Here is a 144,179-nt window from a genome sequence, read left to right as displayed (position 1 = left end):
GCACTAAAAAATTGCAATTCATGATCACTCATGCATTAAATTTCAATTTAATAACTCGTGAAATGTTCTCAAACAACAAATTGATCACAATCGTTCATTAATTCATCACAAAACCCTCCACTTTGCAAGTTCCAAACAAAAAAACCTGAAACAAATTGAAAGGCTAATTCCGGCCCACCCTAATTTTCATACCCTTTGTTTCAATGGGCAGTGCTCGCTCAAGCATGAATAGTTTTCCAATTTTTGGTGTCATTTAAAAGTTGATTTTATTGGTTTTCCATATATATAAGTCTTTTCCCCCAAAGTGATATATTTTTTATTTGGCAGCCATTTCAAAAGTGTATAGTTTTTTTTTGGGACGCACTGTATATTTAGTTCTGTTTACCGCCCTCAGCATGCTCAGTAAAGTAGTTTACTAGTTGCTCTGAGAGTCATAATTCATCCGCACGCAATGCACTTCAAACAGGCGTTATTATAAGTAAAGAATAGATCACTTGACTCTATTGATTAAAAAAACTCGACAAACTTAATGTATATGATCAAATTGTTAATAAGAATTATGTTCACATTCTTTCGCAGTTAGGTTTTTGGAGATACAAGAGCACATTTTTGTATATTACATGTATTTGAATTATTGTTGTCGGCCAAGTATTTTTTTGCTGTGAACTGACCGAAATTATGGTTAGTCTTGTTTCAGGGCATATAAGTTTTGTTTGAGCTGAACGATTACCCGATTGACCTTCCTAATTTTGCTGTAATATGCATTGTGCTTAATGTCAGTGAATTAAAACAAAATCTATATTGGGATTGATTTTTGATGATTTTTTGATGAGCTGTGATTTAACACGTGAGTAATGGGAGTGTGGAATACTCATGTGGGTGCCTATAACTGATAATTCTAAGGATTGTTCAAAATAACCAATCACAAATCCACTTTGTGGTATCACAAATTGAATTCTTCATATCTCCAATTCAATATCACGAATAGAATTTTTGTGATATCAATAAACATCAATAAATCATTTGGTGTTGTCAACCAATGGCAATCCGCGATATCAAGACTTGAATTCAAAGATGGTAAAATGACTTAAATCCTCGAAGTATGATTGCCCCCTCAACGTTACTTTATCGCAAAAGAAAATGACATTATAGGACATTAATTTTGTGTGTTTATACAAATTTAAAAAAAATGTTACTTATCATAACTCGATATGATCTTCGTTTAGGCAGTAGTTATAAACACTTTAAAGGTAAAACAAAATATTTACATAATTGCGGAATATGAACTCATACCAAATAATATAAAGACAGCCCTTTCATCATGATCATCATGATCATAAAAGTTATTGATGAAAAGTTATCCATTGACAATAATTTCCCACAGTGAAAAGAGCTGTTCAGTCAATCAAACAGAAAAGAAATAAGAAAAGAAATGAAGAAAGGAAGGAAGGAAGGAAGGAATGAAGAAAGAAAGAAAGAAAGAAAGAAAGAAGAAAGAAAGAAAGAAGAAAGAAAGAAAGAAGAAAGAAAGAAAGAAAGAAAGAAAGAAAGAAAGAAAAAAAAGAAAAAAAGAAATATTAAAAGAAAGAAAAAAGAAAGAAAGAAAATGATGCAAGAATACTATTGGAACGCCTAGTGAGTTGAAACTTATCGGCGCCCATACGTTGTCTGAGCATTCTCCCCAAGATTGCAAACAGTTAGTATTCATGATGCTCTTATCCCCTGGAAATGTTAGGGAGTTTTTGCACTATGATGCAGAACGCTTCCAAGAACATAGCAAATCTATTGTCAAATGCCCCTCATGACAATGATCAACCAAAAAGGCTTTGTCGAAAATTGGTGAATCAAAACAGCAGTTTCGCCCTGGACAAACGAAATATCAGCAATTTTACGTCGGCTCCGAAACTTAGGGCGAACGCTGTTCCGGTTCACAAAGTTTCGACAAAGACCTCCCAGGTGTTTATTGTCATTTGACGAGCAATTTCCATACATTCACCGTGTTTTAGAAGTCTTTCTGTGTGGCGGTGCAAAACTAGCTATTCCTTTGACAAAGAGGGTAGCTTCAATCCGTTCACAAAATCAATATTTCAATGTCATGGAAATCGGGAAAGCGGGATGTAGTTAGTTTAACTTTCCGGCATGCACAGATCCAGTATTCGAATTATTGTTCTCCGATTTACCTTCTAAAAAGGTATGAAATGTGTCGTCATAAAGCGAAATTAATATATGACGGAAAGAATGTCTCACAGTTATGATCATTTAGAGTAAGCGACCTACAAAATTAGTATGTATTCCGAACATTCCGAATGAGAGCTGACAGTATGCCTTCCAAATTGAATAGGGAAGAGAATAGGAGCATTATCTTTTTGGTTATGCATGGCGTTGGAAGTTATCTGTAAGCCTACCAGGGGCCCGTTGGCCAATCAACACACACGCGCACACCCACACTCAGTGCATGTGTGGGTCCGTGTATATTGTGTGTTAATACATTGTCATACATGCATGTATCCATTGTATAAGTTTGTACACACTATGTGGACAATAATTATAAGAGATTTCATTCCTTCTCGTTTTATTTTTATTATATGGATCTATGGTTACTTTGAACATGGAGGTATACTCCTAAGACTAATACAAATACAAGGGGGAGCTAGCACCGGGAGCTGAAGATATTTGATATACTGACCTAAAACGGGATTTTCCAAGAACGGTTTGATGGAATTCATTAAAGGGGAATCCAACCCAAATAAAAACTTAGTTTTAGAGGAAAAAGACAAATTAGATAGGGGAAAGTTTGAACAATATCAGACAAATAAGAAAGATATTAATATTTAAAAGTTGAAAATATAGCTAATCACTATTACCACGGAGACTTCATTGGCCGCATGTGTGATGTTACAGTGATGTAAAGCAAGGATTTCTTTTTCATGTACTCCAATACATGAAATGGCTAAAATGTCTTTTTTTTTAGTTTTGCTGCATGAGGACATAAAACGATATACTACCTGGGTTAATATCAAGATTACTGCCTCAGGGGAATGGGTACTCCATGGAAAACCACAAATCCCTGATAATAAAGTACATGGCCTATGGGAAAGTTGTCCTTGCCCCTTGTCATAATTTACTTACCCAGTTGCCAATTTTAAATCTATAAAGGGATCTCAATTTTAAAGCAGCCATAACTTTCTTATTGCTTGTCCTTTTTTTTTCAAACTTCCACCATTCTGTTTTATTTATTTTACACAACATGTTATGACCAAGGCTGGATTCCCCTTTAAGAGGATAGGCCTATACCTGTCCCACTATTCAAATAATGCGAGCGCGTAGCGCGAGCTGAACAGTTTTTACATACAGCACTCTTCTTTGTAACCATGAACAGGATGTATCCCTCGCCAAAAACACATTATAATGTAAACCCGAATTCTGAGCAGCAGAATTTGAGCATATTGACTTCAAAACGGGATATTTTAAGCCTCATGTTCTTGAGAAGATTATTATCTTCCTCAACCGGCGATGCTCGCGCGAAGCGCAAGCAATCATTACATAATGATTTTATTTCATTCACTTTTATCGATATCCCTTCTCTTTTTTCTCTCTCTCTCTCGCTCTGCTCTCCTATTTCATCCTTTTTTCTTCTTCAGTTTTTTTTTTTTTTTTTTTTTTTCGCGACCAATAGGGGGGTGGCCCCTTTGGCGCCAACCTGGATCCGCCATGTAGATGACAAAGCTGATAGCGGATCCATAATGTGTTTCAAAACTCTCAATCACCTTTACCCCAGATATGATTGGTCCAGACATTTTGAGTATATCCACGGTCCAGAGCCGGGTCCAGAGCACGGACGTGACCTCTATGGGTCACAAGTGTGTATGCGATATGCATATGCCCAGACGTTTGACGTCGAAAGCAGGGCACGTTGGGGGTTAACAACCCCCTCGCAAAAAGTTTGTGGGGGGGGGGGGAGGAAAAACCGTACTTTTGCTCACAACTAAGTAGAAGATGGGGATGAGTCGAGGTATGACCACAATCATCTTACTGAGCAAAACCGACCTAGCCGAAAACATCTCGATCAAGTTGATTGAGCTTTATCGTTCTCGGTAGATTAATAAATGGGTGAATAATTTCACTTAAAATACCGAGCAACGAGCTTGAAAATACAGACTAGGCAGTCTGCATGGAACCATGTGATTTTGGCATTGACAGTGCATTCAGTTTTCCGTATCAGGGCCGAGGGCAGGAGGGTTCACGATTGAGCCTAAATATTTGCCATAAACATCTGCCGGCGTTGACCAATCGGGGTTTCCGACTTAACCGCTTGCCGTGGAGCCATGCATCGCCGCCACCGATTGGTCAATAGCTTTCCGTCAGGTGGAAAGAAGGGGAAATCCCGTTCGATTGCTTTCTTTGTATCCAGCTAGAGATCAATGGTCGCTGATGAATTCGAGTAAACAATCTAATCAGCCCGAAGCAGACGCCTTTATCAAAGTACAAGCGAATTTCATTGCTTTGCATCAATGGTATACACTTGTTACTACACGCAATAGAGAGATAAAAAATTGTGAAAATGTAATATTCATGGGGGTCAATTTCGCTAAAAACGAAATAAACGTGTTCCTGAAGATAACGTCCAGGAAACATCCGAAACCATGGAGACAAGGGCAGGGATCCAAACTGACGCAATCTTGTTCTCATAAAGAAAGTGTCCAATAGCTGATTTGATGCATGATACACAGCTATACAGACTATAGCAAATGCATCAACCATAATATGATAATAATATATCATGTTCTTTTTAATAGCAAGACGGCGGTGATGATTGTGATAGAAGTATTGGTACTTCTTAGTTTAACCATGGAGCTATAATATGCGTTTCTTTCTCTAACTCGGAAAAGCATGAAGGAATGTTAACAGTCGTCCTGATCGTCATATCACACTGGCTGTCTTTGTCCAGATACAATGAAAAATAGATTTCCTTATTTTCGACAGTTACGATAACCATTGGTTTTCGTCATCATAGCCCGGCATCACAGACTTGCAATTAATGATTACATTGAAGGATTGACAGGGACAGGGGTTTTAGTTGAACAATAACTGTATCTAAGCATTCATATGATGTTCGTGTAACCTCCAAAGCCCATGAAAGTCAATATCTGACCTTTCTTTCTAAAACGGGCTCTTCCAAGGACTATTATTTTTACTCGGGCTTGCATGATTCGTTCACACAGCGAGTTTTAAAGTTTTAGGAAACGCTCAATATATAGAAGCAATGATATGGCAGCAGCATCGATATACTAGTAGTCAAAACCTAAGGTTAATAGACCGATCATGAGCTTATAGCCCTGCTAGAATGCAAATCAAAAATAAGATAATAATCAATATTAAGGAGAAGTAGAGTAATGAGGAAAAGAAAGAAATCAAGACTTGTTCAATATTCCTCAATAAAATTATTCAGGTAAGGCATTTGCTTTATGTCTCAGTGACACCAAAATTATGAGGTTATGGTGTAGAGAACGAGATTGCGTTGCAAGTATTTTTCTAGTTGTGATGGTATTTTCCTTTTTTTCAATCGCAATTTTACAATAGATAGACCATGATTAATTAGTGCAAATCTGATTTATATTTTCTTTGCTAGAATAAAAACACTGATCAATCAAAGCTTGAAAATAATCTGGAGTTTAAAATATACTTCGGATCTATTGTTGGCAAAATGTAGGCGTATGATATAACGATTAATGTATTGTAAATCAAATTTACAATCAAAATCGATTGCCCTTTTTTTAATATCTATGTTTATTGCAACCTCCCCTATTACTGAATCAAATATTCTCAAGAAGAAAATACACCGAGGTCCAAAGATCCAAACATTATCCCTGATCAATCGAAATTGAATGACGTCCACATCCAAGAACGTAAAAATACTTTTCTCCATTATGAGAAGAAAAAAAGATCTTCATTGAGTAACATCATTGTCATCACACAATAATTCGATTGATAATGGTGACAATGAAATGAAATATAGTAGCAACGATGAGCACGAAGGTAATGTGAAGATGATAGCATGACAAACAATACGCATAATGACAAGAAGTTCATGGGACTTTTCGCTCATTCGCAGACGGTCACCATTCTTCACTGTAAGTGAATTACTGATGAAAACCCGGGCCAGCTGGATGAAACTTTCTCATTTCGAGGAAACAAGCGGTGGCTTCGATTTGACTCGATCCTTAAAGTCTGTTTCAATCACAACCTGATCACCCCTAAGCATATCCAAATGCGAATTGTAAACCGAATCGAACTCCATAACTAGTCCCTGTTCTTCCTATAGCTCTACATATGTTTTCCTAGGAATTTCCAGGTTTCTCTTTCCTTTTTGTCCGATCTCCAGTGAAATATTCTTAGGCTCCATGTAACAGCACGGGTCGACTATATACCCACTTGGAGTTTCGTGAGGCAAATGCTTCTCTTCGTCAAATAGGGGAGATGCATCTGACTGCATTCATTTTTTAATCAAAACTTCCTCCTTGTGTAGATATATTATCTTGGTGGTTTCCCTTATTGATTCGTATTCCAAACTCCCCAGTATATTTTGAGATGCCTCTGATAGAATGAATCTCGTGAACGCGAAAAAAATAATAATTGTGTGAAATTCACGTAGCGCTTACGTCATTATGTTAATTAATGTGAAAATCTACAAAGTTGTGTGGACCCTCTACGGCTAAAGGCAACTTTAATGACGTCGCTTCAGGGGAGACTAATGAAACATTCGCAAACGGAAATACAAATCTATCAACTCACTTAAGATTTAAGGAAAATATTGGCCAAAATTTCCCCCTGGACGCCACTCGAGAAGGCTATATAACTGTAGTCATGTAGTATTCACATGACCACAAGATGTCGAAATCACCTTCATATTGTTCCCATGTATTTCCATATTTCTGTGACACCCACCCCCCCCCCCATAGAAGTGGAACCATGCAAATCATGATTTAAATCAAGGAATTTTAAATCGCATACAGACCACTGTGAAAAGGATACCTAAACGCGAATGGCTAATCTCGAGAAACATACGTCCCTTCCCTTGCTTTCTGCCTCTTTTCTTCGAAACTTGCTTTCAAAATCAATTAATGGTATGTATGTGCATAACGCATATTTGATTTCATATGGCATTTGTAAACTGTGGCATTCTGACCAGGTTTTGTACACCACAAAATCAGGTTGTTCATAGAAATTTTAAATTATTTGAATGCAAGATTTTTTTTATATAGGTGATAGAACTTCGTGCCCTGCCCCATTCCCGTGCAGGTATTCTGAAAGATGTGTAAAAATTGAAAAAAGTAGCCCAAATCAAATGACCTTCAATTTGTAGTGAAAACCTTTTTTTCTTGGGGGGGGGGGGCTTTTTTTTTGCTTTTCAAATTTACATCAGCACCCCCACTAAAAAATCGTTCACAGGGTCCTGTTGCCGATTGTAGGGCTTTACCATTTTCACGCTGAGTGGTATTTTTCTGGGGAGCGGTATAAGTACCAGTCAAAAATGTTCACGCCACGACACTCTGTTATTACTAAATACAACACCGCGTTCAATTATCACATAATAATTTCCCTATATTAAAGCCTGAAAAAAAGTTACAACAGCTCCTTACCATTACCATTACCATTACCATTGACCATAGATTAGCCAGAAAGCTCGGGGGTTTGGCTTATAATATTATGTGATTGAGTATGAACTGAATAACCTCTCAATGAATTGTATTTACCAGCGAGTTTATCGGCTTACTTTAAAACAGTTTGATTTAACTGATTGTTCGAATAACACCTTTCTTCACTTGTTATCCTTTTCCAAAACAAATAGAATCATTGTTGGAAAGGTAGATTATATTTTCTGACACAATACCTTATACAAAATATTGTATAAGCAGAAATTTACCTATAATTGGGTTAAAGGGGAACATGTGTGTTGTTTTGCAAAATATCAGGTGAACAACATGGTTCACGGCTACTTTTTTTTCAACAATATTGTGTAAAATTTACGCAACGATGAGCGTTATTTTACTCAACAAAGTATTATGTTCCCCTTGGACCCTTATTGTGAAAACTTTGTTCAGAATATAAGGATTGACCCTACCTAACCAAGTGACGGACTGTTCTATACTGTACACTGTTTTATATCAATACAAAATAAATCACTCGACGAATCAAAAATTTTAAAAGAAATGTATAAAAAAAAAAGAGCGATTTTTAAATGCCTTCCTCAAGTGCATTAGTGTCGTGCCAGTGATCGAACCTTGAACTTTCATAAGTGTAGTCAGATGCATTCAACCACTCGACCACCGCACCACGAAAGGTAAATAACCGATTGGTGTCAACATCCTCTTCATTTACTCTTTGCTTTGTCTCACTCTGACATGGCCTACTCGTACTTCGTCTACGACCATTTCGTCTACTAATCAGTTGGTCTAATTGCCATTTAGCCTATTCACTATTTTCTCTAGTTTCCAGTAATTCTATACAATTTCGGCTAATTTCACTTGCTCTAACATATATAACTTTTTAACTTTTTTTAAACCAAATTGTGATTTGTCAAAGTAAGGAGCGATCAGTCTACAAGACGAAAATTGGACCAACTGGGCATTAGACTTAATGGCAATTAGACCAACTGGGCATTAGACTTAATGGCAATTAGACCAACTGGGCATTAGACTTAATGGCAATAAGACCAACTGGGCATTAGACTTAATGGCAATTAGACCAAATGGGCATTAGACTTAATGGCAATTAGACCAAATGGGCATTAGACTTAATGGCAATTAGACCAACTGGGCATTAGACTTAATGGCAATTAGACCAACTGGGCATTAGACTTAATGGCAATTAGACCAACTGGGCATTAGACTTAATGGCAATTAGACCAAATGGGTATAAGACTAATTGTTATGTAGGTCAAATGGCAATAAGATCAAATATTGATGGTAGACCAAACGGGTTAACCCATTTGATATTACACTCCGTGAGGAGTAAATCAACTGATTGTACACCAATTGAAAATAAACCTTAGACATGTTAGAGGTGGATAAAATAGGCTTATTTTATTTACTTCTATGATATAAAAACGCCATCAAGCAACTTCGAAATAAAACGCACACGCGCACATCGTCACCGCACCCATACACACCCACACACAATAATATTGATGCAAAGTTACACCTTGCGAAAAGTAATATACCCTTGACAAGAAGTAGGCCGACAGAAACACCAATTATTCATGACGTAAAGAGTATGCTATAAAGGTATATAATGATATTTTCGTATGAATTGTCAATCTTATAGACCCACTCATCATACCTCCAGCACACGCGCACACGATCACCACATCCATTACACACCCACACAAAATTAATATCCATAGCTTTTTTAATAATGCAAAATTACATATTGTACTAAATAAATAAGCTTATCAAAAAGTACGGATATTACCCATCATTTACCATGTTTTATGATTTAAAGTGTATCTTAAGGTGTATTTAAGGTTTATTTTCGTATGAATTATCAGTCTTATAGACCCTCTTCTCATACCATAGTCATACCCTTAAGCATGCTGAGTAGTGCAGTGGTGACAAGATTTCAAGTTAACATCACTCGCAAGTATTTTTAAAGAGACAGTCCAAAGGCAATGGCATATAGTTAAATAATTATCAAGATGATTTTTCTGCAAATCTATATCTCGTCAACGTTCACGTGGCTTGCTTGTTGACCCCGTTTTCTGGGCTGTGTTTATTCAATATTGACATTCCAGGTCTGTTTATTCCGATGAGATATGTAATAAGCGCCGGTTAAAAGCACACTTCGAACGGGCTCTCTCACCCAGCATACCTGAAACCGTCTCATTATAGCATCGGACTTGTCTGATGAACTTACTGATGGCCGGCAGATGAGCAATGGTGAACATTTTCTTAATTATCTGTCAAGTTTTCGAAGTAGCAAAGTTTGGTTGTTCTTAATCCGAATTAATTTTTGTTTTGTAATGAATATTATCAATGACTTGTTTCGGTTCTTTAAAAATAAATCTCCCGGGGCAAGGTAAGAAGATTTCCCTAGCCAATGCCAAGTTCATCATTCTCCGGTTATACGCGTGGTGAGAGCAAGAGGTCCAAGCAGTCATCGAGGATGCACTTCCGGCTAAGAAAACGTTTAGGTGTTCGTCTGCTTATTTATGCTTGACCTAGGTGATAATGAAACAGAATTGGAGAGGAATCACTCTTTTCAGGAGGGGTTTAAACTCTTCTTTAAAAAAACCCCGATGGATACAAGCTTGGACCAGTGCCATTACTGCTTTGATAACGAAATCACTCTCAGCCAATTCCCATTGATGTTTTACGAGGTACGCGTTTCATTCAGTGATAGAGAGTGCATTTGTTGTCACGTCGAATACCGAATGTGCGTCTTCATTGAGTTTTGATAATTGTGATCGTTCAGACATTACTCTTCATTAAATCCCCCTCAAATCGTACGACATACAGAGGAAAACAGGCAACGCCCTTCTTCATCCGAAGGTACTGATGTTCCGTGTAAATCTTCAATTAAAAGTTGTGGAAAACAATAAAGTGAAAGCTATATTAACACCTTGTTCGTTGCCTTTGCTGGATGAAAAAAAAAATAATACAGTTCAAACTGAAAAAAAAAATGAGATGAAAATGTGACAACCTTTGCGTCTTTTTGTGCCGAATTTCAGGTGGAAAATAAAAACTTTGTCATTTCAGAAGACCACGATAATTGTACCAGTGGAAAAGCGAATATCAAGGTAAGTTCATAAATAAAGGAATGGGATTATTTGGGGTAATTTAAATGCTTACAATTTCTGCTATTCGCAGTACGTGTTCGATGACAATGCACTAAACAGCAGGCCTACAGGTTCGGCTGAAATCTTGACGAACGAACCGCTCAACGGCAATCTCCACACATGTATCAATTTTAAAACGTGTGCGCCATTGTAGAATAAATCCATATAGTACTGTGATAAATTTATGGGCTCATATATCTATTTATTCCATTCATCGTATCTATTTGTAGTTTGTAAAATTATCAATAGGAAATTATTTCGTCTGTCCATTTTCAAATTAAAAAAAATAGGATCATTTTGTTGCATGCCTTAAAATGCACTTGAAATATTTTAGTCATACAGCAAGATATTCATGATTAGGAAAAAACGTAGATTTTTGTAAAGAGATAGAAAATAATGATAATATACATTAGCCCTGGTTTATAATCTTACCGCACCATACCAGGTAATCGTTAGTGTAAATCCATTCTCAAACGATGTATCCTTTGTCATGGATGTACGACTAGAATTTCCCTACTTTTAAGTCCGAGTGCTGCCGTGTCGTCGGTGTCCATTACGCAAGCTCTGCTCTCCCTGTCTTCGTCACTTTCTTTGTATGATATGAATTATGCACATAATCCGATTGAAGGAACATTTTAGCCTGTCTCGTGGATTAAAGCTGCGAAATACACTAACTATATTTATATTTTTATCGATGACACATTCATTGTACCTGCAGAAATTATAAATGAAAGGAGCAAAATTCAGTTATCTGGTTAATGTATCGGATTTCAAAAACTGCAAGTCTGATATGGATAGAAAGTTAGACAGTAAAACAGTCAGGTATATTTTAAGTAAATCCAATTTATATAGATTGAAGTTGATTTTGTCTTTTGATTTGTAAAAAAAAACACCCTCAAATGTGATGCAAGTAAATTAAGTGCAAAGCTCATATCATCATTTATTATTTGGATATCAACAGAATATTGTCGGAGGGCTATATATTGCCAAAACATGAACATAATTTTTTGAAAAAAAAACCCGTTGAAATAATCTTGCGAAATCGGTCAAACTAAGATTGAATGTATACTGTAGAAAGAATCTATATGCCGTAGTTTTGAATATTATAAAAGCCTGCAATTATCATAATTAAATTGTATGAAAATGTGAATGAAAGAAGTGAGTTCAACGTGAGTTCAAAGGACTTTCGTAAATATCTCTTTATCCAATCAATCATTTAACCAATCAGATAGAAATATATACTTGTAAGACAACCATTTTACAAAAATAATTAATGTGACAAGTTTGAGTTCCTGAAGAAGAAGAAATAACTGGTTCAACAAGCAGTTGTAATAATCAGTTTTCTCATGATTTGTTTAATATAAGCACTAAAATAGCTTCTCATTATCTTTTGAATCAATAAACGTATCAAAGTTGCAATAGACTTATCACAACTTGAAGCAAATTTCGAAAGAACAATTGTCATTATTATCACCACTGAATATAGAAATCTGAAGACGGAATTAAATACAATCGGACAGAATTGAATACTTGCATCCGTGATTTCTTAAAATCTTTGCTCTGTTTCAAACATCAAACTATCCTAGAAAATATTTATATAAAAAATAAATTGGCAAAATGTTTTTAAGTTGAAATTGAGGTATTCGAAAGCATATAATTTAACCGAAAAATGTTTCACAATTTGTTGCCTTTCAGACTTAATTCACGTTGTTCGAATTCAGCTAATGACACATCTTGTGTGTAAATGAAGCAGAAGAAACTTTAGATATCATTATGTTAGGAAGTACTTATGTGGCCGATTTGCTCATAAAGATTTAAAAAAAATCATAATTCTTTTTCACGAATGGACGTTGTCCACTGGATACGATATTCAAGATCGAAAGATTACGCTGGTCAATTTGTTTATAATATTTACAAAGTATGAGAAAAGGGAATTTGATATAAATAAAGCATAATGTCTCAATTCGTTTTAAATGGTTTTGAATGGTTTATTCGTCCTTATAGCAGTACAACGATTAATTACTGTACCTTGAAATCAGCATAATGTTATTTTCTAATCCAATTAATATAATCAATTTTTTCCGAATGAATACATAAATTTTGCTCAGAAGTTATATATAGTAAAACAGGGAAATTTGTAATATGGAAATTAGATTATGGCATAGAATGGCACCACCAGTATTGTGGGAATAATTCCTTATCACTTCGACTGGAATCGCATTAACAATGCTACGATTTTTTATCTTATGGTTGAGAAAAAATAATTATGATTAACTTTAGCTTTAGGTCTCGAATTATGTGAAATAATGAGGTTTTTGACGCCTATCAGCGAAACACTTATAAATCTATAATTGTAAAAACAAGTAAATTTGTCAGATTTTTGTTCTAACTTGTTGAGGTGTAGAAATTCATGTTATTGTCATGATTGTAAAGATTATGACAAGGGAAATAAGAGCAGTTTCGCTTATTTCTTATAAAAAAAAACATGTCAAAAGTTATGCAAATGAGTTATGCCTATCCATGTTTATAAAAAAATGTGAACTACATACATGATAGTTGGTTAGACAATTCAAGCAGAGGAATAAAATGAATTTTATGGAAAGGATAACTAGCTATAAATGACGTTTACAGCAAGTTACTATCGTATCTTATCACAAATATGACTAATTCAATACTAACAACCATTATGACTGTGAATTATTGATTGCAACGTCTGATAATTACGAAAAATAATAAACTATTTAAGTACAATGATGAGACCTATATTCATAATACATCAATCAATAAACAATATTTTTTATGTTGCAAAACCTGACACATTTGTATATTTCAAAGTGTATACTACAAACGAATGCAACAACTATTCAGGTGAATATTGATGGTAATTGGATAATCGGGGCAAGTGCAGTAATCACTATAGGCCTATACATCATAATGATCATATGGAACATCTGGTGTGTATTTTCTTTGTATTCGAAAATGTAATTCTTGTCATATTGAATGCGTTGAAGTAGACGGAAACTATAATAATGTCTATAGTGTGGACTCATGCAGAGAGTATATTCCACGAAAACCTACCCTGGACGGTAACAGTATTGATTGGCCGGGGTTCAAAAGAATGATTTTCTGCTATTTCAGACTAGATCATATGGTACTAAAGTCTTCATTACAATATTGCAGTTGGATGAAGTACTGTAAACATTGTTAGACATAAATTATATATGAACCCACAGTAGGTTTATGCTTATATAAGCATACCTTATGCGTAAAGTTTCTTGTTTTTCGTTCGAAATTATTGGAACGGCCTATGTTTCAGGTAATATTTCTGTTGATGGGGCAAGAAATCCTTTAAATCAATTGACTTATTAACTTCGTATTCCATGAATATCAAATATCTGACTTTAATTTGAGTCTTTTTTCCTATTTGAATAATTTCAACTGACTTATAAAATGTATTGATTCTTGCTATGTATTTTTTCTAGCAAAATTAAGCAAGTCATAGACATGATAGACTCGATATTATCCTTATAGTATGCAAGATGTGTTTAAATATAGCCTGCAAAATTTAATATTATTTCTATCAATAATTATTGTGGCTATTTATTTAAGTAGGTATTCTGCATGCTTAATAAGCCCATTGACATTATTTACATATATATATATAGTAAACTTGGTATAGAAAGTGACGGACTTATCCTGAGTTATGGTGTTTATGTTTATTGCTTCTTCTTAAAAAGGAATCACTAAAGAAAATCCGTTATAGCTGATAGCTTAAGCTTAAACAACGCAGAATGCAAGCTAGATAGATTATGTGGACAAAGAATATTCAAATTTTGGGATAATGCAAAATTTTGCGAGTTTTTTTTAAATTTTGTATGTTGATCCAGACTTGATGAAAATAAGGTTACTGAAATTTGACCATTGGGCTAACCATTGACCCAACATAAGCCCAACTTTTTTTCAGTGTTTCGACGTGTTTAGGGGTTACATCGGGTCAATAATCATTCTTATTATTAGGTTCATTATTCCATTGACCCACGGTGAATAAAAGTGTCCTACAAAAGTGAAGGCTATTTCAACAAGAGAACAATGGGCTTATATGAATGTAGAACCGGGTACTAATGCGAAATAAAATTGTGCCCTTTCCTTACACAACCCATACTGGATTTCATTCGAATTACTTCCTATCTATATATTTTTCATATATCTTTTGTTCATGTCAACTAAATTCACTTAAGCAAATTCTACTTCACTACCTACGTGTATTTAACGATAATCGGTGAGAAAAACGAATTAAAATTATATCAATTTGGGTAAATATTGGTAAATATATGAAATCTTATTAAGTATCTAAGAAAACTAGATTCCATGGTGAGTTTCAATTTGGTAATTCTCTTTCAAAATACTTTTTTTGCGAAAAAAATCTCTTAAAAGTGTTTGCAGTTTTCCGTTTTTTCTCACTCAATTTTTTTTCTTGTTTCTTATTGGACTATCAACAAATGATGTATCAAATAATTTATATCATGCCTCAAACAGCAAGATTTAATCGGATAGAAGTGGAAATTAGTGTGAAAAACATGCCTGAAAGCATTCCGTCATTATTTCAATCATCTATATTCAAAATTTTAAACCAAAAGCAGTTGTTTGGTGTCTGGCAAACCTTCATATTGGGAGTTGAATGTGACGTCCATAATAAACCGTGGTTGGTTTAAATTACCTGTTTTTTCTTCTCCCTATATCTATAATTTCCTCTAAACTACTCTGTGATCTCTTATACAGAGATATTTCCTTGCCGAAACCTGAAAATTATACCAAATTGCCAATTTGTGGATCGTCGTAGAAAGTATATGTGTATATTTTTTAACTTTCATAACTATTTAATTTCAATAAATCAATTTCAGGGGGGGGGGCGGTCCACTCTCTTTGAAGATTTTCCCTAAGGATTGTTATCATTATTTTATTTGGTAAAATAAAGATGATACAAACTGTACATAACAATTCAGAGAACGAAAACCTGACATTACACAGTAGAATCTCTTGTTATATATATTGGTTCTGAACTTTTATTCTTAGCATTTCCCTATAAACCTAAAAAAATTGGATTACTTATCACATGTTTATCCCTCCAAAGTACTTTTCGTACATAATTACAAACCATTCCACTGGAACGCAAATTGCCTAAACAGGTATTTACCTGACACAATTTGAGAGAAATTCGTCAATAAAACAATTGCAAAATCAAATAAGCATATTTTACAGGTGTATGAATTTACTTTCCGACTCAAAACCTGAATTCAAGGGAATGCCTTGGTGTATTACAAGGCACAAGTAATTTTTTTTTAATACTATATTTGATTAAATATATCCCCCCTTATAAGAATTTGTCCAACCTTAATTGTCCAATTTTTTTTTTTTAATACCTGCCATTCGTGAATATTGTGTCAATTATGAACTATATCAGGAATAAACAGAGAAACAACATGTAGATAGAGAAAAAAAAACATGTTCAAATATTATTAGAATAAATTGAGAATGATGACTTTAAAAAATGCCTATGGTTATAAAAAAAATATCGGCATTACAGCAGCATTCTCTTATTTCGTATCACACTGTATTTATCGTTTGAAATTTGCAACATTTTTTTTTTCTTTACACTATGTTGGTACAATCAGTGAAAAGCGGATGAGGTGCATATATTCCACTACTAATAGAGTAAGATCATATTTTTTTCACGATAATTGTACATAAATCCCACCCAAACATACAATTTTAAAAGGTACAACTTTTTTTTCTTTCGCCGAGAAAAGGGCATTATTCTTTAATTAAAAAAATCGTGTCACACACATTGTTTTAATATGTTGTAAATATTCCAGCGTGCAATAATAATGTCTTGTTTGAGAGGGGGGGGGGAGTAATTTGTCAATACAATGCCAATATTATATGTGGTAATAATGATTGGATAATGGAATATATATTTTTTTTATTTTTTTATATATCGGATTATATAATAGAAAATGAATAAATGTACATTCACATTTTCCTTCTATACATCTCGTAAAACTACTAGTCTAAACATTTAGTTTCAATTTTTTTTTCATTACGTCAGAGTGAAAAACAGCTTACTCAAAATTATTACATTTTTTTCTTAACAATAATAAATCATATCTTCATTTGTAAGCTACTATATAAAGGAAATATTGTTAATACATGTTAAAGATTATACTCTCGATCGAAAAAAGTAAAAACAAACAAGATAATGTATTCATTGCACTCATGGTTGTAATATTGCAAAAGGGATTATAGCACCATGCCTGTAATTATTCTGGAATCCTGATATATATATATATATATATATATATATATATACATATATCAATGAATAACAAGTCATTCGTATGATTTTTTTAACTTGCAGCCATGGTGAATCGACAATAAAATTGTTTGAAGTTATACACAAATTCGATAATTAAACGATATTCAAAACATAATTGCAGATTAAAAAAACTCACTTTGATAATGTGAAAATGGTGAATTACTTTTTATCATTTTATATAGTGAAATTCCCTATCACGTCTATTTAGATATGATGCAAGTTGTAATTATGCTTACATATTTTCTTACTGTCACCCTATTTTTCTTTGACATGTGACATCTCTTCGTACCATCTGCTGGTGTCATGCAGGCAGCTGGGTGATATGTCTGTCACAATTTAAAATATCACACTGACTCATGACATTTAAAGACGATTGTATTACACCATTCTTTGTAATTATAGACTTTAATATTTAAGGTTTACTTCAAAAGTCGTCACCCGTTACTAGAACGATGTGAGTGGCATCCCAACGGAGAAAAGCATGCTATTTGTTACACAAACATTGCTGAACTGTGTTTCCTTCGAGTGTCGCTTATACGTCTTTTTAATAGTGTTTTTATTTTCGATGGTACAGCATTTGATCTAATTTTGAAAATAACTATATGTATATAAACATATAAGCGGAATGTATTGTTTTAAAATTTATTACTTTGACTGGACCTCTAAGAAGAACAGAGCCATTATATCAATGGCTCTGAATAGAGTGATCCATCCGTATCTTTTTAAGTGTTTATATATTTATATTTAATCTTATATCTTGTGCAATGTATTTTGTTGTGATTTTTATACGGTAAATAAAACCAAATCAAACCAAATGGCGTGAACGATGTAGGTTTTTATACTCAGGTTATATTCCTTTTTTTTTACGTGAGAGCAGGCATAGGTGAATGCATTATTTTGATAGTAACTTATTAGAACGTAAACATAATAATGATCATCAAATTTTTACAAAATCTAATCTGGACCGTTCTACATTATAGTGTCACATTTGCCGAGTTGTAAGGATTTATTTCAATAGGAGACCGTCTATAACCAAGCGTGAAGATACAAATATTATTTTGAAGAGCGGAGTTGCGAGTTTAGCTCCATTGCCGAACATCTTAATCGCGGGATTACAACTGCGCTGGTCCTGGCCGCCCGTGAACCTCATGGGCAGGCTCCCAGGGACAAGTTGGTTAAAGACCAATTGCAAATAAAACATACCATCAATTGCAGCTTCCACGGCAACGCAGGTACATCCTTTATATGCAAGAAACTACAAACAAAAATATATCCCACATTCTAGTCTAAAATTGTATATACCCTAACAAAGGCACAATCCGTGGCATAAACAAATGTTAAAGTTTCCATATGAAGTTGTTCTAGAGTGAGGTGCTATATAGCGCGCATATATTTCTTTTTTTAAGAAAGCGCCGTAAAATCTAAATAAGAATATTTAAACAAAATTAAACCAAACAAACCTGCATAATTCATTTGCACGTGTCTACCCACACCCGTGTCCCTTGAGTTTGACTGACCTCAGCACCAGTTAAACTACACCAACCATAATTATGCAATATAAAATTAAATCTAATCACGTTTAAATAACTAGTACTGTTGATGCAGTTTCATCTAATTTACCATACTAGTCCAATTTTAAGACTTCCATCACCTCCAAGCTTTCAATCTCAAAGATGACTCTTGTATGTCTATTCTAGATCACTTAAGAAGACAAAAATGAAATTAAAATAATAAACAAGTGATCTGTAAACCATGTACAGAATACAAATTTAATAATTAGGTATTTGTTTTCCCCCTAATAGTTTGTGCTATATTTAAGTTTTTCTTCTTTTATTTTTTTTCCAGAAATTGTATGTTGTAAATATAATTTGTATTATGCTTATTTTTCTTCTTAATGTGATTTTATTACATTAAGGTTAAATTAAGAAATGTATGAATTAAATAAAAGCACATCAAGATAAACCAAATTGACTATACAGTAAAAACGCAGTTTAACGCTATTTACTATATGAAACTTACTTTAGTTATTAAACAGTTTAAACAATTATTGTTAAAATCGTAACCCACTAAATTCAATTTCTATACATGATTTCAATAAAGACAGCATGGCTGGTTAAACTGTTAAACAACTACCGTAAGGTTCATATAGTAAAGAGCGTTGCATAAAAATTTAAACAACGTTTTTACCATGTAGCTCTATGAAAAATAGGTACTGATATTATTATCACTTTCATGATAGTTATCATAAATATTATCATTATTATTAGTAGTAGTAGTAGTAGTTGTAGTATCATATTGTTATCAATATTATTATTATCAACTTATTATTATCACTATAGTATTGCTTTTGTTTTTATCATTATCATCAAGATCTTCATCATCATCGCATTTATACTTAATAAATGACTAAGATTACATCCTGAAATATCTTTGAGAATTGACTTTATTTACTTATTAACATCTTTAACAAGGGATGAATAGACTATTCATCTGCTTCTTTTTCTTTTATTACCATGACAAGTTTGATGGTAAACATTTCGTTTTCAATGTACACCAGCGATAGTTGTATTCCAAATGACTGAAAAAATCAGATTCATTCATGAATCGAATGTTTTTATTAAATTTAATTCATTAAAGTATTCACTTCCTTAGACATCTCGTAATTGCCTTAATTTTGATAAACACAAGACAAATGTAATTTACTTTACCTATATTCATTGCCAGATTTCTTTGGGCTTTCCAAATAGAAAAGTGCAGAAAATATTTATTGTCCAAGATGTGGAAGCACAATAGAAACCCGTATGTATCAAGTGGCCTCAATGAGTCTCGGCACCGTTCCAAAGTCTGGAGAGGCATGAGAGTGGTGAACAAGTCTCCGGGTGTATAGGGGGTCCTCTATAACAGGTAAAAGACTCCAGAGCTGAGATGCTCATTAGGATGAGAATTGGTAGCAATCCGTCTGGATGAATCTAGGTCGGGTGCATGCGACTGCGCTGCGAACCCCGTCGATACATTTCTTGTCAAATTGAGTGGAGCTGAACCTGTCAAGTATGAATGTTTGAATGTTTAACCTCGATGTCAACGTGCCAAGTGATTTTGCAAGTCCACCATCCATCCCTCCCACCACCAGCTCTACCACTACCAGTCACCCTCTTTGCGCCCACCGTCTAGGCCAGTCCCCACCCCAATGCGTTGACGCTTTCTAAGCCTGTTTTAAAGGAACCATTGAGAGACCCATGGTCCTAATAAAGTTTTGATAGCATCTCAACAAGACTTCTAGATAGTTTTTAGATTGGTAGTACCGAGAATAAGGTATAATAAGATTGTTTGAAAGCGGGATTTCGTCTATCATTTCAAACGAATTGATGAGAAGGGAAATATACCAAGAGCTCAGATTGTTGTACACTCTAAAAAAATATTGGGTAAAAGTGCTCCATGGGGGTAATTGTCCAACCACCATTGTGCATTTCTTTTCGGCATTTTTATTTATCCAGTGCGATGAAAATTTTGCACATTCTAAAGTAATTGCTGCTTTTTTTAAACCTTACTGGACAATATGCTTCCCGCATTGGGTAAAATACTGCCCCAAATTGGTTGGACACATAATTACCCTCGTTGTAAAAGTTTTACCCAATTTTTTTTACAGTGTACCTTTCTCACAGACATGGCTAAATGTGTAAATCTGTATGTGCTTACGCGTGAAAATCGCTGCTAGAGGTCTGCAAGAATCGCTTATGGGATGGAGAGGGCGACACCCATTGGTCTGATTGCCCTAATAATTAGGCCAAAGAGACCACATTCCATTTTGAAAGACAAAAACAATATCCAGAATAAGGGTCTAGAAAGAGCCCGATCTGCATGACCTGTAAATTATCACATCGGACCTTTAATTCCGGGTCATTTTAATCCACAAGAGTTCGCGACCCCTACGGATCGATTTTCGGGCAAAATTCACTGACCCGCGTTTTTTTTAGTGAGTAGCGTGGGTCAAAAGTGTCCGTTATCGCATTGCTAATTTCAAAAGTACATCGAAATACCCATAAATCATAAGTTGAATGTCAAATGATCTCGCCTCCATAAAGATTCAGGTTATAGCCCATACTAATATACGAAAGTCAATTCAGATAATTTCAGACACAAAATTTAAGTGGATCGATATGCCGTCAAATTTGCCCTTATGAAGGGTCATCTCATGCACTTTTGGAAAGTCTATACTTAAACTTAAGCATAGTTAACCTTCCTTCCAAAAGATGAATCATTCTTCTGTAGGTTATGGGCACCCGCTCCCCCCCCCCCCCCCCCCCGGCTCCCCCCCTCTCTCTCTCTCTCTCACGCACACACGCACACATACCCTCTCTCTCCCACTCATTCACTTTAAAGATCCACGCCATGGAGCTGGTGAATATACCTGCAACCTTACCTCCTCAAGTACTAGGTCGGGTGAATGCTGACCATGAACCCCATTGATACAATTATTGTTAAAAGCGCCATGAGGTGAGCCGACGTACGGGTGTTTTGATAACCTATCAGGATTGAGTTTCACCAAACGATTCGCAATGTTAGGTACGAATTTACGAAAGTGTTGAGTACGAAGTGCTAAATGATATTACCACATTAAAAAATATATATATTTTCCTTTAGGAAGTCAAATCTCTAAAACTCTCATTCATATTTTAAACATTTATAGACTTGCCGCGCACGAGTTTTATGATAATGGAATATGACTATACACTACAGTAAGTACTTTAGCTACGTTCGGTTTAAAATTATTTAGAAATTTACTGGGTTTCACATGTGACTTTCTACTAAGTCATGCGTATATTTACGAACATTTTTGTGAAACAGCCATGTACTTATATCATGTAGAAGTAATGCATCCTGCAGCTGTCCAATCTCTACCATCCATCACCCAAGATCATTTCTTGCACCTTGTTATTTTTTTTTAAGTATATCTCTTTTAATATAGGCATACATTGTTATCAATCGGAAACCATATAGAATATTTTTACAATAGATTCTGTGTTAGTCCATTTTTTAAAATTTATTACACATTCATATTTTATGCATTATTTATCAATTTATTTGCCTATTTATAGAGAGTTGGACAGTCATTTAATGTTACAAGTATTCTTTCTTGGACAATTAACTTCGTTTGCCATAGTTTTTAACTTGTCGATGGTAATTTAGTAAATACACGAAAGTTATTTATACTTTACACTCTAAAAAAGGTTTACCGAATATTGGGTAAAATGAGAACATGCATGTTGGTTGGGTAAACGAGATACCAAATATTTTGTAAATTTTACGCAATGTTGCATTAAAATTAACCCTTTAAACATGCATTTTGCCCAATATGGGGTAAAAGAAAATACCCAGCAAACATGCATGTTGCCTTTCTACCCAAATACCCAATATTGGGTAAAATTTTACCCAGTGTTTTAAAAAGTGTATGTACCCTTTATTTGCGCTAAAGAAACCCAAATTAACCGTACCTTTTGTGGTTAAACAAGTTTTTTTTAATGGTTGCTAAGTACAGCAAAGGCAAAACACAGGGTTTAGCACGGTTAGCATGTTAGCTACTCTCTATCATTATTCATACGCTGATTGAAGGTAATTTGGACTGCGATTTTGCCACCCGTTAGTAATACCGAAGTTCTTAATCACTTTTAACATGTTTGATGTAACTTAGACTACATACTATGCCCTTCAGATGGTGTTCATGTTTCACCGCCATTTTATCATCCTGGCCAATTGTAACTTGAACTTAGAACCATTGTTTTACCATGATACATGTGACTTTGTTCTCGTTTCCGTGATATCCTGGTTGCTACCTGGGATAATGGTCACTTGGACAAAATCCCATGTTACCATGTTTGCTTGGATTTTACTATACTCTACGATCGTTCCTGTTCCTTTTGTTGTTTACCATGTTTTTACCATGACGCGTGTGCTTTATACACTATTGTCATGGTTTCAATCGTTCTACTTGGTAATTTGAACAGCATCCTTTGACTTGTTTTTATGATAGGTTTTAACAAGCAAAGAAGTATCGTCTGTATACCATCTCACTGTTTTTAAAGATGATTTTTTTTTTTTTGATGAAAAAAAAAAAATATCAATCTATGTATGGGCCTCACTGAGTAGGCAAGTTGGGTAGCGCAAAGAGCCGTTCTATCACAGAATCTTTCCATATCGGGAATAATAATTATTGTTTCCATTCTCTTTTCAAGCCAAAACGGCCCTCTGTCCTTTATTATTTTCTTCTCTAATTTTAATGCTTCATAACCCCTGATCATTAACAAAATTGATATTGCGTGCCATCTAAAGACATTAGATATTATTGAGGTACATAGTAAAGATTACTTTATTTTTCCATATAAAACGTAAGGCAGCCAAGCGTATAGATGAAAAAAAAATCGATATTCGACTTTATAAAATAAGTTACCGAACCATTCATATCTCAACAAAAATTTTGCTCAACAATTTCTAGTTATTTCAGTGGCAAAGAAGGAATCAATTTACATATCGAATGGAACTATAGCAAACATTTAAAATCACAAATTTGTTGTAATGTCCCCATGTGATAATTAGTGTCTTGTATATAGTTATCTAGTTTTGTCAAACAGAAATTGCTGACATTTGTCATGTTTGTGGCGCTCTTTATAATTTGATTACCAGCCTTATAGCATGCATGCAATGATTACACAAATTAAGAGGGGAAACTATGAAAGTAAGTATAAGTATAGTTTTCATTGTAATTTCACTTTTTGGTATGATCCCGTTTTGTTTGTTTGGCCTACTCTATTCCATCCCATATTTCTATTCTAGTAAAAAAATAAATCATTGTAATTCTTGTGAATTACCACAAAAATATAATGATGTGTGATGAATAAAACAATAAAACCTCTAACCGCATTTATTGATGATTGATTTTAATGTAAATTGACTGAATTCTCGCAAAGATTGTGGGATACCTCTTTTAAGTTACTGGTAAATTAACTGAAATCGAGTAACTTAAAAAGTGCTTGCATCCAAAGCATTCGATGATCTTTTCGAAGTATGTAAGTATAATAATATTGTTCAATTCAAATATGTCACTTTCATTTTGGTACTTCGAACATTGAATGAAAGATAGCATTTGTGGATACAAGAATGCCAAGGGAAAGAAGGGATACATGGTCGTAGCTCTGTTTCCCCTCTCCTTTCTTTGAAGTATAGTGAATAATATGTGATTAACTTAACTCAGTTTATAAGTTAAGTTGACTTTCAGTTCAAGAATCAATCCTCTTTTAAGACGGTAAGAGCATGACGTTTTTTCGATTTTCTGCATGTAAATCAGTTCCGGTGTAACAGGCAGTTTTTGAAAAACTATTTGTCGCTTTGGCCGACAACCAAATACACAAGGACATAAATAGGAAGACCAAGGCGGGCCCGATTATTTTGAAACGTGCTTAATGTTGCTTGTAGAGTTTAGTATAATTTGGGTATAGTACATTAAACTCAGGTGATTGTTTTCTTGGATTAGTTGATCTACAACACAACTGTGTTATTGATGATGTTAGAAAATTTAGAAAAGGGGTTCTACATTAACAATAATATGATACGATTACTGTTTAATCTTAATCGAAATAAATGAGTCCATCTCTCATTAGCATGATTCACAGAAATTGTTTAATTTCATTTCATTTTTTATTTCGTTTATTTCCATATCCATCACTTACTATGTTTTGTTCCATACATATTGATATAATTAGCAATAAAACAAAGACAATGCAATAGACCTTGTGGTGTGTATATTGTCCATTGCATATTTTATTAAAACGTGTTTGAAGAAAACAATACTCTGCTAATACAAATACCTTGTAATATAGAAATATATTTTATAAGTTCACAAAATATAATTTGTAAGAGGGAATGCATAACAAATTCAGCATTTTCTATGATTCATATTTTAATTGACTGATTTTATTTGTGTGTATTTATGTACGCATATCGTAATGAATAAATCACCAGAGGAAGATATCATACATCTACCTTTTTATGGATAAAAGGGTACAAAAACCTTAAATTGGTAAACAATTTCCAAATTATGATTTGATAAAATGCAAAATGTATACGTACATGGATGAAAGCTGCCATTGGCATGAAGTCTTTTATCAAGTGTGGATGATTTTAACTGAGTATTTAAATCTGGTATAATGTTGGATATGTTTCAATGTAATTGTTGCGTGATAATTCCTTAAACAAAGGTATTGTATCATCACTATCTCGGTTATACTGCATATTATTTATTTTCAGCCTTTACGCAATTTCAAATTATTTGCAATTTATGTTACTGCTACCGCTACCATCAATATTCATATATTATTAATTTCAAATCATAGAGGAAAACTTCCAGTAAAATGTTGTAAATGAAAATTACCAAATTGTTTTTTTTTTTCAGGTGTATCATATGTATAAAAAATACATAGCTGTGCCCGCACCATACATAGTATTTATTTTCAGTATAATAATACAACTTTATTTTTTTATAGTATGATTATTTATATATAATCACGATTCAAGGTTTTTACTTGTTTATTAAAAATTATGTCAGCATCACATTTAACATTTATAGACTCCTTCGACATGTTCAAGAGAATAGAAAATATTTTTTGAAAATGCGCTTTAGTTATTTGGGGAGTTTATTTTTCTGGCAAATGTGTAAATGTAACTATAATTTTTTTAATGCTATGATCTCACAGAAAACAACACTTCAGAGAAATAGAAAGGAGTCTGCTTAAAATCTTATTAAACTTATCTGCAGGTCAAGGGTATAGCTAAAGTCATCAGGTGTCAATAATTTCCGTGAACTTATTCTCGTCAAAACGTTGATGGATGTAAATGGAATTATGAAATGACTTCTATTAATATTTCAAGATGTTTACTGTAAGCTGTAAGCCATATCATCAAATAGCAAGTTTTTTTCTTATACATTATAGAGGTTTGAATGTGAGTTCATGTGCGTATTTGGCTTATGTGCAACTAGGCTGTAATGACCATGACGACCATATTTCAAAAACATTACTTAAATTTCACTAAAACCATTTTCAAGGGCTGCAGGGTTAAAATAATTGGGGAAATAGTTCATGCAGTTACGCAGTTTTTATCCATTGAATATTATTATAAGAATATATATTCTTTAAATTCAAATCCACAACACTTTTCACCTTTCTGATAATAGATCAAACATATTGAAAGTGTTAAACCACCATATAGTCATTCCCGAGTTAAATTTTAATACTCTGGTTTTAGAACATGTAGAATGGCCTTCCCAAGCAAGAAGGGCATTGTTTATGTTTGAAAAGGCTAGTAGGAAGCAGTATTAATTACCATCATGTTCGTTTTGTCACTTCAATACAAGGTACGATCGCTTTGCAAATCAAGATGGCGGGCTCTCAAGTAGAGATATATAATTCCTTATCAGGTACGCTGTTTGTTAGATGGCTATTCTTCCGCGTGTAGATATATATTTCTCTGATCTATACATCTTGTTAGCATTCTTTCAGCGATAAGAAGATTGCTTATATCCTACATTTGATTAATCTTTTCCACCAGTCCAACAACATGAACAAGTACGCAGTGATTTATTACAATATTCTTACATTTAAGACCGACTTTCGTTATACCAGCATGTTTTATTGATCCAATCAATAGATTAAATGCTTACAATTATTGAACAACGAGGGTAATAACATGTTTAGAATACACCGCGAGCTGATTACATCGCTTGATTTCGATCAATTGTATGTAGTGGTATTGATTTTTAGAATGATTTAATTTATTTTATTTCTAATTGTAGTTACCGTTATTATTGTTACTATTCAATTTATATATATTCTGAATTCAAACAGCATGAATTAGAGTTTATTTAAAACAAAACCCAAGTGATATGTCGACTGGATCCATTGTTTTTTTTTCCTTCTTCATCTTGAATGAGTATTCATAACACTTGAATTATTTTGTCAGTGAACGCAGTGTCCAAAATTTAATTGTGTGTACATGTACCTCCTTGTTTCCTATCTTTCTTTTTTTTTCTTTTTTTTTATACTTTATACGGACATGCAATCTGCTTAGTGTGATGAGTTATAACAGAACCATTAGTATTATTAATATTATCATCATTATTATCATTAAATTAATAATCATTACATTAGGATCAAACAAATATAATCAGAGTAAAATTATATATATAAATTATATACACTGTATATAAAGTATGTCTAGACTACAATTGCCGATACTGCTCAACTATATATGAGTCTATATGAGTTACTGATGAGACATTTTGCAAAACAGTCTAAAAAACTCATTATTCAAGTCATGTATATTTACATATACATGTATATGTATGATTCTATTTTTCGTTTTATAAATTCCAATCTTTCTTCTAAGTAACATCTTTCATGATTATCTAATTATCATCTCCATGACTGTTTTTTAATGGTATTCACTCCTTTTATTAAGACTGCTGGCCCACTTCAGAAGATTTTATGGTTTTATATGCATTTTTCTCGGTGTTGAAGTGTGTTATGTTATGATATGCATATTGTGTGTGGGTGTGTGAGAAGGTGTGTGTGTGCGAGGGTGTGCGTGTGTATGTGTTTTGAAAGGATATAAGGGCAGTGTATGTCATGTATAGTTAGGCAATAAGACGCCAAATTGTAAATAGCATGATTTCGTCCACCGGACTTGCCGGAAGCGTCCAACGTTTAAACGGTGCACGGCCCCATTGAGGTAACGGAAGCTGCCTGGTTAGAGCAGGGAGTTGGAAGTCCCATATTTGAACCCACGAACAAGCTCAAGTTTCCCGAGATATTTGTAATGTGCTTTATCTTTTATTATGTTTAGAATAAATGTACTTTTATTGTAAAGCAAATCCATCCCTATTTTCCAGATGGCAAATCTAAACATAGTACGCTAAAGGCCAAGTATTTTGCGACAAAGTACATTTTTACCGGAATGACAGCCTAACTCCCTATAGCTTTAAACTCCCATAAAAGTGCTGTGGTAAAATTTTCAGTGACAGAACTTGATGCACCTAATCAAATATGAATGCATGTGAATACTATCAATTTGAATATTGGATATGTCTTTTAGAGCACGGGATTAGTTTAGTTTAGATTATTTCCGATTATTAAAAAAACACAAATACATAAATATATATAACATAAATAAATAATATAGATGGCATCAATTAAAATAAACAAAATGAATTGCAAATGTGTTGAAAAGATAAAATAATCGAAAGGATTGCACATTTCAGAGTCATTAACATAATTACTCTGTTCTTCCACGGGGTCCATAAAAACATTAAAATAGTTTAATTAGAGTGGTTCTCAAAAAGTTAGTGAACCCCTCAAGTAAGTAAACGTATTTAAAGTGTTCAAGATCTGCCATGTTTTAGATATTAAATTGTGAAGTCATGTGATGATAATATTACATGATGATAATTTTACATTACAATAAAGTTTGTTTCTCTGGAGACGCCAAACGTTGTAGTCAGTAGTGATGTTGTCTACATTCATTTCCAATAATATCAATAATAATAATAAAGGTTCCGCGACCCCTGATGAAGACCTTCGTGACAACAAACTCTCATTACATCGTATACTGGCCTAGAGTTTCAGTATCATGAGAATTCAAATGTCTCTTTTTTCAATGTTATTATCTTCTCTAAGGACTGCCTTTCCGAGAAAGGAAAGACCCTGGATATCTTTAACAATGAAAATCACAAGTTCAAAACTATCTTGGGAAAGTGAAGTAGGTTAATTGTTTTGTTCCTTGCATTTTATTACGATTCTTGGCTAAAACTATCATTAATTTTACTTATATTTTTATAATTGTGTAGTGAAAAACCCAATACTTATTTTATCAGTGCAATGTGAGAGCTTCATTGCAATGCAGCATAGAACAGTAAGTTTGATTAACTTCTGAAGGTTCCCATGGCGGAGAAGGAATCTTTCGAGGGCGTAATGATATTTGATCTAAAAATAAATGAAGTTACAATGACCTAGTGTAAATTAGATGAATAGAGGGGAAAAAATAAATAGTATACTAGATAGATAGATAGATAGATAGATAGGTAGATAGACAGATAGATAGATAGATAGATAGATAGATAGATAGATAGATAGATAGATAGATAGATAGATAGATAGATAGATAGATAGATAGATAGGTAGATAGAACAATAATTTGAAATACTGTATGAATGTCGATCTTTCTTTCAAACGTTCGGGTTTTTTTTACAGTTAGGCTATATCTAGGCATTTGGAGTAGAATTGAGTACCCGGTGGCCTGGGTAAACGTCCTTGTTTACTCGAGTAGGCCTACATGATCAGGGTAGCCGTGCTAAACATGCCAAAGGTTGGGTAATAGTATGCAGAGATTAGAAATATTGTATCAAGCGATATACAAATTTTGTTTATTAATATTATTAAAATTTATTAGTAAAATGATACTCATTTATTTTATCTTTTTGTTTATTATCTGTGGTTGAGTTTCTTATTATAATTCTCTACGTTGGAAGTGAATAAAAACAATAATCCCCTAATTTTGTTTCAAAGGTTTATCTATTGATTTTAATTATGGAAATAATAGCTTAGATTGCCCATCTTTCAGATATGTCGAAAGTCCAAGGAAATGTTTATCGTATTTTAAAGATATTCCCATGGACAACAGAAATAATATCTTCATGTTTATTTTTAATCATTCCAAGTCGATTTCACCTTTTTTTCATTGTTTATTATTTTATTCTAACTTTAGGTATACTGTAATAAGAATCTTTGTTTCGGTTTCCTGCTATACTGTGTCATCACATCGTCATAGTTTTAACAAAAGTAATTCAATAAAAACAAACATTAGCTTTATTTACAGGACTCGCTCGCTTTAATTTCCATAGAAATCGAAAAACCGAGATATATGACGTACATTTTCCTTTAAAATACCACGCTATATTAAAAAATGGCGCTTCTTAAACAGTACGATGCTTAACGGGATACTCGGGCTGAAAATATTTATATCTAAATAAATGGAGTAAAAAAAAGTCAGACAACAAATATCAAAGTTGTTGAATCTTAAAGTTTAGCAATATTTTGTGAAAACAGTTATATGCAGGTTGTCATGAATATTCATTAGGTGGTCTGATGATTCCACATCCCCACTTTCCTTTTTATAATGTTATTACCGGTACATGAAATCATAATTGTTTCAAGGGGAGCTTAAAAAAAGGCGGTGTGAAGGACGCGATTCATGAAAATAAAGAATGTGTTATGAATAACTGAGGTGGATGGTTGCTGCTATTCCCCCTCCAACTGTTGTTGATATGACATAAAGCAAGAGAAGTCAAATTACATTCGGGGTGGGTGCGTGTGTGGGGACGCGGGAGGGTGTGGGAGTGTGTGCGGGAGGGTGGGGAGGTCTGTGCACCAATCACAGGTTCATTTGGTTAATTGCCTATTGGTCCCACCTGCTTTGTATATACTATCCGTTTAGTCTCACCCCAGAATGGTATAATCCCATAGTTTGTCTACAACCGGTTGGTCTACACTACTAATCATTTGGTCTAATAGCCGTTTAGGCCATCATTAACCACTGTGTCTTATTTCAAGTTTGGCTACACACGTTTCGTCTAATATCCGTTTGGGTTAACATCATTTAGTAAAGAAATGAACTTCTAATGAACGAACATTCATTAAATATGCAAAATAATTAGACTGGGATTTGGGAATTCAATTGACTAAATGAGAATTAGTTTAAGTGGGTATTAGATCAAGTGTACTATAGACCAAACGGCAGGTAGGCCGAATTAATAGCAAACCAAATGGGTTTATGCCAGACTATCTGAGAAAAAGACAACTGCTTGTATACGAAGTGTAGACCCTATATAAACTGGTCAATTGTGCCCGCGCATCAGAGTGGCTAATTCTGGTGCGCTATAAGTGTTTATTCGTCACCATCTGGTTTTGATAGTAAACGAGCCAATAATACAGTCATCATTGTGGCCTACGAAATACTTGACCCTTAATATAAGTGTAAATAGTTTTCATCAGCAAAATAAATACGATAAAGAACCGTTTTTAAAGTATATCTGTTTTACCCTCTCCCCTCCCTCAACAGGGTTACACATAGAAACTGCATGACCATTATCAGATCAGATGAGTAACACAACAGGGCAATTACAAGCAAAAAAGGGAATTTCAATTAATACTTTAAGAAAAAAAAAGGATTTCAACACAGTAAAATATCTGTGGTATTAGTATATGTTTGCTTGAATTTACACGTATTTAAAAAATCAGTAAAAATCTGATCGAGATAGATTTCTCATGTTCATACACAGCAAATTATTTATTAATATTTCGTGTCGGTGCGACTCTCTCTCCCCTCTCTCTTTCTCTTTGTCTTTCTCATAGACTGCTGTATAAATTTCGATATTCGAGGGAGAGAGAGAGAGGAGTTTGTTCCACTGCCACCCCCCCCCCCCCCCCGATCGTCGGCCGTGCTTATGTCAGTGGGTAAAAAAAAAACCGCGGCGGCAATTATTATGAACCAAAACTCATGTTCGTGTTCATAATTTTCTACATCACGAATCATTAATATAAAATCGATCGTTTCTTTAGGTAAAAATATATGCAATCAAACAAAAATATTTTTTAGCCTATAAGGTGACAGATCTCCCCCCCCCCCCCTCTCTCTCTCTCCCTCCCCATGAGCAAACAAGCTTTCAGGTGCGAAACAGCTTTATTCTCAATTTTTCTGAGACACGGTTAATGTTACCGGTTAAATATAGATTTCTGGAGTAAACTCTCTACATCCGCTTCATTTCAAGCTAAGTATCATTGTTTAGTTTTCATATTTAGTCACAAGGTATCTTACAATAATTCGAGGGATTAATGTTAAAAACGGGAAATTGAAAACCCAGACACAAAAAGTAACGCTTGACCTATAAATAACGACATTACATTCAAGAAGAGTATACCGTTTTATAGCATTTTCTCCCGAAAGTGAGAGTAAAAATGGCCTCTTTCAAAGAATTTACCACTGCATGAAATCTAAGTTAATTCCTAATCGATTATAAATTTTGAATTATGCAGGAAACAATGATCTATATCTATAAATCAATGGCATTAATCGGAATCCCTGTCGTCTGCTCTTTCAAATCTTGAATTCTTAACTGATTTTTTTCTGGAGGGTTTTTATAGGGTTTCGGTGTGCAAGTTGTCATTAAAATTGGAAAAATCTTGGTTATTCGTCTACGTATATATAATATAGCATAGAAATATTTGTAGTAGATTTATTGTAGTCAACTGCTTAGAAAGTTTGAACGATTATGAAGAAAGTAACCTCAGGAATAACGAATTTAGGTCTTATCCGAGGGACATCAACAGAGCAGTCGCGCGTCCCGAGAATTATCATCTTCACTCGCAAAAATAAGTTTGTAAGTATACGAAAATATTTGTATATGTACGCCAAATTGTTTTGTTGAACTCATATTGCTGTACTCACACTCTATATTTAAAAAAAAATATGTTACACGAGCGAAATGACGCGGTGGCAATGCCCCAAATCAGAAAAGGGGTTAGCTTTGATGAGTTAATTAGCCTTATCGGTCGAAAATGGTATCTTGTGAGTATATTTGAGGGTCTTGCACTTGATTGTCGGTATAGCGGGGTTTCGTCTTCCGGTGACCCGGGTTCGATTCCTAGTTCGTGTGCTATAGTGCCCTTTGGTATAAGGCATTTAAATCCTCATTACCAGGTCCTTCGGAGCGGCCCTCAAGCCGTCGGTCCTCTGGTTGCTTGCTTACAAGCATGCATGATTTCTTAGCAATCATGTTAAAAAAAACACTACCAAAAATATGTACATAGGTGCTTAGAAAAATCGTTAAAAAGGTTTTGCTCCATCTTAAAAAAAGGAATAGGGGGACTACATAAACACCATTTGATGTCATCGTTGTCACTGAAAAATATCTGAACATTCTGCAACCAATAATTGCGATCTAATTATATTCAACTATATATTCTAAAAGTAACATGAGGCCAAACGATTGGAAATCCCCCCTCCCAGTTACCATCCCTAAATTAATATAGAAGGGAGCTAGATCAACCATAGATATTTCCTGAAAATAATGAAAACTACAATTTTAACATTATCATAAACAGTAAATTCGATTTGGTATCCCTTCCACCATTAAAACTTCGAAAACAGCTGAGCTAAAAAAATGTATCTTCATCATGTTAATCATCTGTTCTTTGATTATTTGCAATTTGTAATATCAAGACATGTATTTATTATGTTCACGTTTTTACTCCTTTTCTCTGTTCACTTAAATGATTCCTGACCTAATTCTGGTGCTTTACAAATCTCATTTATTTTTATTTTTTGCTATCAATATGCTATCTCTTCAAAAGAATTAAGAAGAGCTCTGATCTGTATACTTCTATCGCTTTCAAAAGAATGAAAGAGCAGGCATCCGAAAATTGTTGTAGACTGAACCTTTTTGGTTTTAGCATTCTTGTACTTTGTTTATATCATTCTCTGTCCATGTCTGTATAGTGAAATACTTGTACTATTCGATTAGGGTTTTTAATTGCATGTTCAAATACTTTCAAAATCATTAATAAATGACAATTGAGCCATACATGATGCATGGCATGCACATTAACAATCATTACAGAAAATTGGATAAATAATACACTAAGATTATGGAGCGTTGTGGCCCAGTGGATAAGTCTTCTGACTTTGAAACAGAGGGTCGTGGGTTCGGGTCCCGGCCATGGCGTAATTTCCTTCAGCAAGAAATGTATCCACATTGTGCTGCACTCAACCCAGGTGAGGTAAATGGGTACCCGGCAGGATTAATTCCTTGAATGCATGAGCGCTGAAAGGCAGCTCGAGATAAAGCCGGGGTAATAATAATAATAACAACGCGCCTCGGAATAGAATATTTCTAGATAGATGGCTATCTTAATTATTATTATTATTGATATTAAGATTTTAGGTAAATACTGAATTAAAAGAAAAAAATGCCTATTTGAAAAGTGTGAAATAGTAACGAAAAAGTTAAGAACCTCAGTTTATCATCTTGAATCAGTTCTGTTGTTTAATCACCTATCAATGGACAAGGAAGACATCGATAAAGCCGTCTTTCATACCCTTCTCATCTTCACTTATTCAACCTTTGACCTTTCCATGTCGTCACTCCCATAATGCCTCTCTCACGTGATCTTGCGCACGTTGACATTTTAGGAGGAAATTTGAATCGCTTTCACGTGTTTTCGTTTTTCATCACATATATTTAGCCCAATTCCTTTGCCCTCTCTAGCACATGTTTCGCAGATGTTGGGACTATAAAAAGCTTATCTAAGATCAACTTAAAATATTTTTAGAATATGGCCTGTGGATGAACTCTAATGTGCGAGATATACTTTTAAAGACAATCTTATTTATGGTAAGAATTAAAAAATAAAACAAAATGGATGATGGATGATGGTGTTGAATATCATCATCATCATCATCGTCATCGTCATCGTCACCATCAAAATTGTCAACTTCATCATCATCATGATCATAGTGATTATAAGAGAGTAGTGGTGGTAAAAACAATAGTAGGTAGTAGGTAGACAGTAGTTTATTGGTAGTAGTATAGTAATAGTTGGGCTCCAGGGAACGATTCTCAAAGAGAGGGTGTCGGAGGTTTCTCAAAGGGGTTGTCGTGAGAAAAAAAAACCACGCACAAGCGAAAAAAGGGTTTTCTCCCAAATCTCTTTTTTCTTGTCAACCTGGTTTTTAGGGGGCGCTGCCTATGGTAAATAACATAGTTCACATCTTAGATATTGACTAAATATTTTATGACATGGAAGCACAGTCAAATTCCAACCAATAATACCTTTAATTTAGAAGACCAATGTGAGTTCTGTGTACTTGTCTGACTGTCTGTTCTGTTCTGGCTTTCATCTACCAGGGCTCTTAGATCCACATCACGATTTGAGTTGGCTTTGGCATGCACGAGACACATCTTCATTCATAAAAATGCTTCCCTTGATACATCGCGCATGTGTGACCCTTGACCTCGGTGCTCGCTTTTCCTTGAAATTGCACTTGGCATGTGATACTTGCCTTCTTACTATCCGTTACACGCATGCCACATGCATGTCGCGTTCGAATGAAATCCATCAAAAATGTGGCGATATAATTGCATGGCAGAATACGTGGGATACATTATTGAAAGAAGCTATCAGTGGCTTACAGGTGGGGCTTGGGGGCCTCTCACCCCCCAAAAAAAAATTACAACCAAGAATTGAAAAAAAAAGAGAAAAGGATAGAAAGAAGGGTGAAATATGATATCATTTTCTGAATATTATGTAAAAATTTGTCACATAATTGGATTTTCGTAATAAAAATGTTGAACTTTTTACGCCACTGGAAGCTATTAACATTTTTCAAATGTTTTGTTTGCTTGTCAAATTCCAGTTCTAACGATAACCCAAACCCCCAGCACCCCCGCCTCGCACCCTCTAATCTAAAATCGTTCCCAGTGACATGGAGCCCCTCCAAGTATGATAAAACGAATCAATTTTGCGTATTCAATTATGTTCCTCGATATATACTTTAACTTTGCGGATTTCATTTTCATTGTTTCTGAAATATCTTATTGTCGAGCCTCTCACTTACAGAGGGTTTACAAGCAACCCCAAGAGATCTTCTTGAATTAATTACTTGATATTGCTGTTGATATCGATGATAATTCCCTCATAAAATCGATAGAAATAATAATTATAATAGAAGTAAAAGTAAGCAATAGAATACGATAGATTAAAATGAACTATTAAGAAAACTAGGAATAGGCGAATAAAAAAACGCGGTTACACTTCGTTATTCCGAAGGTTCTTTATTCCGAAGGTTCGTAATTCCGAAACACGTAAATTGCCTATACCTCGATGCTTGTTAATCCGAAAACGAAAAAGGGATCGTTAATCCTAACATTTATGACGTTATTCCGAAGGTTAGTTATTCCGAAGGTTCGATAATCCGAAAACGACATAAGGTTCGTTGTTCCGAAGATTGGTTAATCCGAAAAAGAAATAAGGTTCGTTGTTCCAAAGGTTCGTTAATCCGAAAAAGAAATAAGGTTCGTTGTTCCGAAGGTTCGATAATCCGAAAACGAAATAAGGTTCGTTGTTCCGAAGGTTCTTTAATCCGAAAACGAAATAAGGTTCGTTGTTCCGAAGGTTCGATAATCCGAAAACGAAATAAGGTTTGTTGTTCCGAAGGTTCGTTAATCCGAAAATGAATAAGGTTCGTTGTTTTGAAGGTTCGTTAATCCGAAAAATGCTTTGGCCACAACACGCACATGCATCATAGTTTGTTATTACTATTGTTGCATAATATCATGTTATCTTGTAAGGACAACACCGTTCTTTTAACCAAAATGAATTGATTTCATTTTCGGAAATATGAATCTTATTCAATTTTCGGATTAAAGAACCTTATTTCGTTTTCGGACTAACGAACCTTCGGAATTACGAACCTCATTTCGTTTTCGGACTAACGATCCTTCGGAATTACGAACCTCACTTCGTTTTCGGATTAACGAACCTTCTTTTGTATCATTTGAAAAGTAAAAAATATGAAGTTGGCCTTCCGTTAATCTTTAATTACGTTGACCGTCGCTCCCCCTCATTCTCAGTTACTGAGCTTGCAAAAATAGTTCTTATGACATCATAAAAAAATCAGATAATGAAATCAATAATTCAATTAAAATACAAGATAATTGCAAATAGATTAACCTCACAGGACGATGCTGCATCAGCTCAATATCAATGTGTGCTTTTCTGGTGTTTAAAAGTCACGAAAATGATTACGTCTTGGACCACTCTATCAACCATGACTGAGTTTTAAGTCATTATCCTTAAGACGTGAATATTGTATAATGCCATGGTCGAGTTTTGGAGTCTGGACTTATCATGTAGACACGTCTACTCGGGAGCCAACTCGGCCGAAGCATCTTTACAAAATTATAGCAGCGATACACTGTCAAAAAGATGGCGCTGTTTCATGTTTCATAAACTAATCCATTGTTCAAACCTTTACCCTCAACCTTGCCGAAGTGCAGAGCTTGTTGACTCGTTAGTGTCATGGATTTATTTACAAATCAGAGTGAACGGGTATTCAACAAAAATAAATTGTAATATATTTACAAGTTACTTTAATTTGTATTAGGCAACGGTAAAACATGATTCTTTATAAACTTCGGTTCATATATTTTGTGATTGTGAAAAGGTTTAAACCCTGTGGCAAGATTTGTTAACTATTTTAATACAGAAATTTAATTCCAATTTTACTTTATCTAATTTCAGAAGAATGTTTTAGTGATCCGGATGATAAGTTCATATCCTTCTTATTTTTATTATTGAAGTACTTCATTTTCATTTGTAAATTCAGCAAAGTTGATCCAAACTTTGGAGCATTTAGATCTTTTGTTAAGAAGCAAAAAGAAATTGAATATTGTGTGGCCAAAAAAAGACTCAAACTCGCGGCTCATTTTAAGAAATGGAAGTTTGAATCATAATTTTTGTCATCTGTACATGTATCATTGTATGTATCCTGTTTACTGTGTATGAGCATACGAATCATCAAAGTTGTGTAAAATATCACGCCTGTGCCATTGCATAAAACTTTCCGCTTTTTTAATATAATTATTTATATATATATTTTGTTTCTAATGATGTAATGATTACTTGTAAATAGTTGAATTATGTTTTATTTGTTATTTCTGTTTATACTTGGTCTGTGTTGACCCAATAAAACATATAAATACCAAAAAAAAATTATTCTTTTGTCTTCCAAAATAATTTTATGGCAAAATTTAAAACAGAAGACAACTCGGGAGAACTTTCATAACTGCACTTCCAATAATCTAATAATCACATGAAATACGATTTAAAAAAATGAAATAACGACTCCATTTTGTTTTGAAAAAAAGACATCTTGAATATATCTCAAAATAATTATATTAGTAAGCAATTAATAAAATTCATTTGACAAGATAAAACTAATATCAAATCATTACACTCGCCCCACCCCTACGAATGATCATTGTGATTAGTATGAATTGTTCTTGAATACATTGTTTTATTCAAATTATAATGTAGTTTGATTTATTATTTAAACATGAAGAATTATTCAAATGAAACATATATAATGGTCAATGAAATTATGAATGGCAAAAATTATTCATTCCATTCACATACTCAACACAATTACCAATATGATATAAGCTTACATTACATCAATCACTAAAAAGTCAACTCAAATCTATATGCGTTTATTATTTTTCCATAGAAGACAGCAAATTAAAAGATGAAGAATACATACATGTGTACAGATTGCACTCACACTCACACACACAACACACACTCCCACACACACACACACACACACACACACTCGTACGCGCACCCACAAACATAAAAACCAGACGTTTCCACTCACACTCACTTCGAAACCCACAAACACACACATTCTTACATTAATGTACATTGTATATCACAAGCTTGTACTTTTTTGTTGTTTTTAGGGGGTGTGGGAACGTGATAAAAAAGGGAACAGGTTCATTATTATACGGGGATGAGTTCGCACGAGCCCCTTTCAAACAACCATTTATCATACGAGTATACATGAATCATATTTATGCCGATAGTTTTAGAAAATGAGATACAGTACAGCTGAGCAAAATAAATTAATCGAAAAACGACACAAAGTGAAAGAAAAATTACAAAGACTGATAAATATTGAAACTAGGTATGTAGGAGGACTAAGAAGAAAAATAGATACAGAAAAGTTTATAAAATCGAAGGGAAAGTGAAGCTCCGATGTGATTCGCCTGATAACTTGGTGTTGACGATGAGCCTTGCTGATATTAGTTCCTCGAAACAACTCTGTTTTGAATGACTTTATTATAATTATTCATTATTTATATAGTAAATTGGCAGAGTTATGACGCATATACTTTGATAAATGTTTTGGATAGATCTATCATGATTATCATATTGTCATTTGATTCATAGTAGGATTACTTTTGTATCTATAATTGTATTTCTACAGAAAATTCATTTTTTAAAGATCCACTGGCATGACTTTGAAATAGCCGAAGCTAATGAAGTTACCAAATATTGATCTACACCAAAGTCAAATAATATGTATATAAAGTTATTTTGGGAAGTAGAAATCGCTATTTTTTACCTCCCCAATGTAACAATGAGTCTCCGTAGCAAAAAAATAAAACACACACACCCACATCCTCACACACGCATTGAGCATGCGTAGTATTATGTTCTCAAGTCGGCAACGCTCTGCAGCTAATGAATATGAATATCTAGCATGACTGGTATTCGCAAGAGGGAAAAACATGAAAATGCATCCCTAGTCATGGTCAACATGTATTTTTTTTTCTTTTTAGTTGAAAGGGAATTATTCTCTGTTCACATCTGATCACATCATCTTATTCAATTGAAGTTTTCATGTTTAAAAAATGATAATTTCGAAGTGCTTAAAGTCCACCTCGGTAAATGGGTAGAAAAAAAAATGGAATTTAATCCCCTTTTATAGAGCGTATTATTAAAGTTATTTGGTACATACTATGGTCATTATATGGAAATGTTTCGTTGTAGGCCTATATAAAAGATAACATTGTGCCAATTTATAAGTACTTCCATTGGATTGATTTTGTTTCATATGCCATAAACATTAATTGTTTGTTTAATCGTTCTTCTTACGTGTGAGTGGAATGTACATGTGCTGACAATATTTGTTATCATTAAAATCAAAGGTCAATTTCATGTATTATTTGATCAGAAGTTGCTCAAATCAGTATAAACTATTTGAATCATTTCTAAGGGCATCCTTTACAATCGTTGTAAATGATAAATCACTGGGAAAGTCCACATGCTATTGACGTCACAAATCACGTGACAGAAAACGCGGCAAGTTTATTTTGTAAGAGGGGCCGGGTTTTTTAAGGGTTGATTGGCAGTTTAGAGGGTCGATGACCCTACCAGTGCATAAGGTTGCGGGCTTAGACTTTATAAGTGCCCCGTGATAAAACTTAATTTCATTTTACGGGGTGTGGGTAGAATCATTATAAATACGGAACTTTAAAATTTGTGATTTTTTCAGCAAATTTCCATGAATCATCATAACCATGACTATTACTTTCTACTTTTAACTTACTATTTGCTATCAAAGCCCAGTCCTCTCTGTATTTTTCCAAATTCGTTATTATTATTAATAGCAACGGCTACAGGTAAGCTATGTATGATAGGCTATCTGAATTTCTCAACCTTTCTCGTTATCATGAAGCATATACTGTAGATAATATTATCTTTCTGATAGCAGACGTAATCGTATAACGACTGTGATGATGGTGATAACAACGATAGACATAATATAGGTATATAATAATGAATGATTATAGTGATTAAGACGATCATAATATGATGACAGGTAAGTTGTTTGCAATTTAAACATTCCGAATACTGTGTGGACAAAGTGTTGAAATATCTATCTCCGTGATATCATTACCCACAGCTTCTCCCACCACCTCACTGCCCCCATACCTCTCAAAAAGCACCACATTATTCTGGACTTTCGACTTTTCTTTACCCACCCACCACTCCCTTTGCCCCTTCCATGGTCCAAAGTGCCACGATGTATTCGTGTATTTATAGTCGTCATTATCATGATAAAACTGATATTTTAATTGGGTCGATCATGCTCTTCTAAGAAACATACTCTCAAAGGCGCGCCATTTTGAGGAGGTGCTCTAAAGTTAGACACAAATTCGTTATCTCTCACAATCATTCTCTATGCCTTTCTGTCTGCCTTATACTGCTACAAACGTGTTAGTACCTACAATAGTCATCACCATTGTTTCGTGGATCGTCTATGAACATGATAGAGGACAAATCCTTTTCAAATATCAGATTATTGAATTTTAAGCTGAATCGACCATATTTAAATTGGATTCACAGGTGCATTTCTGGAGAGGAAGTTGTAAGTTGATGTGTGCTAAGTCTGTAAGAATATTACTTTTCTTTTCGTTTTGATTCTCGAACAGAGTAATGAATAGATGCAACGAATGCATCAACTCCATGTGTGTTTCGTTTTGTTATGTTTTTATAGAACAGTTGCCGGTACAGTAGACATTTTATTCGATCCATGTATCTATTAACAAAACTATTAACATTAAAGTTATTTAATGCACCTTTTAATATTATTTTCCATAGAACTTTACTCTAAATCGGGCGGACACTGCGTATTCTATGAATAGATGAACTTATCGCTTTTTGGCAGAAAGAAACTTTTCGATTTTCATTGTTTTTTCCCATATTTGCAAATAGCAATCATTTCAATATCAAAATTATATTTTTATGGTATATTTTATATATAAAAGCAATTTGGCTACCAACAAATCTTTAAACATTATTTTACGTAAATGGGTACCGGTAGGAAGTAATTCCTTAAAAAGCTGTGTGCGCTATGAACGCCTAGCTTAGCCGGGTAATATAGGAGCGCCTTGAGCACCTAACAAGGTGGATATGTGCGCAATATAAGATATTATTATTATTATTATTATTACGTGTGGTATATTGACGCAGATACTTAATGATATAGGAGTGGATGCACTATAAAAAAGGTTTACCCAAAATCGGGTAAAATGGGAACATGCATGTTGGTTGGGCAATATTTTGTAAATTTTACACAATGTTGCGTTGAAATAGCCTAAATATGGGGTTTAAAAAAATACCCAGCAAGCATGCATGTTCCCTTTCTACCCAATATTGGGTGTTGCGGTCTTTGGTTCCCCCGAAAATATATGAAGACTAGTGCGGATCAGAATTTAGGTTCATTTTAACAAGTCAGCAACTGACTTTTTTGACCAATCGTTTTTAAACTGACAATATCATTTCCATTTTTACTGCCATTACCATCATCATAAAATTTATGACATAGAGTTGGTTTATTTGCAACGGAAATCTATGTATTTTTGCCCACTCTGCAAGTGGAACTACAATTTTTTTTTCAAGCAGCCTAGACTGAAGAGTTATAGATTCGTTAATTATTGGTGGCTGCATATCCGGGAAAAGCGCTGGTCAGCATCATAGCCTGTCTTCAGCCGCTTCGCATAGGGTGGGGAGTCAAGACTTATTGACACCGTGACCAGAAAAGCACTGGGATATAAGTTTGGTTTGTAGCTTTCTGATTTTCAAGAATAAAAGCATCACCGAGCGAGGGCGCTACAATTCCCTCAAATTTAAATATTAAATGTTCACACCAAATCAGCAGATGAAAAAAAAAGGTTTTTGTTCAGGTTTATTTCATTTCACTCAGCATCATTAAGAGATATCTTTACACGGCAAAGAGATAACCATACAAATAGATATAATCCAATATATTCGATATAGGCCTACTGATAATTTAAACCATTAAGGCGAGCAGAAAAGATCTATTATTTTTCATCTAGCATTTTGTAGCTGAGGACAGTTGAGGAAAACTTTTGTTGGATTGGACTAGATGATACTCGCATGTTAGTCACGTCATGTTGCTGAACCTTTGTGATTTTTTTTTTTTGGGGGGGCATGCAAGTAGTAAATGCTCATTCAAACATTATGCAAATAAATGTTATAATGCAAAGCAATTCCGAATGTAAAGTGAGAACTCGGGTCCAAAGTTTACCGAGTTTACAATTTACTATGTATGATTTTGGTACATTAATTTTATTAGGCATGCGCATGCAACATGCCCCCACACAATGTGAACTGATTCTTGCATTACTGATAAACAATGCGATTGTGTCTGATCACGTCGCTCAAAATTTACACCATTGTCTAGGATGAAGTTGCTTTAAGATAATAAATTGTTTGCAGATATGAACAACTTTAAAAAGCATGCGAAGTGCAAGTATAGATGACTCGAAATGTTTCTAAAAAATAGATATAAGAGAACTAACAAGAGAAGAAAAAAAATAATGGCGGAATTGTAACTTCGCCTCCTTATATTTCTTATCATTCTGAGTTAATAATTTTAGAAAGTCAAAAAAAAATAATTTTAAACTCTTGTATGGATAATTAATTCGTCATGATTTCATGTTTAAAAAAAGAAAGCAAGTCGGAACTTTACGTCACAAATCCAGTCATTGCATATTCATGAAGACGTGCATCTGTTGCACTGACATACATGCACATCTTATTTTTATCAGATTTTTGTTTGTTCTTCTATTTACATTAGTCTAATTAGATCATATTATTTTCAGCAAGGATTCGTTTCCCAGCGATATGAAGGCTTTTTATCAACAATGCCAGGAATAAGACTAACTATGCAGATTGTCATTAAAGGGCAATCTGGCATTTGCAAATAGAACACATTTGTGATTCATGGTGATTTAGCATTATTTATAGTGTTATAATTATTTTCAAAGCGTAATTATGATTTCCTGCCAATTAGAATGGGGCAAATGGCCAAGAAACCTGAATGAATCGAACCTTGGTAATGAAAAATGATCTTCGTGAAAGGAAAAAAAAATATGATGAAATTTGAAAGAAATCGGACAAGCAATAAGAAAGTTATGGCTGATCGCAAGATGATATCTCTAAGACAAAGTTAACTCAGATTGGATAATACAGGGACCGCGGAATAGGAGGCCCCCCCCCCCCCCCCGTCCTTATACAATAAACGTGTGCAAAACTGTTTCGGACCGCTTTACTTGGTGTGTACATTCTGGTATTTAATTTGTGCGAACGTGTTCGGATATAAATTTAGTATTTTTTATACAAATGTCAAAACAAGTGTAAAATCTAAATGTTTAAAAACGTTTGGATAAGTCACCTTTATTTTATTTCACAAGTGAGATATAAACAAAAACAACATTAATTTCTTAGTAGATAACAGCTAGATTTATTCAATAGAATTGCGATTACTTTCAAATTCATCTTCCACTTTTCAGGATTTTCTTTTTTTAATCTTTAATTTCCAAGGTTCATTAATATTGTTTGGAGTAACTGTCCAAGCCTACCTTTTTAATCTTTAAACATGCAAATCATTGTTTATATAAATAAATTAATTACAATGTCATGGGAGGGGGGGGGGGGTCGTGGTCAAGTGGTTGCGACTATCTCGCCTTTCAATCAGAGGGACGGGGGTTCGAATCGCAGCCATGGAGTGTTTCTCGTCGACATGAATATTACCCACATTGTGCTACACTCAACCCAGGTGAGGTGAATGGCCGGTTACCCAGCAGGATTAATTCCCTGCATGCAATAAGCATCTTTAGCAGCTGGAGCTATAACCGGGATAATGAATAAGCAACTAGATAATTGACGCCTAATAAAATAATGCTATATAATTATGATTATTATTACTGTTTACATATCATTCATTTTTTTATTATTTTTCTTGTATATTTTTTGTTAATTCTCAATTAACTATACTGACGTCATTTTGATATTTTTCATATAGGCCTAAAGCATGTTTAGTATTTATTTATTTTTAGGTGGGTGAATTTCATGTCGACGTTGTTTTGAATATGGGCAAATGTGAATAGATGCTTGCCCCCGGGGCATGCCCCGACACTTGCTGATTCAGAAAATTATTACCCCCTCCCATCCCCTCCGTTGGTTGCGCCCTTGACTTTTATAATTTACTTTTGAAGAGTTTCACATGACAGATATGATCTAATATTGCCAGCTCACCTTAAGCTGATATAAAATAATGTTTGCACGCAACAAGAGTCCAGGGAAGAGAAAATACAGGTCAGTTTACATTTTTCGGCATACTTCGAGCTGATGTTTTTCAGACTTATGATCTTTGCTTCAATGGTGAAGGCATGGGTGTGATTGCGGCGCCCTGTGGCGTTTGCTTTTTTTTTTTGGGGGGGGGGTCACGTCGCAGTTCTAATATCATTTGATAAAATATCGTGATTACATTCGCCATTCTATTTCATTCAGTATTCTCAGGCAAAATAAATGGAGATGAAAATAAATAACAATATAACATCTTTTGAATAATAAGGAGTAGGTAGGCCTATATATTTATGTGGGCAATGACAGGTTTTGCAGCATCCCACTCCTTTATACTCACGGGGGGGGGGGGGTCGTTATTAAGAAAGGTCATTGACATGACTCCGCTCATACGAAACAAAATATTGTTAATAATGATAAGGATAATAATATAACAATGAAGATAATGGTGGTGGTGATGATGATGATGATTATGATGATGATGATATTTATTATTATTATTTGTATTATTATTACTATTATTATTATTATTATTATTATTACACTGGTAATAATATTAGTAATGATATTGATGATAGTTATAATAATTTATCTACATGATCTATGTCTATTTATGATTTATGTTAAGCTGGTCTGGCTTTATATCTTTATAGAGGAAAATTAATTAGTATGATTGGCTAGTCTGCTGACGATTGTTGTTATGAAAGTGCCCTCCAATTACCCCCTTCCCTCCCTCTTCCTGGTCCTGAAGCACCCCCAATAGTTTCATTGGGGTTCTGCGTGTAGGCCTATTTCTATAGAAAGCACCCACTGGAATTCTGGTAGGTGTTAACAAGTGGAGAAATGTGAGCTAACCTTCATTTCGTAGTGAAATCCTTCTTCTTTTATTTTTTGCTTGTCAAATTTACATCAGCATGCCCTGTAAAAAAATCGTTCCCATCAGGGCCCTGCACCCGTATTTTGCAATAAAGTACCAGTTGCCGTCGCCATTCAGACCCATCCGTCATACGACGTAATAACTGGGTTCTGAAAGGGGAATTCCCTTTCTTTATATTACAACCCTCTGTTGTTCGTTCCACCAGTATCACACACGCACGCTAACAATGCAGTTTCTCGCTCTCATTCTTCTCGGTTATCTCTCCACCCATATTTTACTCACATTCCATTTGCTCCGAAATTCATATTCACATGGATTTAAAATCCCATCAAAGAGAGGGTTCAAAAGCTTAGAAAACATCATCGTTATAATAATAGCTTTCATACGTGTCATGTGATCGAGTGAGCTACATGGTATTACATTCAACATTAATCATGTTCATATAACAATACCTGGGTATCATTCGCAATGTTCACCAACTTCATCAACAGGTAGGCTCGTTATATACTGATGCCCAGCCGACCCAGGCCGCTCAGCCATCCTACTATGCCAGCATTGCAAATTCTGCGATTTTAACAAACCTTATAAGAAGAAAGGTAAAAAAACACATAGAAACAGACTCGCTACATCTTTGAGCCGTATTAATCAGTAAATTCCAGCAACCATTTCGTCTGATATAAATGATGTCGTTTTCTTGGTTTGGTGACGTCATAAACATCATCCCACCGTGTAGGCCTACATACCTATGCGAGTAAGGTTAGAAGGCAAGAACTAACCACGTGGTCTGGAGATGTTCAATTTTAGATCATGATTCATGTCTGTACTTTCCAAGTATAGGGCGCCACGCACACCACCCGGGAATACATTACGTTGGCCTATTTGTCCAACTTCTTTTCTTGGAAAGAGGTTAAGAAAAGAAAACTACATCCGTAATAACTTCCGTTTTCTTGGATAAGGACCGTTAAGTGGATGGACAACTTGGTTTGAACAAAGTAGTAGGAAAGGTCTGGAGTAACTATCAGGTTATCAGTTCGACCGCAAAAGTTGGACTTAATGGATGTAATATCAAGGTGGTAAAAGATCGAGATGGAGCAAACTGAAATGAAATTAGGCTGAACGGTAAGCAAGTTATTTCTTTTAATGAATATTGTTTTATTTTCCATAATTAAAAGATGATAATGGACCTTAATAAATAAATATAACGGTCACTTGTCAATTAGTATTTAATGCAGTTCCACTGTATGATCCATCATCAAAATTCATTCAATTTTGTTTCAACTTCTATTTTTAGTGTAATATCAACTGTATTATGTCATGATAAAAGAGCTGTTCAACGAGTTATGTTATATATATATATATATATATATATATATATATATATATATATATATATATATATATATATATATATATTCGGTAGATATTCCACGTGTTGGAGTAATATTAAGAGAAACAAGGTTGAAACTTTCATGCTTTAATCCAACAAAATTTATTGAAGTCCATACTCTGTGAAAATACAATTCATGAATCATTTTACATTCAATGTGTTGAGATACATGTAAGTAATATAACCCTTTTTCTTCTTATCTGCCGTAGATCTAATCATGATGAATCATGTAGGATTGAAGGCATATTAAAAGTATTGATTTTTAAATCTGTTTAATATATAGGCCTATACTTGAGGAGCGTGGCGTTGTTGGGAAAAAAAAACGCTTGTGACGCCGCGGCACGCCGTATATATGGCAGCCGGGCTACTGCTGCAGCAGCCGGGGTAATGATTATGTGGGTTGAGCACTTTGCGGAGTGGATAGCGGACACAGTTGATACAAGCACTTCATCATCAGGCAGTGCCCTGGGAACGATATTTTAAACTGGGGGTGCTGATGTTAATTTGAAAAGCAAAAAAAAAAGTTTTCACAACAAAATGGAGATCAAATTGGTCCAGAGTAAGTTATTAATCTTATGTGTTACAGTAAATCGAATCGCAGAAAAGTTTTGGAACTTTCCACATCTAGGAAAATGATTGTTGCAACGAGTAACATCGAGATCCATGATCACTCCACTGTATCCCGAAAATTTATATCTGATCGTTTTAATACATGTGTTGGAATTGTCAAATACATTGAATTACACTAAAAGTTTGAGTCAATAAGATAATATGGATCGAGTATGTAAGGGGGATGCTCATTTACAAAGTAAAATTTACAAGATGCAGCAAATACATTATTACAAACTAAAATTTGTGCGTTTATATATTGTGTTTGATCATGTTTGTGTATTTTTTACGTTTGTTGGTTTTTACGTTTTTTATTGGTTCTAGAATGAAATAAATGTTAAAATTCGTTTCAACTTGGATTATTAATCTAGTCACTTTTACCACAGAATGTATTCAAAAGAGCCAATGCATTAATGGACAGCGTATTTGCGTTCTTTTTTTAGAAATTAGAAAAACCGGGGGTTATCAATTTTCATGATTTTCATCATTGATCCCTTGACTTGTCCTTGTTTTTCTATATCTTTGAATTTCTCTGTTTAGTTGATTTCAATTACAAATGAATTTAGACTATTAAAACTACTATCATCCCCCGGATTGCTATGAAGTATTCGTAATCATGGTGATGACTGTGTAATATCAAAACGTGAAAAAAATAAAACGGAATCAAATTCATTTGAATATCAATATTTACCTGATTTGAAATTTATTCGACTGTATAATGTGTAGTTCCAAAAATATAGGAAAACTAAGAAGAATATGTGCAATGTTAAGTGATTTTTTTCGTTTGTTTGTTTTTATTAAAAAGGCAAACATCCCGATGAGTATAAGGCATTGGAAACAAGGACAAAAGCTTTGAGGAAAAAGAAAACCATGCCTGGAATGACGTAAAAAAGTTTTTTTTTGTTATTTTTTTCTTAGTTCAAGGAGAAAAGTTTAGGACCCATATGTATATAATTTAGAAGTCAATAAAAATTCATATTCCTTTTTTCAGTAACTTTACTGAATGATTTTGTGCGCACGTCCAAAAGTTGTGCTAAGCATAGGTATATTTTTAAAAACTTTTTTCCCGCATTTTAAGAGACCATATTTTTATGAGGAGTTTTAGGGAAATATTAAAATAACGATTTTCGTTTACAGAAAAATCTCAACTGTATCGATGCAATGTGCTTGCATTTTTTTCGAAGTTGGAAGCCATTTATAGATGGAAATATTGCATGTCATGTTCATTTTCTTCACTCTTTCTAAGAAATCGTTTAGCCCGATCAGTATGCGAATTATAACGTCAGTGATCATGGTGGTTGTAGCCCGGAACCGCCCCGTAACCCAATTCTGGCTTAGGTGGCATTCCTCGCGGGGTAACGCAAGAGGATCGAAATAAGTATTATTGTAATGTTGGTGTTAAGTTGAACATTAAATATCTTGAACGATAGTTATCTTTTTAACGATTAAATACTATCTTTGAAATATGTTTCTTATGTAACATATTTCTCTTAATACAAATCCCTTTAGATTATGTTCTATATTTGATTTTAGAAGCAATGTACATTATGGCCAAATCAAAATATTAAATAAACAGGGCCTATGATAATAGAAGATAAGCTTATTTAAACTTCAATTTTCCATTAGATTGCGAAATATAATTTCTTGCCTGAATCCACTGACTGCAATTTTCAAACTTTAAAGCTAGTTTTCGTTCATATTACATAGCTTTTGGTTGACGATAGCGTGTGAAATTATCATGAGATACCCCTTAAATATTGTTTATACTATGTTAGATCGCACGTCACTACGTTAAATTTAGTATACATGTTGTAGAAAAAGTATTTCATAACAAAACATTTCCGATCAAACCCATTCATGACTTCACTTCAGATCAAGGTTTCATTTTGACAGATGTCTAAGCGTATAATTAATATTTCATGACAACCTCTATAATCGAGAAAAAACATAGAAGTCAAAATAAGTTACTCTCAATTATGCATTTTAAAGCCTTTATAGTTATCAATATTCATTACATGATTTTACAGAGATTATTGTAATTATTATATGGAGAATTTATATATTTACCATAATCTCTTTAAATCATTTAATGAAAATTAACAACGGTAAGTTCTTTTTATTCTATTAAATTATATTTATCTACAGATATAAATATCATATTTGACCTTTAAAAGATACACTGCACGTTAAGAAATTTCTACTTAACAAAAAAGAAGAAGAGTACCTGCACCGGAAATTTGAGAGATATTTTACATAGTTCACAGTTCACCTATAATTGTACAGACAATCTGTAAGTACTTGATTTCTTATAAACAGAAAGAACCTTGTGAATCTTACAAGAAATAAGGCATTCAAGTGGGAAAAATAAGAACAAAAAATGTTAGAAATACTTAGAAAACCTGTTATTTCGTTTATATTATGAACTTATTTTATTTAACAGAGCTATGGCGATGAGATTGGCGAGTAAAAAAAATGAAATTGTGGAAAACTTTAAATTTACGGAGCACTATGAAAGTAAATACATTTTCAGTAAAAATAACCTGAGGCTTATGTTTTGTATATTTTAGAAATATGGTCTGTTAATATACAGAAAATCTTTTGTTACAAAGAAAATAATGATAATGAATGATGCTGTATTTTATTGTGCAAAGCCCGTAGTGTGCAAACTAATGTTCAAAAGATACTTACTAATTTGGAGGCCCTTACTAAAAATGAAAATGAAAGAATTGGGTTCAATCTGGTCACATTTAGGCTACCGATCTTAGACGATAAAATTTATTTCAATTCATGTCTCTAACATCCTTTAAGATATACATATAACTGTTACTTTCTCTACTCATATCAGTGTGTTTCAAGAAAATCGACATTTCTTTAAAAAGAGGCTACGCACACTACTTTTTTTTAATTTCATGGTAAAAGAATTCCAGATACAACGAAATTGGAGGTGACTTTCTTTTAACATTCTACTCTACTGTATATCTCGAATCTGATTCATGTGAACTAATGTGTATTTTAGCGTAGGATGTAAAAGTCACCTTCAGGTCAACGAATACATTTCCAAGTTCCAGAAGTAAAAATAATTCGCAGAAAAGGAGTAACTCTATTCATGTAGCCCTCAATACCACAAATGGTCTATATAAAACAAAATAGAAGAAAAGGTACAATTGTCTTATATGTTGGCATGGTTTTTAAAAAGAACCGACCTGCCAATGGAGTGGGAATATTCCTTCCCGAAAAGCACTGTTTTCCAAATGGGTTTGAATGTTTTCTCCCATATTTGCGATAATTATTGGGGACATTTCAAATAAAAATCGGGGTAAATAGACATGAAAAAATCAATATCATGACGAAAATGACAGTTGACAATCCCGTATTAATGCGTTAATACAGATAATTTCAGAAATTATTCAAAACTTCAAAACGAGATAAAACTAAATGGTACGTTGCTGAAATTAAATGATCACACCCCTATATGATTTCTGATTGTATACAGATTCTTTGAAATTGTTCAATTTTATATTAGGTTATTAATTAATTATTATTGGCTCAAAGCTAGAAAATTTGCACACTATTAGAAATCATCATTCTTGCAAGTTATAAGTGCATGCAAATGTGTTTTAAGCTGTTGATGATTTCATTACCCTTTAAAATCATTCATTCACAAGAAATTGTTTTACTTTGTGTCATTATACATTGATAACTGCATAATAGAAAATATTTATCATGAAAGGAAACCAGATTTAGCTTGCTTCAGTTCGTTTCAGCTAAAATTTTTGTGTTCTTGGAAATTCGGCCAGACCTTTGCGGTCATGTATGATATCCCATATGTCATTCGATATTTTTACCCAGATGTATTATTATAATTATATACCCTTATCAAACCTCGAATAAAAGATTGTTCTCATGAAATAAAATCAGATTCGGAAGGTTTTTTTTTCAGTTACACATCTTACTTATTCCTTTCCTGGTTATCAAATTGGTCACCACGGTTATGTTCTAGGAATAAAATGTAGCATTAAAAGGCCCCCCCCCCCTCCAAAAATAAAAATCGAAACTTGATTGAAGTTTATACCATTTTTTAGATTAAAAATACACGGTTTGTAATAATTATTATTCAGTTTTGTAAAAGTGGGTACTGCTCTAGAAATAATTTTAGTAGGTAATTAATACAAGTTTACTCTTTAGTTCAGAAGAAATGCGTCCGTTCCGAAACATTTGGAATGATAACAGGTGAAGTGGATTTCGTTAATGATGTTGGGCCATTGTTTTCTTGTACTTTTTTATAGTTTTTTTTCGCAATCCGCACCAAAACCTCTCAATTTTGTTTATAAATCTGGTATAACACCATGTACATCGTATAGCTTTTATTACGCAAAACAGTCCAGTATATTTTGTCTCATGGCCCTGGGAAGTGGGGTGCTAGGGGTGCTGAATTTCCTTGGGGGATGCTGCGTGTTTTATTCTCCATAGGCAACAACCCCAGGTATTCTGGAAGATGTGTAAACATGCAACCAAAATGACCTTCGTTTTGTAGTGAAACCCATCTACTTTGAGTTTTGGTGTTGCAAGAAAATTGCAATTGATTGCAAGTCAATTTTAGGTCCCAAAATCAATCATTTATCTTGGAATTAATTGAAAATTTACTAATGATCACTCGTCTGCTTCTTAAATCAGCAATAACCAATTCCTGTTCTTCGCCATCATGATGGAATTCGGTTTTTGTAAATAAAATAAGATATTTAACTAAAGACTGAGACTTGTAATTGATTGCAAATATTTTTTGTAACACTCCCTCTATCATTTAGCTTCTTTGGTAGTCGGTCACTCCAGACTAGAGTCATTATTTACATGGGCCGCGGAACGGCTTTGAAAGGGGAGGGGGCAGCTGACCATGCAAAAAAATCACAACCAGGGCCCCTTTGCATAAAAGTTACCATGATGGTAACTTTCAATGGTAACTTGCATGCAATCCTTGAATTAATTGGCTGTTGGTCATTGTTACCATGGTCATTACCACTGAATGGCAAAGTTACCATAATAGTAAATTTTATGCAACGGGCCCCAGATGGTAATTTTCACGTTCTAGTACAAAGTTTTGGTAAAAAGTGGGGGTTGATTTACTCTGTCTCGATCAGCGAAAACATTCATAACGCGATATATATAACTCTACTCTGCATAATAAGCTTATATGACTGTACACAATGTGCTCATGAACAAACATCTGTGGGTATAAGCCTGTTTCATTCCCTGTTAGTGACCATTGTTAAATGTCTTGTATTGTATAACGAGTTATTTTATTCTTCAGGTTGCCTCTTATTCTCTTTCAAATTTCCACCTCTTGCTTTCCATTATCTTTTGTCTTATCCCTATTTCTTTCCCTTTTCTCATCTTTTTCCTCTCCTCTCTCCTCTTTCTTCCTAATCTTTCATTCCCCCTATTTTTCATTGGTGACACTTTGTAGTAATAATTATGTTATGGTCTTTGGTATTTATTTATGATACATTTCTTTTTCATCTGTATGAATTTGTATTGTATTTAATATTTATTTATAATGTTTACTTTATATTTTGTTATATTTCTATTTGTACATGTAAACTTTCACTCATTTCAGTCTTTGACTGCTTGTGGTTGCATTTTGATAGTTTTATTGCAATAAAATCCAATATACATATAAATGTATTCCAATGTAGTTGAAGACCTGTTTGATATTTTACGGGGCGGGGTTTCAGTATATAGGCCTGATTTAGGTTCAGTTTGCACGTTTTAAGGCACGAAACATCAAAGGTAAGTTATTTTTCCAGTCCACTGTGTAAGATTTTTCAGGTCTCTAATTTTCTGATTTGCCCTTTTTATGTGCAGGATTTATCCATATCCACCTTTACGCGAATAATTGCCTGTCAGCTATTCGTCACAGATGAGAATATACATAGGTATGAAATAAAAAAACACTTGTTTTCCTAGAAAATATATAGAAGCTACATATTTTGTTGGGGGAGGCAGATCTTGTAAGGCTAGATCGACCGAATAAAACGATAGATTATGATTTGTGAAGTTAGCAGTATAGCTACCGAATATACGACCTTTTCCTGTTTAAAAATAAAATGCATGAATTTGAAATAAAAATGTATGTTTTTCAGTAATTGGTAGCCTATGTTTTATTTAAGTATACACAGCAGGTCAACATCAATTTCCATAATATGCCTATTGTAGAATTGACCAGTCTTAAAACAAATAAATGTTCTCTTTTTGGTTGTTCTTGTTGACGATATTTTCTTTCTTATGGCTGAAATACTTTTGATCGCCAGGCATCCTCGCCTCCAAATGTTAAAAATTATCAACATCTCACTGCAAGAATTCAAGATACCGCTGCCTGAAACCATCTTGAACTTATAATTTCCATAGCGGTCGAGAAATTTTGATTGATATATTAAGGTAAGTGATTTTTTTTCTGCATGGGCTTCATTTTTGTAACATATCACAGACACAGGTGACAAGTGGGACCTTGTGGCTCAGATATTGTAAAGCCAAATCAACCAAATCTTTATCAATCTATACCTTTAATATAATGATGATTGTAAACGTAAGTAATTGCTTCATTCACTTGAAGTATTTTGATTTACGACAGTATAAGACTACTCAAGCGAGTACGCTTACAGTTCATTCCGTAGTGGTTTTAAACAGGGCGACACCCGGGGGCGGCACCGGTTGTAGGGTAGTAGCAACTTTAAAGTACATGGAGCAAAATCGATTGACGAGAGCTGTACAGGGGAGGGTGAAATCCCTCTCGCATAACCTGGCATAAATCATCGGAGATATCGATATGATAGCGCCATCATATCTAAAACCAACCAACCAACTATAGGGAAGTTTGATGGAGGGGGGGGGGGCAAATCGACCTAAATGTGACGATATTTTTTCTAACTTCTACAACAGTCGAAATGATAACGGTATCATTTCATTCCATGACGATAGTGGAAAATTCTCAGTCTTAGTTTCTCGATTAATGCCTCCTGCCCCATTGCGTTTATCCGATTATTTCATTTTTTTTTTTTTGGGGGGGGGTCGTCTTTGGTAACGCCTCGAGATCGACGTCGATGTGATTGATCATTCAGGTCTTATGGGGAAATCTGGTTACATCAGGAAATCTTGATTATATTTCTCTGGACTTCCGGGTCAAGTCGTTTGAACTTCCGGGGTTGTATTGGCTAATGTGTGCAACCCTTCTTTCAGCCCCCCTGGGGGTATGACTGATGGGCTGTAACTGTGTTCATACTGGCCAGCACAATCCCAGAAGTAGAACAGACGAAAACAGCACCGTATGGATACAGCATGGAAACCCCTTTCTTCAAACTTCAGATGTCTTAAGTTTGATAGAGCATCTTACAAGGAATTGAAGAGAGAAAATAGGACGGAGGTGTATTTTAAAAATCGGTCATACACTGCCCCTTTTTTTCGGGAAGAGGGGGGGGGGGGTTATCCAGCAATTTCCCCGTGGAGTTTCATTCTTAAAGTCATCATCGGATGAAGATTCTACTAAAACGCGAGTACATGGGGTTTTGAGGGGAATCATTGCGTCAAGAAAAATACGAGATGTCGGACACCGTTTCGACACTCAAATCGTAATGCCCCGCAAAATCCCAAATGCTCGTGAGTTTTGATCACCGCGTTCATCGACGACCGTCGACGATGTTGGATTCTGCATGAAGATGAAGCAGTGACGTAATGAAGCAACATTTTGGCGAGGGCTGGGTTCCGATAAATTTCAAGTTATTTTCGTTCCCTACATGAATCATACATGTATATCTTGCAATTGATTAAAATTTGCGATTGATTGCTAATCTGCTTCTTGAAACAAGGAGTGTAATCTATCTTGCTACAGCTAAAATTGATCAATCAATTGTAAAACTACAACAAAATATTTGCAATTGATTGCGAATATTTTCTTGCAACACGAACCCCCATAGTGTCATGTTCAGGAAAATCTTGTACGCGCACAAAGCAAGAAAAGTCAACAATTTTGAAAGTCATAAATATGGCGTAAAAGGGTTCTTATCGGCTAGATATCAAAGTAATATTAGTGGATGTTTTGATGCTGAAAAGCATACTTGATGACAAAAATTACCGATGTTGTAATGATTTTGGGGGGAGAAGCCTGGCAGCAGCCTCCCACCCCCACATTATTTCAATGCGAGACAGGAATTAAACTCGGAGCAGGGATGACTCCTTTTCAAATGACAAATGCAGACAAATTGGAGCCAAAATTGAACGGAGTGCCCAAGTACTTGTATATAAATGACAGTTCAGATTTTCTCGACGTTTTGCAAATTTAAATTCTCAGTGGGGGTATCATTACTATTCCATTTTACATAATAGCTACAGCTGAAATAGCTGTAACCATATAGTATCATTAATGTCGCAATATGAAGTACTTATTTTGCATTTCTTCATTAATTTCTCATCATTCGTGCTTTTGCACGAAAGGAAAATACTATTCCACCAACGTGACAATAATTAAATGATATATCCAAGCAAATGTGATCGATAGAAATCGACTACTAGGATAAGGGTGGAATAAACAAATTATCAAAATGAATCTAAATTTCCATGGGAACGATGGCGTTGTTTAGTTCATGTGTTAACTTAACCCGGTTCATTGAATGAAAAAAGCTCCCTTGATAATGTGCTAAATATGTGGAATGCAATGGGGTTTTTTGTCTCACCTGCATAGCAGAGTGAGACTATAGGCGCCGCTTTTCCGACGGCGGCGACGGCGGCGGCGGCGGCGTCAACACCAAATCTTAACCTGAGGTTAAGTTTTTGAAATGACAGCATAACTTAATATGTATATGGACCTAGTTCATGAAACTTGACCATAAGGTTAATCAAGTATTACTGAACATCCTGCATGAGTTTCACGTCACATGACCAAGGTCAATGGTCATTTAGGGTCAATGAACTTAGACCATGTTGGGGGAATCAACATCAAAATCTTAACCTAAGGTTAAGTTTTTGAAATGTCATCATAACTTAGAAAATATATGGACCTAGTTCATGAAACTTATACATAAGGTTGTTCAAGTATCACTGAACATCCTGCATGAGTTTCACGTCACATGACCAAGGTCAATGGTCATTTAGGGTCAATGAACTTTGGCCGAATTGGGGGTATCTGTAGATTTACCATCATAACTTTAAAAGTTTATGGATCTGATTCATGAAACTTGGACATAATAGTAATCAAGTATTACTGAACATCCTGTGCAAGTTTCAGGTCACATGATCAAGGTCAAAGGTCATTTAGGGTCAATGAACTTTGGTCAAATTGGGGTATTTGTTGAATTACCGCCATAACTTTGAAAGTGTGTTGGTCTAGTTCATAAAACTTGGACATAAGAGTAATCAAGTATCACTGAACATCCTTTGCGCATTTTAGGTCACATGACCAAGGTCAAAGGTCAATGAACTTTGGCTTAATGGGGGTATCTGTTGAATTACCATCATAACTTGGAAAGTTGATGGATCTTTCTCTTGAAACTTGGACATAAGAGTAATCAAGTATCACTGAACATCCTGTACGAGTTTCAGGTCACATGATCAAGGTCAAAGGTCATGTAAGGTCAATGAACTTTGGCCACGTTGGGGGTATTTGTTGAATTACCATCATATCTCTATAAGTGTATGGGTCTAGTTCATAAAACGTAGAAATAAGAGTAACCAAGTATCACTGAACATCTTGTGCGAGTTATAGTAGTTTTCAAAATCAGCACTGCTGCTATATTGAATCGCGTGATGCAGGTGAGACGGCCAGAGGCATTCATCTTGTTTAAATCAAGAACTCAAGGCAATTTTCGCTTCCTTTTCTAGGTAGTGATTTAACGGGAATAATTTTTCAGTTGAAATTAAGTTGAATAGATCCAAAGTTTATGAATTATATTTTAAAAAGTTATTTGTTATTATAATTCGAATCCCCTACAGGGGTACATATTGGGAGCTTTGGGGCCATGGACCCACCCCAAAAAATTTCACGACTATGAAAAAAAGGAGAAAAGTGATATGACAGGGAGAGTGATGTATGACATTATTTTCTATTACATCCAAATCTATCACATAATTAGATTTCTGTATTCATAAGTCCAAACTTTTTACTCGCACCTTTTAAGAAATTTTGCCCCATATACCAATTCATGTAAAACAAAATATGAATTTAGTGAAATGTACTTATACAACCAAGTAGATTACGTCACTCTCTGCCATCATGCTAATTTTTGGTTGCGATCGATTTTGTGATCCTCGGCCAAGATGTCTTGGGAAAATAGGTTTTTACTGCAGCTACTTGCATTTATGATTAAAAAGCTTCTTTTTTTTATTAATCAAATGAAAATAAGCACAATGGAAGTGATAAAATGCATCTGGTACATACTGTACATGTTAATTTGAAAATGAAAAAAAAAAAAAACTTGGATATATCATTTATGCCCCCCCCCCTGAGTGAAAAGAACAAAAGTACCCCCATGACTAAATAGTGTTAAGACAATTGGAAACTTTTTAGCTCTGTGTCTAACTTGCAGTGACTTAGAATACAGAGTGCTTGGAGGGAGTGACAAGCACACTTACTTTGCTAAAGAAAATAAAATGTGTCAATACTGAAATCATGTGGTTGGCAATAATAATCTTGTTGACAAAGTATAAATTAAAGAAAGAAAATAATGAAGAAAGATATTCATCCATAGAAATTTAATGGGGTACATTCAAATAATATATCTTACGACATACAAAAACCTTTTCACAAAAAATACAAGAAACATACAGGCAAGTAAGAATGCATAGATAACTTCTTTCAATAACTACAGAAATAGTGATGACCCAAAATAACCTGAAAAAATAATTTGTATTTCTATCCATGAAATGACAAATTCTTTGGATAAGCCAAGGTACCTTGTCAAAAGTCTTGTGCCTCACGTTTTAGCAGGATTCCTGCTCCAAAGAAACTATGCGTCTTTTCATTACATTTTTTCTGTATTCCTTTTTTTGTCTTTGAAAAAAATGTGAGAATTGTTATTGAAAGGCCACTTACGGATTCCCATGAGAAATATGTGTCTCTGACTTTTGATAAGGTACCTAAATATGCTTACAGTATTAAAGGAAACCAAAACAGATTTTCCCCTTTATTTTACATATTTCACATTATCTCCTCCTGACCTTGACATCATGCAGTGTGAATTATATTTTATATGTTGTGCTCGGAAGGAGGTGAGATGCAATTTGTAAGATCATAAGTAAAATCTGAAAATTTGTGTACAAAACTAATGGAGAGTTGTCGACAAAATCTATGATTCTGAAGCATGGTGGCCAATTTGAAGATCCCCATAGATATTACAACAAGATTTTTTTAAACCGTCCATAACTTGCTTATTTCACAACCGATTTTGATGAAACTTGTTTTAAAATGTTCCTCTCATTTTATTCTTTCCAATAAGATTCCTTTTTTTTCTTGGGTTTTGGTTTCCTTTCAGTGGGAAAATCACATACAGTGGAGAGAATGAAAATTAAAATAGTTCAAATCCTAAACTACTATCAGCAACAGATATTAGTAAAGGGAACTGGAGTTATTTTTTTCAACCATTAAGCTTCAAACTGTGTGGCAGTGAAATAGTTTAATAAATGGAACATATTTTTTTCAAACCTTTGATAAGAGTATTCAAATCAAATAAGTTAAATTGATATATTGTTTATGAGGATGTGTATAGTTCAAAAGTGGCTAACTTCTACACAAAAGAAAAAATATCAAAAGTTAAATTGCACTTGACTTTTGAACCCCTAGATATCAACCCCATATCAACATGAAAATTAGGAAGTGAAATACTTTTACATTCAAAATTGTTAAAATCTTCAATAGTGTACAAAATCTACATATAACATACATCTCTTACATAACAATATACAGCAGACATTAGAATAACAGTTTTATTGTTGCTTTAAAAAAACACAACCAACTCATGAAGTTTACAAATCTTTGCAACAAGAAAATTGCCCATTCATAGAGCGTTCATTTAGACACCAGCGATGTGCTATAATATATTTTTTTATAAATCATTTACAAACATTTTTTAGTAGCACAAACTGGAATAATTTACAAGCATAATTCAAGACAAAACACTAGCAACAGAAACAAAATTTACAAAAAACAGATACCCCAAAATATCAAACTCAAAAATTTCAACTTCAGTTTAAAAAAAGACAAAAAAATGTCCAAGATGGTCTGGTTTCTACCATTTTTATAAAATTGCATTAATCATCATGGCCCCGTCTTGCAAAGAGTTTTGATTGATCCGATCAATCGCAACTATGGACGGCCAGCAACGTCAACATCTATTATTCATGGTTGTTCAAAATATTTTCCAACTATGATGTATATTCATGTATTCATTGTTTTCTTGAAAACTCACTGTGCTTCTCTTTGTTTACAAAGGACATTGTGCAAATTTCCTATAGAAAAAATTATGACACTGATGGATTTCCATAGAGTTACGATTGATTGGATCGATCGTAACTCTTTGTAAGATGGGGCCTGATCTGTACCCAGTTGACCTATACAACCATCTCCCTCATCCAACCCATGAAAAATGATTATGGATGGAAATATGGAGATGAAGGGGGAGTGGGTGTGGTTCATATCATTCATTCTCCTTGGGTGGAAGAAATAACACAAGGGCCCGTATTCTGAACTCAGGTTTAACTTAGACCACGGTCTATAAACTCTGTGCTAAAATTATGGAAAGTCAAAATTTAAAAAATCATGTTTAATCTCCTATGCTTACTGTTTTGTTTCCTGTTGATTTCATAATGAAGAAAAATACTTCAGAATACTTCAGTTATCATTACCAAACAATTTGAGTGTCAAATGAGTTAATAAATTGGATGTGTTCTGTTAGGGATTTGTGCCCCAATTGGCTCTCCATAGTTAAACCACAACTTTAAATCAGGGTTTAATTTAAACCTGAGTTCAGAGTCCAGGCTAAGGGGTTTTAGAGTACCTATGTGTGGGGTCATAAAAAAAACAAACAGAGTTTTCATTTCATTCTCTTACAATCATACCTTGGAGAACCATGATAAAATTTGGTATGAATCAGTTCAACAGGGCCCGAGAAATGACCACATGAATACCTAATAAGCCCTACTGAAGCCAATGTGTTGCATTACTGGCCCGATTCTGAATGTCGAGAACCAGGTCAATATTACATTGTGCTGTGGGTATTCTTGATCATGCTCCTGCGATATATGAACAATGAAATGCAAAAGAAAGTATATAAATGTGATGTCATCACTTTGGTACTCCATCGCATAAGTGATAACGTTTTCTTAACCTCTCTATTGTACAGGAAAGGGTATTCCCTTTTTGAAACCCCAGACAGACAGCATAGACTTGATATTCAGACTCTGACTTTATGCATTCACCTGAACTTCAGGTCTCTGGTTTTAACGTTGAGAGTCAATGTAATTTTACACAGAACAACCATTTCTTCTCTCCGTTATCATACATATCTTCACCTCCATTGTATACATACATTTCAAATGAGGAGTCCATGAACTGTAAACAGCTTAATAATATCATACTATTTCTGGGCCTGAAAATGCACTTTTGAGGTAGAAAAATAATATGCTATCTTTTCTGCCATGCATGGATGTATAGTAGTTGTTTTAGAAGACTCTTTTCAAGAAAATTGTTCTATTTTTCAGAAAAATTGTAGAATCTGTAACACTTTTGATATTCCCTCACCTGTATAACCCTTGTTAATCACCATTATCACTCTCATTTGATAATAATCCAAACTATAACACAACTATAGGTACATTAGGGTCTGAATGGTAAAGACTATTAAGTAGTTCACTCTGGTGATAATCACTCGCTTCTGAAATGCAAACAAATTTAATAAAGAGCATGATTGTATACCTTGGAGTACTGCCAACGCTTCCCAGTCATGTTCAATAATAACGGTACATTTAGCATGATAATATGCGATACAAGGAATATATGGTAGGCAGGGAGCAGCCTTGCCTCAATGGAGATAGTGTATGTAAATTGGGGTCTAGAAATCAGAAATACGTTTGGGGACTTTAAAAAGAACTTTCACCTCAAATTATGAAATTCTATCTAAATAGCATGCTGGCACAAAGCCTCTCCTGCTAAGGGAACAGACATTTAGAGAAGGCAGGCAACTACTTCCGCCTTTTCGGTTAAACTACGTTTCTTGCTGGTTGGTGTGAATCGAGGTGGGTTCATAGGGGATCTATGTTAAAGAGGGATCAAGGAGTCGGAGAGATCGAGGGTATGTGGTGTTCTTAAGTAAAGCAGAGTATGCGGAAATTCTGAAGAAAAAAGAGGCCCCTGGCAGCAATACTTGACAGTGTGTAAGGGATGGGGGGTGGATAAGTTGGACAACTGATACACCTTCTGGGTTTCATTTCCTTTAAATTTGACTGACGAGGATCAGGTTAGGGTCACAGGCGGTATAAACATATTTATTAAGTGGGCCTGGGAGTCAGTGAGAATATGCAGTGTAGGGAGGTCTAAAAACGATCTCAACATTCATTATTTTTAACTCTATTGTGTGCAGGCATGGGGCGCTGATTTTTAGAGAAGTCGGCAAACCACTTCCGCCTTCTGGGTTTTATTTTATTTTTTTAAGTTGACTGATATGCATCAAGCTGGCGTCACAGGGAACGCACAGAGTGAGGTTAAGGTAGTAATTTGAGACAGTAAATGAGACAAAATGAGGTTCTATTAAAGATTATCAGCTGAAATAAAGTTTGATGATGCACAGGCATAGAGGTTCTATTGCATGGAAATGGTTCCTTGGATGACTAACTTCCACCATTTGGGTTTCCATTTCAAGGTTGAGGGATTGTTAACACAGGGTTTCAGTGCACAACGTACCAAGTGATTTCTCTGTGTACTTGATATTCTCATTAGCAAGAACAATCTGTATTCTTTTGAATTCCATGAGTAAGCTGAAAATTTTAAGAAATAAAAGCAGCAGAAAATTACTTGAGGTTTGATTTTCACCACCTCAGTTCAGAATAGAGGGTAGTTGAGTGCTAAAATGGCACAATACTATAAAATACAGGTAACTTATTTTTTCCTAAAAAGCATAATTTCACTTACATGTACAAGCAGTGACACAGTCCCAAATTATTTACTGACACTGGTCATGATTTTGAGATAAAGTAGACTTATCAAATACCAAGGATCCACATGATAATTTCATGAAATAAGAAATAAACGTAACATGGTTTCAGTAACTAATACAATGTCCCCATACTGAGAAGCCAAAAAAAAAGCTTTTGGCAATGGCCCTAGGCATTAGTCCTGTTATAAACATACCTCGATGTCAGCAGTTCCTAAAAAAAACCTCATTGTGCGTATTATTTGCATAATATGCCAGACAAAATCATTTAAATATTATCAACATTGTAAGAAAAGAACACAATGCTTGAGGCCTACAGAAGGTGAAGTGTGTTGTACCCTCGGTTGTAAATATACGTTGTAAGTCAAATAAATGGAAAATGTGACTGGGAGTAAATTTGTGCCCTTTTTCATCAAAACACCATTTACTTGATTCATAATGTATGGCTGTTGCAAGAAACTTCTCAACAATTGATTGCAGATTTTGCAAGCAAATTTACAATTGATATATTGAGTGCACCCATAGCAAACCAATATGTGCAATCGATTGCAGGATGTATGATTGACTTTGGAATCAAAACTTGACATGCAATTAATCGCAAGTTGCTTACAATGCTGTTGATACGATCAATATCTATAAATCAAGGAATCTTCAACTGACTTTTTACTAAGATTGCATTGCACACAATGATTCTTATCACAAGAACTTGCTACCAGTATTTACTCTTTCCTGTCTTGTGTACACCACTGCATGGATCCTTTCTTTCAGGAATACATGTCTACTCCAAACTCTTGGAGGTATATTACATTACAGGGGCTACTTATGTTTCACTTTGTAATACATACTATCTTTAGAAACACACAATATATGGTCCTTTCACACCTCTGCAGACAGCAATTTTCATTTACTTTACCAATGTGAAAGGATATCAAAGCAGGTTTTAAACCAGGAAAAAAAACAATACCAGGAAGTTAGGAGGTACTTGTCAAATTATGAAAACTTTTGCAGGAATTTATCCAAGATCACAGGGCTGTGTGAAGGTGCTCTACAACAATTCTAATGCAAGGGAAAAATAATGTGCATTCTCGTTACAGGATCATTAATGCGAGAATATCTGGTCAAGCAAAGTAAAGGAAATCAGGATATTTTGAGGCCAAAAATGTTCTTATATTTGACCCGTTATTTTCCAGATAAGGGAGATGTAAATACACCCTATGGTTACCTCTTCCCCTGTATGTATTATCATATCAGCCACTGAAGAAGACTTCTTGACATTGATATGAGAAAGAGAGAAGGAACTTTCCTGTGATATGATACAATCAATTCCCTGGAGTGAAATATCATGTTCAATAGATCAAATTGGTTTCATTGAGCTAGACATTCACCTAGTCTCTATGATAGTCTGGTGCTGATCAGAGTTGCTCAAAAATGTAACAATAAACATAAATGGCAGTAGGCTGAGCACATTTCTCTCTATTCCTCCCTTCTTTTTCAAAGAACAGTCAAATGCCACTTGGAATGTATGAATGTGTTTGGTCAGATTTGCTGGCTGTAGGGAAACACACATTGAAAGCAATAGCTCCTATACAAGCCAAGACAAAAAAGTTCAGTGAAATGTTGATAAATGTGGTGTGAACAGGGGCCCATCTTACAAAGAGTTACGATTGATCCGATCAATTGCAACTATGGAAATCTAGCAACGTCAACATCTAAAATTACTTGTTCTTTCAAAATATTTTCTAGAAATGATGTTAATTCATATATTCACTGTTTTCTTGACAATTCAGTATGCTACTCTTTGATTTCAAAGGAGAATGAGCAAATTTCCTAGAGAAAAAATTATGATTTTGATGGATTTCCATATACTTGAGATTGATCAGATTAATCGTAACTCTTTGTAAGACGGATCCCTGGGCCCCGTCTTACAAAGAGTTGCGATTGATCTGATCAATCGCAACTATGGAAGGCTAGCAACATCAACATCTATTATGCACGTTTGTTCAAAATATTTTCTAATTATGATCCATATTCATGCATTGTTTTCTTGGAAATTCACTGTGCTTCTCTTTGTTTACAAAGGACATTGTGCAAATATCCTGTAAATTATATCCTGAAAAATTATGACACTGATAGATTTCCATAGAGTTACGATTGATTGGATCGATCATAACTCTTTGTAAGACGGGGCACAGGTCTACACTTCACAGTCATCTTCCTATCTATCTGTCTCACACAGATGGGACACTTTGAAAGTATTGATGATTGTTGTGTGAACGTCTCTTAGCTTGATACATATCTTCCCACCATGGACGATTATCGTGTAAACGTCTCTTAGCTTGATACACATTGATTGTTGTGTGAACATCTCTCAGCTTGATAAACATCGTCCCATCAAGGATGACTGTCGTGTGAACATCTCTTAGCTTGATGGACATCTATCCATCAATGACTGTCATGTGAACTTCTTAGCTTCATACATGAAGTCTCAGGCACAATGGGATCAAGTTGTTCAGTGAAATGCATTTTTTTGCAATTCCGTCTCGTGTGAAGGATCTCCTCACCAACTGGCCGATTCTTCAAAGAGCTTGGCTGGTTCCTTAGCTGCAGCTTCTGATATTTAATTCATAGAAATAACTCGAGTTAATTTCATTACAGCATAGGAGAGGGGAAATGTGGCAGAAAAACATGAATGTATACTATCATAAAATCAGTCGTTCATGTTATGATTATACAATGTATTCTGTTTTCTCCATTTTCAAACACATGATGAGAGCAAGGAACAATATTAAAGTGAAATTTCAAGTGATTGCATTTGATAAGTAGCCCACTGAAAGGAATGGTGCAATAATTGATCATGATTTTTCTTACCTCATTGATATTTTCAGATAATTATTTTGTCAGTGTCCATAATATAAGTGGCCTATATAAAATACAGGGGACCTCATCATATTGTACTAGTATCCAATGAAAACTGTTTTGCTTGACTGGCATGCATCGTTACTTAGAAATTGGTAGGTATATTCACAGGCTACATCGGCATTGATATTCATTCTTCATTCTACAGGTACTTAGCAAATGAATGCAAGTGACGTATGAAATCATCGGCTTAGTCCCATGGCAATATTTGCATTGATAATCAATAATGAGCGATGTAAAATAATGGAAATCCAATTAAATCTGTTGGAGACAAGCTGACTCTGCCATAATATATATATATAGACCTACACATTTCCAGACACACCAGTTTGAGCATACACTTGCCATGTGTCCAATGGGTTAGCACATGAAGTAATATGAAGCAGGAATGGGCGTGGTGCAGGTTTTTTTTTTAAGAATTGAGAGGATTTTTAAAAGTGCAAAAAGTTATGATTAACCAAATGATTCCTTGCAAATTCTTCTATCAAGCATCATCAGCCAATATCAGATAAGCATGGCAGTAGACAATGTGGAAAAAAATATATATTTATGTTCTCTTTGAATAGCATGGGGGAAATAAATAATAATAATAGGCATCAATCTAGAAACATCTATTCTGAGGCGCACTGTTATTATTATCAATTGGCATTGTCTTGCTGTTTTTTTTTTTTTTGTGTGTGATTGTTATGTTACTAAGCCTAGTCAATCATCAGCAGAGGTTGTTATTACCATTATCCTCACTGTTGGCTCTGTCTAGCTTTAGGCCTCCTGAAGATGAGGTAGGTGGAGTCACACTCCTCCTTGATACAAAGGGGGCAGCACTAAAAGAACAGAATGAAAATAATCAAATGTTTGACAGAAAAAAAAAAATCATCCATATACTGAAATATTATCAATAGAGGAAAATTAACAACAGATACGATAATCATACAAAATTGTCTGACAGGAAAATATATCAGCCATGTATTGTAATATTTTCAATAGAAGGTAATGTACAACAGATAAAAAAAAAACAATCACACAAAATTGTTTTACAGGATAAATCAACCATATAATGTAATATTCTAAACAGAGAATACTCAATTTCATTAATTTCTCAACAAATCAAACAATAGAACAAGTCGGATCAGCCATATTGGTATTATGATCTGGGAGTCGGATCAGCTGATGTAAGACCATAGGACTGAGTCGGAAAGCAGCTTGTCAACTTTACATGACATTAGGCACGACTGGTGACCTATTCTTGTGCTCCATGATAAATCCCGATATAGAAGAATTACTAGCTTTTGCACCTAAGAACATGTTCTTGTCATGCATAAAGTCATGAGAAAATACAAAAAGCTATATGATACACCTTCCAGGGCATTAAAGGAAATCAAAACCCAAGAAGAGAAGCAATCTTATTGGAAAGAGTAAAACAAGAGGAACAATTTAAAACAAGTTTCATCAAAATCGGTTGTTGAATAAGCAAGTTATGGACGTTTAAAAAGTCTTGTACTTTCTATGGGGATCCTCAAATTGGAAAACATGCTTCAAAATGGCTGATTTTGTGGACAACCCTCAGTTTGTTTTGTACACAAATTTTCAGATTTTCCCCTTTATTTTACATACACCTGTATTTCACATCATCTCCTGACCTTGACATATGTGGTGTGAATCATATTTTCCCATGACATATGTTATGCTCAGAATGAGGTAATATGCAATTTTAAAGATAATGGGGGTAATATGAAAAATTGTGAACAAAACAAATGGAGAGTTGTTCCTCTTATTTTACTCTTTCCAATAAGATTGCTTCTCTTCTTGGGTTTTGGTTTCCTCTAAGTCATGAGGTATTCCTTGCATTGATACCAAATGGGGTATTTTACAATGCTATTTGTGAGGTACACATGACCTGGGGGTGTTTCATAAAGCTGTTCATAAGTTACGAGCGACTTTAAGAACGACTGGTGAACCTTTCCGACGTGCTAAACCATCGCCAATTTTTGGTGTATACCATTTATCACAAGAAAGGATCACCACTCTTAACTTACGAACAGCTTTATGAAACGGCCACCAGGGGTCCGTTGCAGAAAGAGTTGCGATCAAACGCAACTCAAAAAATCTTGCGCAACTTGATTTTCAGCCAATGAGGCACCCGTATTCGGGACTTGCGTTTAAACGCAACTCTTTCTGCAACAGACCCCTGGTGGGTGTTTCATAAAGCTGTCTGTGGGTTACGAGCATCTATACAAGCGACTTAACAAATGACTGGCGATCCTTTCGTGATTAATTATACACACCAGGGCCCGGTCTTACAAAGAGTAACGATTGATGCGATCAATCGCAACTATGGACGGCCAACAACGTCAACATCTAAAATGCATGTTTTATCAAAATATTTTCTAGCTATGATGTATATTCATGCATTCATTGTTTCCTTGAAAATTCCCTGTGTTTCTCTTTGCATAAAAGGACAATGTGCAAATTTTCTGCAGAAAAAATTATGACACTGATGGATTTCCATAGAGTTACGATTGATCAGATCAATCGTAACTCTTTGTAAGACAGGGCCCTGATTTTCATAGGTGTTGCTGTAGTTCGTAAGAAAGGATCATTCAACCAGTCTTTCATAAAGTTGTTTGTAAAGATGCTTGTAACTCACGAACGGCTTTATGAAACAGCAACCTGTTCTAATACCAAAATTTTTCCTTTGCGACAATGTGGAAGTATTTCCTTATAACCCTTTAAGATATTTACACAATAATTTTACATATGAATGCTTGTTAACATGAAGAATCTAAAACTACAAAGATAGAATTTCAACTTTAGCTGACAAGGAATCCAAATGACCAAGAACCTAACTCAGTAACCAAGAACATGTTGCAGTCATTTGTAAAGTTGTGATTAATTTACGTCAAGCTCAACAGTAAACATCACTCAAGTTGGTCACAGAAACCTGGAGGTGTTTCACAAAGATTAAAGTATGACTCAGAGTTATAAAATGCATCACCAATAGGTCAAATCATGGTTAGAGGACGTGCGCTACTGTGTATTTATCAATAGGAATGCATGTTACATTTAATACCCCCTTTACACCAAATGAAGTTCCCGCTACGAAATTCAGAAAGAAACCTAAGACATGGCGCCAACTTCGGTTGATTTTCTTGAATGATGTGAAATTTTCATGTGTCGTACGTCCACGCCACGTCATGGTGAATTTCATGTTGCGTGTGCGGTGTTCCCACTAAGTTTATTCAGCATGCAGAAGCGGTCCATGCTGCGTCAAAACGGTTCCTGCTACGTTCTGACTACATCCAGCAGATTATGCGACTTGTTGTGCCTCGTCTATTTGGACGTAGCGCCAACTGATACCCCCATTACACCAACGCTACGTCCATGCAGTTCTCGCTGTGTCAAAGAAAAATGACCATGATGCAGTGGGAACTGCTACAGCATAATGAGGGCATAGCGAGAACTGTCATAGACATGGCATAGTCTGCATAATCTTCGGAGCCCAATTTCCCGCCACATGGTATTGACAATGTCCAAAGTCCACGTAACGGGAGCGCCGTCTGAATAATGCGTAGTGATGACGCAGAAAGGACCTACTAACAACGCCATCTACGTAGTATAGATTTACCGGGCACAGGGAGAATGTGGCAACAACTCTGTCCATGTCAACTGTACTGCAACTACACGGCCACCACGCACACCCAGTTGGCGCTATGTCCAAATAGATGAAGGTAAAACGAGTCGGGCAACCTGATCGATGTAGTCAGAACGTAGCAGGAACTCTTTTGACGCAGCATGGACTGCTTTTTTGCGCAAGATAAACCTTGTGGGAACTTCACAAGGAAGTGGGTTGGATGTAGCATGCATTTGAGAATTTCAAAAATGTTTTTGAGAAAATAAAAAAAGGTTGACATCACGTCCTAGGTTTTTTTTCTGAATTTCAACAACGTAGCAGGAACTTCTTCTGGTGTATAGGACGTAGCGACAACTAAATGTGCTTGGCAGCCGCGCAGTAGACATGGACAGAGTTGTTGCTCGTTGTTGGACTTTGAACAAGTTTAAAGTCCACATAGAGGAAAATAGGTCTTCAGAGATCATGCAGACTATGCCACGTCAATAACAGTTCTCGGCATGCTCTCAGTACGCAGTAGCAGTTCCCACTGTGTCATGGTCATTTTTCGTTGACGTAGCGAGAACTGCATGACAAAGCGTTGGTGTAAAAGCATGACTTTAAATCACCGACAAGTCTTTGTGAAACACCCCCCCCCCCTGGTCAGTACAAATGATCAAACTGTAATTTCTATTGGTGGGCTAACAAAACAATTTCATAAAAAAAATCCCAATTAACTCACTTTGGATCCATCTGTTTATGCTTCTTGGCTGTGCTTGACATGAAACTGGCAACCTCTGGGTCAAAATCGCACGATTGGTCCGGAGACTCATCTAGAACGCGCTTCTTTCCGCGAGGGCTTTTTGGTGTCTTCGCCTCGGCAGAGGGCGTTTCCTGGAACGCAGGAAATGGAATGAAATCTCCAGCCATATACTGTGATTTCTTGTAGTCTGAATAGGGTGTTACTTGATAGAGGGAGCTCTTTTCGATGGAACTCTTAACTGTCAAGAGAAAATTGTCAGAAGTTATGTGGTGTAATAATAATATGATATAAAATATCATAAACATCATCAAAATTAGATGGAATATTTATCACATTACATTTTATTTTTCATAATGTAATCCTATTTTCACAAAAGATTTAATTTATCAAATAAGTATAAGATAAAAATAAAAACCTAATCAAGCATGATCTTTATCATCATCAGAATCAGCAATATATGGAATAATAATAGGCCGTTCTTGTATAGTGCATATCATACTATGATATAACATCCCTATGCACTTCAAAAGGACTTGGATTTAGAAGGTAGTCCACTTGTCTTCCAGTCGCTTCTCCAAAGACACTTACTACAGACGAGACAACTTTGAGGGCACGCTAGAGATAGAGTTGGATCACAAGCTACGTATTAAAGATTGGACGTATAGTATGAATGTCAAATGATCTTTTAAATATATTCAAACTAGGTGAATTGACCAGATTGTTACAGGCATGATAACTCTGGCTGAAAGAGTGTCCTTTGAAGGACAGCAGAAGAATTAGTAAACCTGAGGGCACACATCAAGATGAGACAGAGCATGGTTTGGGGAAAATAGATATATAGAAAGTTTCAGTCACAGTAATCTTAAAGTTCTTTGAATTAGCTACTGAATAACAATGTCTTCATTCTAAGCAATTTAAAACAAGCCAAAAGCGATTTTGTGTCTCGCCCACTTATGAAATAACCAGAATTATCGTGATTTGCGAGGGCACGCAACAGAATTGTATCGAACCTTTGACCTTACCATGTGACCTCTGACTGCAGCATAACATGTACAACGCCTAAGTACATCTACCATCCAAGTTTGGTTGAAAAGTGACTTACGGTTGCGGAGTTAGGTGTCATAAGAGAGTCTTGCATGTAAACTTTAACATTGACCTGAAAATGACCTTTGACCTTACCATGTGACCCCCGACTGCAGCATAACATGCAGGTCCCCCAAGTCCATCTACCATCCAAGTTTGGTTGAAAAGTGACTTACGGTTGCGGAGTTAGGTGCCATAAGAGAGTCTTGCATGTAAACTTTATCGTTGACCTGAAATTGACCTTTGACCTTACCATGTGACCTCCGACTGCAGCATAACATGCAGGTCCCCTAAGTCCATCTACCATCCAAGTTTTGTTGAAAAGTGACTTACGGTTGTGGAGTTATGTGTCATAAGGTTTGTGACGGACGGACGACAGACGACGTCAACATTTGGATCCCTAAGTCTTGCCTTCACCTCTGGTGGGCGAGACAATAAAAATATATATTGATAAATAGTTTTGGGCTGTCTTTTATCAACAGAGAACTAATCTTTCTATGATTAATTTCAAGTTGTATTGGAAGAATCGAGTTCCCAGGCAACAGACAAATTCATCCTAAACAAGTGAGTTAAATGAGAAACAATATTTTTATTCTAAATTCTGAGATATTTATACCTCAAATAAAATATTTTAGGAACTACTGAAAATTTTTTAATTTCTAGAACCTTAATCAAAACAAATTGTTAAAAAAAATAATAATAATTAATAAATCTATTATACATAACAGCACTAAATTTAAAATAAGCAGAAAAAGGGTAAAAACTATTACCTTGTGATGCTCTGTCTTTCTTCATTAAGCCGACCATAGCTGATGTATCATCAATCCAACTAATCATGATGTTACCAAATGGAGTGAAGAGATCATAGAGGTCAACAGATTTCCATTCCGATGGGAAGCGCACGTGGAAGATGTGATCCCGGGAAGGTTGCACTGAAGGAAATTAATCATGATAATTCATTTATTACTTGGTAGTGAAATTAATAGCATTCTTAGTGGAGTCAAGGGATTAATGTTGTAACATTTAATGTCGTAACATTTAATATTTAAGGGGGGATTGATGTTACTACCTCTAAAAAAAATAATAGAAAAGGGATAGAGGTATTTTTACTTGGATCTTGTAATGAAGTGGGTGGGCATGGAGGCACTACAATATGAGATAATAGAAGAATTTAAAGATAACGGTATTATTTCCAATGCTACATCCAATGTATAACAGAGTATAAACATGACAGTAAAAAAACCCATCAAAATAGTAAATGACATTAGAATAATTTCTCATAAATATACTTTACCCCCCAAAAAAAAAATTAACAAAAAACAGGCCTTAAAGTTGACATGATTTATTCTTCAATTGAATAATGAGTTACATAACTCAGCCACCTTTGGTTATGGTACTCTTCTTTCTCCTTCCTTACTGTTTCTTGTTCCCCCCCCCCCTTCTAAAATCATGGGGCTCAATTGGCCCCTGTAGCCCCCCCCCCCCTCCCCTGATCCATATACAGAACAATAATGGGAGTAACCATCAATGGCCAATTGAAGCACTACAGGTTTTTGAGAATGCACATTATAACATTGGATGAAAGGGATGGTGGTAGGAAGAAGGCATTAATATGGTATGAATAATGCACCAGAGGGGGTCTTTTATACTTTTGTTTCCCCTGCATAATTTCCAAAGAAAAAACGGTATTCATCCTTTGATAAAAGATTTCATTTTAAGAAATGAAGTATGTCATGTAAGTTTTGTTTCTATACAGAGTAAATTCAGTGTAGAATTTACAGTTGTTTATATTGTTCCCATGGGAAGAACGAGTTCAAATAAAATGGTAGCCTTGCAGTGGTCACAAAAAAAGAGTTTAGATCAAGTTAGTTTTGACACACAGACGATATAGCACATAGATTTGCACCTGAGAACTCTTAAAGGATATACGTGTATTTGTAAATCAATTTGATCACTGAACTATTTCTAGAAGATTTTTTTGTCAGCTGTCTATATACACATAAACTTAAGAGAGTGTATAAAATGCCAGCTAAATAATAAGATGGAGACGGGCAGAATAATAAATAAATAGAATGAAAAATACCTAAAACCTGCAAACAACCTTAGAAGTTTTGCGACAAACAGGATCAGAAGAAAATATAATTATATAAACTAGGTGGTGTGTCATGAAGCTATTTGTAAGTAAGGAAAGACTATAGGATCATCTGGTAACCCATTCTTGGATGCAAATCAGATGCCTAACGTTTTTATTCCAATCAGCTGAAGATAAAATCTGGGCCCTGTTTCATAAAAAACTAGTTATGATACCAAATGAATGATATCTATAACACATTTACCATCAGCCAATCAGATTGAAGGATTTCAGTAGCTTTAAACTGTTATTGCTAACTGTTACTTTTTTTTACTATATCGAGCAAAGAATATTTTTCCTGGTATCGCATCGCAATTTGCTCCACATTTTTGAAAGACTGCTATGCATAAAGTCTTTTGTATAGCATATTTTTACATAGGACTGTACATTACCTAGTTGAGAGCTTTTCTCTTATGACCAAAATTGCTATTCAAGTTTGTAAAGCAAAATTATTCCCTGCTGAGTTTTATGAAACAGGCCCCTGATCTCTCAAGATTGAAATTCTTGTTGTCAACAATTACATGGATGCAAAAATCATATTTTGTCAAACTTTGATTAGGCTTAAACGAAATTCACATCCACTGTGTTGCAACATTAGGGCATCTCATTTGGAACAAGAATAGGTTGTCAGTCATACTACATGTAGTACATAAAACCATGCAATACTCATGAACAGCTTTATAAACCACAATCTTGTTACTTCATGAGCTCTATCAAACCAGACTGTAGGATGAATACAAGTGATTAGGTTTAATTGGAGTATGACCACGAACAAATACCAAAAATTATTTCATGCATCCATAGATATATAGAGCAATGTATTCAGTGTATAAAAAATGACAGCAGCCATGATGAATTATGGTAATAAATCTATCCAAATTAGGGCATCGAAAAGGAAAAGGGAATGTATTGTTGAATTAAGATAGACAAAGCTGTTAGAACACATATCAGTATTAAAAACTTCATGAAATAGCAATTGATGAAAGTCTAGGTGTGGATACTTGTAGGTACAGTATTTTTGTATCATTTCATGAGTTAAAATGTGTAAGGAGTCTAAGGACAGGGGTGTGAGTGGTCATTGAAAAAAAGCTAAAGAGTGTTGAATAAGTCAGAAACAGAAAGAGCTCCCATACTTTTTGTACAGATGAAAACCAAAAATAAGCTTAAATTAAGTTGAAAATCAAAACAAAAAATATCTGAAATCAGCTAAAAATCTGAACTCTCACACCCCTGTATAAAAGTAAATTGTTGGGTAAAAACCTAAAAATTGTGAAAATTAATTTTAAAAATATAAAAACTTACAATCAGGTCCATCTAAATTCAAGTATGGCATGTCTGCAATTCTGTGTAGAAATAACCTGTACAAAGATAAAAATAGAGGGAAAACAAACAAAATTAAATGAAGATGATATACAGTGGTGCTCAAAATTGACTGAACCCCACTAGAAGAGAAACATATATTTAAAGTGTTCAAGTTCTGCCATGTTTTATATATATACATGTGATAAAATATTACATTCGATAAAGTTTGTTTCTCTGGGCTGGCAAAGCATTGTAGTGCTGTTGTCTACATTCAACACTCAGCATGAAGGAGTGCATTTTGTAGCAGGGTTTACTATAAACTTTTGAGCACAACTGTAATCTTTGTATGTGTAATTCATACTAAGAAATCATGTACATGTGACAACAAAATGATTAAAAATTAAATATATGGGTCCAATCTTGTATCACATATTTTAGTTTCTTCTTATTTTTATTATCTGCCCCAAAAATATATCAGAACATTAAAAAAAATACTATTGTTTCTGTCACAAAGCCAGAGTAGGTCTACAGTAATTGCTGTCTCAAAAGTAAGTTCCCCAAATTTCTTTGACTGTATATCTTTGTATAGTCAAGTGTGTGATTTTATTGAATTGGAAAAAGATATCTTAAAAAAATATAAAAACAGCTGGAATGATATAGATCTAGAACTTCAGGACTTTGAAACAAATGACTATCAAAGACATAATAAGGAGAAACAGAAATAGAGGGGAAAAGTCCATGAAAATAAATGAATAACAAATCTGGCAAATACTTTTAAAGTGGTGAAAGAAGGACACTTAAACATTTTCTTTTAATTCTTTTTTTTTCTTAGAAATATGAAAATAATGGCAAATGATCACAATGGCAATTTCCATATGTCACATGTAAAACCAAATCCAAACCAAAGAACAATACAATCATACTACGTATACTTTTTTCACTTGTTATAACTCGGGCATACAGAGTTTGTTAAATGCAGTTACATAACTTAATTTATCTATTCTAATCTACCATTTCAATTGAATAAAAATATTCTAATAAAACTTTTTGAAAAATCAACCCACTGTGGTTTTATTATCATGCGAAAAAGTCTTCACAATGGATTTGAATTCTATAATGTAAAATTAATAAAAAAATAAAAATAAAAAAACCCAACCCATAAAAACACTCAGATAATGCTATTCCACATCTTTATACTCATTTTCTCTTCAATGACAAGTGCGAGGCCTCCCATGGATCTCTCTAAAACCAGCTCTAAAAATAACCCAGTGGGAAAACCCAACATACTATATAACATAACATTCTTGATGCAGTAGTGCCTGCATACATGATTCAACATTGACAAAAGCGCTTAACTATCAAAGGGTGTTGCAACAAGTGGGTGGTTGATTTATAGGAACCTGTTCACATGAAATATTTAATAACATGCCACTGGGGTGACACAACATTTGCTCCTGCAACAATTGCTATGGTCTTACTATATCACTGGGTATAGGGTTAGAGTTAGGATTGTAATTGAGTTTTTGGTTCAGAATAATGTAAAGATAAGGATAGGACTTTATTCTAATAGTTTTGGAGGTTAGGCTTTACATTTGGCTAATCGTGCATATTTTCCATCGCAGCGATTGTTGCCAGAGAAAAATGTTGTGGAACCGCCACTGGTTATAATAACAATAATAATGTTTTATTTACCCAGGGTAGCCACATCAATCATAAGACTGCTCTTCTCGCGGGCCCTGCATAACACAATATGTTATTATTACCCTTCTCCAATCTAAATGCTGAGCGCCAAGCAAGAAGGCAGAAGGTCCCATTTTTATAAGTCTTTGGTATGACTCGGCCGGGGATCGAACCCACGACCTCCCGTTCATGAGGCGGACGCTCTACCACTGGGCCACCATGTCCCGGTACTTTTTTTAGTATACAGTTTGGCACACAAGAACCGACATAGCAGCAAGGTTTATGTTGCACAATCAAGGGAGCCATTTGTGAAGAGTTTTCCCCACACTAACAACTGTTAAAAGCTACTGAAATACTAGCATCTGATTGGCTGTGAGGAGATTTGCCAATGAAAATCAGAGACAAGCACTGACAATCCCTACTTCATGACACAAGTATCAAGAACCCATTGCCTGCTGGAACTGGGTAGTCCCTGTATAAAACCGGTATTGCAGAATTCAGTATTTAACGGATATCCTCTGTAAAGGTGCTGCATAAATCAAATCATTCTTTAAATTATAATTTGTAAAATTGTACATTAATAGTTCTTATTATTGATTAGCAGAATGTCAAGGGATGATTAACCCATGACAGTGAACGGTTTGTATTGGCGATAATATGCTGATATTTTCAAAATATATAATACCCCAGTGCACCTCTTTTGAAGCTTTGTATAATTATGTTGATATCTCACCTTGGAAATGTATGTATATATGCAAATGTACTTTGTTTGAGAAGTGAAATAAAAGAATGTCAGAATGAACAGGTAAAATGAAGAAGGAGCAATTTTCAGTATGGTTTGAGAGGCTTTGATGGGAGGAAACTGCCCCGTGTGAACAACCCCAAATCAAGCTTGTGACTCCGGAAGTGGAAAGCTATCACCATCAATAAACCTAGTGCTATGGTAATTAGGAAAACATCATATACAAGACAATGAGACAAATAAAATTTCATTGCATAGTACTCGTGTTTTCACTTTTACCAAGTTAGGTATAAAGAAAATGAGTGCATTCATGTCATGTATTTTCTTTGGGCCTTGATAAGATAGCATTTGTAGAAGTGACCTTCGCTCTATCACAGGTGATAAAGAACAATATCTGTTTGGCCTATGTCCATGCAATCTCTGCTAAAAAAAAAATCTTTGTCCGGAACAAACAACATTTACATACTCTAGTTCCATTCATGGAAAGAGTTGTACAAACACGGGGAATTTCAAGCTCTATCTCTTTTCCCGCCAAGATGGCCTTAGATAGTAGGGGATTCCCACACACGTGCTCTCATGAGCGTACTTGTACATGGATGTTGATATAAATTGGGTGGAACAAGCACAAGCATGGTTCTTTTGTCACTCCTAGAAGACTAAACCTTGAGTAGGTATGAGGATGACGAATCAAACAATGCATGATTTTATTTAGCAAAGGAAACTTTAACACCCCCAGTGTTTGAAGAGAATAAATAAGGATATATTTGGACCATTTTTGCATGTAATATATACTACAATACCAAAGATGAAGTGTCAGATCACTCTGGCGCCATTTCATGTCCACACATATCACCTTACCAATTGAATTAAATTTGGGTCATGGGTCAAGAGGTGATTTTTGCTTTTGTGTCGCCTTTTCAACTTCAAAAGTCTCTTTCTCTCTAACTATACACCCTATGGTAGTAAAAGTATTTTCTGAAAGGAAATTGCTGACCAAATAATCATATTTCTGTCCAGTAAAGAGTCAGACCTTTTTTAACAAGATATAATTTTATTGGGTTTATGGTCAAGAAATTACTTCAAAATCAACCAGAACTTATGCAAAATCTCCCCCCCCCCAAAAAAAGGAGAAATTTATATATGTGTGCTATTATTGTCTGCATTTTCTATTACATTGTGGGTATATCTGCTGTGTTAATCTGATTTAAGGTATAAAACAATTTTAATATTAATTATGAATAAGACTAAGGAATACTTAAAGATTCTACACATACTGTTGGTGTGAATGTCTCTGACCTGGGTCATTTGACCTTTAAGATCTGTAACAATACCAAGTATCGCTTTCATCCTACAACATAGTAGCAATCACATTATCTGTTTTTTCTTTTTACACAAAAGCTACATAGAAATTGAAAATAATTATGACAAAAATATGTGGCAATATGGAAGAATTGTTTGGGAAAGTGAAAATTTCGACAATTTTTCTATTTCTTTTTCAATGTTTTTTACCTTATTTTTTGTTTTTAAATAGGACATTGCCAAACTTATTTTCAATCAATAAACAGTAAAGAAGAATGTTCTACTTTAAATTTGATAACAAATCTGTAGTTGGAAGTCAAGTTTTCACAAAAATATGAACGTTTACCAATTTGGCCATGCATCTTGAACTCGCCCCACAAAAGGGTTTGTGCTGGCGACAATCTGGCACCACCCATGGTGCTCTATCTTTTCAGACGTGTATTAAACTCAAGTTCTATAATACAATAGAGCAATGAATTTTTCTAGATTATTGGCCAATGAGTCCAGCTTTAAGATGATACCAAATTTGTTGGTATAGCTCTTTTGGTTTTAAAAATATTTAGGAATAACTCTACAAATTAACCAAAATATGTAACACCACCCTTTTTGGTGGGCGACCTCATAACACATGCAACAATGTAAAGTCACAAGGTATAGAATAAAATCAATAAAGAACAACTTGACTTAAACAGTTTCACCACATCAAAAATAGACCATGGGCCAAGGCCTGTTTTCTTGCTTAGTTTTTTTTTATTCCCTGGTTCAAAATTATGAAAGAAATCAATATAAATCACAACTTGACTTAAACAGTTATATCACCTCATCAAAAATAGACCATGGGCCAAACCCTGTTTTCTTGCTTACTCTTTTTAATTCCCTGGCCCAAACTTAAAAGAACATAAATATGTGCTAGATAAAAATAGCGAAAAAATGTCAAAGTTGCAACCGCTTATGACAAGGATGTGAGGGAAATTTCTGGCTCTGAGCCAGAATTACCACTTAACGACCAATGAATGCACTTCTACAAGTCATGTCCAGCACACTGTCGCAACGCAACTTACTACGATCCCCATCGTGGAATCATCTGATTGGCCTGTGCCCCCCAAAAGAGGGGCGGAGATTAGGGGTGGGAGTTGACTTTATTTTCGATTGCGAAACTTGCAGATGGACAAAAGGCACGATAGGATAGTATATGATAGAAAATGCAGATGCATGTTCACAGATTACAAAGTTGATAAATTCTGATGAAGCAAACATATATACAGTAAATGAATCAATGATTGCACTATAAAATAATATAACAATAAATGAGCTAATCCACGATGGAAATAAACTGAACCGCAGTTTATAATCTTCTTCATAAACTTCTAATTGTCTTACAGGCCACATAGCAATCATAGTTCATTCATTTTGTACTGCCGTCTACAATCCATTATTTATTATGTGGAGGCGATGTGCATGAGGGCACAAGTTACCCCTCTCCTCTCTTTTCTTTTTCTCAAAAACTAACACAATAATATTATATATTTGATAAATCATTTTCTTTTTTCCAATATTTTCCCTTATCTTCCATTGACTATGTTAAACCAATTTGGTAAGTACAGATCTGTGTATCTAGTAGAACCTTCAGGAGCCCCTCCAGGGTAATTCCATAAAATGATCAACCTTTTTGTACGTTTGACCCCTATTTTTCTCAAGTTTTACTTCACTTCGTAACCTGACCAAGTCATGGTTCTTTGAGAACTTTACAGACTTTCAAAAGAACAAGAAATCAAGAGACAGAAAATTTCATGAAGGTCCAACATATAGGGGGTCGGACGTACATATGTTATGGAATTGCCCTTCATTGAGTCCATTCCCAATTAATTTGGTAGATGTGATTTCTTTTTATTCACTATATATATATTTACATGACAAGTGTACATAACATTTATCACACATTGCCTAATGATGCATATCCATTTACATAAAGTTCCTAATTTTTCACAGCTCGATAATTGATACAAGCTTTGGAAGGGCACAATCACTCAGTTGAAAAAGTCTTATACATTCTTGGCCCATCTTTAAAACTTTTAAAGTGGTTGTTGCAAGAAAATATTTGCAATCAATTGCAAATTCTGATGCAAATTTACAATTGATAGATCAACTGTAACAAGTGGAACGCCTCTGGCAGTCTCGCCTGCATTACGCAATTCGATATAGCAGCAGTGCTGCCTTTGAAAAGCTAATGAATAATGAGGGTATTCAGGGATACATTACTGCTCTTATATCCAAGTTTCATAAACTAGATCCATGAAGACAATTCCTCAAATACCCCCAACATGGCCCAAGTTCGTTGACCCTAAGTGACCTTTTACCTTGTTCATGTGACCTGAAACTCGCACATGATATTCAGGGACACATGTTTGCTCTTATGTCCAAGTTTCATGAACTAGATCCATAAACTTTTAAAGTTATGACAATTCCTCAAATAACCCCAACATGGCCAAAGTTTGTTGACCTTAAGTGACCTTTGACCTTAATCATGTGACCTGAAACTCAGGCAGGATCTTCAGTGATACACTATTACCCTTATGTCTAAGTTTTATGAACTAGGTCCAGAAAATTTCTAAGTTATGATATTTCAAAAACTTAACCTTGGTTAAGATTTCGATATGGAGTCCCCCAACATGGTCTAAGTTCATTGACCCTAAATGACCTTTGAACTTGGTCATGTGACCTGAAACTCAAGCAGGATGTTAGTAATACTTGATTACCCTTATGTCCAAGTTTTATGAACTAGGTCCATATACTTTTTAAGTTATGATGACATTTCAAAAACTTAACCTTGGTTAAGATTTCAATGTTGACGCCGCCGTAGGAAAAGCGGCGCCTATAATCTCGCTCTGCTATGTAGGCGAGACAACTAGAGGAAATATTTCAAGTGCAAATGTGCAATTGATGGTCAGACTTATAATTAATCTTAACCCAAAATTGACTTGCAATTGATTGTAAGTTCCATGTAGTGCCCATAAGTCCATTTACCGATGACTTTTTGTGTGTTTGTCCAAACTTACTGGAAATGGAATATGACTGTAAAAAAAAAATGAAATTGAAAGATTGTATGGAAGAAGAATAGATAAAGAAATTCAAGAGGAACAAAGGGAAAAGTCAAGGTTTTCTTGTTGATACTCTTGCTTTGAAAGGAATAAGCTTTGAGTTAACAGTATTACGCACAAATATTACGCTACTGCTAACTTAAATGGTTTTTAGTTATTTTTAATAATATTACAATGATATCAAGCAAATAAAATTTGTGATAGAAGCAGTTAGCATAGATCCGCTCATGCTTTCTATTCATATGTGGGGAGGGAGGAATGACAGGTGAAAGTGAATGGATAAACTATCACTTTGGAGGTGTCTGGATGCACATGTAATTATCTTTTTGCTCAAGAGAGATATAGCTTCTACATTCATATTGAGGAGGAAATGATAGTTTGATTCATCGGCCAAAACCAAAAGATGAATATTTGCTTTTCATGTCACATCGGAAACGACCCAAGTCGGTGAGCGGAGTAGTAGAGCAGAAGTGGGAGAGAAGTCTTGACGTTTCAGGCAGGTTGACTGTCCATCTCCAAGAGACCGACTCAAGCCAGCCTTCTCTCATCTACTCAAGTCTCTCTCACCTCACCAACTCATCCTACCTACTACTCAAGCTTTCCAATCCTTCTGGTTTACAGTCCTTAAAATACACTCAATTAAAAAAGATGATCTGCTTTCTAGCTTACGCGTTCTTGCATCTCTATTTTACTTCTACCTCTATCAACTTTTATTTCAGATCTTTCTAGCACTGTACACATGATGTATTGTAAACGGTTCCATGACATTCAACCCTGGGTTTAGCACTAGACCCTACCCTAAACCTAATATGAAACCCTATTACAACCCTAACCCTACATTTTAGACGAAATTAAGCCTGGAGCAATTATTGCAGGAGCAAATGTTGGGTCACCGCCGTAAACCACTTTCGCGATTGGTATGCTCAGTTGTTCACAGACAAAGGTGTGTGCTGGTCTATATCACAATACATCCTGCATTTTAAAAGCTGATTAATATTAATGACACAATACAATGAAGAAGCCCCCATTCCCTATGAATTCACATGTTCCAAACAAATAAAGAAATGTACCAGATTTTTCAAACACTTGCTTAGAATTCCTCCAGTAATCTATTTGTGGTTTTGTCATTCCATTTCAGGTTTGATGAATTTTCTCTATTCAATTCTGTGATTAGCGGTTTAAGAATACTATGCAGATATAGATCGCTCACGTACTTGTGGTTTCTGCATTGAACAAACAAGAATGTACTTTGTATGATAAGAGGGCGTATCACAAAATGTAAAGTCTTGACTATAAAAAAACCATGCTATTTATAGATATCACATTCAACACTCATTGATTAACAGTAGAGTGAGTCCAATGAGCATGATCAATACAGCGATACATTTTTAAACACGTATTATGAAAATTTAAGAGTGATCAGGGATGATGTTAGGAAGGATAGGAATGTAGCCGCCTAGTACAAACCTGCCTTGACCCCATGTGATGAGCTGATAACAAGATAATGTGTTCTAAACAGGTGTTTCAACAATACAGACATTTTCATTTGGTGACAGTTTCTCAGAGTAACATGATAAGCTCAGATTCTGACTTGGCTTGTCCAGTTCTTAATGATGCATTCGTACGTTTGTGGGCATAACGGGAATCAGTGAACAGAACCATAATTTGAGTTACATTAAAAGTTTATTATCTCAGACTCACGAAAGAAAACGCACATGTTATATGTTCAAAATTATAAATCTTCCAAAATGAGTAAGCTCTAAAATAGCGCAATTTGTAGGAAAATCATGAAATTTAATCGATTTTGTAATTAATTATAAAATTGTTTGTCTTTTTATCATGATTGTTTTATATTACTTTGGCATGAAAATATCACAAGGGATTCCCTTTTGTTGTCCACAACTTATTTGAAACTTGCTAAAGAAATTGATCCAAAACAAGGCTTCAAGCAGAAAAATAGTAAAGACTGATATTTTGCTTCTGCAGAAGCTAGCCGGCTCCGAAGGGTTAACATCGGCACGCTACATGGAATATCAAACCCTGTGGAATGCTTTGTCAATGATTGGTATGCTTTTGTATTCCTATAGTTGTTTGAATGTATTGTGCTCGAGTTTCCTATCCTTCCTAGCACATCCCTGGTGTGATTTACAGACCATTTGTGAAAACGAACCCCCCCCCCCCAATGTAAAGAACAAAATATATATTGATTTTCCATACCTTTAAAATGGATATGGATTTCAATAGATGCAGGTAAATATTTGTATCAAAGACCCCCCCCCCCCTTGCTCTATGGTTTCTATGCCCCCAACCCCCCCCCCCCCCCAAAAAAAAAAGGAACATGGATGTTCCACATATTCATTGTTCAGGCTATGTTATTTCACCATAAAATTTGCTTGTGGATTTTCCATCCCATTTCAGATATTGAAAAGCCCTTTCTCTATTCAAATGCAAGTTTGGTGGTTTCAAGAATGCCTGCGTTGATCACGCATGTATGATTTTTCTATTTACCTTTGTTCTTTTCCCAATACATTTGCATTATACATACAGAAAAGAGCCTCATAAGAAGGGGAGGGGACCCAATGAACAAACAAGAATGTATTTTGAATGACATTCACATATTTTTTTATCAGAAAAGTTTTCATGAATCCAATACTTTGTAAAGCAAGATATCAAATTCCATAATACTCTTTAAAATTCAGTTCCCACATTTTCATACCCATTTACCTTGTATCTATTCAAAACTTTATAACTCTTTACATAACAAAATATATGCTGATACACATACAATATATACTGAGCACCTAGCTAGAAGGCAGTAGCTTCCCCCTTTTACAGATCTTTGATATGATCAGACTTGAACCCATGACCTTCCAGTACTAAGCGCATCCACTGAGCCAAACCTTGCTGAGTCACATGTCCAGTCACAAGGACCTCAGGTGGACATTCAGACTTGTGCACACATTCGTATTAATTCAGTGATTTTTCAATTTATGCAACTGGTGCTAAGCCTACTGTTCGTTTACAGGATATACCAGCCAATCACGACTCTGATTATTTCGCGCCATTTCTTCATTTAAGATTCCGATTCACTTTGTTTGATTTGCTTTCTGTTTATTTTGCTCTTCATAAGTGCAATACAGATAACTCTGAGCTTGTCTTTATTCAGCGCCATTTTGACAAACATAGAAATGAGGCATGTTATCAAACTACCTCATAACAGTTTATATTAATGTGAAAAACCTTCAATATTTCCTCTTACATAAACAATAAGTTGAAAGAGTTCAATTGGAAACTATTCTTGTACTTTCCATAAATTTGAGGGACAGAGGAACATACAATAGGTATCTAAAATAGTTTCAAGGTTAACATTGTGGGGGTGTTCAGTGAAGTAGGCCAGGTTATGCTTTGGTGTTGTACATGCACTAACCAAGGATGCATGTATGAGGTGATATTTAGTGGTGTGATCAACATGTATGACACTCATTCATTGGCCAATGACTTCAGTTTGATGAGATAATGATTCTCTATCAATTCCATTCTGATCAGTAAGTGCTATGCAGTAGAATACAGGAGGGAATGACTAAAAGCTCACAACAGTGTTTGCCGTTTCTAGGTCACTACTGCTTTATTCAGTATCTACTATTTTGTAAGAGTTCTGCTGAAATCATTTAGAGTTCTGTCAAAATCATTCAGAGTTGTGTTAAAATAATTCAGAGTAAAGTTAAAATCATTCACTACTTCTCTTCTTGCTATTGCATCCACAGGCCATCTGACTGACATGAAAATGGATGACATGATGTGCCGATATGCCGATGTGTTGGAGACTAGAGGGCGCCATTCGTCTAAACTAAGCAGGAGCTAGCATATTATAGGGAAGTTGATCTTTTGTTTAAGATCATCTTACACTATTTAAACCTCCTCTTTAACCATATTATATATTGTTTTCCTTTAAAAAATGTAATGGGTTTAGAAATGCCAAAGCCAAAAATAAGTTTGTCCTCTACTTTAAGCAAATATCTTGCATTAGCATCAGGATCCCATTTTACAAAACCTGTTGGTCCATGTTCTGGACTCTGGTCTAAAGTTGTGGTTTAAAATTATGGGAAGCCAATTGCGTCACAAACTAGGCACACAGCGAGTGAATTTGGGACAATATAACTATTTTAACCATTAAATGTCTATAAACAGTTCAAATTCAATTTATCAGATCATTTGAAGATTGAATCATTCATAGCTGTCTTGGAATAATGAATTAAAATACAGGTGTAGTTGTTCCTGTTATGAAAGCATTTAGCTTCGCATAGCTTTAGCATGGAGTTAGACAAAGGATTAAGTTAAAGGTAATAGACAGTAGTTGCAGCAAACAATCATTTTATGAGAAAGCTTGTGTAAATCAAGGTTAATTGTCAAAATATTATCATACATCTAGATCTGGTACATTAATGTAAACTTATCTTTGTAAAATCATGAAATCTTAGCTCAAAATCGATAATTCTGATGATCGCTAACACAGAAAAGCATATTAATTTGCTTCAAAAAATACCCAACAATTTATGGAATTCTGTGCTTATTTTGCTCATTTCTCAGCAATTACACACTTTCTTCCTGAGCTATTTGGCCTATATATTTTATTCATACATACAAACACTTGGGTGGTAATTTTGTTGGATTCTGTTCAAATTTATTTTAAGATCGTTACCACAACTGGTTTTTATCAGTATTTAGAATACATGTCATAATGCTTACTAACTCTTGAAACCCACAACTGCTTGATTACGTTCAAAGAAAGTGTTGCAAGCCATGATGAATGTGATTTACTTGAAAGACTGAAAGAAAACACTGATTTAATCTGCATGTGATAAAAAGCAGTGTGTAGGATGGGAGCAAGAATGAGAATGAATTCAACTGAATGGACACTATTTGTTTAGTTCATACCGAGTGTTGACCAGAATGGAAAGAAGCGAGGCCAGCATTAGTGATGTGACAGCGGTAGACCGGAGCGCGGAAAAGTTTGAACAGGATTTAATACCTGACAATAGCTCTTGAAATCATCGGCATACAATATACAACTTTTATGATTCAAGATCGGCTGTAAAGGGTGCATATTCTTTTCGTAAATCACATAGATCTGATAGAACTTACTTGTTGAGGAATGGTTCGATGAGGTTTGACGTCGGAGACACTCTTGGCTTGGGTGGGGTCAGGAAGGATCCCAGGTAGTTTGCCATGGTCGCAAAGCACACACCGGTAATATAAGCATCGTACGCAGCCTCGTGGAACTTCTGATTCACCGTGTAGTCAGTGAAATTTGTGGGTGGTATCACTGTGAATCAAATTGCAAAAGGAAATGGCGACTGATAATGTGGTACCTTTATATCAGGAACTAATCAGGGAAAAGTTAACCCGGGGATCGGGCAATTTTTACCCTAAAATGCTCAAATGAGCCCTAAAAATAAAAGAGCTCCAGAAAATCCCCATTTACTGCAATGTTAAAATTTATACAACATTGAAGATTTAGGTAGTAGTTGAGAAAGTAGCCCCCCCCCAAAAAAAAAAAAAAAATTAATTTTTCCCTGAAACTCATTATGTTTAAGCACTATATCAATAACAAAACTTCTACTTTTTATGTAAAACTAGATACATCAATGAGAACAATGTTGCTAAGTACTATACAAATATTCCGTCCTTCGATTCTGACTTTTCTCCACACAATGTGTGATCTTTCTCCACTCCCAGGGGAGCAAAAGTTTCCAAACTCAATTGCTAAGTATATGACATCTGCTGTTGCATCCTACCAGGTACCTATTTAACACTTGGGTGGATCGAAGCAAAGTGTGGACTGATGCCTGTGAAAGTACTCTACACATGTGCTGTATCGTACACCTGAGAGCTGTTTTGTATGCCTGTTCATAGAATTGTGCACATGACTGGAACACATTCTTGTGTTATTAAAAACAGATTCTCAGTTAGTTTAATCTGCACCAGCTTCAGTTGAAATATGATATTTCCTTGATTAAAATACTTTTTTTTACCAAACATGCAAATCTAGAAATTTCACTGGTTGTTGGAGTAAGTTTAAACAAGGAATAACTTAATTTGTACAATAAAAATATCATCCAATCTATGAATATAATCCTTTTTCCTTTGATTGTTGAAGAGTTGACTGCGTACCTATGTGTGGTCTTCTGAAAGGCTCCTCATCACACTTGCACATCAGATCAGTCAGGCCTGTGATTGGAAAGAGTTCCTGCAAGAAAAATAGAGATGATGATGATAAATGGGTGATTTCAAGTCCGGTTTTGGTGTTGGATTGATTCCCCTTGGCCCAAAACCTATTCTGAGTTTATAAAACTGATCAAGATCACATTATTGACATCTCAACAACTATTGAGTGACTCTGCAGGACCATCTTCATTTTGTGTTTGGTGTTATACTCGTGTAAAAATTGACCTAACACCAAAAGGTCAACACTGAACTTGAAATCACCCGATGTGTAGTTGGATTTAGATACATGACTACTGAAAGCTGACAGTCCCTGTACACTGCCTATTAATGAATTTTAAACTCAACAGCTTAAAAAAAGAGATGAGTTACCTGCAATACACGTAGTTGGTTAGTTAGTTAGTAATTTAGGATGCTCAGTAAAAAGTTGGCCACGATAGTCAGTAAACCCTACATAAACATTTATTTACAAGGTGAGTTCAGAACACCAAAATTAAACTATTGCTTAATAATGAAATTTCAAAAATAATAATTAAAAATAAAAATAGAAAAAAAATTGCTTATCACAAGACATAAACAATATCCTCACAAAATGTCATCATTCTCAATATCACTGCATCATTAGGGATGGTTACGGAGCACACCCATTTAAGATACTTTAGATCATTACCAGGTTAATTTCAAGTGTGTATGTGTGTGCTTTGACCCAAAAAAAGTTATTGCTAATGAATACATTATTTATTGTCACAAATAATAAATAACAAATAATAAGTAATAATAATAATAATAATAATAATATTGCTTGAGTACACTTTCAATCATTCTGAAATCTTCAAAATAATCCTAACTGCTTGAAAATATCACCTGCACCTAAAGTAACAATGCAAACTCTATACACATGTACATGTATATTCAACATCAACCTGTATATTCAAATATCTGCTGGCTATTCCCACTATCTTTCACATGCACAAAAATGTTTATTTAGTTTATGAAATGTATACATCATTTTATGACTTCCAAGTAAATTTAAATAAATAAAGAAACTGACTGTTATGATCAAAATAAAGTTCTACTAAAAATAAACTTTGATCAGAAATTATCAAGGCACTTAATGGTTACTGACAGGAAGCAATAAACTTTTATCAGCAGTTTTTTTTAGATTGATTTTGCATTTTAAACATGAACAAAAATCAACACCTACAAAGTGAATTTGAAGACAACATCGTAATGTTTTTGAGAAAATGTTAAACTTAAAGTGACTTTTAAGACTAAAAGGTGTAGCAAGAAATTAATTGGCAATTAATAATAAAAGAAAAAAAATGCAAGTGGTATATGAAATTTAACAAGAGCAAATAAATCTCTCATTTCTGGATTAAAGGGGGTGAATGGTTCACCAAGTTTTGCAATAAAGTGCAGGTTCAGAACCTGCACTTTATTGTGAAACTTGATGTTTTGGTTTACAGTTTACCATGTGGATAGTCCTGAAAAAGACTGTTGGGATGGTGGAATAAAGAGAAGTTGATGAGAAATTAAAACAAAAGAGATTGAAAAGTAATTATAAGACAAGAAAGTTATGGATGAGAGACAAGAATGTTCTTTTTAAGACATGAGGTGAAGTTCTTGAAATAACTGTAAATCAAATAAGATATGACAGCTTTAGAGCAGCAAAAAGGACTACTTCATAATTTCAGAGCAGTTTGGCTGCCTGACATCACTCAATCCCTTCATTCCATCATCCCAACAATCCTTAAAGTTTTAGGAGCCAACCACATGGTTAACTACACACCTCGTCTTTGCTATCGGCACCACCATGTTAACCTTCAAATAACATCAAACTTGCAATCGTTTGTAAAGTTTCTTGGAATGAATCTTAACCCGTTGACTACTGTATTCTGCAATTCCCATAAACTTTGTACAGGTATCACCTGGATCCAGTTGGCAATGGGTTAGGAAACAAGGGTACAATTATGAGACACCACATGTAGAGTGAATTCCCCAAGACCTTTAAAAAAAAGTAAATCAATGTATTTGTTTAGGAATAGATAGCAACATCGTAAAACAATGAAACCATTCTGTTTTAATCCCAACTACCCATGTTTGATACCCAAGTGATACTAACCTTGAAAGGTTGGGTATTGGCCATGACCTTGGTGTCTAGTAACCTTGAGAAGACACAACCAACCATTGACTTGAATTCAACAAGGGTCTGAATATCAGAGAGAGAGGAGAGAATACATAAAACCAGAGAGGTGAAGGGAAGGGGAGAGTCAGAGCAAAATATGAAAGGAATGAGAAAATAGCAATATAGAGAAAGGGAGGATGAGAAATATGCATGGGACAGAGAGGAAGGGAAAGGCAAGAAGAGATTATTTCAGCAATGAAAAGTATATATCAAATTGGTACAATGAAATACAACTTAATAATGAACATAAACGAGTAAAGATTGACCATCATGAAGAGATAAAGAGATAGAGGCAGAAGGGAAACGGCAAAAGAAATACAATGAAAATTACTGGTAAGTCAGACCTGATTATTATCAACCATTTATATGATGTTTTCTTTTCTCTCGATTCCTCCATTCCATAAAACAAGAAAGTCAAAATTTATACAAGATAGATTAAACCTTACAAATGTTTAAGCCATGTACAACCAGGCTATTGCCGGGAATCCCACTCACGCACCTCTCTTCCAATCCTCCAAGATTTGGGAAAGCCACAGTGAAATCTCTCTACTGCTATCAAGTCATGGACACAATTCTTACTGCCCAGGGGGGCCAGTCAAATGTATTGCTATACACACGCATGGCCAAATTATTTCCAAACACCCCCTAAACAAGTTTTTCTCCGTGTGCAAAATAACCCCCTAAACAAGTTTTTCGCGGGCTTCATTTTTCACATTTTGGCCCCTAAACAAGTTGTCACCAGAATATGACCCCACAGAAAAAGCTTGGGGGGAAAAAACATACCCTAAATACGTTCGACCCTGCGATTGACCATTGACCAGTCTGTCAAAACTACCCCTTTTTTTGAAAATCGGTGTTTTTGATACCCTTAACGAGTGCATGCGCGGCCCGCGTCCAAAACTGAAAAAACACCCCTTTAAACGCGTTTTTTTGGTCACGCGTGTGTACAGCAATATATCTGACTGGCCCCCGGGTCTTACTAAGGCACCTGAAACCAAGGGTGGTATTCTGAAAACGTTCTTATCTTTGTTCTTATCTTTTATCTTATCTCATTGAGATAAGAGGACGCTAAAATCATTGCAAATCGGTATTCTGAAAATCTTCTTAACGCGTTCTTATCTCTGTAAGGACTGCCTCCTTCTTATCATCAACACGCCCATTTTTAAGATATTACCAATCAAAATGCGGCTTATATTGGCAGTTTAACCAATAGAAGCGTTCCTTATGTCAAGAGAATATCAAGGGCGCTGCGCGTACACTGTTTCTGGCGCATTGCGCGAAATAGGCATTTTATGCGCAATTACTGATTATTATTTCGAGACACGTGCACATAATAAAGAAAGAAAGAAAGTAAAGAAAAAGGGTAAAGAAAGCAGTTGCGAATAAAGAATAAAACAGGAAGAAAGAAAGTAAGTAGGTAAGTAAGAAGACAGAAAAGGGTCAGAATGAAGCAGAAATTTAAAATATAAAAGAAACAAAGCAGAAAACAATGAAAGAAAGAAAAGGTAAACGAACGAAAGCAAGCAAAAAGAACTTAAAAGAAAATTAAAAAATCAAAAGAAATAAAAAAGAATGAATAAAAGAAAGAAAAGGGAGAAATAAATAGAACGATAATCAATGATAAAAAGAGGAATAACAAATTGAAGGAAAAATAAAGTAGGAAAAGGAAAGAAACTTAAAGAAAAAAAACGAAAAAGGACAAAATAAAAATATTAAAAAGGATAAAATGAAGGAATAAAGAACCCAAAAAAGTTAGAAAAAACAAATAAAAGAAAGTAAAAAAAAAGAGAAAAGGAAGTAATAAAAAAATGTTAGGGAAGGAAGAGAGAAAAATGGAAAATGAAACAAAGAAATAAAGAAAGAGAGAAAGAACGAAAGAGATAAGAGAGAGAAGATAAAAAATGAAAGGAAAATTAAAGACTAAAGAAAGATAAAAAGAAAGGTAAATTCAAAGAAGGAAAGAAAAAGAAAGGGCATATAAAAAGGCAGGAAAAATGAAGAATGAATGGAAAAAAAAAGAAAACAAAGAAAGATTAATAGAAAAAATAAAGAAAAATATTTTTTTTAATTAATAGAAGAGAAAATATAGAACGAATGAAATAAGAATGAGCGAAAAAAAATAGAATAAAGAAAGAAAGAAGAAAGTAGGCCTAAATAAGGCACACATTTTGTATCATCATTAAGCAGAAATAAAAAGAATGAAAGAAAGAGCAAACGAACGAGGGAAAAAAAAGAACTATAAAATGAAAGAAACTATAACAGAAAGAAAAAAATGAGGGGGAAAAAAAATTAAGGGAAGGAGGAAAGAAAAAAAAAGGGAACAAATAAAATGAACAAATATAAAAGAAAAAAAAAACAAATATAAAGACGAAAGAATGAATGAAAGAAAAATAAGAATGAAGAAATAAAAAGATAACAAAAAAATAAGGTGAAGGAAGAAAGGAAAAGAAAGAAAAAGAGAAAGAAAAAAGAATTAGTTAAGAAAAAAAGGAAAAAATCGAAAAGGGAAAATAAAAAAGGAAGAAAAATAAAGAATAAATAAAATAAGGCAAAAGAAAAATAAGGAAGAAGTTAAAAGATTCAAAAGAATAAAACAAAATATATAAAGGAAGAATTAAAGAAAGGAAGACAGACAGACAGAAAGGAAGAAAAAGAGAAAATAAAAAAATAAAAAAATGAAATAAAGAAAGACAGAACGAAAGGAAAAAAAAAAGGAAGAAAAAAGGGGTAGACAAAAGAGACGGGAAAAATAAAGGGTGAATGAAAAAAAGGGTGGGAGGAATACTTGTTACTACCAGTGGCCATCGATTTTGAGCAAGAAAGAACGCGGACATCGTAAGATGTGATAACCCTCTAGCTATCTTAAATATTATCATAAATATCGTAAAAAGATAAGAAAGATAAAAGATAAGAACGTTTTCAGAATACCACTTATCTTTATTTTGTTCTTATCTTTTAGCACGCTTTTGTATCATATTATGCACGAATTATAAATTTACGCGCTCAGCTTCGGTGGAAAGCAAGATAAGAAAAAGATAAGAACAAAAGATAAGAAAAAGATAAGAACGTTTTCAGAATACCTATTTGAGAACGTGACGTAGATAAGAACAAAATTAAGATAAGAACGTTTTCAGAATACCGCCCCAGGAGACTAATTCCCAAGACCCCTGGAAACGATTCACACATAAAATCTTGTGGTGTTACACTCTCATATCTGGCAAAAACTCTTTTAAAGCTGGTTATAAATTGGCCATATGATGAAATTTCACAAAATACTACAATGCAACAAGACTAGAAATATTGCAATTTCTTTAGAAGTGCAGACCGACACTTACATCGGGAAGAGGGCCAGTGAATTGATGCATCATATGAATAACATCTAGCATCATGTTATGACCTACGACGACCTTGCCCGACTCTGCAATCATCTTCATTACTCTACAGATCCCCGAAGCCTCATCTACGTCATCCTGCAGTAGAAGATTCGTAAAGAGAAATGATTTACCATTTACAAATACAATGCATTTTGGGGTGATATACATAGAAAACTATATATAGCATTTACAGGGTAGAAATACATATACCTTTAGATTTAATACTAGAAGACTACATCTACGGTGGATACTACTACTAAACCAAAGGCATGGATTGGCTTTAGCCTATTCCATCTCAGGTTATGACATTTCACAAAATAGTTATATACACATCCCGGTCGGTATGCAAATGAGGGAACTGATGACATCACTCACTCACTATTTCTTTTGTATTTTATTATATGAAATATGAAATATTCTAATTTTCTCCTCATTGTCCTGTGAAACAAAGTTTTATTTCTCCCTGAACATGTTGAATTACCATTGCTTAACATTTTATGGTTCAGTCAAGTTGGTCTTTATTGTCAATTCTGCAAAAATTGAAATGTATAATTCAGACAATAAAAAACAAAAGAACTAGTGAGTGAGGGACATCATCAATTCTCTCATTTGCAAGTGACTAAATTGTGCATATAACTATTTTGTGAAAAACAAACAAAACATTCCTATTTTACATCTGATTTTGATGAAAATTCCAGCATTATGCTTGTCTGATTTTTTTTTCTCTATTGATTCAAATCAACATTTTTCTGAGGTGAACTTGACCTTTAAAGTAGTAGGGTCTTTTATTGCACTGCTGGCTGGTAAATTTGACACTACACTCATAACAAAAAACAATCGCATCTGGATCATCATCATTATTTGTCACCAAAATATGTTTTCCCACAATTTACTTGAGATTTATACAGAAAATATCGTCAAAATTTGTTCGGTCAGGATAGTGTCCCTCACTTTATTTTAATTCATTCATAAAGTCAAGGCCAACTAACACAGTGCTTAAAAACATTGTATTCAATGCTGCATATTATTATCATTATTAATAAGTAGGAAAAGAAAAATAACATCCCTCTAAATCAAATACAAAATGTAGTAAAGACCATTAAATATCTTTTTACCAATTCAGCCTGGAGTTTATCTTGTGCTAATTTCTTTTTCTCTTCCTCTGTCACTCTCCTCACTACTATGAATCTCTCTTTCTGTTAAAAAGAAAAAAAAAGAAACTGTGAAAAGAAACAAAATCATAGCATTATTTTGTACTGATTTGTTTTCCCCCTTCAATCATTAGCCAAAAAGCCCTAACATTTAAAAATCATTTAGAAAATAGATTATATGAATGATGAACTCAGCAAATATGAAATGAAAATGGGGTCTCAAAATCCAAAAGTAATTGGTTGAGACAGCAGCTGAATAAGAGTTCTTACTGCATGAGAATGATTACATCTTAAAAAATTATATTTAATCCTACAAAATTGCCAGTGTTTTAGACCAATTTCAAAGGCAAAGGGGTTGGATTCTGTCCACAAAATAAATAAAGACAACTTTAATATCCTTCCAATACTGACCTTATCTTCTGTTGTGTGTGTATCTAAGTGAAGACCAGATGGATGCCTAAATGCACAAGAGAGATTATTTTAATGGATTGCAACAGTTAGATATATATGAAGATGTCCAATGACATAGATATTATATTACCCATTACAACAGATTTTTCATCATACAGGAAACGAGTTTATATATCAAAGGTAATGCTCAGTCATTCAACACCAATACAGTCAGACTGCAGGTCCCAAGAAAGTGGCTTCTTTCATCCAAGTGATATTCATCACTTGAGATGTTTTGCATATTTAATGAGCTTGATGCGGACCAAAACACCTCTTTTCATTCGGTCATTGCTGCTTTAATTGTGCATCAAATTTCATGAATTTGGTACCATTGTAAAGAAGAAGAATCATTCTTTCAGGTCATGTGTTTGAATTTATTCAAAGATTTTGTAATATAGGTTAAAATTTTGATCTAAAATATGCTACAAAATAAATATTTTCACCTGACAAAAGCTGCTATTTTCACACTTTTTTTTTGTTTGAGCCCAAATGATTTTTATATCATGATAAAGCTGAATATGTATGCTTTGAAATGATATAGGTTTCAAAATAAGAATTGGTTTAATCGGGTCAAGATCACACTTTACATTTGCCAAGTACATAAAACAGTTAGAAAACAAGAATACTGCACTCTGATTGGTCAAAGAGACCACACAATGGCAAATTCCAACGGTCCCAGTGCCTGGGCTCGTGGGAAGGTCACACTTCCCATGTGGTAATCTCCTCAAATACCCCGCGCCTGTTGTTCTGTGAACCTTATCCAGCCAATCAGAACTCTGGATTTCTTGCAAGTACAAAATTTCAGAAATCTCGTCTTGTACCTTGGTGGGAAAAGTGTGATCTTGACCCGATTAAAAGGTGCCGCATATCAAGAGTGGCATTGTGAGAAAGTACAGAAGTTCAGCTTTATGGTGATATAGATATCATTGAGGCTCAAAATAAAAAGTTTTGCACAATTTACAAAAGAAAACAGAGGAAGAAAATTCAGTTTTGAGGCACATTTTCAGGCCAGAAATTTACTTATTTAACAAAATATTGTATACAAAATAAATGACCAATATGAAAGAGTAACTTTTACTCTACCTGATGGTGCAATAATATTTCATTTAACTTGATGTTAAAACAGGTAAATTCTTAGAGAAAGAAAATCTCACGAATCACGAGATTTTGCAAGGAGGAGGATTCAGCCACGAGATGATTTGGATGAATCTGGCCTTTTTGCTCATTAGCATAGGGACCTGCGGTCTGACTGAATATTTCAATTAAATATATCTAAATGAAAACTTATCCATGATTAAAACATTTATGAAAAAATGGGCCATGGATGCTGACACTAAAAAATAACAATATTTCTTCAACAGCCACACACAAAGATTAAATTGATTTTTTTAGATGTAAGCTGTGAAATTTGTGATTGAAATGAAATTTCTGAAATGGTTTACCTTGATTTGATTGTTTGATAGACTAATTTCCTTTGGTACCTATATATACATAAAAGACACAATGTGTTACAAGGGTTAGCTCACATCCAGTTACAAATGCAGTAAGAATAGAGTAACGAAGCGATGACATCAGTTGCCATGGTGTCATGGCGGCCTGGTTCTAAACGAAAGATCGCTCTATATAGCGTGTGTTTCTCATAGGAGAAAATGGCTGCTATTGGAATTTCATCGCTTGCAACCTATTTTTCAGACGAGCCAAAGTCATTGCAGCAAAAAACAAATCGATCAACATCGTTTTGATCACTAAACGGACATTAAAAATTGATACCAACCTTACTGCCTTAATCCATTTTTGCTTATCACTTTCATCTTTGGGAAACCTATAAAAACTGTTATTGGTAACAACCAGGGACAAAACACATCACCATTTTTTCAAATACAAACGTGTATAGATGATCGTCAGCTGCGACTGACTGTTTAGAACCAGCCGGTTCGTTGTCATGACATCGTGACGTCATACTTTGGTACTCTACAAAGAATCATGATCAAAATGTATATTATCTTCATTCATTTTTATTTCTGATTGCATCATTCAAACTATGAGATTTGTACATGTATACAAAGCATTAATCACATCTACAGCCAAACTTAATACAATGGAATCTGCTGAGAAATTAACCTTTTTTTCCTCCCTGTGTATTGTTTTTAATAATCATGTTCCTCAATGTGTACATGCATCCTAAATGAAGAATGGCTGGCTTTCCATAGTTAGGATCAATTGGATTTATCACACCCATTCACAAGACAAGGGTCTATTTCAATCTATTTCTCCATTTTTTTAGTTGAACACCTGAACATGCCAAAACTCTCTCACACAATACTTTTTCTTTTCAAGGGAACATGTTTCATGATGCTATTTGTAATTTATGTGAGCCTGCCGACATAGGACCCATTTCATACAGCCTTGTTGTAATAATAGATCAACATTTTCCATAACCATTAGCCAATCATATTGAAGGATTTCAGTAGCTTTAAACTGTTATTGCAAATTTGTTATTACGAAAAATGTTATGAAACAGGCCCCGTTTCCTGTCGAAACAAAAATTTCCTGTTTTTACATCTGTGTGGGACTGAATTTCCTGTAACCCTCATCAGCTTTGAGCAGTAATCTTTACATTCACATCTATGCTTGTTAACAACAAACTTTTAATCGCCATAGAGCAGATTTCAATTTTAATTGATGATAATTGAATTGATTGAGAAACTTCAACACCAAGAACATGTTTCATGTGTCCATCTATAAAGTCTTGGGTAATGTAACCCCAATTATCATCTAAAACTGTGGTATATTGTCTTACCCTGTGCATGGTTCAAGTTTGAGTTCCTCATCTGTTCCAGCTGTAAACTCCCCAACTCTTTTACTGACAAAAACATGGATAAAAAAAACAATGGCCATTTAAACTCATTTACATGCATACCAATGAAATTTTATTCATATCCACAGTCTGATATGGTTATCTGAGTATCTTCTCCCAGGTCAAAGGTTGATTGCATCATCCTTCCATTATTTTAGCTCCATCTTTTTTGCCTTCCAGGTACTCTTGTGGTTTGAGTCCACACTGTTCTCTTTTTATATTGTCTACCCAGTTGATTCTGGGCCTTCTTTGCACAGTTCACTCCAACATATCTTTTATCTGGTGCCTTTATTACAATCTGGAACAACTTTGATTATTTAACAGTTTGTAAACTGTAAAGGGAATGGGTTAGAGGTAGAGCAGAAGTTTCATTACCATTTGATTGAGGATCAAAGCAAAGAATAATATGCAGCTATATCTACTGAGAATGCATTAATCCTTAGGAAAGGATGTTATTTCAACAGTCCTCTGCTTATTTACAAAGCCGACAGGTACACACTTGCTTTCTTAGTCGTCCAGTAATACATGTAGCAAACAACCAAACAATTGTGATTTTGTGGAAGCATCATGGTGTCGTGATTCAGACTCTCGCCATATAATCAGAGGGGCGTGTGTTCGAATCCCACGAGGGCTATAAATCCAAACTTTGCCACTCTTCACCCAGGTGTAGTACATGCCTAGTAAATTGAGTCTTGGAACTCTTGTACGAATACTCCTCAGGAAGTGGAGAAAGTGCTTAAAACAACAAGTGGAATGCCTCTGGCCGTCTCACCTGCATCACGCGATTCAATATAGCAGCAGTGCTGATTTTGAAAACTACTATAACTCGCACAAGATGTTCAGTGATACTTGGTTACTCGTATTTCCACGTTTTATGAATTAGACCAATACACTTATAGAGATATGATGGCAATTCAACAAATACCCCCAACGTGGCCAAAGTTCTTTGACCTTACATGACCTTTGACCTTGATCATGTGACCTGAAACTCGCACAGGATGTTCAGTGATACTTGATTACTCTTATGTCCAAGTTTTATGAACTAGACCAACACACTTTCAAATTTATGGCTGTAATTCAACAAATACCCCAATTTGGCCAAAGTTCATTGACCCTAAATGACCTTTGACCTTGATCATGTGACCTGAAACTTGCACAGGATGTTCAGTAATACTTGATTACTATTATGTCCAAGTTTCATGAATCAGATCCATAAACTTTCAAAGTTATGATGGTAATTCAACAGATACCCCCAATTCGGCCAAAGTTCATTGACCCTAAATGACCTTTGACCTTGGTCATGTGTCGTGAAACTCATGCAGGATGTTCAGTGATACTTGATTAACCTTATGTATAAGTTTCATGAACTAGGTCCATATATTTTCTAATTTATGATGACATTTCAAAAACTTAACCTTAGGTTAAGATTTTGATGTTGATTCCCCCAACATGGTCTAAGTTCATTGACCCTAAATGACCTTTGACCTTGGTCATGTGACATGAAACTCAGGCAGGATGTTCAGTAATACTTGATTAACCTTATGGCCAAGTTTCATGAACTAGGTCCATATACTTTCTAAGTTATGCTGTCATTTCAAAAACTTAACCTCAGGTTAAGATTTGGTGTTGACGCCGCCGCCGCCGTCGCCGTCGGAAAAGCGGCGCCTATAGTCTCACTCTGCTATGCAGGTGAGACAAAAAGTATTAAGCACTATCATTGTTTTTTTTATTTTTATTATCATTATTATTATTACTATTTTAAGTCTGGAGACACATGAAAAAATAATAGAAATTTCCACTCACCAAACATCATCTATAAATGGCTTGTGCTCTTCTGGTACATCAACCGGTCTCTTAGCTGTCGATGGTGAGTTGAAATTTGGACTACAGTCTGAAAGAAGACTAGCATTACCCTCGTACTGTGCATGCCTCTGTTGAACCATCTCTTTCACTCTCATGTTGTCTACTGCCGTCAAGTAACCAATCCCTGCATTACAGATCAAAGAACCACATTGGGAACTTTATTCTTCCAATTGACATTAAAAGAAAAAAAAAGCTATTCTTCACAAGTTTTATTTCTATCATAGATAATACAATTCATTTTCAAAACACTTTTTCGTATCATACTAAGTGCACGTTATAGATGACATGTATTATTCTTTAAAAAATACAAACTGCTAGCCAAAGCACAATATATCATTAACATCCAAAACCCAAATAGAATAACATAATAATTCAAAGACATGAACTGCATAAAACTGTCTCTTAAACTGAGCAAGAGACAGGACTGTAATACTTTTTTTCTGCTCGACAACAAAAACTATAACAAACAGAAATGAGAATGGTTTTAATGAGTTACATTCCAATAATAAAACAATGGTAAGCATACAGAATTGCTCTTAATCTTTTTCTAAAGTATGACAAAGTATCCTTCAAGTATTAACACCTGCCTTCAGCTAAAAGATATATCACAAACCTTTATAAAAGAGCTTGTTGAAATCAAAGCCATGAGACACTAGAAAATCTATACTGGAACTCTGTAAAAAAAAAAGAAAATAGACAATGCTCTTTGAAAAATGCAACGATTAAAAAGGCAGAGAATTAGGTTCCATTAATTTCAAGATGCCCGATCAATATGAATGTCCTTTTTTTTGTCATGAGGGAAAATGAAAGCGATAAAACTTTTTTAGATAATACAACACCACTGACAAGTCATGGTAGAGTGAAAGACCGAATGTTCTGAATATGAATGGAACATTCAATCTTGTTTGGACACATTGTTTGCCGAAAATCAAGAGGAAATATCAGTTGCAACAATATGGCCTGTATAACTTGGGTTCAGAATAAAATCTAGTCTAAAGTTATGGTTTGAATACTTGTATGAATGGCCAATTGTTACACTAATCTCTAAACAGTAAAGGTTCATTCCATAAGTATATTTGATGCCCAATTGATCTAATGTTGTAACCCGCAAGTGAAAACCCGAACCGTACCGTCCCGTATAATCCAATAATTTGCAAGCGGGACCCACTGACCCGTCGGGTTTTAACCCGCAAGTAAATTTATCTTTGAAAAATGAAAATTATTTCTGCAATCCCCACACTATACAGGCTCAAATCACGAAAATATATGCCAACTTCTAACCTAGCCTAGAGTGAATTTACTTACAATTTGCAAATTCGCCTTTTATTCCGGAGAGAAAATGTTTTTGGGGGTTACTTTGTACCCGAAATGGGTTGGCTCTGATCTCGTAATCGAAAGCATTGCGCAATTAACTCCTCGGATCGGAGCCGCAGCTCAGCGCGCGCTAGCTACATGTAGCCCAGGCTGCCCAGCAAATTTGATGTTCAGTTTCCCGTCGCCCGCCCGCGTTATGAAATTTGGACCGCGTTTAAAAATCAAATTCTGAAAATAATTCATTATTTTACTATTTTGACATAGATCTAGATTCAGAACTGATATAAAACATTAATATAAGCTTTTCAGTCACAATTACTTGTATATCATGTAAATACCCGTAATTCTTTTCTTGTTTTTTTCTTGTGAATGGAATGACACTGCATGCTCAACCACACCTCGAGCGATGTTCGTGCAGGCTCCACTCAACTTCACTTCTGCTACACTACGCTCTACCTACCGGTACCCGATGTAGCGGTAGTGAAGTGGAGTGGAGCCTGCACGAACATCGCTCGAGGTTTGGTCGAGCTACCTCAATAAATCCCATAGTCTAGTAACCTCGCATTGGTGAGTTGTCATACGGCATATCAGACAAAAAAAATTATCAAACAAAACTCAATCTGTTTTACAAGGCCGACGGGAGGCTCATGCACGTACGCATTGGCGCTTGTACTAGCTAGCCAGTCTGAGCTCTGTCTCTCTGCCAGAGCTCTGGGGGACAATTCGCTCTGTAAAGGCCTCAATGATGGTGATTTTATGTTTCAGACAGAGTTTATATTTCGGGAATATTATTCAAAACTGCCAATAAAGTTAGATGATTTCTTCATTGTCATGTATATTTAAGTTATTAATGAGTTCATTCTCACCAAATTTAGACTCCCCCCATAGAGAAATGCAATTTTCGTGGAGATCTGCGTTTTCAAAGAACATCAGGAAAAGTTAGGGTATGTGGGCCTTTATTACATGGCCAAGTACTGGAATTAGATGGAGTAGAAATTAGATATTGAATTCATTTATATCCAAGTTCAACTCATAGTCACACCCACATCCAAGATTCTAAGCATGAAAAAAATAACTTTAAAATCATGCAATATTAAACAATAAGTAATAATTAATTTAATAAGTGAACAGGGATTCCTCAAAATACAAAAACGTAGCATTTGAAAAGAGCCCCCGAAATGAAAAAAGTAGCCTCCAAAACTGTAGAAATGGAGACCCTGAAATATTACCAAAAAAATGAAAATGGAACCCCCGAAAAAAAATGATTGATTTGCTTCCACAGAATAAAAGTGCGTCAAAAGGTTACAAAAGGTCAAACTTTCATCTTCAGGAAAATAATGAATAATGAAATCCTCATTATGAGCTGGAAAAAATGGGACGGGAAACTCGACATCGAGTTTCATTGGCCTATGCGATTGCTTTTGAATAGACTGTGCTGCGCTGCACTGGCGCGCGCTCCTTCTTCGAAAGAGCAACTCGATGTATTTAAATGTCGAACTGTCTCAGTCCTGTTCACTGTTCACAAGACAAAAATACGCCAGCATTTTTTTAAAAGGAAATATCTACGTCTCTAAAAGAATCCGCCACGTAAGAAGCACATGATCCTAACTCAATTTTCATTGTTAATGTTTTTATTATGCGTCGTTACTTCTCCCTTTTTTTTCGCATGACGGTCTGCGGGTTTGAGAATGAACTCGGCCCGGCCCGCAACCCGCGATCGGGGGCATACCGGCAGGTTAACCCGTACCGCAACGGGTGCGGGTTACAACATTAAATTGATCCATAGTTGTCTGGGGAAAATAAATGAAATAATATTCTTCACCAATAAAAAATGAGGAAAGAATACAGTAAGAATAAGCAAAAGGCCTACAATGTAAACATAATTTAATATTTTGGGCTTCCCATGAGTTTAGCACAGAGTTACACCATACTGCAAGTTAATCTGGACGTCAGAATACGGGCATGTGAATTTAGATTGTCAGTGACTTTTTCACTAGTGTCACCAAATAAAATATTTAGTAATAAAGGTAAAATAAAAAATAGGTTGAAAAATAAATGAATAAGTAGGCCTACAAAGAGGGATAACGTAAATACAAGTGAATGAATGTTAAAGGGGAATGAAACTTTTGGAATAAGTAGGCTTGTGTCGAAACAAAAAAATAAAAGAAACGGATCAACGAAAGAAAAATCGGACAAACAATGAGAAAGTTATGAGCATAGAATATTGCAATCACTAATGCTATGGAGATCCTCCCATTGGCAATGCGACAAGGATGTGTGATGTCACATGTGAACAACTTTCCCTTTGATGGACAATAAAATACCCCCAAAATGTCTCTTTTTGCCTTTTCTTATGGTGATACAAACTCTTTATCCATAATGTATTCTTTAAAAATCTGTATTACATGTCCTCCTGTAGAAAGAATATATGATCTACTGATGTGATAAAAGAGGCAATTTATGTGAAATATATACTAAAGTAATGGGGAAAATTGCACACAAGTGACACCACACATCTTTGTCGCATTGCCTATGTGAGGATCTCCATAGCATTAGTGATCGCAATATTCAAATGCTCATATCCCAGCGCGCTGCACTGGCACTGGTCCGACGGTCTCAGACCAGTAAAAATTACTGTTGGGCCAGTAACTATTCAGAAATAGCCAGATTAACTGGTCCGACATGACCAGTAAAAAATATATCAAACTGATACAAATGATATTTGTATCTCTTTTGTAAATCATATAAATGGCTCTCACAAATTATGTTTTGTGTGTGTACTGTTTGTTTTTATGATTGGGGGGGGGGCAATAAAAACAATAAAAGAAAGCAAAACAATTTCGATTCTTTTTTTTTAATGTTTTTCTTTTTTTTTTTGGGGGGGGCCAGTCAATTTTAGGTTGGACCAGTAAAAAATTGGAAAACTGGGTATCTACTGGTCCGACTTGGACAGGTTGGACCACTAGAAAAAAAGGTTAGTGTGGAGCCCTGCATAACCTTCTCATTATTTGTCTGATTTTTCTTGAACTTTCGTTGATCTGTTTCTTTGATTTTTCTGTTTTCACACAAGCTTTATTGTTCTAAAGGTTTCATTCTCCTTTAAAATTACAAAACAGATAGACAATGGAAAGCATAATCATTATCTATTTGAAGTTTTATTACCTGACACAAGAATCTTTGATCTGGAGCAGCTCGCATGGACGGCCTTGGAAAGACATAGAAGTTGAATGGATAGGCAACATAGCCATATCTGTAGAGAAAATTCAATCATGTCAACTTTCAATCTCAATTCCATTAATGACAGGTGTTCTTGAACCTCTTAAAGGGGAATCCAACCCAAATAAAAGTTACTTTTAAAGGAAAAAGCAAAATCAGACAAGTACATGTAGGTGAAAGTTTGAACAATATCGGACAAACAAAGGCTCGCATTCTCAAAAAAGAGGTTTCAATTGTTCCATGGTACAAAACCATGGACTATGCAGATTTTTAAACATACAATTACGCTTATTTCATCGCGTACACAAAGTTAAATCCAATTAAATGCGCACTTTCATCAAAGTGCGCTTAAAATGAAGCGCGTTAATGAAATAAGTCTGCATAGTCCATGATTTTGTACCATTGTACAATTGAAGCCTCTTTTGAGAAAACGGGCCGAAAAGTCTTAGGAATCTCAATTTTAAAACAGCCTCAACTTTCTTATTGCTTGTTCAATTTAGTTCAAACTTTCACCATTCTGTTTTACTTCCTTTTCTCCTCTCTCTCAGTCTTACATAACATTTCATGACCAAGGGTAGTTTCCCCTTTAAACAATTTCTAGCTTGACCTGAATGGCACACCTTGATCAAGATAAGTATTAATCTAGAACAAGAAATTGAGGATTTTCATCCTTCAAGCTTGAAGTTGAATTATTTGAATTTACTTTTGAATAAGTATGACTGTCCTGAAAAGTAATTGTCATCAATTTTCACATCACTACATTTCAATACACAGTCATATCATATCACCTTCTTGATAAATGAAAGCTTTAATTTATTGTACAGGTTAGCTGAAGGCCTTGCTCCTTGTCCCGAAAATCCAATGTACTGTATTAAATTTTGTAGTATCAGTAATATTTGAGGAGTAAGAAATGTTTAAGTGAGTAACAAGGAACTTAAAATAATATCAGTGATTTTACCCTTTCTTCTGTTTCTCATACTTGAATATGCAGACACCAAGCTGAATCAAGAGAAAGTCACAGCAGTTCTGAAGTATAGAATAATTTGAAAGTACATGTATTACTGTTGTTACCTGTTTTAACATCATCTGCAGGGAAGTCACAGAGAGGATTACTGTTTATTCTCCCATATATTCTTTAGAACCTTACATCATTTTCAATTCAGGGACTCTTTTTTTTTAACTTAGGGCTATATTTGACATACATGTACATGGCCGAACTCCCCGTAGATTAGATAATCCCAAGCCCCTCATAATCTCTTTAAACTCCTCTCACTTTCTATGTCATCCTACAACTCTGAAGAAAAAAATAATCTTTATTATGTTTTTATCCTGTTTGAACGAGAGTTAAATCAAGGCTCCACATCAATCTTTTTTAAAATTATCAATTATATATTTTGGTGGCCTGCAAAGTAAATTTGGTGGCCCCAAAACAATAGAAACATTACAATTTATCAAAACTTAGGGAGCCAAACCGGGCCACCAAGTGTGGGCTTTAACAGAATTTTGGTGGCCCAACTCTCATTTTTGGATGCCCTGGGCCACTACTAATGTTGAGCCCTGGTTAAATGTTTTGAAGCTCATACTTCACCTCTTTCAGATGTTGGTATCTCTCTGCTGGAGTATCAAAGACACCTGGACTTGATCCACTGTGTAAGCCTGTGAATTCACCATCGATGGCTACAAATGAGCAATGGTCTAATGCAGAGCTCATTAACTTCAAGGCCTCATTGAAATCTGGAATGCAAAACAATAACATTTCACACAAAAATAAATCAATTAGTAACATCAAGAGAAAAATGGATTCCATTAGGCCTTGAATTCTGGTACTTAGGGTAAAGCCATTTTTCCATAGTATAAAGCACATTACTACATGTATATTATTCGAAACAACAAAAATAATTGAACTTGGTCTTCGATGAGAGTCAGACACATTGAACCACAACACACCCACAAAATGTGTCCCAACTCACAAACAAAAATGAATAAATTCAAAGAAATTTTTATTCAATGCAAAAATTCAATGCAAAAATTCAAAGGCAAACAGAACTATTTCATGGGAACTGAAAGAATCATAAATAAAAATTTGTTCATAAAAGAAATTCACAGGGTAAAAAATATAGACCTAGATCTAGATACACTAAAAAATATCCATATAATCGAGGTGGGTGCATGTGCATAATTTCCATTTTTAAGTAAATTTGGGTGTTCTGTTCGTCCACTGTCTGCATGGTTTAATTGCCATTTCGTCCACTCACCATTTTGCCTAATTATAAACAGTTGGTCCAATACTCCACTTGAATTGCACAAAATAAATGAAAATAATAGACCGACTGGTTATAAGACAAAAGGTCATACTCATAAGGTTAGAACTGGTGATTAGACGAAGTGCATGAGTGATGATGATTCGAGTTTCATCTTTCGACCAATGGTTGGACCAATTGTTGTAACTTTAATAGTCGATGTCTTAGAGGAAATGTTGATGAATCATTGCATGGAATGGCATTAATCATGTTGGAGTAAAGTGCCCAAATATCGCACCCTTAAGCATAATTGGACCAAAACAAAAATACAATCATTCATTCAATTTTATTTATCTATGAACCTTCATACGCCTAATGCGCATAAAGGGATAAAAATTATTTCCCTATAAATGGCAAAAATGAGAGGTTTCTTACCAGACCGATCACGTGTAGATCCCTCAATCCGTTACTGTTTGTCAACAAAGCAAATACAATAGGCCTGACCCTTGAACTGCTTCGTTATTACGTACCTTTGATTAGCCAAGGCTCGACATTAGCGGTGGCCCGGTGGCCCGGGGCCACCAAAAATTCACCTCGGGCAACCATTATTGATAAAATGTTAAGTTTTGGTGGCCCGAATCGGGCAACCAATAATTTTCAAAGTAGCGCAATTTTTCTCCCAATTTTGCACGCATTTATCAACTTTCTACAGCTCAAATTGCAAGCCAGTTCGTCATGCGCCTTTTTTGTTGATCTACACACAAATACACACACACAGTTTGCATATTAGGCCTACAGCTATAGCATACAGTAGCTATTATCCAGCCAGCCGCGCCGGCCGGCTGGCGTGAGCTTTGCATGAAGCCACTGCATACAGCTGTGCTCTAGATCTAGCTCAGCCTATTCAGACTCAGGGAGCTGCGATAAAAAATGTTGCTGCTGAGAAATCTTCCACAGAACTTTGAAAATCTAAGTCAAAGTCACCTTTTACACCAATGAAATGAAATTCTACAGTCTATATTACGAAAATCTGGTGTACCCTGATTATTTGCAAGTATTAAGAAGAGGAATTATGACCTCTCTTTTGACTCAAAAAGACCGATTTCCACATGAATTAATACACATAAAAACACATAGGCAAGTACATCACAGTCCCACGTGTGCATTTGTATGTATGTTGATACTTGGTTTCTTTCGAAGCTGTGTATTTTCTAGCCTTAAACAAACAGACAGTTTCTTTCTTTCTTGTTTATAAATGACTTCTTAAACCACTCTTGAGAAAGTAAATACTTTGGGAAGGCATTTCATTGATATGAAATGTTATTTTTTTTCCAACATTTTGGCAAATATAGGGAAGGACTTTTCTCACACTTTTTTTCCAATATAGTTTTTTCCGTTTTCTTTTTTTTTCTTTCATTTTTTTTTGACAGTGGTTAAACCATTTATACCCCTTCCCATTGAATATGCCTGATTAAAAAATATGTTTCTACTGAAAATAAAATAATACAAACTAAAGGATATAAAAATAGAAATGTGCCATTCCCAAAAGGTAAGTGAAAATTATATGCTTGGCTTTTAATTATATTCCAGTCAGAATAGACTGTTGCCACAGCTGTTGAAAATATATGTAATGGCTTCTTCCTCCTCAGGAGGACGACAAGAACACACTTGTCGAAACGTCGAGATTGGGTGCACGGTCCTTTTCAGGACCAACATATGCCCAAGAAAGATACATGGTGTACCGTGAAACCTACTACACTAAGATGTATAAAGTGAAAGGAACTTAGTGGTAGTGGCTGCAGAATTAATATTTCAGAAGTTTGTTTTATTCATTTTTAATGTTTTTCTTTATATTTTTCGGGCCACCAAACTTTAATATCGGGCCACCAAAAAAAATTATTTGATGGTTTTGGTGGCCCGAACGGGCCACCACCAAAAAAAGTTAATGTGGAGCCTTGGATTAGCGATGTTACAAAATGCCGTTTTTGAAGAACAATTTATAGATAAAAACTATTATTTCACAAATACTAAAATTAAATACATGATTATAAATAATTATTATAATTATTATAATATTTATTATTTATAATTATTATAATATTATAATAATTATTATAAGACTAATAATTATTCATAATCACGTATTAAATTTTAGTATTTGTGAAATAATAATTTTTGTTCTTCAAAACGGATCGAGGGATCTACAAGAGATCAGTCTGGTAAGAACTAAGAAACCTCTCATTTTTGCCATTTATAGTGAAATAATCTTTATCCGTTTACCGTATACGCATTAGGCGTATGAAGGTTCATACGAATTCAACCGTACAAACCGATTTCAACCTCTAACTATGGATTTCCTAGGGGAATCCATCCGGGGTGTGTAGGTCTCGCTTATGCGTCTATGAGTATGACTATGGAACGAGTGTCAAGGCTCCATGATGAAGAAGTATACATGTATGTCAAAATATTAAAAAAATATCATCATGGAGTCCTCAAGGCTAACGTTAGGCTGATATCTGATGGGCAGATGGGCCCATGGGGAGGGAGTTGAAGTCATTTTCGTCATTTTGATATTTGGAACTGTCCGATATCATCATCATCATCATCTGCTGTCATCTTCAAAGGGCTCTGCAGCCTATCACGAAGATGAAATTAAGTCTTGGAGTTGGACGCACGTTATAATCACCCGGCACCCATGGGTTCATATCGTCTCGCGTGCGAAGGAATATCAGTCATATGCACGCGACACACACGACACATCCAAAATATACTGGGCTTTTGCCCACATAAAATATCACGCACAATCTGGTATTTCACATTCTGCTATGACACTTACCGAATCATTTAGATCCTTCCGTGACTTCTCCTTGAAGTTTCTTTTAAAAAATATGTATATTTTCTTGATCTTTAGTGAAGATTTCACAGAGATAAAAATTGGTCAGCGTGGATATCAATTTTCGCCTGACGAGGGCGCGCGTTTTATATTCATATCAAAGACACGACAAGTGAAAGACTAGGCACCTACACCATTTTACACGCAAATCGACGCAAGGCATTACGCGAAGTCCATGAAGTGTCCAATCTTTTCATTGTATAGACTTTGGTATAGTGCCGTATTATTTGACGTTCGTTAAAGCTTGTACTGCTGGTTTCGTTCCAGGCATGTGTATTTTTTTAATTTTTTTTTATTAGTCATCGTTTTAAATTAATTGCAAAAAAGTGTTATCATCGCCAATAGTAATCTTGAATTATGTTTTTGAAGGTATTTCATTTATTGGTGCCCATAATTAGTAAATTAATCATAAGAATTGCGCATTCAAAGAATTTAGACACAGTTATAAAATTACCGAGGAGCTGAATCAAGGTTGTGAAATTTATTAGTGCCACCAACGGGCTTCCTTGTATTTCCGTAGAAGAGACAAACGAAGTCACTTGCTAGGCCGAGGTAAGCGAAATTTGCTCTTTTTGTAATGAAATTACTTCATAATCATATGTATAATTTTTTTATGTATTGCTACTTACCGGAAAGAGCCCCGGTGCGTAGCGAGAAGGAGTTTCGGCAAACATTACTTCAGCAATGAAGCAATGTTTGCCGACTACTTCGAAATCCAGGGTCAAACACGGTCCCTTGTACGAGGTTAGTATATATACTAACCTCGTATTAGTGTGAGTGCGTTATAATATGACTTATGAGGAGTGAGGGATATTTTCGATATGACTTTTGGAGTTTGGGGCTTTACTCTAATACTACTATTCAGTTCAGTTCAGTTCATTTTATTTCAAATTCCATATAAAAATAACATTACAAAAAATACATATATCTGTACACAACAGGAAAGCAAAGATTAAACAATAATTTGGTATACATGGTATACACGAATGTTAAAGGAGAATGAAACCCTTGAAACCAGCTGAATCCATATCAAAGAGAAAAATCAAAGGAACACATTGTTGAAAGTTTGAGGAAGATTGAATGAATAATAAGAAAGTTATGAGCATTTGAATATTGAGATCACTAGTGCCATGTAGATCCTCCCATCGGCAATGCGACCAAGATCTGTGATATCACACACGTACAACTCCCTCATTACTTGAGTACTTACAATGTATTTCACTTATATTCTCACTTTTATAGAGTCTATCACAAGGTGAGGTGTTCTCTTTATGAGATGACAAGTACAGAGGTTTCACAACATTATATCATTGATGAATCGTTTGTCATATGATTAGAATGAGCAAAAAGAAATGTTTTGGGGTATATTTTCAGTGTCCAAATGGGAGAGTTGTACGTGTGTGACATCACAGATCTTGGTCGCATTGCCAATGGGAAGATCTCCATAGCATTAGTGATCTCGACATTCAAATGCTCATAACTCTTTTATTGCTAGTCCTATTTTACTCAAACTTTTGTTGATCTTGTTTTTTGATTTTTCTGCTTTCACAAAAGCTAACTTGCTCCAAGAGTTTCATTCTCCTTTAACATATTGTAGTAAAAAACAGGAATTAGGGGAAAGCCACAAAAAGCCAGATGGCTTGTCGAGCAGGCTACCCTAGTCGGGGGAAATAAATTATTGTCAATATTAAAATAAAACCAGATATAAAACTATATTGAAATTAAATTAACAGAAGAATAGGACAGATACCACACAACCCTATACAAAGCAGCATATCTAAAATATCTAAGATGTCAGCAAGTATTTCTTAAGTTTCCTTTTGAATACGTTAAGTGTTTTACAAGACCGAATTTCAATTGAAAGACTATTCCATACTTTTGGGGCACGATGTCGAAAAGATTGAAGTGTAAAATTTTTTGCAACTTGGTATAAGTGATAATTTTCCCTAGTTCTTGTGTTATAACTATGTATATTACAATTTTTATTTATCATACAGGAAATTGTGTTATGAAGAATTTTATTTTCATGTTTAAATATAAGTATTGCACATTGGTAATCATTTAGATGAAATATATTAAGTACATTCAGTTGAACAAAAAGATCTTTTGTATGTGCCAAATAATGAGAACGAGTGCATATTCTGACTACTTTCTTTTGGAGAAGATACAATGGTTGTAGTTTTGAGTGATAAGTATTAGCCCACACAATATTGCAATAACTTAGGTAAGATAGGATTAATGTATTATATAAAGTCAAAAGGACTCATTGAGGAAGAATATGACGTAGTTTGCTGATAACACCAACATTTTTTGCTACCTTATTTGTAATAGTAGAAATATGAATACTCCATGATAATTTTTCATCTATTAAAACACCTAAAAATTTTGTATGATGGACACGTTCAATAATTTTATCATTCATTTTTATTTGAAAATTATCCAAAGGTTGCTGTGTTGACTTTTTTGAGTTGGTATGAAAATATACATAATTAGATTTTTCTGTATTCAATAAAAGTTTATTTGAAGAGAACCAGAGTGAGACTTTCTTCAGTTCAGTATTAAGTAAAGTATTCAATGAAGAAAACGAATCACTAGAGATTAAAATGTTGGTGTCATCAGCAAACAAAATAAATTTTGAGTTTGTCTGTGCAATATGGTAAATCATTGATAAAAATTAGAAATAACAGTGGGCCCAGAATGGACCCTTGAGGAATGCCACATGAAATTGAACGAGAGTCAGACAGGGTTTCATTGTACGATACATATTGGGATCTATTGGGATCTGGAGTAAATTATTTTTTCAAGAATTTTGGAGAAAAATGGCAAAACAGATATTGGACGATAATTGGAAACATTACATACATCATCTTTTTTATATATGGGCGTAACTCGAGCAATCTTTAAATTAGATGGAACAATGCCTGAAGATAAAGAAAAATTAAAAATGTAACACAATGGTTTCAATATCAAGTATATAATTTTCTTTATGACTATAGGACTAACACCATCGATTCCACAAGAGGAAGTTGAATTTAAATTCTTCACAACATCAAATATTTCGCTATCTGTAACAGGGTGAAGAAATAATGATTTATCACATGGTTCTGGAAGAAACTTTGTAAAAACATTTGAACCACCAAAGTTTGTAGAATTATTTGAAAGTAAAGTAAACCAATTTTCACAAAGAAATCATTAAAACAATTGTCAATATTCTCATCACCATGGATTGTATCATTACCATTTATAATATAATCTGGTAACTTCTTTTTCTTTTGACCGAGTATCTCTCTAATTGCATTCCATGTTTTTTTTATATTTCCATTGCATTCATTAAATTTGTTTACATAAAATTTCCTCCTAGCTTCTTTTAGTAATTTATTTAATTTGTTCCTGAATCTAACATGTTTCATTTTATTATTTACAGATCTATTTTTACAATATGCTTTATAAAGTCTATGTTTTTTCTAATTATTTTAAGTAGTGATGAATCAATCCATGGTTTTTAGCTCTATTTTTAGGTCTTGACTTTACCTTTTTAAAAGTTGCATTATATAATAAAATAAATTTATTTAAGAAAATATCATATGCTTAATTGGCATTGTCATAATCAAATAATACATTCCAATCAATAGATAACAACTTTTCTTGAAATTCCTTTATAGTATTTTTATTAATGAGTCGTTTCGCACAAACATCATCTTTAGTATTGAGGCTATATTCTTTGGTGATCTGAAAAACTGGTAAATGGTCTGAAATGTCATTATAAAATAAGCCAGATGATATATTGCAATTTAGGTTATTGGTAAATATATTGTCTATAATATGAGGTGTTTGAAATTCTAGAAGGTTTGTCAATTAAAGGAAGAAAATTATTGGCATATAAGACATTTAGAAAATGGTTTGAACCCACACTGGTTGATTTAATAAGATCGATATTAAAATCTCCCATGATATAACAAGGTTTATTTTCACTATCAATTTTTTCTAAACAATTCTAAAATATGTCGTTAAAATGAGTAATACTAGATTGTGGCTTTCTATAAATAATACCGACCAATATATTTTTTCTCTTATTCAAATTAACTTCAATAAATAGGGATTCATAATCATCTTCATTGGCAAGTATATCGTTTCTGATTGTAATATCTAACTTATCATCAACCAACAAGGCCACACCACCACCTCTTCCATGTTTACGGTCTTTATTGATAAAATTATAACCTGTGATATTAAACAAAATGGGAGTGCTATCATTGAGCCAAGTCTCAGAGAAACCATAAAAGGTGAAACTCAAAGGTAATGTACTTATAAAGTCAGAAATAGCCTGAAAGTTTTTAGAGAGACTGCGTGAGTTAAAGTGTAAGTGTAACATACTAAAATGGTTATCCGAGCACTTATCCCTATAAAAGTCTTCAAATTCACTTTCAAGGTAGTATTTACAATTAAAATCAAGGTCATATTGCACATCAAACTCATCAAAATCATAGGTAAAGCTACTGTTTAAGTTATTCAAATCATTGATATGTTGATGGTTTAATAAAGCTTTAGTATCGCTGAAAAAAAGTATAAATTCATTATCGTCAATACTACTAAAAGGAAATACAGAATGTACACATCTTGAAAACGTACAATTGCATAATTCTACATCAATGAAAGTTGAGTCTTTACAAAAAGGACAATCTTTGAGTGCTGCACAGTTACAATCAACACAGGCACACAGGCACACGTTATTTTAATAGTTAGATGGAGATAGCAACAGTGATAGACCTGGAAACACCCTTTTTCCAGTAGATCCGGTAATAAAGGTAATAAAGGTAATAAACACAGAACATCAAGGAGATTTAAAAATGTCCATAACTAAGGTTAAAAATGGCTAAAAGTTTGTGAGACAGTGGTAGGAGTACTTCATTTCATTCAACTAGATCAACTAGATTAGGGTCCTAGACAAAGTGAAGGTAGACTATGTGGTGAGTGGACGAGTTGGCAGAAGACGAATTGGTAATCTGGCTAGTACTCGGTCGCTGTCGAGTCTTGCATGCAATCGCGATCTCGGCAGGCGCAGCGCGCGTAGCACCTGCCTGCAGATGCCCGCCGGGGCAGCCCGGGTCCGGCCGCAGCCGGATGGAGTCCGACTCACTCTCTCTTAGTCTTAATTTCATCATCATCACTCGACCATTTGAAAAAAATTCTGGCGTCTCTCATAATGGTTCCTTCACGAATAATATTATCACATATTCAATGATGCTTAAGACACATAATTTACTCACTGTCAATTGTAACTTCCATCTTTATTCCAATTTGTAAGTATGAGGTCGACCCGATCCAACAACTTTCAACTTTTGGCGGCCTAGCCTTTAACTGAAGTTGGCGATCAAACGAGGTGGACATACGTATACCAACGAGAGCTTGCGGGAGAGGGGGGGGGGGGGGGGGCGATGTCCCCTCCCTTCCTTCTACTTCTTCCCCTTCTTCCTCCTCCTTATTTCAGAGATCAGCAGTGTAAGGAGTGTTCATAAAAAAGGAGGAAATGTAGCTTTGTTGGCCCTACGTGAGTTCCTTTTTCTCAAAAGAACATCTGCGCATGCCCCCCGGCCCCCCTCCGATCTCTCTCTCTGATTTTGAATTATCCCTACACCGACATCAACCTTCTCTCCGGTTTTTGAGCCATTAACTTGATGTTTAAGATCACATAAAGCGCTTATCATAAGTTTAACTTCCTTTTTTCCACCTGGTCTCCGCACTTCCCACGAGAAGAGAACATTTTAATCTGTTTGATTAATGCAGCATGGATGCGTGCACAGTGCTTCCATTTTTCAAAACGAAACATTCTAATTATGTGATAGTAGCTTTGGAAATTTAGCCAAAGCAAACATTATGAGGCTTTTTACGATAAATCTGTCTAGCTTAAAGCTTTACTTAGATTAGGACATACAGGGATATAACTAGCCTTGGCTATACGGATTTGCATTGTCCTGATTGCGACCATTATTGCATAAAATTTGGCAAGCTTATATACGCCATCCACCTTTCTCCCCGTTCTTTATATTTTTTTTTCATCCTTAGTAGCTCAGTCGTGTTATTAAGTTATTTTCTTTTTTTTTCTTGTCCCTTTTCTTCATATTCTGATTTTTCAATTCAGCTTTTGGGTCTACCTTCATATCCCGTTTCTTTTTGCCTCTTTCTCCCATTTCCCCACCATTCTTGCCCGTGCCACTGAGTCATATATTTTGATTTTATATTCCTCTCTTGCTAATCATGCTAATATAGATATTTTGTACTTTCTCACATGTTCTTCTTCCCTTCCTATTCCCGCTTTCCTTCAATTTTCCCTATTTATTTTCTTTATTTCTGTCCCTTTTTCCTTCCCTTTCCCTTTCTCTCTCTCTCCCTTTTCTCTTTTCTCTTTTCCCTTTTTTTATTTTTATTTTCCAGGTGAAATCCGCCAGGGGGGCAGTTTGCCCCCTCCCCGCCCTTTACGCCACTGCGAGGTGTGGGAGGTGGAGCGGTACTAAACCCAATGTAGGCCTAAGTAAAGGTTAAGCCGACGTCCGTGGCATAGCAATAAAAATATCGCTATATATAAGATCTACTTTTTTAGGGGGTCAAGATATTGGGTACCCGTTGTGTTTCCAAATTGTTAATGGTACGGTTTCACACGCCAATACTTGTGAGGGGTGCAATTTCAGAATATGAAAAATACTAGTTTAGGGTGCTTTCGAAAAAAAAACCATGACTCGTCACTGAGTGGAACTTAGGGAAATCCCCCCCCCCCCCGATCTCCGAAAAATCAATAGAATTAGAGCCGGTGAAGGTAGGCCTATATAGTCGTAGAGATATATGCACTTGGTTAAAAAGTCACAGCATTTGCTGAAAATTTTATTACACATCTGCGCTTTCAAAACTCAGGTTCGATCTGATCAACTCTTTGTATATGTTTTTTTCGTGGTATCTTCTTCCCCGTCTTCTTCCTGCATATCCAGGTGTGCATCTGCTCCTGATTTGAATATTTTTAATGTGGCTATTTTTTTTACTATCATCCGTGCGATGCAGCCTCCTGTCCTGTTAGGTCTCTTATGCTGCAAAACAAGAGGATTTTTTTTACTTGCACGGTGCACAGCACACTCACTTTTAATGTACACTGTATATAAGTGAAATTTCAAATTACTTCACCGTGGCACCTCGCACTGATACATGTTTTCATCCCGGTATAGCTTTAAAGCTGCTGAAATGGATTACTCTTCAAGGTTCAAGGTTCAAATCTTATCCCACAAATTAGGGGGGGGGGGTTGTGGAGCCATGCACTTAACTAAAGTAGAGCTATGATGGTCTACTACGAGAAATTCGAAAATTAAACACACAAAAAATCTGTCTCGTTCTATAGGGGCCTTAGAACAGCTTTGAACTTCATGGGGACTCGGGGCAGGGGCCGCGGAACGGTTTTCAAAGTTGGGGGGCTGAGCCAAAAGTGGGGGGCTGACCATGCTAAAAATCACAATCATATGGTCATTTTTACGTTTTTGTACACGGTTTTGGAAAAAAGTGGGGGGGGGGGGCTGAAGCCCCCCCAGCCCCCCCGGTTCCGCGGCCCCTGCGGGGGGGGCTGCATGCTATGACCCTCAGCAAAAAAGTCTTCTCATAATCATTGGTAATTTTTACGTTTTTGTACATTTTATAATTATAAAAGATGAGGGCTGAAGCCCCTACCCACCAGTGGCATACTTAAGCCAACAATTTTGAGGTTGGCAGATTGTGGCGTATCGGGCCGCAATAATAAGGAGAAAAAACATTGCAAGCGAGCTAAGTAAGCGAACAAAAATTTCAATATTTTTTATTACAAAATCAAATTTGTGATTGATTTTGACATAATTTTTTATTCAGAAAATAATATATATTTTACCCTCTTCTCTTTTGTTTTCTTGGGCGTTAATTTTTTGGATGCGGGGGGGGGGGGGCAATTACCCCAAGCCCCCATCTGTACGCCACGGCCACCACGTGTTTGTAATCCCTGCTATTAATTTGTTTAAAAATTGAAAGGAAATATGCCAATATTAAATTCATTTGACCATTTGACAATGGCCTGAAAAAATGGGCAGGTTAATGAACTGAGGATTGACGCATGGCTTAAAAGATTAATGCAGCCGCCATGCATGTATATCAGAGACTACCTCCCCCCCCCCCTCCCGGGAAAGAAAGAAAGAAGAAAGGAAGGAATGAATAAAGAGAGAAAGAACAGAAGAAAGGAAGAAAGATAGAAAGTAAAGAAAGTAATAAATTAAGAAAGAAATAAAGAAAGTAAGGAAGGAAGAAAGAAAGAATTAAGAATAAAAATAAAAGAATTAAAGAAAGAAAGAAAGAATTTAAAAAGAATGAACGAATAAAGTAAATTTATACAATTTTAAGCTCACTTATGCTCGCTCGCGTACACAATTCCCCGCTACGTCGCTGTATACAATCGCGTAGCCAGGATTAAATTTTGGAGGGGGCGATAAGTGCATGCGAAGCATGCCAATTACACTCACAGATAAGAGCTCCCTAGGGGGAGGGTGCAGGGAGGGGGGAGTTTCCCCCTCCCGCGCGGAGTGCGAAGTTTTTGATATCTCATCAAATTTGAATTAAAAGAAGACGTCTCTTGCGTTTCTAATACCAATATCAACTCGAATTCATTTGACTTGCTGTGATTAAAAACAAAACCTGTTTTCAAAAGAAAGGATGAGCGCCCCAAAATGGGAAAAGATTGAGGAATTCAAAATAATTCCTCTTACCGCGTGAAACGCGAAAGCTAAGACGTTTTATAAAAAGAAATTGAGAATAGAAGTGGTATAAAATGGCTATACCTTCGTCACATCAGATTTGATTGTAAAAACTTTAGCCACATTAGATTTCTTTAACTCGCAAAACAGAGAAGAAGCCGGTATATATATGCAGGGAGGAAATATTTCTTCCCGTGAATGGCGTTGAAGCTCTGCATTTTAGAAATTTCTCTGAAACTTTAACCTGCTCTAATTTTGATATTCTATAAATAATACGAAGAAAAATGTAGCTCAATATGTGAAAGGGATGATGCCCGGATGATGCAAGCTTGAAGAGGGACTTTTCCTTTCCCATGCACGCACGCGAAGCACGGAAACTTCTGTGAGTTTTTTTGGAAGAAAAAAATTGTGTAATTTCGCTCATAATATTAAGCGCTTCCTTTTGTATGATTAAGAAACTTCTGTGATATTCAAAATTTCAAATCAAATGGCGCAAAAGTTTCATCGTACCAACGTTTGCATATAGCATGGCACGAATTCAATGCTCCCCTTTGAGCAGATGCTTTGCCAAAAAATTGCTTGTTGAAAAGCGGAAGAAATAGCATTGGGATTTGGGGACTTCGGTCGACGGTATAAAAGTTTACCCGCTCTGAACAGAAGAGCCAAAATTTTGTGTCAGTGCAATTAAATAAAATACTTCTCATACTCTTTACACCCATGTATACTTTATAATTTCTGGCAAGAATGCGATTCCCATGGCCGGGAAGGGGAAAAACGGAGGAGAAAAAAGTGTGGGAAACAAAGGGGAAAGGCAATTTTTTATATTTTTTCCCGCGCGGAAGCCAAATTGATAAAAAAGAGAGAGAAGAACATTTTTTTTTTGGGGGGGGGGTGACCGCCCCCACCGCTCCCTGGCTACGCGCCTGTGTTTATAATACAAGGCCTACTCGTGCTCCACCCCCCTTTTGAAAAAAAATAAATTTTCCTTTCTTATTTTATTGTGCAGTGCAGTGATTAAGATTTTAAAAGTTGGTCCGAAATTTCAGTTGACAAAATGTTATGAAGTCAAATTGTCCGAATTCTGACTGAATTGTTTTCAATTGTAATATGTAAGTATGTACCGGTAGTCATCTGGTTGTTCTTGATTTATCACATTAAAACAAATGATTGGCCCCCATTTAAGCGCATGTAATATGATACATTGTTCATGTTAGCTTTAGAAATCGTGATCTTGTTTAGCTTTTTTAGTGTAACAGTCCCATCTGCTGATTTATTTGTTGGTAATGTAGCACTCGTTCCGTGTAGGTAGACAACTTTTACAATCCAATGTCATAATCGATTATGAGAGTGGGAAAGAGATAAGGAAAGAAAAGAATAAACTAGAGAGAGAAAAAGAAGGAAAGAAGAAGAGAGAGAATGAAAAAAATCACAAAAGTACATGTAACTTTGTAAGGATTAAGAAAGGGAAATGGGAAAGAAATGAAGGAGAAAAAAAGGAAAAATAAAGTTAAGTATGAAAGACAAGCAAAGTAGGAGAAATAAGGAAAGAATGAGAGATAGAATGAAAGCAAGCAATAAAAGAGAGAAAAAAAAGGAATAAGACTACCAGTACCAGCTAGAGAAAAACAATTAGAGAAAGAAATGAGAAAAAAAGTTTATAGTCTACTCAAATTCTAAGAGACAAATCAAAACCTCAAAAAATTGTTCACCCTAAATTCTACTAATATTTGTTTACAGTGCACACACACAAATACATATTTCATACATGTATGCAGAACTAATCAAAACTTGATCTTTTTGAGCTAAAGCAGAAGTGATAATTTTTCCTTATACTCGTACTGCTCTCAGTCTCAAATGACAGAGTAACACAAATGTTTCGATAATATGGACATTCTAACTTTATAAGGGCATTTCATTGGTGTGAATTTTGAGTTCTATGGGAGATTTCTTACAGAGCCAAACTTTGAGTTCGAGTTACTGCATGAGCTGTGTGGCTTGCTTGCCACTAGCCTAACCAGTTGCACAGGTTAATGATATGGTAGGCTTGGCCAGAATTATTGTAAAAACTGTTTTTTCACATCCTACTGTGTAAATCTGCAAATTGGACATTGCAGGTAATGGGGATTTTTCATGTCTCTTTTTTTTTACCCAGGGCTCTTTTGAGTATTTTATTCCTGATTTAACTAACCCCTGCATGTTGGTCCTGATGCACAGATAGAGCCTTGAGTGATCATTGTGTGAAATACAGCAAAAGAATATTTGGCATGAATGGAAACAGGAAAAAGAATCACTGCATAGAATTTCTTTTCTTCATTGTCATACTAGTTACACTTGCCTGGAGAACTCTTCATAAGCGGTGGTGGTGGTAATGGGGGGTAGGGGTTTATGACTTCTGAAATGGAGGTTCACAGTTGGTCTGTGCATTTTGCATTTCACCCAATTTTCATTGATATTTTTCACCACAGGTGCATCTTTACTGTAACAACAAACATTTTCTCAAGATCTTCTGACAGATCCTATTCACATCTGATGTTGAGTTGACCAACTACTTACAATCATCAACATGGACGAGGAGTCCAAGATCACCTTGACAGCAACCAACAAACGAGAGTGGCCAAACTCCACCCTCAAGTCGCTGAACACTTTCCGACAGTCTGAACACACCCTCTGCGACATCTTCCTCCGCGGAGAGGATACTCTTGAACCGATACCCGCCCAACGCTGTGTGCTTGCTGCCAACAGTGTTTACTTCCATGCCATGTTCACGTCTGGGCTTGCAGAAAGTAAGCAGGACCACAAGGAAGTGTCTATTCGGGGTGTTGACACAGGAACCCTTTCTCTCATTGTGGAGTTCCTCTATGTTGGAAGCTGTCGCCTGCCCAGTGGCACCATGCATAGAGTGATGGACCTGCTTGCCGCTTCTACCATGCTACAGGTGGATGAGCTCTCCCATGCGTGCAGTATCTACCTTGAAAAGTGCTTGGACTCGGACAGTGCAATAGGTATTGAACTAAATAGAATAGCAAGCAAAAGCTTCATATTTTTGTGTGTGTTTATATGGTTAATAAAGTTTTTGTGTGTTTGAGGTTAATTGATTATCACTGATCATCTGGCATGATTTATCATGGCTTGATTTCAAGTTTTTAGAAGTTTAAAAAAGTAAATGACATTGCTAATCAAAGGGTGTATATGTACAGGAGGCTTGAGGTATTCAAATCCTTTAAAATGTAGGAAAGAACCTATTGTCATGTCATGTTTATGAAACCCCTGTAATATAACAAATATTGGCAGGCTTTTATGGTGAAGTATTTCAAATTTGAAGTTTGAAATGACATTTATTACAAGACTTGTGTGACTTCACCAACTATTTCACTTTGGCAAACAATATTTTTGATAAGAAAGTTGCCATTACTATAAGTATTCCCGTTCTATTTTGTGTTGAATGTTTTGATCAGCTTGAGGATATGGATTTCTTAAATTACAAAATATACCCTTTTTTCTGGTATTTCTTAGAACTATGGCTGTTTTCAGAGAGTTTTGGTGTGTCTGACCTTGCTGAGCCTTGCAAGAGGTATGTCCAGTCATACTTTCGCTCAATCAGCAGGAGCCAGCGAATCCTTGAACTCGATCGTCAGGAAATGGCAGCCCTACTTGGCTTGGAGGAAGTAAATTTAGGTGAGTCAATGTTGGAAAGTTTAGTAGATATTTGAGCTAATTGTGGAGAAAAGATATGCTTTATTCCATTTTTACAAAAACAAACCTGTGTTGTGCTACCTTGATGCTCAGCCTTTGCTTTGAGACGCCTGAAGGCCTACTTCTTCAATGCCTTGTCCTTGGACTTTCAAGTCTTGGCCTGGACCTTGGCTACAACACTGAAATAAACTAAAAGTATTGGACATATCTATGTTGAAGCATAAAATATATTAATCCACAAAGCTTTAGAGAAGTGTATATGCCTTTCTGTTTCTGATCAGACAATTAGATATAAATTATTGACAAAAAGTTGTGGGAAATATCTTGACAAGCCAATGACACCATTTAATAACGCTTTGAATGATTAAAACTCAAGAATTCCACTATCTAAGATTTTGGCGACATATACTATTATATTTGCAAGTTATATGCATGTGTTCACCGTGTCAGCAAAATAAAATTTATCAAATTCAAAATCGTTTCAATTTGTCAATTTCACTTCTAGCTCAGGTTCAAATGGGTCTTTAATTAAAGATTGAAACGTGATATTAGAATAAGTGGAATCAATATTTCATATACAGTATGAAATAATTATCAAACATAATGTTATCCATGATAATTCAACTCTAATAGGGAATGCAGCAAATGAAGACACCCTGGTTGAACTTCTTCAGAGGTGGCTGACCTATAACCCTAAAGCTCTTGACTCAGATCTTATTCCTGTTCTTAATAAGATTTGTTGGAATGAAGTTAGTCAAGAGTGCAAGGATAAGTTCAGAGAGAAACTTGCTGAAATAGCAGAGGACAGTTCTTCAGGTGGGTCTAATGATTCCTTTTGATTTTATCAATGTGCTCATTAAAAACTATTCTTCTTTTGTTTTTTAATCTCTCTTTATGTAAGGTAGAGTACAGACATTTCAGGCAATTTTGTACTGTATCTGATTGTCTATACTTATCAAGTTATATACTGATTCCATTACGTTTATACTCATTAATTGCAATTTGTTTAATTTTTTTGTTGATATTTGGTAGAAATCATAAAAACAAAAGTAAAAAGGGAACTGTGATAGATCCAATGCGTTTTCAGGGTAAGAATAAACTTTGAATTCAAATGCATTTGAGTATAAATCAGACATATCACCAAATGCATCCAAGTAATGAGAAGGTATCATACAAGCTGCAAAGTAATGATTAAAGGCAGTTTTCTTTATGTTTCTATATATATTTCTGCTTTTTGTTTATCTATTTTGATTTGAATTGATTTTTTATTTCTTTCTGGTAGATTCTTTCCCAGTACTAGATATTATTTCAAAACCATCATCTCTGAATCAAAGCTTCAGACGAACCTTCTTTTGTTCAGTTTGTTCCATTGGAGGCCTTCAGAATTCAAGAGCAGGGTGAGTAGTCTTGATTGGATCAAAGCTTCAGGATCAACTTTCTTTTGTTTTGTGTGTGCCATTAAAAACTTTCACAATTCAAAGTATGGTTTAACTCTTGGTAATGAAAGTATAAATAGTCAATTTGCTAATGGACAAGATTTCCTTCACACATTAGGTAAGTTTCTGGCAACGCGCCATGACTCTGGTAAGTGAAGTTCAATACGATGTATATGATGTTGGTTAATTTCATGCATGATGTTGGTTAATTTCACAGGACTAGCCTATACAAACTCAGGAAACATGAACGAAATGTCTCCAAGCTGTCCTATCTAGCATTGCACTTTCTAAGTCAGATGGTTTGTCAAGTGCATTGTCTCTGATAATATCACTGTATGTCCCCCTCCCCCTAACCCTTCCTCTTCTTCCTTTGTTGTTATTTTTTAAAAGTACATTTACATCTTTTTATTCTTAATTCACCCTCCAGACGGAGGTCACCGCACACTAGTTCCATTGAGGTCGCAGACATCGATGCAAGGACGGGCTCTATTCTCAGGCAGTGGTCCCAGTCCAGAGGGTTCCACGGAAGACAGTCCACCAGCAACATCAACCCACAGTACCACTTCCTACCATTCCATGGTCACCTCTATGCTTTCTACTCCTTCAATCAAGACCGGACACTCTTAACATCGTCCATGTCAGGTCACCAGGGAAACAAATCAGACGATGTGCTCTGTCTAAGCGTGGCCAACGTCATGAATGCCAATCTGAAAGTGTTAAGGACTAGACCTTGTGACGTTGAGTCGGTCTGGTGGGACTTGATTGACAAACATAATTATGCAATTGCCATTGATGAAGCAGAGGGAGTGGTCTTTCTGTGTGGGTGCACAGAGCAGAGAGAAGGCGCCTCGTCTAAACGGGTTTTCAAGCTGGATATTGAGAAGAATGTCTGTTCTGAAATGACCAGTCTGCCTTTTGGAAGGTAGGGTAAATTTTTAGCCCATTATTCCAATGCTGTATTTAACTGTATGTCTCTATTTTTATGAGAAGGAGAATATAGGAACTATAAAAGCATGACAGATGTGTTAGCAATTATTGCCAGAAAATGTATCACTATTGTTATATCTTTGTTTAAGAAAAAAAAATTAATTCACTATCCTATTGTAATTATGAATTACAAAGCATTTCCAAAAGAACATACATCCTGAAAATCACCACATTTGATAGTTTTATCCATGGAAGGTATCATTATTGTAATATCTTTGTAAATATTTTGAAGTCACTATTCTGTATGTGTCTCCTAGATTCTGCTGAGACTCATTAGCATCTCCATTTGTCTTTATTTTTCAGATCTCATCATAGAGCAGTACTTGTAGATGGTGAATTATTTGTACTTGGTGGAGTAGACAGGTTACTAACCCCTCTTTCTACTGTTTTAAAGTATGACTGGATGAACAATTCTTGGGAAGAAGTGAGCCCAATGCATGAGCCAAGGATAGATGGAGCCTATGCCTGTGTTGGTATGTATAGATAAACAAATTTGTTGTGTTTTAAACATGTTAAATAAAATATTTTCATGAAGTTTAATAAATTTTAAACATTCAGTAGATTGGTTCATGGATGATTGACTGTGCTCACAAGCAGTAAACTATGTTTCACTGGCAGAAATTTGTATACAAAGAAAACAGAAAAGGTACAATGTTTTATCCTTGAGGAATCCAAAACTTTATGTAGTCATGAACATATTGCTCAGGAACTGCCTTACATTATACATTTATATTTTTAGTAGTAGCAGATTGACTCTTTGGCCAACATACATGGTATAGAATCACAAGTTTCCATGTTTTTACGGCCCATCCACAGGTGGCAGGATATATGCTTCTGGTGGTTCAACGTCTAAATTACGTTCAAGAAACGTTGAGGTGTACAACCCTTCTCTGGACATTTGGACAACACTGAGTCCCATGTCAGTACCAAGGGTTAACCATGGACTTGTGGCTGTTGGATCCATCCTGTTTGCTATGGGCGGTAAGGGTTGATTTGTATTGTTTTTTATTTTTTAACAAATACCAGTAAGATAACAAAAAATCTCCTGAAAAATATGTTTAGAAATCTGTGTTTGATCATTTATTTAACCACTCTTTTAAGTAATAAATCAATGCATATTTGGTACCATTACAAATGTTATTCAAATCTTTAGAATGATGGCATATATTTGAAGATCATTAGGGAAAGGGCATTATTTCAAAATTTTTATGGCAAATATTCTTTATTTGGTCACCAAATTATTCATCATTTTAACCTTTGATGTACTGTTACATGTTTCAGCATCAACTTATTTGATATACATAACATGATAAAAGATGAATGAAGATAAAATACCTTGCTCAAGTGCTAGTACCTTGTACGGATTGAACCTCAGACTTTTCATGTATGAAGTCTTGGATTTTTTTTCTTCTTGATTTGATGATACATGTATGTCAAGTGATATTTTTCCAGATCTTCCTCTAAAATATAAAGCCACTACAATGTATCGAAAGGGAGACTCTCTAGTTGGATACACTTGTGTAACAACCATGTATTTTTGCATTGTTGAATACCACTCTTTTATAGATAAGTTCAAGGTTTTTTTTCCCCAGCAGCAAAATGTTGAGGCACTGTAATTATTATATGAAATTGACTACTGGTGGTAATTGTTAATTGAAAAATGTATGATGCATTATTTAGTGTCATTTATTGCTGATTTTCATAGGTCAATCGTATTCTGGGGAAAACGGTGGTGCCAGGAATGTGCAAAGAACAGTTGAGAGGTACAGCATCGCAGAAGGATGTTGGGAAGCCGCTTGGGAGATGTCAGAGTGCAGATGGGGGATGACAGCTTTCACGCTTTAGAGAGATAGAATTAACAGTGTCCAAAGAGCAATGGAGTGCTACAGAGTCTCTAAAGGCTCCTTAGGGGATGTCAAGAGTGCAAGTGTGGATGATCAAGCTGTTCAGCATCATTAGACACTTCATTGGAGTCACTCAAATGAGAAATTCATGGTCAATTCCATTCCCATGTCACCATTTTATTTGTCAGGTGTAGACAGTCCCTACAAATAGTTGTTTTCTTTCTATTTAATTATGTCCAGTGTGTGCAATATTCCATTACAAAATAAGGAGTAACATCGTAGTAATGTGTTTGAAGTAAAATTATTGTCATTTAAAAAAAAAGTTTTGAACAAGTTTATCTTGCTATATTGCCAACCTGATTCAACTTCTATACACCTGTATCCCTCCCCCCCTCCATATTAAAAATGAACAAACAAAAATATTATTTCAGGCGTGATTTGATAGTTAATTTTCACTGCTTTTGATTTTTTTCTTGCCCTGTGGAAATAATGTTCCTCACGATGATCTTCCACCTGAATTTTGAAGTTATCGTTAACACATAACATTTCTGTGATTTTTCTTGTCAGGTTCTGAAATTCAAATAATGTACCAAATGTGTGTGTATGTGTGTTTTTATCTGTGCTTTGGTAACCATGGCTGAAAAAGTATAACAGAACAATATGAGGATGTTTGGTTAGACATGGATGCCTCGTCTTGTGTCTCTCAAACGGCTGCAAATCTAATGTAGTTGGCGCTAGAATATTTTGAGACAAAATTTGTATGCACCCATAACCTTCCCTAGTAAAATTGTTACATACACAAACGTCCACAGTTGCATGTTGTATACAGGAGTGTGTGTTCCATTTCCAGCGTTATTAGAGTGTGTTTATTTTTTTACCATTGAATGTTGACAGCGTGTGTGTGTGATTGGGTTTTTACAGTATTTTATCAGAAATTATTGTTTTATGTGTAGTTGAGACCAACCTCTGTACTATGGACGAGATAGTTTGTTACTTGCGTTCTTAGCTGAGTCAGTTCATAACCTCCACTGTAAGTTGAATTACTTGTTCACACCAGAATGGCCAGAAATGTGCGAATAATCTGTATTGGGGAATGTGATGGACAAGTTATCATTTTTTAGGCAAGTAGATGTAACTGAATCAGTACTCAGGAATGGCAGGGGCAAGATAACCTCGCCATGATGTCATGTTTTTTTCTCAATTATAGAGATATAGAGTTACATGTCCCAGACCACTCTTTTCTGCACCTTTTCTCAGTTTTTTTTCTCCTCATTTCCCTCCTTTTTTTACTACTTGAAATGAATCATGGGGGGGGGGGGGCAGATGCCACCGACGCATGTGCCAAGAGAAACCCAAAGACTGGGATCGATATCTACCTGCTTTGCTATTTTCATATTGGGAAGTACCACATGAGAGCACTGGTCACTCACCTTTTGAGCTAATGTACGGTAGAGTAGTGAGAGGGCCTATGACAATACTTAGGGAATTACAGACGGAGGACATTCCTTAAGAAGAGGTAAAGACCACTTAAGTTACCGATATGTCTTAGATCTTAAGGATAGACACCTATATGGCACCACCCCTGAGTGCTTGAAATTCTGTCTCTGTACCTGGCAAAATGTTAGTTTTCAAGATTGTTGTTTGTTTAAAAAGTTACATAGGTCTTGAATGTGCCTACAGGGTATAGTGCTAGTAAACTATTTAATGGCTGCTTTATTTGGGTGTATATTTTTGTATGAAAATAATTATTTTGTTCTCAAAATGTTAACTCGGTGAAGTAAAGTTTAGAAGTAAAATTCTTCCTCAGGAAATTTTTAAGAGTTGGATTCTAAGTAGCTGTACATTAAATCTGTACCTAACTTTGGAGAAAAAAAAGGGAGTATTGTACTTGCATGTAGGATTTTGCACCTACTGCTATGCAAAATTGATACGAGAATATGTGTTGTTTGATAATTGCTCTCTTGATATATATGTTCATGATTTACTGATTGTTGTTAAAAGAAGAGTGCAACAGACATCTTACCCAGTGATGCACCTCAGATTTGTGGTAAGATATTTCAGTATGTAACAGGCAAAATATTAAATTTTTATTTTTATTTTCAGGGCTACTTTTCACAGCTTACCACCTAAATCTGCAACATTGGATAAGCTTTAACATTGCAATGAATTAGGATTTTCAGGGCTCCATTTTTTTTTTTTTTTTTTTTCCATGGCTCTATTGAGCCCTCAGCCTCTGTGTAATTTTTCCCCTTGTAAGTTCATGTAATGCCTGTTTTAAGCAGTGTTGATAAAGCATTACTCATATGCACAAACTTGTAATTTGTTCAATTGTGCAGTTAAATTGAACAATCCATTATTTTGCACTACTTTGAAAAACATTTTTGGTATTTACCTAATCAAGGCATTCAGACACAAGTAAGTTATACTTTCACTTGAGATGACTTCTATCATCACAGATGTCATGTTTTTGTCATAAAATGATTTGAAATATTGCTTCAGGTTTATACACCAAACATGTTTTCCATTGGAAATATTGAGGTAACATTTACTATGTATGTATTGAAGTACAGTATTCAATGCAAATTGCAGTTGTGTAAATCACAGATGTCGTAGTTTTGTCAGAAAATGATATGAAATATTGTTCCGGGTTTATACACCCTATATCGTTTCCATTGGAAATATTGAGACAAAATTTATTATATATGAATTGAGGTCAAGTATTCAATGCAAGTTGAAGTTGTGTCAATTATAAAGTACTGCTTTATTACAGTTGAATATTCATTAATTTTATTGTATATGCATACACATAATTTTTAATCAGACCACCAATGCAGTTCAGATTTTCTTGTGATCATTTCTCTAAGTGCAATTTTTGTGATGCATATTTGTATTTACAGAAAATATGTACATTTTCCATGATTAAAATGTATTATTATTACTGAAGTCAGCAGTGAGCCTTGTTTTGTTTGATTTTCTTTTGTATCTCCTGTAAAAGACTCATACAGGTTTTTTTTAAAAGGCACACTGAAGGGAACCAGTTACTAATTTTAAATGACCAGTGCTATACAGCCAACCAATTTCCTCGAATATCTCACTGCATCAGGGGCCAGTTTCATAAAACCTGTTATAATAAGTTACAAGCTACTGAAATCCTTTAATCTGATTGGCTGATATGTAGATTTGTTAAAGAAATTGTGCATTTGTTATTATGAATATTATTTATGAAACAGGATCCAGGACAGGTATCCATCCATATTAGGGTATGTGGTGATTTACTGACTATTTATTGTAATATATCATTTCATTGATTGCTTGGATGATTGTAAATTTATTATTTGTATTGCGAAAGGGAAATATAAAAGAGGAAAGCAAGGATCTTTGGGAATTAATTATTTGGAGAATATGAGAGGAAAGCTAGAAGACTCCAAACAAGTGCTAATAATAATAATACATATGATTTACATAGCGTCTTTTCCATTTTGATTAAATGCTCAAGACACGTAGAAGAGAGTAAAGCAAAAGTAAAGAGAACTTGGAAAAAGTACACGAAAGGGTAAATTACAAATGAGGAAAAATGTCTGTCTTCAAACCTAGTACCCCCTTTGGAAAATTTTGGATCTGCCCCTGACCATCAGCATCATAATCATCATCACCGCCACTACCACCATCATCATCCCCATAATTATCATCACTACCATCAAAACCTTAATCATCAAACCGACCATCGTCCCTATCACCATCATCTTTCATTCACAATTGTTATTTATTCATTCATCATCATCACCATCATCATACAACCCCATTATATAAAAATGTTGCCTGCCTATCGTCCCCCTGGAGTAACTTGGTACAAGTTTGAACTTGTGCTAGTCTTCCACTTGTTTATTAAATTGCCATCAAGGTCTGTACCTGCAGAATAAGCAAGATGTAATTAAGCTATCATCCTCTCACATTGTTTTAATAAATGACAGCTTCATTCTTTCCCGTCTTTGTCTTATACCCTTTCTGTCTCCCAGCTAGGTTCGATACTCTTTTAAAAGCTTATCTTTACAACAGAACATAGCTCATCCATTTCAATCCACTTTTCTTCCCCACTTTTAAAAATATTTCCTAATCCTCTGAGCATAATTTTGTTTCATTGTAATATCTATTTTTCATAGACTTTAGGCCGATTTATCTTGAGAATAGAACTCAGTGGGTCAAGGAAATATCCCCTTTTATCTATGTACCTGATAGTGTACACACCACACTTTCTCCATTCACTACTTTTCTCCCAATATCTTCAAACTTTATGGCATGATGAAATAAAAGATCATATATCACACACTGATATAATCGAAGTATAAGAATTTATTGAACTTGATTCAATGGAATATCTATTTGTAATATCTATTTTTCATAGACTTTAGGCCGATTTATCTTGAGAATAGAACTCAGTGGGTTAAGGAAATATCCCCTTTTATCCATGTACCTGATAGATGTACACACCACACTTTCTCGATTCACTACTTTTCTCCCACTATCTCCAAACTATATGGCATGATGAAATAAAAGATCATATATCACACACTGATATAATCAAAGTATCAGAATTTATTGAACTTGATTCAATGGAATGTAAGGTCACTTTCAATATATTTGGCATATTCATTTCTCAAATCTATAAACTTTATACATTTGAAAAAAACATGATGCTCATATGTACAAAATACAATAATTCAAGGTCAGTGTTATAAAAAAAAATACAGCCGCAAGATACATTGCCACAAAACCCTTATTTACACATCTACACCACTACCCCTTTCAGAGTTTAGACAAGATTAAAGAAAAAAAAAGACAGATTTATTCAAAATCATATTCTTACAAATGGGACAAATCAAAGTGTTAATGAAATAAAGGTGCAAGTTACTCCCAATAAATTTGTTCATTCTTGGGTTAAATAATAGTGAGAAATGGAAAAGACACGCAATGTTCAAAAAAATAAATGCAATGGTAAACATTTTAAATTGATGCCCTCTTCATAAACTTAAAAGATGGTGTAATATATAATACAAATGCATCATATTGTTGCCGAAATCAAATCCCTGAAAAAAAAGTGAAGCAGTTCTTGAATGTTAATCAATTTTATTGTACCTTGAGGAATATTAATGTTTTACATTGTCAGTTACAGTAGCATGGCGTGTATTCTGAACTCAGATCTACAGTATTGGTTTAATTATGGATAGCTGATTTGTTAGAATCTCAAACAGGAAAGATTCAATTTGACAGCACATTTAGTGCTCACTTCATTCAAAACTCTGATTGATCAATAAAAATAGTTCTTCACCATTAAGCTTTGAAAAAACCACAATATTAGAAGCATACAATATTGATAAATTTTGTATATTTCAGCCTTCCCATAATTTTAGCAGAGTTAGACCATGGTCTACGTTAAATTGGAGGGTGGAAGCAGATGCCGAAAAAAGAGCTGCACTTCATTCCGTGGAATACTACCATTGATTTTTAAAAATGGAGAAACCCAAGGAATGACATGACAAATTAAAATCTGAATGTCTGTATGGGGATTGGTGCTCATCATTATTTAAACAAAAAAAAATCTATCTCTCTGGAAATTAGACCCATCTCATCCTAGAACAAGTCAGAAAAGCTAAAATGGAAAAACAGAAATACATTACAATTGTTGAGAGCAAGACCGATAAAAGGGAGGAAGAGCCACCCATACGTAAGCATGATAAAATGAAAAGGACTAATGTAATTTATTATTGTTTATACAGTAAACCATGATCTTATTACTTGCTATCTCAGTTGACAAAGCATGCCGTGAAAAGGTTTTAATGAAATGAGGAAAATACATGTTAATACATTCAATTAATGGTCATTTTGTTCCTTAATCATTTTTATTGGAATCGCTTAGCTGACCAGGAACTGATTATACGTAATTTTTACAATATGTTTGAGTTGGATAATAAATAAAGCGTATTAAAAAAAAATGATAAAAAGAAAAAAAATGGCTAGTTTGGCAGACATGAAAATCCCAGGGTGTACAAAAAAAAAACAAGACATGCACATTGGGTTGTGCTTATATCAAAGGTGGCGTTGATTTGGGGAGGTTTCATCCGAGCTCCATGCCTCCACCTATGCGGTAATCGTATCATGTGCGAGGCCAAGCCATTTGGTGTTTGAGAGCCATGATGAGAACAAAGAGGGTCAAATTTGCCATAATTTGAAAGCGTGTCAGCCCCATGAACCCCCTTGTATTATCAGCCCACTTCTTTAAGTAGTAGTGAGTCTAATATGTATCCAGAGTTACAGTCAAAACTATAATCATATTACAATAAGACATACAAACTTATTAGACTGTATATAAATACATTGATCCTGAGTCAAGACCTAGTTAATAGCTTCACTGTCATTGCAGGTCCTTCTTTCATAGGAGTGATCACTTTGATTAGATATTTGAGTATTTTTAGTTGTCTGTTCACATATTGCTGTCATCTTTCCACCTCGTTTCCCCTTTTGAGTGGAACCCACGCAGCAAAGGCCTTATTATGGAGTGATATTGGATTCCTGTTGGTTAAGATGTATGGCGAAAGCTCTCTAGTTGCTTGATTCCTTACATAGGTTGTTGAATGTTTTTGGAAAGTCGATCTGAAGGCAGAGTTCATTAACTCCGCCTTTTGTTCAGATTAATTAAACCGTGTTCTTCTGAGTGTTTGAGATGACAATCGTTGACAAATAGTTGTACAATCTGTTGCTGATCCTTCATGTTAATTGTTAATCTTTGTCTAAATTCAAGGAGTATCAAAGGGAATTTCAAATTCCCTCTGTAAGCTAGACTCTAGTTCCAGCATAACTTGTTCCGTATACAGTAGCAAAGAATGATCACCTCCCACCACTCCATCTGTTCTTGTTTTTATGTGCTGAATTCAATTCAGATGCACTCTATAGGAAATATCACTTGCTTTTGCTCTTTGCTGCTTTTCTCTCAGTTTGAGGACTTGCTGCTAGAAATGATTTATTGCAAACACTCTGAATAAATCATTTGAATAAATAATCATTTGAATTCCCTATGTGCAAGCTTTTGACATGATTGTGGTCAACTTTTTACTTCTCTTTCTCCTGTTTCTTCTCTGCAAGCATCAGAGTTTGTGCCCAAGTTATGTTCCCCTTCTAGTAGATCCCATGAATCCAAAGCCTAACAAGGATTGATGCCGGGCCCCCATTGGTAAATTGTATGGTTCCTTACATAGTTTTTTTAATGTTTTGAGAGCAAATCGCTCTGAATCTGTCTTTGGTCTTAATTGATTAAGCTGTATTATTCAGTCCTTCAGATGATAATCTTTGACAAATAGTTTGGTAATGATTTGTCATATTTAAAGATTATTCTCTGTCTGAATTCAAGGGGTAGGTAAGGAACACATACAAGCATTAAAAGAATGTGCCACTGAGATTCACCACAGCTAGCATTGCTCTTGAGAACACTCCTTAGTGGCATAACAATCAGGCATAGATCAGAAGATAACTGTGTTGTCATCTGAGGTCATATACAAAATTACAGTTGGGACACTAAAACCGTGGTCTATTATCTTTGCCTGGATCAAAGTGAGCAATGTTGAATCCGGTACTCAACAGATCTGGTCACTGCATGTGATACAGTAAAAGCAAAGGCATTGAGACAGAATTGTTGAGGAACAATAAGGACTGTGGTTGTTCCAGAAGAGAGCCAACTTGGCTACTTATTTTATTGACGACCTGTGTCATTGTAGAATCACCTGATAGAAGCATTCTTCATGCGCAACAATTGGGCACACATTCATAGACCAGGACGGCCAACTCCAAAGTATCTCTATCTGATTACCAATGTGCAATACTTATATTTAAACATGAAAATAAAATTCTTCATAACACAATTTCCTGTATGACAAATCAAAATTGTAATATACATAGTTATAACACAAGAACTAGGGAAAATTATCACTTATACCCAGTTGCAAAAAATTTTACACTTCAATCTTTTCGAAATCGTACCCCAAAAGTTTGGAATAGTCTTTCAATTGAAATTCGGTCTTGTAAAACACTTAACGTATTCAAAAGGAAACTTAAGAAATACTTGTTGACATTTTAAATATTTTAGATATGCTGCTTTGTATAGGGTTGTGTGGTATCTGTCCTATTCTTCTGTTAATTTAATTTCAATATAGTTTTATGTCTGGTTTCATCTTAATATTGACAATAATTCATTTCCCCCTACTAGGGTAGCCTGCTCGACAAGCCATCTGGCTTTTTGTGGCTTTCCCCCAATTCCTGTTATAACTACAATATGTTAACATTATTCGTATATACCATGTATACCAAATTATTGTTTAATCTTTGCTTTCCTGTTGTGTATAGATATATGTAATTTTTTTTAATGTTATTGTTATACGGAATTTGAAATAAATGAACTGAGCTGAACCTGTGGTATGACACAAATTTCTAACTAAATTTTTGGCAGTTTCCTTCATCTAGAAGAATAATATATGCCTACTACATACCAAGTATTCATAGCAGTACACAGCAGGGGGAGGGTAGTTGCACCACCCCTCACCCTATAATCACACTTTAAAACATACATAAGGCCCAAATGAAAAGCTCAGTCGCTTCGCTCGCTTTTGAAATAGTTTATGCGTCCTGCCCCCTAACTAGCAAAAAATTGTTGAGTACGGCCATGCCATGCTATCAAATTTATGTCTTGTTTCTCTTTATAATAGAATGGTGTAAGGCTGAACAGCAAATGACTGAAGTATCCGTCACATGGTATGACAAAACAGGAATGAAGCTCCCAGAAGTCCTCTCCACTAAGAAGGATTCAAAGAGGAAAGCTTCATGTATCAAATACCTTCAAGCTTCAAATTATAAGAGACTTTTTCGAGTCCTGTTGACTTCAAAAGCGATTAAGAGAACCATGGATAAAGCCATCCAGAAAAAAGTGAGGAAGGAGACAACTTCCCTAACAAAGAGGGAAGGTATATTACCACAGTGCCCCCAGGGAAAGTTAAATTGGGAAGACATCATTCCCAAAGATGAGAAAGCTGCTCCAACTTTTTCAAAGTTGTGGAGGCTGAAAAGCAAATGACTGCACTCTCTGCCACATGGTATGAAAGAACGGGAATGAAGCTCCCAGAAGTCCTCTCCACCAAGACAGCTTCAAAGAGGAGAGCTTCATGTATCAAATACCTTCAAGCTTCAAATTATAAGAGACTTTTTCAAGTCCTGTTGACTTCAAAAGCGATTAAGATAACCATGGATAAAGCCATCCAGAAAAAAGTGAGGAAGGAGACAACTTCCCTAACAAAGAGGGAAGATATATTACCACAGTGCCCCCAGGGAAAGTTAAATTGGGAAGACATCATTCCCAAAGTTGAGAAAGCTGCTCCAACTTTTTCAAAGTTGTGGAGGCTGAACAGCAAATGACTGCACTCTCCGCCACATGGTATGAAAGAACGGGAATGAAGCTCCCAGAAGTCCTCTCCACCAAGCCAGCTTCAAACAGGAGAGCTTCATCTATCAAATACCTTCAAGCTTCAAATTATAAGAGACTTTTTCAAGTCCTGTTGACTTCAAAAGCGATTAAGAGAACCATGGATAAAGCCATCCAGAAAAAAGTGAGGAAGGAGACAACTTCCCTAACAAAGAGGGAAGATATATTACCACAGTGCCCCCAGGGAAAGTTAAATTGGGAAGACATCATTCCCAAAGTTGAGAAAGCTGCTCCAACTTTTTTCAAAGTTGTGGAGGCTGAACAGCAAATGACTGCACTCTCCGCCACATGGTATGAAAGAACGGGAATGAAGCTCCTAGAAGTCCTCTCCACCAAGACAGCTTCAAAGAGGAGAGCTTCATGTATCAAATACCTTCAAGCTTCAAATTATAAGAGACTTTTTCAAGTCCTGTTGACTTCAAAAGCGATTAAGAGGACCATGGATAAAGCCATCCAGAAAAAAGTGAGGAAGGAGACAACTTCCCTAACAAAGAGGGAAGATATATTACCACAGTGCCCCCAGGGAAAGTTAAATTGGGAAGACATCATTCCCAAAGTTGAGAAAGCTGCTCCAACTTTTTCAAAGTTGTGGAGGCTGAACAGCAAATGACTGCACTCTCCGCCACATGGTATGAAAGAACGGGAATGAAGCTCCCAGAAGTCCTCTCCACCAAGACAGCTTCAAAGAGGAGAGCTTCATGTATCAAATACCTTCAAGCTTCAAATTATAAGAGACTTTTTCAAGTCCTGTCGACTTCAAAAGCGATTAAGATAACCATGGATAAAGCCATCCAGAAAAAAGTGAGGAAGGAGACAACTTCCCTAACAAAGAGGGAAGATATATTACCACAGTGCCCCCAGGGAAAGTTAAATTGGGAAGAAGACATCATTCCCAAAGTTGAGAAAGCTGCTCCAACTTTTTCAAAGTTGTGGAGGCTGAACAGCAAATGACTGCACTCTCCGCTACATGGTATGACAAAACAGGAATGAAGCTCCCAGAAGCCCTCTCCACTAAGACGGATTCAAAGAGGAAAGCTTCATGTATCAAATACCTTCAAGCTTCAAATTATAAGAGACTTTTTCAAGTCCTGTTGACTTCAAAAGCGATTAAGAGAACCATGGATAAAGCCATCCAGAAAAAAGTGAGGAAGGAGACAACTTCCCTTACAAAGAGGGAAGATATATTACCACAGTGCCCCCAGGGAAAGTTAAATTGGGAAGACATCATTCCCAAAGTTGAGAAAGCTGCTCCAACTTTTTTCAAAGTTCTGGAGGCCTCAATGAGTAAAACTGAATTGAGGTATGAATATATTCTTCTTCAATTAGTTATCTAAAAGTTTCTTCTCCTGTCATAAACTCCTAGATGTACTACTTCTATGTTTACAATTTCAAATACCCAAACCTAAACTACCCTAATCCCAACATGTCTTAAGTGTATACATCATGATCAAGTTTGTTATTGTCCAGATCTTGGCTACATAATAGGCCTACAAAGATTTTATTTTACATTTTTTTTACATTAAACTCAGATGTGTTAGTCTGTGACATATTGGTACGTAAAATTGATTTGATTTCTGCAAGCAAATATTTTCATTAATCAATAATTTTGATAAAAATGAGCAGGACATATACCCACATGATATAGCAGCACAACTTGATTTTTATCATCATCTCAAACAATCTCTTGTTCTCTAAAGCCAATTTCCTAGATATATAACTTTTCCTTGACTCATCTAAGAAAATAAACATATGTTGGAATAGAATGTATGCAAAACTATTGCTTCAAGATGGAAAAAAGCATAGCATCATAGATCAAAAGATATAAACAAATGGTTTGACAAATCTTGCTCAATTTATTCAGCTTGAAAATGAAATCAATATTGAAATTTGTATATTTATGTCTACAAAATCAACAAGTGAGTAAAATGAAAATAAATTAGTTGGCTTACATGTACTAGAAAGAATCAACACTCACACATTTTATTATAATGCAGATGCTTATCCAGATTGGCATCTGCAAGATTGGGTAGTATGCTCATCGCACCCTTATACTACAGATGCCCACAGCGATTCAACTATGTTGCTGCATCTCTTACATTAGCATTGTGGAGATCTGGTGCACGAAGCAAGGTAAGGAAAATATGTTGTGGAAAAGACTTTAACCTTTAAGCTAAAAGAAAGACTTCCATTTGTGGAATATGACAAAATTGGTAAAAGTCACAGAGGATTCAATTTGGACGTTAGATTGTATGAGCTAAAGGTAATACTCTTGACTTAAAGCTATATGTTGATATGTCAATAATTACTGCTTTTATCTCTCCATTATATTTTTAGTTTTATGTATTTTCTGAGAAAGTACATGTATGCATTGTTCACTATGGCAGGAAGTGTGATGTTATCGATATGTTTTTGCATTTTTGTATTGAATCAGTGTCAGAGTGCTGATGCTCTTCCAAATGTTAAGCGCAAGTTCCCACATTTGGTTAAATGTACTCTTAAAATCAACAATTATCTCATGTACACATTGACCTCAAAATATTCAAATCCACTTCTCTCTCAAAATGTTGCTTCTGCTTTGGAAACTATCTTTACTCGACATAAGAAAACATTAGATAGAGTTGATGTTGAGGGTACACAAGGAATACTGAAAGAAAAAATCAAATATATGTGCAGAAGCCTTAAGGCCTGTCAGAAAATCAAATCTTCCCACAAAGAATCAAAATTGAAGGAAATGTGGGAGAAAACAGGTTACGCTTTAACGTAATTCACAGGACTGGAAGTCCAACTAAGCGGAACGTTAAAGGGTTGGAAGAGGAACTGGGAAAAGTCAATGATGAATTGGAGAACAGTGTGCAAGAGAAAGATAGGATAATCCAGGAAAATCATGGCCTAAAAAGAAAGTTAACCAGTTGTCTAAAACAGGGAAACGGTTAAGAGGAGGAAGGGGAAAAGTGGAGGATGAAACAAACGACAGCAAGCTTGTGAACTCAGTAGTCAATGGAAAGTATCAAATCTACTGTGTCTGGTCTTCCCCACAATTATAAACCCCTATGTATGACTGTTTTGACCGAATTAAACGAGGAATTAAACGAGGAAATCTTTATTGATTTTGGATATAGGGACAACTCAAATCATAAAAACCAGAGGAGTTGTTCATCCAAGGATCTAGACAGAATACTTTTCATTCTGGACAATTACAACATATATATCTGATAGGGGATATCACGCACTAGCTTTAGGGAACCCATCCCTTCCTAGATCCCATCGAACCATTAAACGACGGAAAGATCTTAACAGCATGATACATATAACCAAATTACACAGAGAATATCCTGCCGTTAACATAAGTATGATAAGCTAAGTATAGATGGCATTGTTAGAAAACTTGTAAACAAAGCTCTTCAAATATAACATTCACATTTGTTGACGAAGACTGTTCTATGTCAGAACATGGAAATTATCTTCTGGCAATAGTGAAATGCCATGAAAACAATACTGCGTTAAAGAGTTCACTCTTTCTTTGATTCAAGAATTTAAAGAGCTAGTTTGATTGAAGTTAAAGGGATGGTCCGGGCTGAAAGTGTTTATAGCTTAATAAATAAAGTAGAATTCACTGAGCAAAATGCTGAAAATTTCATCAAAATCGGATAACAAATAACAAAGTTATTGAATTTTAAAGTTTAGCAATATTTTGTGAAAACAGTCGTCATGAATATTCATTAGGTGGGCTGATGATGTCATATCCCCACTTGTTCTTTTGTAATTTATTATATGAAATTAGGTTTATTCAATTTTTTTCCTCAAAGAACTAGAAAAATTGGATTGACAACTGATTTAGTGAATTAGATAATTATTGCTGCAACTTATTTCATTATAAGGGAGATATATTATTCACACAAGTATGAAATAATGAAAAAATTATGATTTTATGTAATAACATAAGAAAACGGAAAGTGGGGATGGGACGTCATCAGCCAACCTAATGAATATTCATGACGATTGTTTTCACAAAATATTGCTAAATTTTATACTTCAATTACTTTATTATTTGTTATCCGATTTTGATGAAATTTTCGGCATTTTGCTCAGTGAATTCTACTTTATGTATTACGATATAAATATTTTCAGCCCGGACCATCCCTTTAATGGTAGGGTTTTAACCCTATCTACGCCGGGTTATTTTGAGAGAGCATATGGCCGGAATCTTTGACGGAGCCATTACCATTTCCAAACACTTCATCATCATTACTTCCAGGAGATACCAGTGAATCAAAACAATTTCGAAGTAAAAGTAGACGACACTACAATTCTTCATTTGCTTTGCATCAATGGGAGCAATGATGGCTCCTCCACCAGGAAGAGGCCCCTACTGTTATCATATACATGGCCACATATATCACAAAACCGGATGCCTGCACCCACCATCAAATTCACCTGCAAAATATGGCCAAGTATATACATCCTGGAAGAAAATCTTGCCACATCTACAAGAATCGAAAAATACCCTCAATGTTCAAAATCCACAACTGAAAAATACAGAAATTACCTGTCCACATATGCTGGTGCATTCAAACACACAAAAGAAGTTGAATAAGAGCAAAAACAAACCAATAGCCTTCCTCATCATCGTGATATAAAATAATAATTTCATTTCTTTTTCCATTTTTCTTTACAAAATGACCATGGCTAAAGAAGAAAGTGCACATGAGAAAAGGCCAAAGTACATTCTTCAAATCATCGGTGTATGCACCAGGATGCGATATCAACAATACAACATAAGCCAGGGAGTCAACCACCTAATGCAGATACTAAAAGACATGGGCCCATATTCTGAAGTCGGGTTTAACTTAGACCATGGTTTAACTCTGTGCTAAAATTATGGGAAGCCGAACGTTTCAAAATTTTGTTTACAGTGGATGCTTCTCATGTTTACTGTGCTCTTTACTAATTCTTTAATAGTGAAGACAACTGTGACATACTTATCCTTCGCAGGCAATTAATAATGTTTTGGGAGTCAAATGAGCTGATACATTGAACCTCTACTATTATAGATTTATGTAATAACTGGCTTTCCATAATTAAACCACAACTTAAAACCAGATTTTAAATTAAATCCGACTTCAGAATACGGGCCATGGAATCCAGCCTGCAACAAATGGCAGAGGAAAGCACACAACACAAAAAGAAAATGTCTAAGAACTAGCAAAACAATACATTCGCAGTAAAGAAAGAAATCTGATATTGTTTTTTTTTTCAAGGTCTCCAATCCTGTACTTTGGAATATCATATGTGGAACCACAGGCAGCAGAGAAGAAATATCTGACATTAATAGTTCAGTTGATGTTGTATGTTTACCTCTTTTATGTGTACATGGAACAATTTCTTCTTTCTTTTGTAATTTTCTGTAATATTCTGTATGGTTTGTAATTAATGTGAAATAAATGAAATGAATTAAAATGTGGAAGTTTCTTCTTGACCGATGCATATTGTTATTTTATCAAATCTCTTTAAAATGTATGCAGCACTGATATTATAAATCATCAGTGTCACTGATCTAAAACTTGGTTTATGGCAAAAATAATGACCCAGTTTGGAGATGCACTCTGTATTAATAAGTCTCCTCGTATGAAAGGAATTTTCTTACTGTTAAAGATCCAAGTAGTGATGATACAATCAGCCATTGGCATGCTGCACACACTGAGGTTAGGGAATTTAAGTGAGAGAAGGGAGACGAGTTTGAAGACCCCAATGGAGAGGAAACATTTTTATTTAAATGTGAATCCTACAATAATGCAAAATACCATGAAATTATTTCTCTGTTAAATAGCATTATAAGATGCCAAGGAAAAAAAAACTGACAATGATTATGCTAAAACTCTGTTGTCTATTTCAGACTTTGGATTTCAGGATGTGAAATCATTTTTTAATCCTCTACTTTAGAATATCATATGTGGAATCACAGGAAGCAGAGAAGAAATATCTGACATTAATAGTTCAGTTGATGACCTTGAAAAAAAAAATACTTTTTTTTCCCAGATAGCAAAACAGGCCCAGGGATTCAAAAGTTTAATAAGAGGATTGCATTGATGTTTATCTTACAATTATTTTGAATGAAAAATACTTATCTATTCTACATCATTGTTGCAAATTGCATTAAAAATTATCTAATTCATCAAAACTTCTTAAAATAATGAACAATTTAGGATTTTCATGTTCAGAATCAACATTAGAAAGATATCTCCAGAAACTACTAAGCATTCAACAATCTGCTGGTGTTCTCTCTAATCTAATTCCGAGTGGCTTGACGTATGTATTTCTCGATAATATTGATAAAATGTCATACCGTGCAGCCGCAGTAGCAGATGAACTAAGAAGTTTTCATGGAACCTCTGTTATGGCACAACGACCAAAGCCTTTTTCTGTTAAAACCAGTTCTGAATCACCTGTTGCTTCAAATGAAGAATCTCTAGCCACAAGTACTTCCCTTGAAAAAATACAAGGTCTTCCTGTGGCCCACTACTTTAATTTGCCAGGACACACCATAGATGATTTTAGGACCTGCACAATTCTATCTTGCAAAGGAGGTGATGAGGACAGAAAGCTCTTGGAAGAGGAGATTATTCATTGCCTTGGATGTCTCCAACCTCATGGACTTAATGTATCATTCCACTCATTCCCTCTGACATAGGAAAAGATGGAGCTCTGACATCCCATGCATACACCAACTATCGCAAGTCTGATGCCAGCAAAGGCTCAAACCAAATGGATGGAAAAGATTGGTATAGCAAGCATTGTAGACAGAAAAAAGATTGGATATAAGACAAGAGAATAGATCAGCATTAAAACTATAGCTGATATCCTGCTCACCTGTGCAAGTCAAAATATAGCATGAAGGGGATACAGGGATTGTGGGAGACTACGTCTAGACATGCCGGAAGAAAATAATGGCAACCTTAGAGCTCTCCTAAGGATGAGAGTCCATGCTGGCAAGCACACACTGCTCCAATATGTTAAGCACTGTCAGGGAAATGCCCAATACATAAACACAGACATTCAAAATCAGCTTATGGAGTGCACTTTGGACCTGATAAAGAGGAAGAGTTGTCCAACAGGTTTACAAGGCAGGGCTACGGAGTGTCATCGTTGAAGAAACCACAGACAGAAAAAAGAGAGAGTAACTTACAATTGCTCTGAGGTACGTGGAGATTATTGAAGAATAAGATAAACTAAAGGCAAACATTGTAGAGTCCTCTATCTGCATAATAGATTTGCTACAAGGGATGTCAGAAAAGGCATGCAGTCTGTTGGCCTAGATCTGGTTGAAGCTTTATTACTAGTGAAAGATGGTACAGATGTACTACAGTCATGGAAGAATGATGACAAATTTGACCGTGTGTTTGACAATGCTGAAAAGATGGCCAATGATCCGAATGGGGCAGTGTGTGGAACTCCCCAGGATTGCATCCGCAGCATGTTTCGCCCCAGTGCCTTTTCTGGAGTTCATGTACAGAACCCGATACATGAACACAACAGACTGAGTGTCTTTCTCCCTCTCATTGACAATATTGTGACACACCTGCAAGACTGCTTCAGTCCCACACAGGCAAAGATCATTCATTTGATGGGTCTAGTACTCTAGTTCCTGCATGAAGATGTTCTTCCGGCAGCAGAGATATTTGGTAGCATAACTGACATCAGTTGTTTCGAAGGTGTGTTCGCTGTGTGGATAAGGAGATAAGAAACGCAAAACAGGAGAGATGGCTATAAACACGGCAATACTGACATTAGCAGAATGTTCACAAATAACCCTACCAAATATCCACTTGCTACTTCAAGTCTTGGCTACTCTCCCAGTAACAACAGCTCAGGCTGAGCAAACTTTCTCAAAGCTGGAGAAAATAGGTAACAGCATTCCTTATTGATTGGATGTTAAGGTCATACTTCATTTCTTTTATTTAAACAAAAAAAGTTTGGGCAGATTAGTAAAGAAACCACTGAAATCTTTTGTTCAACTAACTGGCAAATATCTATGGAGCTTTCGACATCCCATACAAATACCAATTATCACAAGTCCGTTGCCAACAAAGTCACAGAATTCCTTGCTGAAAGCCAGATAGATGGGAAGGATGAAATAGCAAGTATTGTAGACAGAAAAAGAGAGGGGATAAGACAAGAGCATACATCAGCATTAAAAATCATAGCTGATAGCCTGCTCACCTGTGCGCATAAAAATATAGCATTAAGCGGACACAGGGATTGTGGGAGACTATGTCTAGACATGCCGGAAGAAAATAATGGTAACCTTAGAGCTCTCCTAAGGATGAGAGTACATGCTGGCGTGCACACACTGCTCCAACATGTTAAGCACTGTCAGGGAAATGCCCAATACATAAACGCAGACATTCAAAATCAGCTTATGGAGTGCACTTCAGATCTTATAAAGAGGAGAGTTATCCAACAGGTTT

The 144,179-nt window shown here is 35.1% G+C and overlaps 3 protein-coding genes across 3 annotated transcripts; 1 reads left to right on the top strand and 2 right to left on the bottom strand.

Annotated features, from left to right (window-relative positions):
* Nucleotides 1-58,635: 58,635 nt before the first annotated feature.
* Nucleotides 58,636-74,954, bottom strand: LOC129270490 (uncharacterized). The gene is made up of 5 exons (XM_064105825.1): nucleotides 74,901-74,954; nucleotides 72,238-72,399; nucleotides 70,364-70,622; nucleotides 66,747-66,838; nucleotides 58,636-65,711 (listed from the first exon to the last, which is right to left on the bottom strand). The coding sequence occupies exons 1-5, from the start codon at nucleotides 74,929-74,931 to the stop codon at nucleotides 65,659-65,661; spliced, it is 597 nt and encodes a 198-aa protein (XP_063961895.1). The 5' UTR covers nucleotides 74,932-74,954; the 3' UTR covers nucleotides 58,636-65,658.
* Nucleotides 74,955-86,851: 11,897 nt separating this feature from the next.
* Nucleotides 86,852-114,855, bottom strand: LOC129270091 (poly(A)-specific ribonuclease PARN-like). Its single transcript, XM_054907499.2, has 14 exons — nucleotides 114,752-114,855; nucleotides 105,940-106,085; nucleotides 105,310-105,377; nucleotides 104,298-104,385; nucleotides 100,435-100,495; nucleotides 99,762-99,945; nucleotides 97,902-97,964; nucleotides 96,544-96,582; nucleotides 95,063-95,108; nucleotides 94,616-94,696; nucleotides 93,462-93,596; nucleotides 90,064-90,150; nucleotides 87,891-87,966; nucleotides 86,852-87,042 (listed from the first exon to the last, which is right to left on the bottom strand). Exons 1-14 carry the CDS (start codon nucleotides 114,768-114,770, stop codon nucleotides 86,858-86,860), a joined length of 1,278 nt encoding a protein of 425 aa, XP_054763474.2. The 5' UTR covers nucleotides 114,771-114,855; the 3' UTR covers nucleotides 86,852-86,857.
* A 4,351-nt stretch (nucleotides 114,856-119,206) lies between these two features.
* LOC129270090 (kelch-like protein 8) lies at nucleotides 119,207-129,137 on the top strand. Its single transcript, XM_064105823.1, has 9 exons — nucleotides 119,207-119,343; nucleotides 120,700-121,236; nucleotides 121,748-121,909; nucleotides 122,561-122,743; nucleotides 123,210-123,324; nucleotides 123,791-124,285; nucleotides 124,654-124,823; nucleotides 125,167-125,331; nucleotides 126,056-129,137. The coding sequence occupies exons 2-9, from the start codon at nucleotides 120,798-120,800 to the stop codon at nucleotides 126,193-126,195; spliced, it is 1,869 nt and encodes a 622-aa protein (XP_063961893.1). The 5' UTR covers nucleotides 119,207-119,343; nucleotides 120,700-120,797; the 3' UTR covers nucleotides 126,196-129,137.
* Nucleotides 129,138-144,179: the final 15,042 nt, after the last annotated feature.

This window comes from Lytechinus pictus, chromosome 10 (genome assembly GCF_037042905.1).
Source record: "Lytechinus pictus isolate F3 Inbred chromosome 10, Lp3.0, whole genome shotgun sequence".
Lineage (NCBI taxonomy): Eukaryota > Metazoa > Echinodermata > Echinoidea > Temnopleuroida > Toxopneustidae > Lytechinus > Lytechinus pictus.
The sequence above is the reverse complement of the archived record's forward strand: the minus strand, read 5'-3'. Positions and strand labels throughout refer to the sequence as shown.

Excerpts from the sequence above, each read along its gene's own strand:
- LOC129270090 (XM_064105823.1), top strand. The coding sequence starts at position 120,798 with ATGGACGAGGAGTCCAAGATCACCTTGACAGCAACCAACAAACGAGAG. Across the intron at positions 124,286-124,653 it reads ACCAGTCTGCCTTTTGGAAG|ATCTCATCATAGAGCAGTAC; the intron begins GTAGGGTAAATT and ends TTTATTTTTCAG. Across the intron at positions 125,332-126,055 it reads CATCCTGTTTGCTATGGGCG|GTCAATCGTATTCTGGGGAA; the intron begins GTAAGGGTTGAT and ends TGATTTTCATAG.
- LOC129270091 (XM_054907499.2), bottom strand. Across the intron at positions 94,697-95,062 it reads CACACACAACAGAAGATAAG|AAAGAGAGATTCATAGTAGT; the intron begins GTCAGTATTGGA and ends TCTTTTTAACAG. Across the intron at positions 87,967-90,063 it reads CCAATACCCAACCTTTCAAG|GAACTCTTTCCAATCACAGG; the intron begins GTTAGTATCACT and ends TTTTTCTTGCAG.
- LOC129270490 (XM_064105825.1), bottom strand. The coding sequence starts at position 74,931 with ATGCCATACTTGAATTTAGATGGACCTGATT. Across the intron at positions 70,623-72,237 it reads GAAAGACAGAGCATCACAAG|TTAAGAGTTCCATCGAAAAG; the intron begins GTAATAGTTTTT and ends TTCTCTTGACAG. Across the intron at positions 66,839-70,363 it reads CATAAACAGATGGATCCAAA|TGCTGCCCCCTTTGTATCAA; the intron begins GTGAGTTAATTG and ends CTGTTCTTTTAG.